Source organism: Lutjanus erythropterus, chromosome 19, assembly GCF_056507025.1.
Source record: "Lutjanus erythropterus isolate fLutEry1 chromosome 19, fLutEry1.hap2, whole genome shotgun sequence".
Taxonomy (NCBI): Eukaryota; Metazoa; Chordata; class Actinopteri; order Lutjaniformes; family Lutjanidae; genus Lutjanus; species Lutjanus erythropterus.
The window spans coordinates 31,899,280-32,043,458 of NC_139335.1; the positions used below are offsets into that span (position 1 = coordinate 31,899,280).

Sequence of the window (144,179 nt, forward strand, 5' to 3'; positions counted from 1 at the left end):
TTTGATATGAGGAGGTAATTGATTTTTTGTTTGTTGTATGTTATTACATCTTCACTTTAAATTGATGCTATCAGAATGATATTAAAGGGGACTATAATCACATTACAATTAAATACTAAAAAAATGAAAGTAATAATTAATAATGAATAAATAAAAAATAATAAATGAATTAATAATTCATCTTTTTTACACTTTGGTGTATTTTTTTTTTTTTTTTTTTTTTTTTTTTTTTTTTTTTTTTTGTTTGTTCAGATCAAAGTCTAGATGAAAGGAAAATGTACTTTTAACCAATTCCTGATCACATTCTGGATACAGCCTAGTATTAAACAATATATGCTTTAAAACAATAAATAGAAAAATAAATCTGTTTCTCTACTCTCTTATTTCAAACTCTAACCACATTTTCTTCCTGTAAAATAAAATATGGCGTGTTGAACCAACCAATATCTTGACATTCACCAATCAATCCGTTTTCAATTTTTAGCAGCACAGAGCTAAAATGCATTACTTAACTAGCAAGCAACAGCATGGTCCTTTCTCCATGTTTCTAATGACAAACATACATTTCAACGTTCAAATGCAGAAAAGACACAACAAAATGGAAAAGACATAAAAGACATAACACAACAAAAACAGCATAAACATAACAAGACGAAAAACAATATAAAAGATGGAAGTAAATGAGAATAATGTCAAATTCATAACAAGACCAAAAAACAACGTAACAAGCAAGATAAAGAATACATAAAATATGTAACGAGAAAATTGCAGTAAAAAGACAACAATGGTGTAAAAGTAACAAGATGAAATCAATATAAAAGATGGAAATAGACAAAAACAACGTAAAAGAAGTAACAAGACAAATCAGACAGAGAGACAGCTTTTCCTGGGTTTCTGGTACGGTCGCCAAAGGCTAACTGGTTTCAGGTGATTGGAAATTCACAGAATTCGCACCATTTCTGTTGCATCCTGAGATCAGTGTTTCTTTAATTGTGACCTCATGCTGCACCAGTGGGTGGATGTAAAATCTCAGACTAATAGAAGCGTCACAGGTTCAAACCCACACAGGTAGAAATGTGTCCAGTCATACTGAAGGAGGGCCAGAGACGTCCTTATTACACTGAAAAGAAGGCGAGAAGAATGGGCTCACTTATGCCATTAAAAGTTATATTACAATAAAAGATGGACAGAGAGAGAGAAGATGAACGACTATCAACGTCAATATATAGCACACACACACACACACACACACACACACACACACACAGAAACTCACACACACTGCAAAAGGAGCAGTGGTGAGTCAGCCTCCTGTGAGTCACAGGAGAAATCAGAAATGTCAGACAGAAAAAGAGCACACACACACACACACACACACACACACACACACACACACACACACACACATATACACACACATGCAGCTGCAGCCACCAGTTTCTGACATTAATGAAGCTACCCTTGACAACTGCTCTCTTTTCACCTACTGAGTTAAAGTAAGACACACGCACACACACACACACACACACACACACACACACACACAGATCACAGTGCAGCAGCACATTTTCAGACATCTAATGAAAACAGCGGTTTGACCTACGGAGACTTTAGACGAACATCTGATGGCGAAAGGAAGCTCCTCCATAATGCTCCATCTTCCCGCGTTGCCCTCTGAGACCCTCAAGTCCCTCACCAGGTCCCCAGACCCCAGGGTGAGCACCACTGATCCCGCTGCTGCAAGAAATGCTGCACTTCAGCCTGATCATGAGCTCACTTATCCAAGACTGCAGCTCCCTCCAGAGGAGAGGAAGGGGGGATACATGGATGTTATCTGACAGTCATGACTGTATGACTCACTTACCTCAACTGCCCTTCCAAAGAAGACTTCACTGGAGGAAATGGACTCACTTATTGCATTCAGGAACAACATTTTTTTCCTTCTTCATATCTACTTCACTACATTTAGATTGAAATATTGCACTATTTACTCCACTGAATTCAAACCTGTAGTGACTGGTTATTGTGAAGATTCAGATTTCACATAAAAATAAATAAATTAGAACAAATTCAAATATGATGATTGGCATGGGCAGAGCTCAGTTTAATGGACAGAAAGGACAGTCCAAATAAGAAAACTGTTCAGACAAAAATACACAATACATACTTAGATATAAAGAAGCCTCATGGTAATGAATGTATACAGTGGATGATTGGCATACAGTCCACACATATTAATATACAAGTTTACCAAATTTATTTTACACAAAGTATAATAAAAACCTAAATGACAAAAATTGTGACGTTATGCAAAATATAAATGCAACCAAAATGCAATGATTTGCAAAATCCTTGTGACATATATTCAACTGAGTACAGCACAAGTCTAGGTGTGCAGTACAAGTCTGCAGTGTTTCTGGATGTTGTTGATATGCATCTTTCTCATTGCATTGTAGAGTCTTAACTTGCATTTGTAGATGCAGAGACAAACTAATGCAAAAGTAGAAATATCACATCTAAAACTACTTCTCTACATGTTAAGTCCTGCATTCAGAAAATCTTACTGAAGTAAAAGTATGTAAATATTATCAGATAAATGTATTTAAAGTAAAAGTATTCATGTTGCAGTAAAATGTTCCCTGTCTGTGTTATTATGTCTGATGTTTATGGATTAATATTGCATAAATGTTACTGCTGTTTACTGCTGTAGATGTTTAAGGTTGAGCTCATTTTGGCTACTTTATATGCCACTTTTGGCTGGTTTAATTTACAGCGATGCATCATGGTCTATAAGAGCATCAAACATCTGTCACTGTCTTGTGAGAACCATGTATCTCTAAAAAGTCAGGAAACAGACTTTGTGGATTAAAAAGTACAGTGTTTGTCTCTGGGATGTAGTGTCGACACATAATGTTGGATAAAATGGAACTCAAGTACAGTACTTGATGTAAATGTGGACTGACTGATAATTTAACATCAATAATAATTTTTAGAATATATAATGTCAATATTCACGAATCTTATGATTATACACACACAATATTCTATTCAGTAAATACTGTCTTTTTGTATTTCATTCTGTTCTGGTCTGGAGGACCACTTTAGTAGAATTCTGCTCAGGGCCCCATGGAGGTCAGGACTGGCTCTGTATGCCAGTCATAAATAATGAAACATATTTCCCAAAGCCCAAGATGACGCCCTCAAATGTCTTGTTTTGTCCACAACCCAAAGTTATTCAGTTTACTGTCCTAGAAGAGAAAAGAAACCAGGAATTATTCACATTTGAGAATCTGAAATCTGAATTTGGACATTGTTTTCCCTAAAAAGAAATACACAAAACAATGAATCAGTTATCAAAATAGTTGTTGATTAAATTAAGGCTGGTGCTCTTTGCACCCAAAATGGAAAAGGTTTGAGGCTACTTACACCTGAGTATACATAGCCTGGCATGGCATGGCAGAGACAAGCATCCAGGTGTACAAAGCCAAGTAATTGTGGTTATTTTCACCTGCAAGGCAAACACAAACCACGGTATTTTCCTAACCCTGCCAGGTAGTTTTGTTGCCTAAACCTAACCAAGTAGTTTTGTTGTTTAAGCCTAACCAAGTAGATTTCTTGCCTAAACCTAAACCAAGTCAACCAAGTCTAAACAGTGACCTCACTAGACTCAGGTTTCCTAGTCTATTCACCACAACTGTGTGCCTGTTCTCACTCAGGTGCAAATAGAAACTCAGTTCATTTATTAGCTGGCGTTCATTGATAAGTCGCTGCAGCTCTAGTATAAAGTCATAGGTATTGTATAAGTGTTAAGCACATTAATCCAGTTGCTGATTTGCCTCGTCTGCCTCTAATGAGCAGCTCTGATTCACTGACTGATACTCCCATCCTCTTCCTTGTCCTCTGCTCCATCCTCCATCACCCCCCCCCCCCACACACACACACACACAAACACACCTCCTCCCAGTGTTGTCAAGGCAACAGACCTTTACACTGGAGTGTGTTAGTCATCAATCCGCTAGTCCACCCTCAACCCCCCTCTCTACTGATGTTCTTGTGACGTTTTTTGACGTTATAGTGACGAGCCAAATTCAGTGTTCATTATTAGATTTATCACTGGTGTTTCAAGTATTTATTTTATCTTATTGTATTTTATTTGATTTATATTTGAGTTTGACTGCAAGAAAGTATTTTTATATAACAAAGTAGGAACATAATAGGAGTCTAATGTAATAATACTGATAATAACAGTGGTGTTGGTGGTAGTATTACAGTGCGTTTTGTTATTTCCTCGCAGTCCTGCTGTCACATGGGTTGGGCTTAGGAGGGTATCCAAAACACACACACACACACACACACACACACACACACACACACACACACACACACACGCCTGTGCAGGGTGAGGGTTAGGCAGGGGGAGGAGGAAGGCGGATCTGTGAGTAGACTCCAGGACTTCCTCAGCAGAGCGGAGCGGAACGGAGCGCAGCCTGCAGCGCAGTGAGTATTCCTCACCATCAGCTCTTTATTATCCCCACTCGTTTTCTCACATGGAAACTGCCGCCTTCCCAGTGTTACCATCACCTTTCAGAGCTCAGGTGGCATCATACCCTCAGAGTTAAATATAGTGGAGAGTCATGCAGCTGGCCAGGTAACAGGTGACAGCTGACAGCCTGTCGTTTCCCTCTTAACTCCCTGTAATGTGCCTGTAGTTGTGTCGGTGTGTCAGTGGTTACAGCGCTGGGATGCGTCTGGATGATAATTGACTGAGGTGAGGTAGGACCAGTAGTAATGACTGTGCGCAGAAGCTGTGATAATGAGACGAGCAGGCAGGAGATCCGTTTGATTTTTGCTCCATTTGCGCTCATGTCCTCGTTTAACTCCGTGCGACGCTTCCTGCGTTCCGCCTCAGCGTCGTGTTTGTTCTGCGTGGCTCTCTGGCTGATGGAAAACACGATAAAAGCAGCACATATGGGTCCCGTACCTTTTTTTTTTTTTTTTTATTAATTCTGAGTGAGCTCTCTGCTGTGTATTTCACGACCATGTACTCTACAGCCAAGCATACAGGAACTTTATTTTGAAATTATTGCTCCAGCCCAGTTTTATCATCGGGAACTTAATTTGAAGTTGGAAGGAAAAGTAGTAGCCGTCTTCTGTTTTTACTTACATAAAGACAGGAATGGAAGGGTTACTTTAAACATGTTTTCTAATACAGTTACTAATTATGTGTTAGTAACGTAATTTAAGCATAATAATATAAAAGTAATGTATCTTGATTACTTTCCCTTAATTCTGGATTACCTCAGTATAAAATGTGGTGGAAATTGTTTGGCCTAATATAGTGTTTATAGGGCTGCAACTAACCGTTATTGTCATCATTGATTATTTTCTCCAAGAATCAAAAAATGCTTCACATATTTTCTGGTTTCTTTACTCCTCTCTGACAGTAAACTGAGTATATTTGAGTTGTGGATAAAACAAGACATTTGAGGACATCGTCTTGGACTTTGATCAACATTTTTCACCATTTTCTGGTGAACAACCAGTCAATTAATTGAGAGAATAATAATAATCTGTGATGAAAATAATTGTTGCAGCCATGCAACAATCATGCTAAACAATGTCACTATATTTTATATTGAGATAATATTTTTTAAAAAGTAATGTAAAGTAATCAAGTTATTTTAATATTGTGATACTTGGATTACATTAGTGACTACTTTTTGAACAGGTAATTAGTAACTGTATCTGATTACATTTTTAAAGTAACCCTCCCAACTCTGCCAGCTGACATTTACTGCACATTCACTAACTATTGAGAAGTATCTCCTACAACCCCTCATTAAATAATCTGAACTATCCCTTTAAAAAAATGATCTGGGATCCTTGCTCAGGTATACCTTCTAAAAGGTTTATTGTAAATTCATAAAACAATTTTGTAATAATTAATTATGAGAGAACATTTCTGTGCAGAACACATCATGAGAATGTGCCATTTATTATTAACCTGTCTATTTCTATCATGGCGGTAGACTAATAAAATCTAGAACCATCTATAACATTAATCTACATTCAACATGATTTTTAATATATGGATCTGAGTGAGGATCTGTTTTTTCTGACTGTGTGGTTAGTCTGTAGCAGCCTGAACCCAGACTGAACCTGAGAGATGAACACTGCCACAGAGGAGCATTAGACCTTTTGTTTGTATGAGAACAAAATCATTCACACATTTAGTTTTATCATTTATCCAACAAGTCTCAGACTGTGTCTTATGTCCTGATTCATACTGTTTTATATTTTTTAGGTTATTGGCTACATATTTATTGGAACTAAAGTCTCATCTGGACCGCTTAAATAGATGAAGCAGATTATGTTTAGTAGTCACAGCTTCCTTTGCTGTAATATTAGATTGAGGTAGAATGATTATGGAAACACATATGTTAAAACATCAATCCATGTGTGCTCAGCTTACAGTTTATGATGTACCTGAGCAGCTCTTATTTACAGGACAGTCTGGGAAACACTCGTAGGAAAAGAAGTTCCTTTGCTGAGGTAAACCTAGAAACCTTCGTAGAACACTAAGGTACATCAGCCATTAGTGAGGAGCTGATACAGTGACATGAAGACAGTGAGCAGACTGGGACAGGTTATAAACTGATTGCAGACAGGTGTGCAGCACAGAAAGTAGACCACACCCACACATACAAACACAGACAGAACAGACAGGGCAGAACAGGGAAGGAGGAACACTGGGGCACGACACCGGCATTAGACATTTACTGCCTTTATGGTGACGTGCTTTTGGTTTCAAGGATTGTGTTGTTTAGATTTTAATGTTTAATGTCTGTGCTTCTTGTCTTCTAATATCTCGGGACCATTTTGGAAATAAGTGCTTTCACTGTAAGAAGTTATTCGTTGGTTTGTTGTGTGTGTGTGTCTGGTAATCCATAGGCTGACCGTTTGATGTAATTCCACTCAAAGGCTGAAATAAGAAACAGACATGGCAATAACAATTCTGAAGGAAGATTGTAAAGAAGCATGTAAAAGAATAAAGGAAGAACTATTCATTTTGCAAGACCAAAAATCACATCAAAATACAGTTAATCAGGTGACTGATATTACAATTGCAATATGATTTGAAATAGATGTAATGATAATTTTTACATCATTATTCTTATTTTGACTGAAAAATATTAAAATTACTATGGTGTAACTACTATAAACTATAGTACTATGGTGTTTGCAAGAATCTGTACCAAATGAAGATGTTTTTCTAAGTCTGTAGAATCTGATATGTGGAACATATTGCAGATTTTGCGATTTGAAAATGCCAGAAACTACACTGTGACATTGTGCAGCCCTACCCAATATTATAGCAGATATCATTCCAGCAGAAATAGGGAGGGGAGGAGATAAATATTTATACACAATAATATACGTAGCTGCATTAAAACAAATTACACAGAACTGGATGAATGTTATATCACCATCTATTAATGCCTGTAAGTTAACAGTTGAAGAGATTAAAGAAATGGAAAGTTTGAAAAAAATGAGGAGGAATTGGTATTCATAAGGAAGTGGAGTAAATGGGTTAAGGAAACAGATAGAATGGAATAGTAACATTTCAATAAATAAATCATAATTCGGGAAATACAGAGGGGACACCCTTGTTTCTCTTTTTTCTTTCGTTCTCTATCTTTATCTTATTTCCCTCATTCTGTCTTTGAAAAGAAAAACTGTATAAATGTGGCAGGATGAATTAAATACATGATAATTTTTTATAACTTGTAATGTGAAAACCTGCAATGAAGTAAAAAAAAAAAAAAAGACTCCATCACAACTACAAAATAAAATAAAAAAAAAAAATCAGTCAGCAGATCTATTCATTTCTGTTACAGAAACCATGTGACGCTCTGTGTTTGTCTTTCTCTACCTCAGCTATCTAACTGAATTCATTTTAATTGTTGAACAAACAGTCCAGCCCAAGGCTTCAGCTGCACTCAGTAATCCTTATGTTCTCAGATCATGGATGATTCTGCTCCACGCCCTGCTCACTCCATGTTTGCGTGGCTGGTGGGAGCGTCACAGGTGCTGGGCCTGGCGTCGGTGGTGCTGACCGGCGTGTGGATGGGACACTACCGCGGGGGCTTCGCCTGGGACGGCTCAGATCGGGAGTTCAACCTGCACCCTCTGTGCATGGTGCTGGGGCTGGTCTTCCTGCACGGTGACGGTGAGTCTACGCTGATCGCTGAGCAGCGGAACACAAAACTGTACTTTCAACATAAGATCATTTTTCTGGACATCTTCTACTTCGGTGGACAAAGCTGAATTTCTAAGTTATTTATTTAGTTATTTATTACCAGTTATCACTGTTATCACCACTTTATATGTATCCACTGCAGTGCTGGGTCTTCCCCTGGTCTTCCACGCCACCCCCTGCAGTGGCTCTGCGCCCCCCCTAGAGGGGTCCGCCCCCAGTTTGGGAACCACTGTTTTAGTGTCAACTGTCAAGTTTTTATTTATCATTGTATCCATTATCACTAATAAATTATGTTGGATTGAGCAAATCCTCTGTAAGATTAAAGCTCATTTATAAGAGCATTTGGACTAAAGTTGTTTTGTGAGTGATAGAGTCGATAATACTCACGGCGCCCAGAGGGCAGCAGTGACTTTTTGGGAGCTCTGATGTTGTCCATTTCTCAATATACAGTTTATGGTGGTGCTACATGAAAAGTTAACATTCATAATCTAGGTGTTATGTCTTTCATGGCATGATATGTCAGTTAAGGGAAACTTAAGTGATAGAAAAACCAAATAACTGACCTAAATTGCCTTCTCTGGAGCAAAAATAAATGTCTGTATATCAGGCTGAACTAGAGCTCTCGGTGCACTTTATGCCACCACATCCACAGCAAAATTCAAACTGCATACAGAACAGAAAGTCAGGCTATTTAGGAGAGACAGAACTAAGAACCTACAGCCATGTGAGCAGCTATAGGAACAGGTGTTGGGCACAGTGGTGCTTTAAGCATTCCTATGTTACTGTAATATACTGACAGTGACAACATGCTGATGAAGTCCTTCCATCATGTCAACTTATGTCAACCTAGGAACTTTCCATGTTCTAAGACAAATCAGCTCCACTACAGAACTTAGAAATCAGATTTTTTGTGATTTAAGTTAAACATTTGCTTCCATGAAAGTGCAGCTTTCTCAGAACCCTTTGTCTATTGACTGATGACAATTTAGTCCTTGAGGCCAGTGGTTACCATTAACAGTCTTATTGGCAACTTGAGATGTGAGAATTGCATTGGAGGCTAGTTTCTGGATATCTGAGTACCAGCACTGAAGAAGTAATGGCTCAGAATTAAAGTTTTTTCATATACAAGCTGCCACTGCTAGTCAAAAAACACTAAAACATCAAATCTAATATAACATCAAAATATACAAAATTAACCTGCAAAATGTCAAGAAGGGAAATATTCCCACTCGTATTTTTATTATTGAACAGAAAGATAAAAACGATCACCTCCTGAATTCAAGTTTCTAACTTTGACTGCCTTGTTAACTGTGTAAACACACTTTTAAACTGAACAGACAGAAGAAAAACTCACCAGAACTGGACTGTCCAGTCTTTCCACTGTTTCCACTGGGTGAGTTAAAATAAATCCTTAATTCACCGTGTTAGATGAAAACAGTCTGGTTCTACAGGCTGTTTTCTCCTGACTCAGCGCATTGTACTCTGGCCAACAGCAGCGTCCTGAGCCGGAGCAGTACCTGTCGCTCTGCACACCATTTAATCAGCAAAATATTACGACAAGAATCTGACCCAAAAATTTGCCAATTGTCTATATACTTGTCCAATCACCCAAACCTATGGCAGTTGTAGAAAGTATGTATATTCAGTCCAGGAGAGTGAGTGATCGTACAAAGAAAGAAAAAATGTCTTCAGCCATTGTTTAAAAAATTAGCCAACAAAACTTGTATTTAGGGAAGTTTCTGGCTCCACCTAAGCTCCGCCCACAATAGAACCTCATGTTTACCAACAGAAAAAAAAGTCTATACTACTCAAACAACAAACCAGAGGGCTGTCCTATGAATGTTGTTTGTGAGGTATGTTCAGTTTGAAGGCAGGGTTAAACTCATAACCTGGTCCCAATCAGCGCTGCTCTTTAGCCGCTTCTTTATGAGCAGAATAGATTATAAACTGAAGGAAGATGTTAAAGATGATGTGTAACAGCAGCACAAACTGTTAGCATCGCGCTGTCATGGGAACCTCTGTTTGGTGATGCAGAGTCATTTTTTTTTTTTTTTTTTATTTGCTTCAGCTCATATTAACATTTTAAATTTACTTTAATGACCACTTTGAATATTATTTACTCTTTAAAGTTCTTTTTTCATTGCTGATATTACAGCTCAGAACACTGATTAGAAAATGAATCGGTCTGTTCCATTTATCACAGAAAATCTTCAGTCACTTACCTTCATTTTACTTTGATTTGGACAAAAACTAAAGTGATCTCTGTCATCATGGGACAGTGTCAGACTGAGAGCATCATGATAAAATCTACTGTATGAAGATAATGATTTGAAATAAACAGCAGCATGAAGATCACATTCTGTCCAGCATTCTTCTTCTCCTGCCTTATTTGCAGGAGCAGTGTTGCTTTTTGTTGTGGTACAGTTTTTATATTTTTCACAGCTCTTCATTATAACGACTTGTTGTAATATAAAGGTAGGCAGCTCGTGATCGCTTCACTTTACGCTGTATTATTTTAGTGCAGTAGTTCCCAAGATTTTTCCGGCATGCCCCCCTTTGCAGGGGCTCTTTGCCTTTCCAGAGGGGTCCGCCCCCCCAATTTGGGAACCACTGTTTTAGTGTCAACTGTCAAATTTTTATCTATCATTGTACCCATTATCACTGATAAATTATGTTGGATTAAGCAAATCCTCTTGAAGATTAAAGTGCATTAAAGAGCATTTGGACTAACTAACTAACTACTGTTTTGTGACTGATGGAGTCGTTAATATTCACGACACTCAGAGGGCAACATTGACTTTTAGGGAGCTCTGATACTGTCCTTTAGTCAATATACAATTTATGGTGGTGCTACTTTGATTTACTTGATTTTTGATTTAAGTTAGTGGCTCATGATCGCTTCACTTTACACCAAAGAAGAATCAAATGACACAACAAACACCTCTTTTTATGTGCACATGCACAGAGTTGACAAGGCAAGTTGATAACCACTGTTGTGATTCCTGGCACAGCCCTCAGAACCACGCATGTTCAGATCTGACTTCATAATGACAACCAAGGCAGTAGCATGTGCGTTTATGTCATTGTAACGTTTTTTGTCTATATCCATAAAATGCATAAAGTCATTCTCCAAACTTTTTAGCTGTAATCTGTACAATGTTCATTCCGCTCTGTCCTGCTGTTATTACAGACATCTGCACTATTCAGCCTCTTAGCTTGACCACAGATTGACCACTTTTGTGATGGTCACCAAAATCATTCACATTTATCGTCTAGTGATCTTGGATATCTGTAGCAAATTTCCTGGCAATAAATCCAATAGATATTTCACTCTGAACCAAACATGTGACCCTCATGGTAGTGTTAGATTTCCCTACCAAAGGACGTGACAATCCATTAAACGCTTGTTGAGATGTCTCAGTCTCAGTGGTGGACCTTTACAGACAGACATTGTGATCCCCAGAGCTACACCACTAGCATGGCAAAAAAACATTCAAATAGACTGAAGTCCTTGGAGGAAGCGAGCCGTCATCACTGCTATCTTCAGATTAACCCTGCTGGTCTTACATCAGTTTGTAGTCATGGTTACGCTAAGTCATTTTCGGATGACGTTCTGTAAATCGAGTGAAACCGGAGGCAGAGATCAGCAGAACGTGGATGCTGTGTTCCAGTCAGTCTGGCAGTGTGTGTGTCTTAGCCTCAAGCACTGTGTTGCTGACCTGTTGCATTAAGCTAACAGGACCCAGATGCCCATCAATCCCACCCCCACCCCCACCCACCCTGATTTACACAGACAGACAGAGAAATGGTTTGAATCAGAGAACTGCCAGTGTGTGTGTGTGTGTGTGTGTGTGTGTGTTTTCGGGACACATCCAGTGAAGCTTTGACAGAGTGACCCAGCGGGGAGTGGAACCAATGGCACAAGAAGAGCCAGTCAGCAAACTGAGCAGCCTCTTTTTCAGATACAAACCAAAAGGTGTCCTCTATATATCTTTGTCCATGTTATACTGCTGCTGTATGAAGCCATTTAAATGCTGGTGGTTGTTGTTAAAGAAAAAAAAAAGATCCAAACAAAAAATGTGATACAAACGAAGTGCCACATGTAATTCATGTATGTGTCACCATCCAAGAAATACAGGTTTGGAGCCAAATGCAGACTTCAGAAGTTTAATATGAAAACCAAACACAAAAATCTTACAGGGATGGCAAAAGGTGAAACAAAGACAATCAAAAAGTCCAAATCCAAAAGAGACCACGCAGAAATAAAAAACAAAAAGCAAAAATCCACAAGAAAACAGTGGGAGTACAGGTAAACGACGAGGATGAACTAGTAACTTAGGAGGTAAAGACACAGGATTAAAGGGATAGTTCACCCAAAAATGAAAATTCAGTCATTATCTACTCACCCTCATGCGGATTGAGGGCTGGGTTTATTTTGTTAGTCCACAAATCACTGCTGGAGGAAAACAGTGTTGCAGAATCTCCCAAACAATGGAAGTGAATGGTGACCAGTTTTCAAATGTAAAAACCCCAGATTTCACAGCAGCAGCAGCAAACAGAGCATGAAACCAAGTTAAATTTCAAAACTGTCACTCATTTTATGTGTCCTGATAAAAACCTCCACAGCTGATCTGTTGCTGATGTTCTTCAAAGAACAACGTGTTTAAAATCGTAAACTGTCACTGTAGTCCTAATTGTTGCTGCGTGATGTATTCCTGCTGTCTGCTCACACTGCAGCCAGTCCCGATGATGTCTGTGGTCCCAGAAATAAAGACAAAGTGAGATGTCGCTGTTTTTCCTCATCTCTGCTTCGCGCCTGCAGACCTGGGTACTTTGGGTAATGACAGTAACCAGATTAGTTCAACTGGTTCACAGCTGTCTGTTACAGAGCTGCATTCAATTAGAGCAATAGAAGCAAAGGTCAGCTGGACATTAGAAGGGGTTGATGGGGGGGGGGGGGGGGCAGTAAAAGATGGAAACACCCAAGGGAGGGTTCAGACAAACACACACAAACACACACAAACACACACACACCCCAGAGCTGATTCACTGTGATTAGGTTTGCTTTTGTTGCTTCAGGCCACGTCCACACTAGTATGGAGTATGATTTTGTAGAGTGGACGAGGAGAACAGAGCCTTTCTAAAAACCTCACACGTTATTGTCATGTGATCACTTTTTTGTAATCAGACACACTGTGGTCTTCATGTTTGCTTTGCAAACAGCATATGGCACTGTGCATTTAACAATCTGTGAAGCTGCTTAGTGCCACTGGTATGAAGCTGCTGGCACAGGAGGCTACAAAGGCTTTAGACTGAACACAATTAGTCAATTGTGTCGACTTCAATCTTTTGCTCCAGTAAAAGAAAGTACAGCTGAAGGCTCAGCTTCTGCATGATCTTCATGTCCTTCTCTGTAGGCCTGGTAGAACATCTCTAAATGAACTGTAATCATCACACAATACCTCTCTTATATGTTCATATACTGTATTTAGACGTGTATATATTTAAATCACACCATTTTGAAATTTGACCTGAATTATTTGTTATTTATTGTACTTATTATACTATGGTGTATTTTTCCTTGTTTGATATGTTTTTTCATTAGGATGAACCCCTTAAGATGCTCCATCTCATCTTTTTAAGGGGGTCCTCAGGCACAGAATATGGGCATCAACAAACGTTTAACAAAAAATAATAAAAAGAATTCATAAGTGATAGAAATGAGTTAAACAAAGTTAAATAATCCAACAGCACAAAACAATCATCATTAAAATCAACAAGCACACACATAAGTGCTCTCCAATACAATGAATAAACAGACCCCATAACATTATGTCAGAATACTGAGTCTACTTATAAGCTAAAAACTAAGATAAATGAAAAACATTTATTATGTCATATATAGATCATTTCTTGGCCTCATATATAGTTTTTATGAGGCTGTTTACTTGATATGTCCTGACACAATTCTTTCCATTGTTTTTACAATTGTTTTCAATATTAGTGTATTAAAGATATTGGCCATATGTTGTGAAATATTACACTATTTACCAGAGGGAGGACCAAGTCACTGTTTTGCAGGTTACAAGCTGTTGTTGTCAGGCAGACAGCTTGTGTGTCAAAAACTGTTCATTTCAAGAAATGGAAAAGTTGTTACTTAACACTTTTCATTGGTTAAATATTTGGAAAAACCCACAAGTCCTGAGTGAGGTCTCAAGTCTGAACAAGTCAGTCTCACTGATTTACAAAGTTACGCTGCTGTTAAGCTAACATTAGCTAAGCATTAGCTTGCTAGTCCCTAATTATGTTATCATATTAGTTTTGACTCGCTGTTCTTTGTGCAACTTCAGATGTTGAGTTGGAGGTTGTTGCGTCTTCATCTGTTATTTTTGACCTGCATGTTTTGCAGACTGCAGTTCATTGTTTGTCGACCAGCTTGTAGTTTTTGTGCAAAATTCTGTTTGGTATCATTTTTTCATCATGTTAGTATTTCATGGTTCCCTTTACTTTTCAGGAAATGAAAGAGGAAACCTGTGTTTTTAAAATAATTAGAGTTGGTAGCTCTCTTTAAAATGCTTTTCATTTAAATATTTGTAAACCAGACTTAAAAGACTCACCAATAGCATTAAAAAAATAAATAAATAAAAATGACAGACTATGGAGATACATGGTCTTCACCTGACAGCGACAAAGTAAGTCAAATCTTTGTACTCAGTCCCAAGTCAGGTCAGGCAAGTCGAGTCTAAAGTCTCAACTCGACTCTGAGCCCGAATTGTTTGTAAGTCATGTGCCTTGAGAGTCTTCTGCTATTTACTTGAAAGTGCTCATTTGAATTATTTTGTGTTAAATTAGCATATACCTAATTTTTCATTAACTGTAATTGATTCTCTTGTCCATGTCTTTTTGAACATTTGTTTTCTTGTTTGTTCTTTATGAAGATATTCCCATTGTGCTTAGAAATACTTGACTGCTTATTGTCTGATCAGACTGTCCTATAGCCCTTATTTTAGGACCATGTTGATGTAACTCAATTTATTTTGCCTAGAAATTCTTTTATGAAACTTTTATTTTTCAGATTTTAATTCATATTCTACAGTCTCTGACATTTATTATTTGTCCAGTTTTCTAATATTAAGGATGTTTTTTATAAATTATTAACATGGTAGTTGTCTTGGGTGTGTTGAGACTTAGTTCCCATTTTTTATTGGTTGTTCCAGTTTGTGACTTTCATATAAAGACGTGTTGCTTATGCCTGATGAAGGACGCTGTGTCTCTGTCCTACTTCTGTCTTTTTCCAGCCATCCTGGTCTACAGAGTATTTCGAAATGAGGCAAAGAGGAACGTAAAGCTGCTTCACGCCATCATTCATATACTCGCCCTCGTCATCAGCATCATAGGTGAGACAGAGAGAGATGTGCATGTGTGAAGAAAATAATACCAGTGTGTGAGAGAGACAAAGATACCTAAATTATGTATTTGTGTGTGTGTGTGTGTGTGTGTGTGTGTGTGTGTGTGTGTGTAGGTTTTGCAGCTGTGTTTGACTTCCACAGAGCAGCAAAGATTCCAGACATGTACTCTCTACACAGCTGGTGCGGCATGGCGACATTAGTCTTATTCTGTATACAGGTACACACACACACACACACACACACACACACACACACACACACACACACACACACACACACACACTCAGGATTAAAACAGCAACACTAACTTTTCATCCCCTCATGTCTACTAGTGGGTGATGGGTTTGCTGTTCTTCCTGTTTCCTGTTGCGTCGGCATGGTTACGAGCCTCGTATCTCCCCATCCATGTGTTCTGCGGCCTGGTTCTCTTGGTCATGGCCATAGGGAGCAGCCTGCTCGGCATAACGGAGAAACTCCTCTTCAGCATCATGTATGTCTGCCTCTGTCCCTCTACTTTCTCATCATTAAAAAACAACAGGCTAGTTCACTACCTTTAGTGGCATCTGTCAGTGTGTGCTCACTGACACCAACAGGTCTGATCAATAAACAGCAGGGCTGATACTGATGAGATAAAATTACAAACAATGAAAAAAAATTGAAGAAAATTGTTGTTCCAATCCATCTACTTAAGTTTTTATTTTGAAAAAAAATTGAAATGTTTGGTTAACACCATCCAGCCACCACAGATCCACGATCAAAGATGTAGAAATACTTCATGTCTACAAATCTATCTGTTCTACATTCAACTCATTTATCTCATTTACGTCTTACACTGTATCTGTGCACATGTATCTTCGTCCTTTTCTATTTCTGTCTGTTTCCATCTATCTTGTATCCATTTGTATCTAATCTGTCTGTCTTTCTGTCTCTCTTTCTGGGCCCAGGCCGACCTACTCTCAGTTCACACCAGAGGGGGTGCTGGCCAACGTCTTGGGGATCCTGCTGATGTGTTTCGGGGTGCTGCTGGGCTACTTGATCACCAGGGAGGAGTACAGACGTCCACCGAACCCAGAGGAAGAGTCTCTGTCTGTCCACTTTAAGACCCTGACTGAGGGAGGGTCACCCACCACGCCCTGACCTGAGACAGACATCTGACGTCTCCCCCTCGTCTGGACACATACACTGTCCTGCCAACTGACTAGCTGTGCTACCAGTCTCTATTAATACCTAGTTACAATGTCAGAAAAGACGGTTTTCAAAAGTTAGGTTTGATAAGTGACGTCCATAAAATGGTGGACAGGAAGGAACTTTAGCCCAAAATAATTTATTCAGACTTCTTTTATTTTGGATGATTAATGGGAGAAACCCAGCAAATGTTCTTTCCAGTAAAAGGAAAATAGTATCGCACATCCTGATTTAATTCGGCCTTAAGCAGGAACACAAGCAGCTCAAGCTGACCAATCACAGTTCTCGATGTGTCTGCATGATATCTCTGTAGCCCTGTACATTTCTGAGGAGACAAATGTCCCCCTAATCGTATCTACAGTGGCAGTGTGCGTACAGTGTAGCCTCTTAACGCAGAAGTAGAAATGCAGCTTCAAGGATCATTTCTGTTTTACTAAAGGAGCCTTCTGTCTGTACTCTGCGTTCATCTCATCCAGATCTGTGCTCCTTTTATGAAAGCTTAGGGATACAGATGAAACAGAGCAGAAATGTATCGTGATGTATTTAACGGTTGCGCAGACCGTCACTGTCTACAACGCTGCCTCCGCTATTGCTCCTTTCTCAAGAGGTTCATTATTGTAACCTCCTCCAGCGTCACCATATTTGATGTTGTCAGAAACTCTTGGCTCTTCCTCTTCTCTCTGGGGGTAACTTTTGACTCTGAGCAGCGCCCTCTTGTGGATGTATTGCTTAACATCCGTGGCAAAAACAAGAGAAAGGCCTGCACACTCATAGCAACATTGACAATGTAAAAATGAAACAGTTAAGAGAACTCAAAATTTCAAAAAACTTTGAAAGAGTTTTACCAACTACTGATCTTTTGTTGAGATAATTTACTTTTCTTCCTTAGATAAATTTAAAGCTTTGAATTCTTTCACTGAATTAAAAATAAATGTTTAAATCTTATTATTTTCTAATAAAACTATTTAATATATCAGGCACTACAAAAAACAAATCAGGTTTGCAGCTTTAGTTTCTAAAAATCAAACATTCAAGTTTATCTAGAGAAGAAAAGTAAATTATCTCAACTAAAAATTACAGGTCAGCAAAACTTTTTTTTTTGTTTATTTCAAAACTTAAGAGGCTCAAAACTCAAAAATCTATTGCAGTGCATTTCCTTGAAATTCTAAGTTGTCTCAACTAATTTTATTTACAGTGCACAAACATTGTGCCAGGTCGTCTTCATCAGGTATCTGCCCAACAGACAATTTGTTGATTAGTTGTTGATCGGATCATAGCCGAGTACACATGAACCGTGATCAAAACCACCTCTTCAGGTGGATCCAGCGGCGGATCAACAAACTGTGCCCGAGTACAGTAGGCAGTGTTCACACTAATGAAACGAAATGGATGTTGGGCTCAAGTGCACTCAGAGCCAGACCTGGTTCACTGATATTAAAGCCCCCCTCAAACCGCCAAGCCTAACCTAAACAGAGACTCAAGCAACAGATTTTACACAAAAGGAAAGGCTCAAACCTTTCAAACCGAGACTTTGTTGTAGCCATGAGGTCAAATAGCAGAATTGACTAAAGCAGTCCTGCACACTGGCCAGATGTTAGCACTAGAAGTTGGTGTCTGGGACGATGCAAACATATTCTAATAGATCGGTATCAAATTCCAGCTTTGTCTTCACTATACTGTGTTCTGTCCACCTCACACTGCTTCCTAACTAGAAGCAATGTGAGCGAACAGTTGATTGCTACGCTTGAAAAATTGCTTGGCGTGGTTCTGTTACAGTGATATATCTCACACCTCCAACAAATTTTACCTGGTTAAACTTGATGTGTCATTCATGACGTTTCTGTTTCTCCTCATCAAAGCAGTCAAAGGGAGGATGAGAGATTAATTAACATGGTTGAGAAGAAACGGCATGTTTTACATGATCCACAGCAGCATTTTTAATAGGAATATCCACACAAAGGATGAGGTTTAGAAGGAAAAAAGGAGTTTCTGGGAGTTACAAGTAAGCAAACAAGGCTGATCTTAGAAAATACCATTACTTACTTTTCTAATCCTGTTTTTGTGCATTTAGAGCGATAAGAGTCACATTCCTTGTACGTGTACACGCTTTGAGAATAAGGCTGATTCTGACAGCTGACATGAGCGAGTGATTCTGACTTCTGAAACCTGGATTGACAAAATACACAGATTCACTAAATTCTGACACCAACAACAGTCCCATCAAAATCGATATACTAGCATCAGTATTTCTCACATCTGGAGTGGCATTCTTCCCGTTAAAGTGTAACTTGCAGGTTAAATGTCCTAATGAGGTTTATATGTAACTTCGGACTTTGGACATAATAACAAAAAAAAATCAGAGGAAGAGGTGGTTTGTTTGAGCAAGGCTCTTAAAAACACTTTCTTTGCAATGTTGTGTCGTATTATGTAAGAAGAGGAAGTGGTTGTGCCTGAATCTGCCTCTGACCTACGTGCAGAAGTAGGTGGTATTGAGTCTGAGCATTGTCTTTCAGTGAGTTGGTATTTTTAGCTGGTTTTACAGTGCATCTCACTTTCAGTGACTAGACAAGCACCTAACACAAAAAAAGTTTATCAGGAAACTATCATTCACCCCCGCCCCCCCCCCCCCCCCCCCCCCCCCTTTCTCTCTTTGCTGCTGTGTGTGGATTTATGGATAAAAGCTGATATTTCAACATGAGCTGTTAGGATTAGCTGTTAGCTAACAGACACCTCCCCAGTTCTCCACTGACTCTCCTCACACCACAACTGGATTTCTCTCCTGTGACGTTATGTCTCCTCACCCTGTTCTGCTCCTGGTCTCTCTGGCTCATAATCATGAGCTTGCGGTCCACCATGTGCATATGTATAATCATTTACAACCTTATCAGTCAAAACCAGCATTGGGATCCATATTTATTCATGTTAATTCTGATCTAATTTGGCCCGTCTGCCTCGATCTACGTCACTTCTGGTTTGTCGTTTTTAGAAGTGGGAGTAAAAACGGCTTCAGAAGTCACTGTAGTGTGTATATATATGTATATATATTTTTTTGAAAATCAAGTTACTATATCATTGATTCACTGGGGCTCCAACCTGCAAGTTACACTTCGTATCACAGTTAATGACTTTAATCGTTTTAATCCAGGACCTTAAGTGTTTGGAAAATAAGGTGTGCCAAGTGTAGTGCAGCTGGAATTTCACTGTGTTTGATACGTATCTAATCAAAACTGCGTGTTTTCTGCTGCTCTCTATATAAGTATTATTATTATTATGTTTTGTGTATGTTGAGCATTTTTGGCACAGTTTTTCTCTCCAGTTTAATTCATTTGTTGTTCATGTGCGCTCTGGGTAGCTGTGTCATTTAAGTAAATCTGATTGGACAGATACTGAATATTAAATGTAAAACAAACAGTTTGGCTTTGATACACGCCAAAGGTCAATCTGATGCCACACACTGTGCTCACATTACATTTGGAAACACCCATATCTGCCATAGAAAATTTCAATGTTATGGATTAATCACTGAACATAATTAGAAATTGATACAATTGATACATGCTTTTGTCAAAGGAATCACATCACACTACATTTGTTGGTCACAATGGTAATAATTAGTTAAGTCTGTCCTTTTATCTGATGTCCCACAGAATCTCTACTTGTCCTGGATCCATATGAGAGGCCCAGTTAGTCCATAAAACATAATGCATAAACAAAATGTATCTCATTTGTCTGTTAGTGAGCTGTATTATTGTATGGACTGTCATGTTCAGTGTGTGTTCAGATGTGTGTTATTTGAGTTTGGTTACTTGATGCATTTTTACCTGCAGCTGTTAAATTCATATCTTTGAATGTGTTTAAGCAAATAAACAACATGTAGCTGTGTTTTGTTTCATTGCAGGACTCAGCACTAGTGCCTAACACAAAGCTTTTACTGATGTTGTTTGTCTTTGACAGTGTCGTCTTTCAGAGGGAAGTCTCCATCTCACTGGGACAACCTGAAATAAACAAATGTGTGAAACAGCAGTTTTTTTTGTTCATGTGATTTAACATTCTGATACAATCCTAGATGCCAAATGTAAATATCTATTTATTCAAAAGTAATTATAACACAACGTTTCTGTTTGAAAGCCCCACTGATGCACTTTCTGAGAACCAGAGCCAATAACATGACACAAGTTCTGTAGTTAACCAGAATTTCCATTTTCTGCTTCTTTCTGCCTCCACTACATTCCATTATATCCTGCTTTTTACTCCACTTGATTTATCTGACAGCTGTAATTACTGGTTGCTTTGCACATTTGCAGGCAAGATTTTACATACATATAACCAGCATTTTTTTTAATATTAGAAACTTCCTGTCAGAGTATATTTAAGTATAGTTAAAATTAGCTGCACCTCAATCAACTGTAACATTAAAGAATGCTTTGACATTTTGAAGCTTTCTTACTGAGAAATATGAGAAAATCAATAACACTCCGTCTGTAGCAGAGGGCATTTTTCAGACTTTTGGGGTTTTGTAATAACAGACCATGGGAACTTTGGGCGGTCACCCTGCATAAGTTTGTTTACCTTGTGAGGCAGCTGGATTCACAACTACTGGCAGGTATTGACGTGGTTTTAAGTGTGACAACAGCAAGAAGGCTAGGCAAAGGTTAGCATCAGTTATATCAGAACTGGAGAGTATTTCTTCACTGAAAGAAGAGCAAAGAACAACACTGAAAGCTTTGTTCTGATTGGTTGAAGTTAGCCCATGTTAGACATGATAGTCAGATGGTTTATCCAATCACCTGCGAAGTGCTTCTTTTAAAGTGCCTGCCCTTTTCAAAACTGTTTCAACTTTGTCTTTACATCAACCATGGATGGAATCAAAACACCTCTTAAGTTTTTCATTTTTCTGAACATGTCATTTAAGAAGTGATTCTGTATAGCTACATTTACTTTCAGTACTATTAGTATATTTTTCAGATAATGCTTAAGAGTTTTATGTACTTTTTTACTTGTGTAAATGATCCAAGTACTTCTTGACCACTGCCAAAAATACTAGAAGGAGAGTGGATACTGGACCTTCCATCTGCCAGAAATGAGACTTAAACTACGTTTGCTCTGTAACACTGGGCCGTGGAACTTTGTGACAAGTTTATGAAGGGATGATATGTTTGTATTTTGCTAACCACTTGTTCCACTGCCCCCAAAATGACAGATAAACATAATGCACCTTTAAGGCTTATTCATGCTCTACATTAGATATGGATACGGAAACAGACTGAGGCTTCTGTCCGTACTACATGTTCATTTTGTCCATACTTTTGCATGTTTTCTGAAAGCTGACGGATAAGGACCAATTGGACCAGTAGTCATGGGGGCAATGCAGTAGTTCAAGCGAGACACAACTACAGGGGTACAGCAAGGTTTTAGTGGATATATTGTTTAACATTAATGCCAAAGTAAAACATACATGTCTATTTTTGTAAGTAAAGGGAGTATAAATGAGCCTTTAAGGTGTTTCTACATTGGTGGCCCCTGTAGGGTCAGTCCCCTAAAACACCCACAGACTTGACACTTACACATTTGTCTTTCATTCAGCTTTATTCCTCTTTGTAATGTTAATTCAGCAGTCAGTAATTTCACACAAGCTGACACATTCATGTTGTTTTAAATGTTTATAATAATGATGTTCTTCTTATTGTTATAACCATCCTGGGTTTTAAATATTAACCTATGTTACACACAGTGAAAAAGCCCACAGTAAACCCACTAACAGGGACACACACTCAATCTGTTCTGACAAGCTGGAACAGGTGAAATAATGCTCGAATGCTCAAGTGTTTGTTTCAACCCTAAGCAGGTTGGGGGTTACATCCTACATGTACAGCACAACACATTGTTTTATTGACAGACAGCACATTCTGTCATCCAGCTCGTGAAGGATTTAAAGCAACACTGATGCACTATGACAAGCTGTGTCCACGCTTTGTAATTTGAAACTACTCTTTAACATCCAATCAAGCTGCTAATAATGTACTTCTTCATCCTAACTGGCCAGAGTTGGGTTCGCCCCGCAGTCTGACCATCAAATCGGCTTGTAAACCAGAGTGGTTAAGTCTTACCACGTCTTCTCACAGCTGGAAAGTCCTGAGCAGTAAGAAATAAGGGCAGTGGTCACAGGGACTGTACCGTGACAGAGAGGTCAGAGGTCATAGGTTCCATCGACATCAGCAACTCTGAAACCAAGCTGCTGATTCTTTAGAAACGTAACAAGAAATGTACAAAAATCAGGCATTCATGTGCATAAAATACATCTAAAAAAAAAGAAAGTTGAGCCCCACTTTCTTGAATACCGTCTGTTAGTCACGCAACCTCTGGAACAGTAGCCCCCTGGAACTGACTGTTAGCTAATCCCCTCCCCTTGTTACTGTTGCTATGCCTGTCAATCTTTGCATTCAGCGATATTCAGTTTATACTGCAAGTTTTTACAAAATATTGAAACTATGGGTTGTTGATTTCAGCGCTAAAGCGAGTTTCTTATTTCTAACTGTCAATTAGACGATTTGTGGCTAGCTAGCTAATCAAAATGATCTGTCTGTCTTTTTAATGCTTCCAGCTGAATTGTTTAATGAGAATCTTGGAAAATGGATCTTGATGGCTACATGCACAATATTGTGCTAAAAGAACATGGCATGGAAACCCTGCTAGTTGATGACATAAAGAAGACATAAAGGGTTTTCATTGGCACTTTTGACTGTCAACCTGTGACGTGTTGATTTGTATTACCATCACTTTGAATGTGCAGAGTCACGTCCTTTCTGCAGTAGGGCCAACATGAGCCCAACCTGGTGACGTCTCCCTGACCGTGGCCAACCCGTGATGACCTCCCCTTCTCCCCCTCAAACAAGCATGTTCTGCAATACTCAACTCATGTCTGTCAGCTTGTGTCTCTCGAGAGCAGAGACAAAGGCGTTTAGCTTCTCTCCTGTGTCGCTGTTTGTACTTTCAGACATCTGCTTTATTTTACTGTTTCATGTGAGTCATGTTGAGTTAACTCTCATGAAAACCCAACATTTCCTGATTCTACTGCTTTAAGAAGCTTCGAAATAAGAAAATCACTCTTTTATAACTGCTCATTTAAGCTAGTCTATTGTTAAAAGACACACCTTCACGCGGGTAGCCAGGTTGTAATGGAGATACAAATCCCTGCGATGTTGAGTTGACATACAGAGTCAAAGCTGGTCTATTCCAGCCAGTACATGTGTATGGAAAAGGGGTAATAAGCTAAGCTCATTAGCCATGCATGCTGATGACTGCAACTCACAATAGACAGCAACACTGTTAAATCCATTTCTTTCCTTTCTCCTTTTTGGTTTTGGAAAAGGCTGGAAAAACTTAACCGAACTCCAACTTCTAGCTACAGTTGCTAAACTATCATTTGACAATTGCTGCTGGGGGGAGGGGTTTCCCAAATGGTTAGCTGGCTCATACTGAGTTGAATAGAAGGAGCCAGTCACCAGCTCAGAGAGCATGTAAGCACTATGTTTCCATGGCAACGTAAAAAGGCCCTGGTATATCAGTTGGGATCCTTGTGGTTTGCATAAATTAGGACCTTTAGGACTACATGATAGAAAAGACCTTCATAGAAAAACAAAAATATCTCTTCCTGAAGCAAAAAGAAAAACTTAAAAGCCATTTTTACAGGATGTTCATTGCAGATCAATGTCACCATACACAAGCAGGAAGAGATGCTAACTCAAAACTCTTCTTTTTTGTTCCCTTTTCTATGTTCTGTGTGGAAAAACCATCAAATAAACATACAAAGGTAAATCAAAAAGGAATATACAGTTTTAAAAGAAACAATATTTATACAGTTTAATACAGATATAACTTAAAAAAAAAGATAAATATCACTTATTTTAGTTTTATATACAGCGAGTCAGTGCTTATTCAATGACAGCATTATCCTAGTTTCTCAAACTATGGCTTGGGACCGGGTCACTGACCAGCATCTGACTGGCACAAGTTTTGGGGCCTGGATCTTGCAGTGACTGTATCCAGGCTTCCAGTCATTGTATCATTTAAGAACTTCAAACTTGAAATGAAAATCTTCATCAAAGGCGTCAGCAGCAAACGAAGGTGATAGTGGTGCTTCTGTGTCTCTCTTGTCTGACTGGATGTCACCGTCTAGAGTCGTGAACTTGGCAGAAAAACTTTAGAGCGGTGCATTATGGTCATTCAGAGAGACTTTAGTTTTTAAATGTACTGTCAGCCAGAAATGAACAGGGAGGGAAGGATGTGTTTTTTAGTGCAACCTGGCGTCTTTTTTTGTTTATATTTCTGATTTCCCTTCTCCTCATTGTGCTTTGTAATGGCAGGAGCTGTCTCATATTTAAGCACTCTGGTCCTCCCCTCTGTCTCTTCATCGTTGGTTCTTTTCTTTGTCTCTGGCTGGTTAATTGACGGACCTGAAGTGTAACAGGCAACGTTTCCCATATCGAACTATCTCTTCTGAACAAATTAGGAGTCAGTATGCTTTCCAAAACTGCCAATCTGGCAAGCACACCTATTTAGCCAGGTTTGTGGAGGTGACAACATAGGCAGGAACTTCTCTCATGTACTCGTGCACAGACTGGAAGTGTGTGCTTTAGTCCCCATTTGAACGATTATTGCGTCTTGCCCCTCTGAATGTGCACGTCTGACGAACTAGACGTTGTACAAACCAGTTCGTTTCAAGCATAGCTAGGCCTTAGTAATTCCACAGCCCCAGTGAATCTTATATATAAGTGCACTAGTTTCTTTTTAGACACTCTTCATAACCCTTCCTCCCTTGTCTATGACTTAACATTTTTCTCTATACATTGGACTCTACAAAGGGTCTTTTTGGTTTGACCGGAGAGGTAGGGCCTGCCTTTCTGTCGTGGATCACCGGCAGTGTTCGAGCCAGCTTCACATCCAGGTAGGAGGGATTCTGACTAGCGACCTGCACCAAGCCTTCGCTCTGATGACCGCTGCCCGGCACCACCTCATAGTAGTCGAGCTGGTTGTCATGGAGGAGGTGGCCATTGTGGGCGTTGTTGTTGCTGCGGTTGTGGTAGGCAATAGAGGACGGCTGGAGTTGACTGAAGCCTCCTTCCTTGGTCGGTGTTTTGTTAGGCGAGGTGACGACTGTGTCCACCGAAGACACGGCCCAGGAGCGAGAGGGGCTGAGGCAGGACGCTGAGCTGGAAGGGGCTTGTTGTTGGTACTGCTGGTGCACCCTCGCTGTCCTGTCGATTATGCCCATGAAAGGAGTGTTCCTAGTTGATCGGCCTGCCTCTCCAGGATAAGTCCCGCCTCCTACCATGCACATCTCTGACTGGGGAGAGGAGATCAGAAAGAGATCGTCGTGGTAACCAGTAACCTCTCCCACAGAGGTCAGATCGGATGGTAGATCCATCTGCTGGACGGAGGCGGACGTCCTGAAGCCTGGACCATGGTTAATGGGCTGCCCACCAGCGAGGCTGCCGCTGCTGGTGGAGAAACGGACGCTGATGCTCTGGGAGTGGACAAGAGGCCTGGGGGGAGGAGCTGAGACGGAGGAAGGGTGTGCACTAAGTGGGCGTCGTAGCCCTCCCTGGTGGTGGTATTGATAATCATGTGATGATGGAAGGCTATCAGGAGGCCCCATCGTTGCCTCAGTAACTTCCATGGGGTAGTAGGCTGCTTTGGATTGGTTGCGGCTCATCTGACGGGCCTGGCCGAACCGATTTAACACCGCCCTGTCCCCTGCTCCTTCTCTCCCATAGGCTGCTGCAGGCCTTGCCTGGCAAACGAAGTCAACATCCATGTCGTCTTGTGGATATGAAGCTCCAGAGCTCAGACCAGCCTGGACCTGCAGGCTAGGCCTCATGTCTAGGCCTTCCCCCAGCTCGGCCAGTTCTTGAGGCAGCTGGCCAAACTGGGAGTAGGCAGAACTTCCCAAAATCATTCCGGAGTGGGCTGCGGAACTGGGCTGACTGGTTCTGACAACCTGGACTTTGGCTCGTTGGTGCCACTGGCCTTGAACTGTGTTCTGCTTCTGGAAGGACCTCTGATTGGACAGGTGGTGGAGCTGCTGTGCTCCCTGGTTCTGATCTGAGAGGTGGAGGACTGACATGGACTGCGGATGGTGCTGCAGAGCTCCGTTTCCTGACAAGGCAGGCATACTTTCTGACATTGGGCTGCCTCGCTGCTGATGCTGCATCGGGGACGGAGGAGGGCTGAAGTGGCGATAGGAGGAGGACAGAGGAGGATGAGACGCAGAGTGACTCGGAGAGGAGGAGGAGGGAGAGTGGGTGGGGCTGGGGAGGTGACGATACAGGTGAGTGGGGGAGACGGAAGAAGGTGATGGCACCCCGGGGCGGCAGTAGGTGTCAACACTTTGAACCACAGGTGGAGGGTGGAAGGAGGAGGAGTGATCTCCTTCCCTGTAACTCTCCTCCTCCTCCTCTTCCTCCTCCTCTTCCTCAGTAAGCCCCTCCCTGTCCTGCACCTGCAGACAGCCTGAATCTCTGCTGCTGGCCTCGTTAGTGGACACGGACACATTGTGTTGATAAAGCTGATGAGATGAAGGAGCGGGAGAGTCTTGTTGTTGTGCAACCTGCCGACACTCCTCCTTGACCCGTGACAAGAGGCGCTGGATCTCCCGGTTGGATGGACACAGGCGGCTGGCCTCAATCAGGTCCTCCAGGGCTGAATGAAACTGTCTGAATGGTGCGAGAGAGCGAAAGCAAGGACAGAAATAAGAGTCCAGAAGATGGCATAAAGACAGAGTGCTGCAATAACTGACGGAGAGAGGACTGAGGGTCCAAACTTGTTTTTGCAGACTGCTACAATGACATAAAGTAACGAAGAAATTTGTCAAGTTTCTGATAGATTCCCTCAGCCTGTTCATGTTCCCACCTCAGTCTGAGACTCTTTCTACCAGCTGCTTTACTGAATCTGTATGTTTTCAAATGTGTTGACTCATAAGATGAACTACACCCAGGCTTACAGACGGTACAGTGTTTCCTACAGAATGGCTGTCTAACTGTGGCGGGACTATTTAAATCTGCTCACCTTGATTTTCTCTTCACTTTCTCTCCAAAAAACACAGAGCTACACCTGCACACAGCACACACACCAGAGCTCGCCATGTGCCACCCCGCCTCTCTCTGATTTTTTGTCTCTCCCTGTCTGTGTCTGATTTGTTGGTAAAGTCACCCAAAAACACATCTTGGGTTTTGAATTTTCTTCACCCATGATTCAGTTTTCACAGCAGCAGCTGAGCTGCAGGCTTGTTAATGATGGAGCCTCGAAACAACTGAAAACAACACAGTACTGAATATCATCGACACAAACCAGCCGCACTTACAAACTTTTACAAAAGTGCATAAATAGACATATACTGTACGTTAAACAGGAGATCCTGTCTGTGTTTTTCTGCAGAGTGAGTGAGATGTAACCCTCTCACACAGCAGAGTGACCAGGTGAGGGAGGGGGTGACTGAGGGGAGATCGGTTGTGGGTGGTGTCAGACGGATAAAAAAAAAAGAAAAACAAGCCACAATGGGTCACATTATATACTATATCTATATGTGAGAAACACTGCATCATGCTGCTGACTGACAGCTCCACAGAGAGACAGAGAGGGTCGTATCTAGAAGGGAACACCAGACCCACAAAAGGTTGCCTGAGAATGACCATTTTAACAGAAATGAGTGCAAATCTCACCAGAGCTGAGGGATATACAGTAGCTATAAAGCTGCTTCATACGTCTGTTTCTACACTTTTGTTAAATAACTACTGTAAGGGACCACAAATGAGTAACTTAGTTCTTGATTTGGTTAAGATTACTTTGTTCCATTCGTCCTTATGTTGTTATTGTTACCTGCGGCTGCGTTTAGCACGGGCTCTGGCATAAAAGGCCTCATAGGATTTAGCTTTCAGCTCCAGCGCCTTGGTAGCAAACTCCTCAGCAAGGCCAAAATCCTGCAAACAAATAAAAAGAATTCACAGTTGTGCATCATGACAGCTGACAGAAGACCATGAGAGATGAGATTCATAACAAAATAAAATTAAAAACATTCTTTCTTGGCGTGAAACTAAAGCACATCATGGGTTACAATTAAATCAGGGTCATTTACTCCCTGTGGACGTGTACCTGTGTGTGTAGGAGTGAAAGAGAAGGAGACTCACATTCATCTTGCGGTGGCAGCGTGACAGGTTGAGCACCACACACACTCTGAGCTGTCTGAACGTCTTCAGCTCATCTCCTGGAAACTTCTGGAGGGCTGACTGATAGGAATGAGCTGCTTCATGCACTTTACCTTGCTACAAACACACACACACACACACACAGAATAGTTACAATACCAAATAAATGTGTGTGTGTCTGGTTAAATGTGTGTGTTTGTGCAATTGAGTTTGTGTGTGCTTGTGATACCTTGTACAGTCTGTCTCCTTCTTGGACCAGTTTACTGAGCAGAACCATCAGGATGTCTGGTTTAGAGGTCGCCATGGCCCAGGTCGCTGGTCCTACACACACACACACACACACACACACACACACACACACACACACACACACACACCACAGTGTGTTACCAGTAAAGCAAGTGACATTTGATGAGAAAGAACTAGATATTAGTTTAGATGTGTGCAGCGCCACCATGTGGCCATTTATGAGACACTTTGTATTTGGCTCATCGCTGCTGAAGCACAAAGCCAGACTTGGATTCTTAGGTTTCACACAAATTAACATGAGCGATGCTCTTTTCTCACACAGTAACACATTTTCCATCATCTTGACCAAATAATGTTTTCGCCCCTCCTCCAATTTCATCTAATATTTAAAGGTTTAACATTTTGAGAAATGCTCTTATTGGCTTTCATAATGGGAGTCAGATTAAATATTATTGCTGAAAACTGAGTAACTCAATTACTAAAAAGCCTCGAGGCAAATTATTTGCCCCTGTACTCAAGTAAGAGTGAAAGCAGCAATGTCCACAGAAAACACAAACAGAAGATGCACCAGCATGCTTTGTTTACATGTCAACAATATTTTTCCTCTGGGAGAGGACGCTCCCGACCTCCTTCAGGGGACTGGTTTATGAACATGTCACCTATTTCACTTCTTATGAGTTTTCAGGTCTGTATTTAGTGATGAGAAAGTATAATAAGGGTACTGATAAGTACAACAAAAGCAATAAAATGTAGATTTTTCAAAAAAGGAAAAACTAGTTAATTTAAGAGATCTGTCTCATTTTCTCTTTAAATGTCACTATTACTCTTAAATAAAGCAAAAGTAATTTAATAGAAAAAACTGCAGAGCGTGCAGTATTTCTTATCTGAATAGTGGATTGATTGCCAGAATAATCAATAACACAGTGTCCTTTAAGTGTGACGCCTGGTCTTTCACTTTTACCATTAACTCTGAGGAAGTGTTTCCTGAAGCCATTGTTTCTGATGAAAAATGAATTAGTCTTCTGAGTTGCAGAAACTGGCGGCACACAGCACAGTACATTACATTAGTGGTTCTCAACTCGGAGGTCTGGACCCCCAGGGGGGTCCCCAGATAATCTCCAGGGGTCGGCAGATATTTGGTAGAAAAAAACAAAATATTGTGCCAACTAAGCGGCATAGAATGAGAGCCAGAAATTTGCTCTTAGTGACATCAGCTCCTTAATGAGGTTCAACATAAGAAAAGTGCTCAAAAATCTGCAAAATACAGCTGGGACCAAGAAATTTAACATCCACCTCACTGATGGTTTAAACTATTAATCAGCACAAAAATGTCAACATAAACCACCATGTTCTGAACAGACACAAACACTAACCAAAAGTAACACAAAATACAAAACTTAAAGTACTCAGTCTAGCGGCGGGCATGATGGGAAAATGAGGCCGTATTTTAAACTGGGGTATGGTTTTTACGTAACATTGCCTGTACCACTGATATAATCTGCCATCATTAGATTTGATTGAGTGTGTTTGTGAAAGTCGAAGTGTTCTACATCTACGGAGCAACGGCTTCAAGCTCAAGACTCTGTTCAACAGGAGGCTGAAGAGGAAATGGAGACTGTGTCTCAAGGTGTGGGTAAGACGTTTCCAACAGAGCTCCTGACAGGCTTCAGAAATATCGCCCCAACTTTCTGCAACATGGATGTTTTGTTGGGGTCACAAACACCAACCTGATTATTCTTGGTGGTCGTGACATGGAAAGGTTGAGAACCTCTGAATTATATCTTACATGTGCCACTTAAACTCCTGCTTCCATTCATTCGTAACTTTTTGTTTGTGTTTTGTTTTTTCATTGCCCACCTTTTGTGTTTGTGGTTGCCCATATTTCAGGAGTCACATCTGCAAAAACTGCTTTCTGTTTTCATATAATGTTAAAATAAAAGGCATGAAAGAACGAGGGAAAATTTGATGGCTACAGGCACCATGTCTTGATTGTAGCTGGTGACCTTTCTTGCATGTCAAACCTCTCATGCTCTCATTTCCTGTCTGTACCTCTAATTTAAACAATATGAATCAGAGGTCTAGCATTACTAAGTTATGTTTCTACCTATTTTGGCTCCCTTCTTGAGCAGAGCGATGACTGCTGAGGTGTTTCTGCAGCCAACCGCTCGGTCCAGAGGACGCATCCCGCTGCAGTCCACATGCTCCACCGACGCACCATGATCCACCAAGTGCTGCACCTGACACCGGCAAAGGACACAAACACAGGAAGCATTTAGTGTGATTTATTGATCATTTGTAAAGCAAAGCGGTCTTTGTCACCAGCTTTCTTCTTGTTTCTGATACACGGCAACAACAACTGTATCTGTTTCACACACCACTTCTGGGTCGCCACAGAAGGCGGCCAGATCCAGAGGTGTCCGTCCACTGCGGTCAGCATGAGTTGTGGCAGCACCTCTGTCCACCAGCTCTCTGACCAGTTGGAGCTTGCCTTTTAGACACGCCCAGCTCAGCGCTGTTAACCCTTCCCTGTCTGTCTGGTCGAGAGACGCTCCTGGAAACACAGAAAGGGAAGCCATGAGATTCATCTTAGTGTACATTAAGGTCAAAGATAACGGTAGGATCAGAGGTTAGCTTTTAGCTTTGGGATTAAATTAAGTGTCTCCCATTGAAAATGTGTGGGGCATTATGAAGCACAAAATATGACAACAGAGACCGCGAACTGTTGAGCACCTGAAGTCGTATATCAAGCAAGAATGAAAAAGAATTTCACTTTCAACAATTCAACAATTAGTGTCCTCAGTTCACAGAATGAATGTATATTTACAGAAAACAATAAAATTTATCAGTCTGAACATTAAATATCTTGTCTTTGTACTGCATTTTACACCACGCCCCCGCTTTTTGGGGAATGGGGTCATGGTTACCATGATCTAGTAGCAGCTGGGCGGTGGCCTTATGTCCCTCTGAGGCTGCCGTCATCAGAGCTGTTCGACCCTGCTGGTCGACCATGTTCACCTCCACCCCGTGATTCAGCAACAACTCCACCACCTGAACGAGAGACACAGACGGACACATTTAACATATCTGGATCAGAAGTCAAAATAAAACGTGTTCACTTTGTGTGTGTGTTCACTGTACCTGCCAGTGGTCACGTCTGACAGCGCTGAAGAGCGGAGCCACGCCCCGCCTGTTGCCTTGCTCAACAGCAGCCCCCTGATCTAACAACAGCCTGCAGACGGCCAGCCGGCCACTGCCTGCCGCTGCTGTCAGAGCTGACACACAGACACAGACAAACAGAGACAAATGTCAAAAAAATTAATAAATTAGAACTTTAAGGTAGACTTATTTTCACCAAATGAGAAGAAGAGTTCCATAAATTATGATTGCTACAGGAATTTTGTTGAAAATCGACCTCTGCTTGTAAAATGTTTGGAGAAATAAGGATTAAATGACTGTCTGGTTAAGACAGAGTGAATCTGTGAATGAGTTTGACAAGGACACATGGAACAAGCTGAAAGATTTCCCTCTTTGAACTGAATCTTGTGTGGATCAGAGCAGCTACACGTCACTTCCCTCGACCACGCTGCATTTCGGGTGAAAACAAGTGCTGTTAAAAGTACCTGTGCTAAAAGAGAAGACTGGTGTCATTCATATACATGTTAATGTTGGTGATATAATTAGTTTACCATAATGCCACAGAGGACAGATGACTGAAACAGCAAAACAGTGTCTTTAAAAGTGACAGATGTCAGAAATACATCACCCGGAGATTCAATGTTATTGTATATGTCAGGATATACCACCTCTGGCCACTAGGTGGAGTTGTTCTTCCACTTAGATGGAGGCAGACACTCATCAACCTCTATTTCTGCCACTTTTTCTATGTAATGATGCCAACTGTTGATCAGCAAAGACACTGCCCAAAGGATTTAGGCTCCTAGTAGCTCAGCAGTGATGCGGTTTTCATTTTATGCACAGACAGACAGACAGAAGAATTTGTATCGACCGCCAATCAAATTAGAGCAGTTGTTTTCACCTAAAAAGGGGCAGAATGATGACGCAGGAGCACAGTAGCCTGAAGGGCTGCTCTGATCTATAGAAACATTTCTATCATATATTGTAAGAAGTTGAGTTTCCAGATATAAAGGAGAAAAAGTAGTTGGAAGTTCTGTAGCACGAATACAGTGACTGATTCATTTGTTTAGAAGCTGGTAAACTGAGGCTGGGCTCTTGGGAGGAGATTTGTACTGTAGTGTACAGTTTCCTCCACTAGAGGTCAGTGACAGTCACTCTTATTTACTGTTTGATTTCCTTATTCCTCCTTATATAATCTTTATATTCATTGCTATTTATTTTCATTGTCAAGCACAAAAAGTGGATACCTCCCATGGGTTTATAAGACACCAAATACAGTTGCCGTGTTCAAACATTACTGTCCATTTTAAAGTTCAAGTTTCTCATACTCATCAGGCCAGAAGAAGTCAGCATAGAGGACATTTTAGTAAAAAATACATCCCTTAAGTCCTCATAGGCAGGACAGCAAGACAAAAAATGAACTTCATTCTCCATTTCATCCAGCTCACACAACAAACAGAGTCTCTCCTTCTCTGGAGTCACATTTTTGTCTAAATATTACAAACTAATCTGTTATGTGACAAATCGTTCAAATTAAATAAGCATTTCATCTCGTTAGCGCAGGATGACCATGTGAAATGTCCCTATTAAATATCTTTAGTTAACTATTTGGATGTGATTAGGTCATTTAGGTGATCATGTCACTGCTTCAGTTGACTTTGAGGAAAGCACTAGTGATTCTGTAGAATGAACAGTATTTTGTGTAGCTGTGGTGTAGTTTTTGTAGTACCTGTCTCCCCCCACAGACTGTCAGGTGTGTTGATCTCAGGTCTCTCCTCATCTTGCTCGTCTTCCTCTGGAAGATCCAGGAGGTATGACAGCATCTACACACACGCACACACAACAAATGTTACAAACATATCATAAATATCATTGTGATTTAGTAACACATGATGTTGTAAAGGTGTGTGTGTGTGTATGTGTGTAGCTGACCTCTGTGTGGCCCATGCTGGCTGCTGCAATCAGAGCCTGCTGCACCGCCTGGCACCGGCTCGCCCCCCTCTGGCCGCAGCAGGAGGTGCAGCTCCAGTCTGCGTGCTTCAGCAGGAAGCGCAGCACCTCGAGGTGGCCGCGCTGAGCCGCGTGCACCAACACACAGCGACCCGAGCTGTCCACATGACCCGCCTGAGTACAGAGACAAGACGCTGAGATGCAGCACGTCTATACAGCACATCCAATGTCATCCATTCTGCTGGCACATGTCAGGGATCTTTTGATTTTCTGCAACCAGCTCAGACACTGTGTCAATTTTATATGTCCTTACAAGAGACGCCAGCACCGGAGGAAAAAAACAGTTGAGACCCAAAATTTCAAGGCAACTTACTGCAATACAGTTTTGAGTTTTGAGCCCAACTCAAGATCTTAAATTTTGAAGTAAAAAAAAAAGTTTTGCCTATCTGTAATCTTTATTTGAGATAATTTACTTTTTTTATTCAGATAAAATTCAAACTCAGCTTTGAAACTCAAAAAAAAAAAGTATTTCAAATATTGGTCAGTGAGCTGTGAACCTTATTTGCCATTATCTGGGTGCCCAAAATTTTTGTTTGAGTTTTTGAAATACAATTTTTGAGGTTTTCCAAATCTCAAAGATTCAAGTTTACGTTACAAAGAAAAGCAAATTATCTCAAAAAAAGATTAGTAGTTGGTAAAACTTATTCAAAACTTAAGACTTTAAGTTGTGCTGGAAACTCAAACATCTATTGAAGTAAACTGCCTTGAATTTTTGAGTTTTCTCAACTTTTTCATTTTACAGTGAACTGGATGGTCTTAAATTGGTGCAGGGGAAAGACATTAGGGAAAATACTGAAGCACAATAATGCAATCTATACCAAAATGAGATTTAATCATTTGTAATGGTGCAGTCATGAGGAGTCTGGAACAATGGTTACACAACTGTGACGAGGTTAAAGATTTATGTGGAAAAACATCTTTTGTAAATGAGCTGGTCAGTGTGTTCCTGTCTAAGAACCCAGCTCTGTGCATGTTGGGTATTATCCCTAAACATCTACAGATGTTTGGATACAATAAAGTGTGGTGCCAGCTGGCCATGCTAACAGGATGCAGAATGATTGAGAGACAATAGAAGTCAGTCCTGCCTTCATCACTCAGATTGAACTCAAGTCCAAACATGGAAAGTTATGAAGCAGTTGTATTTAGACTCTTAGGACGCCAAGAGCTGCTCTTGAAGTCATGGAGCCTATTGATTATAGGTATTGAACTGGATACTTCTTATTTTGATCGATGTTTGCTGGTGAACCTGTTCATCTGTAGTTCAACGCAAAGTATTATTTTGGTCTGTATTAGTATTTATTTATGCAGATATACAGTAGGGGTTGGTGGGGGCAATGGCTGCAAATTTGTTTTAAATGTTCCACTAAATGGTTACATCTCCGTTGCATAAATATATATTTAATAAAAGAAAGAAAAGAAAAGTTGTTGGACACAGACGACCCAAAGTCTGACGTGAGAAAAGCACTGGGGGAGGAGTTTCAGACGTTGTTTGTCGATCCAACAAGACCTTTATTTAAGGCATGCTGGCCCTTTAAGAAGCTCAGATTTGTTGAACTTCTTACATTATTGTAGCATCTTTCAAATTCTTCTTCTTACATACATCTTTGTTTGTAACAATAACAATAGTGATAACTTTATTTATGTAGCACAATTCATGCATAAAATGCAACACAAAGTGCTGAAGGTAAAAGCAGAAAAAATACAGCATTTAAAACAAAATAAATAAAATAAAGTGAAAGTTAATAAAGATTAGTGTAGAAAAATGAGACAAACCTGACTGGAAGACACACAAAATCCTACAAATGATCAGTGGTTATGAGGGGGCAGTGACGTCCCGCTGCTGACTATGGCAACATTATTCTTGATACAACCACAGGATGGCAACAGAGTACACATTTTCTAAATCCTGCACATGATGACTTCAAATCTTGAGAGGCAGAAAATCTACCGACAGACAGGTAAGGCCCTTTCACACACGCACTGCACTTATCTAAAGAAACCTGGGAGCGCTGTCTGCGTGAACACAAATGTCTGCATCAGTTCAGTGTCTGCAGGGTTCACAGTGGGCGTGGGCAATGTTGCACCGAGTGCTGCTGCTTCGTACTCTTGTCTGCTGTCTGTTTGCTTTCCACTCTTTTGTTGACTGTTTCGTTTTCATAAAGCAAAAGTTTTAATGCACCTCTTTGGTATCTATGATGTGAAAACACAGTCAGAGAAAGTAAAAGTGTGCATCCAGTTCTAAATATCCCAGCACACCACACAGAGTCTCTCTGCTGGGCAGGCAAATAGGAGTGGCACCATTTCTATCACCCTTTCTGCTTCCATCACAGTTGTTTTTTTTTGCAGTTTGTGGCCATCTTGAGACTTGGTTTGTACTGTTATATGCACCAATACAGTCATCATTATGGATGAGTGCTCCTCCTCCTGCCCACTCAAAAGGCACCACCCCTCACCTGAACTGTATGGAGCATTTAACATATGAGAATCCATCTCACACAGACAGTCACTGACCAGGTTGCACCAGCTGGTCTTTACTAAGCCTGCTAAGTCACTTGTAGTTAAAACCAGTCTTTGGAATGGACTTTTTACATTGGCTGCAGCAACCAGACTTAAGCCCAGTCTTAACAATATTCTGCTGTATGGCTGATTTGTAGTTAATCATTTCTGATTTGCAGCAACGTTACGGAGGAGCAAAGATAAAGAAAAGGCAATTTCATCTCGCACTGAAGGAAGAAAATTATACAGACAGAGCAAGAAAACATAGAGAGCCACGCAGTCCAACATAAAAACAAATAAGAAGCAGGTGACTTGGAGAGAAATAACAGACATAAGACATAAATAATGATCCAGATAAAACGGATGGATGGATGTTCGTGAGCACATTGTTTGAACTAGTAACCACAACATCCCCAGACTCCCTTAAAAAATGAGCAAATTTGGGAGTGAAGAGAAACATGAACTTTGTGAAACTCTATCTCTGACAAAGTCTTAATTATTTGGGCCTTCTTGCAAATTCTACAAATGCTATTTAATTCTTATGTTAGATGTTGTATCTGACTGAATATGATCAATTTCCCATCTGCGTTGCTTTCCACATAGTTGTGTTGAATAACTCATCTCTTTTGGCTCATTACCACACACACACAGCTGGGCTGGCTCGCCTCGGTTTGACTCGGCCTGTCAGCCCAGTGCGGCAGGGGTTTGCATTTTCATTACAACAGGGCCACCCGCTTGAAAGGTGTGTCTTTAACTGAAGACGAGCTTGAGGAGGCTCAAGTCGAGCGCCTGTAAAGTGGTGGATAAACCATTCATACGTGTCTCTGGGATGAACACACAGTTTCCCTAAACAGTTCACAATGAAAGTCCCTGTTGTTTCGTTATTTAAACACTTTTTGCTTTTGCGTCGTACAGTTTGGCTCAGTGCAGCCAAAAGTGCTGGTGGTAAAGGCCTGTTTGACTGTTCACAGCACCAAATAGAAGGTATCTGTGACTTTGGCTGTATATCTGTAGTCATCAGGTTAGATTCTGACTTTACGTCCACTCCTGACTAGTTGTAAGATTTATACCTGGTCTTAGCAAGAAGAAAGCTTAAGCCTAGATGGTGCAACCAACATTAACTATCAGGTTTAGAATGCTAAGACCAACTTAGCTTAAGACCAGGTGTCCTGTTGGTGCAACCTGAGAATCAGGTTAGGACATTGTCTGAATTTACCCTTTCAGTTTATATAATAGTATATCAGTCATATATGAAATGACTACCTTTGCTTTGTGCTGACTCAGTATGGTGACGATGTCCAGGTGTCCAGCTGCAGCGGCAAATCCCAGTGCAGTCAAACCATCGTTTGACTGAGCATCCACCTAGAAATACAACACAGCAAGCCTCAGGTGTGACTGCAGTAAACTGACACAATCACTGAATTGAAAATTGAAAAGAATAGTTTCTTTTATTACCTGAGCTCCGTGGTCGAGCAGCAGCGCCACTGCATCACTGTGTCCCAGGTGAGCGTGGACGCACAGCAGGGGAGCGTTGCCAAGGACATCACTGCGGTAGTCTACATCAGCCCCGCCCATAATCAGCAACCTGCTCACCTGGACAGGTAAGGAGCAGAGTTACAGTCCATCTGTATTACAGAGTGTGTCTTGATGTGTGTTTGCAGTATGGTTACCTTGATGTTTGGGGTGTAGAGGTTGCGCAGCGACGAGACAGCAGGGCTCAGGCTCTCTGTGCTGTAGGACAGCCACAGCCCCTGTAGAACTGAGGAGGAAACCCCAAGCTTCTTACTCAAACCCTGGAGATGAGAACAGAAGCCACAGAAACAAATAGTTAGACGTGCTGATGATAGATGAGTAGATGAACTGCCATTTTTTGATGAAGGAAAAATATGTGACAAAACAGCATTATAATGAAGTACTGTAGTGCTACAGAGATGTCCTGGCCCACAAATCATCATGTTTGTTTGGTACAGACCCCAACAAATGTCACATCATCATGATTTTTATCTTTGTTTTTTTAAGTGAAAATTAAAATTGTGATGCAAAAATGATTCCCACTGATTATAAAGCATATTGCACACACGATTTCAGTCAAAATAATATGACCTATGACTAATTACTGGCACTGATAAGAAATCTGTGGGCTCTCGCTTGCTAACATGACACATAGAGTTCAACTGAAAAATGGCAGCTAGCAGTGACTAACCTCAACAACATGAAAATTAGAGCTATGTTACTAGGGCTGAACAATTAATTAATTTTTAATAAAAATCACAATATGTTCTACTGCAATTTTCAAATCACAGGAGGTGCAATATTTGATAAACCTCAATTTTTGTTTGTAAAATGATTGTGGTGCTGCAGAGATGTGCTGGTCTACATATCAGATTCTACAGACTTAAGAAAATGTTGTAGGGTTATTTTTATTTTTAAGATGAATTGATTAGTTCTTTCTTGTCACAATCTTGTCAATTGAAAAAGAGGTCCAAACGTGAAAACAGGTGGAGCACACAGACTTATTTTTCAACTAGTGATCAATCTGGCAATAATTTTACCACTAATCAATTAGTTGTTGGGTCCATAAAATGTCAGAAAATATTGATCAGTGTTTCCCAAAGTCCATGATGACGTCCTCAAATGTCTTGTTTTGTCCACAACTCAAAGATATTTAAAAAAAACATCCAAACCAATTAATTGATTATCAAAACAGCTGACAACAAATTTATTAATCAGCAAATCATTGCATATTGCCACAAAAATCTGACATTTAATATGTTTTTCAATGAAAATAAGAATAATGATGTAAAAATGATCAGTCCCTATAAAATTTAAAATTAGATATCTTTCCAAAATCCTTTCGCCCTATATGTTATATTGCTTTATCAATCATACACTGATTGATTATTCACTGGACACAATACAGTACTATTGCCATTATTGATAAATACATTAATAAACACTCAAAATGTCCTTACATCTGCTTACTACCATGTTATAATGTATTATCAAACACTTATTATTACATGATCCTTATAAAAGCTAAATTGGAAGGATAAAATGAAGTGTTAATTACACAGTAATCATGATATATGATCATGAATAGAGACTCTGCACACGTCACTCTTCTCTGAAAAGCTACACGTGTAACAATGTGATGCATTTTCCATCCAAAGCATCAGCCAGCACCTCTGTCAGCTGTCACCAATGGACAGATCACGGCGCCAGACAAACGTTTGCACCACTCATCAGACACTCACAAACATGAAGTAACGGTGTGAGCTGTCTCACCGTAAAACAGCTGTTTGTTCCACATCAATTTGTGTAAAAAAAAAAACATCCACGACGTGTACTAATCCAGGGCTCTGACCAGATGCTTATTCTACACTGTCATCTGAATGAGAGGTTTCACTCCTTCTTGTCCACCTGTGGCACCAAAACAGTTCCTCATGTCGGTCCAATCCATGCTGATCTACTTGCAGACTGTGTGTGTGTGTGTGTGTGAGCTGACCTTGTAGATATGAGCCTTCAGGATGTGATGTCCCAGCTCTAGCGTCTGCTGTCGGTTCAACTTTCCCTCCTGTCTGCAGAGCCAGAAGGCCAGGAGAGTGTGGCCGCTCCTGGAGACAAGCAGAAACATCTCAGTGAAAACCTCCGTCTTTCTTCCAGTCTTTTTCCCCTCTCACTGTCTCACTGCCCGTCAGTGTACCTGGGGTCGCAGAGGAACCTGTCATCCTGACCCTCCTCTCTCCACATCAGCCACTCCCTGAAGGAGGCGTGGTTCAGCATCCTGCTGCCGTCGTTCCTCCGCACCAGGAAAGAGGAGAGCTGCTCCAGACGGTGCACAAACTCCGCCCAGTGGAGCGTCCCTCCAGTCAGAGTGCCCGCATTCACCACCTCAAACAGCTGGACGAGCAGAGAGGAGTCAGTCACTTTAAGTGTATTATTCAATTTCAACATGTCAAAAACATGCCAACAAGACTAAGAGTCTACAGCCAAGCTAGCAGCTCTGTGAGGCTGCACAGCACTGCTTTGAGCTAAATGCTTACATCAGCATGCTAACACACTTACAATAATAATAATAATAATAATAATAATCTTTATTTATATAGCACCTTTCATACAAAGCATGCAGCTCAAAGTGCTTCACATAATAGAGACTATGAAGAATAGGAGTAAAAAGTACAAATAAATGTATACATACAATAAAAATTAAGCAAGAATAGCACAATTTAAAGAAGATTAAAAAGAATATATATGTGCATATATATATACATATATATACATATATACACACACACACACATATGCAATGCATACATACAACATACACATAATGATGATAGTAAAGATAGTATAAAATGACAATTTAGAAAAAGCCATTGGACATGAAAAAAAAAAAAGGAACTAACTAACTTAGCCTTTGTACTACTTTCAAACTACTGTGAAGGCTCGGTTGAAAAGATGTGTCTTTAACTGCCGTTTGAAAGTCTCAACAGAGCCTGCCTCTCTGATGTGTTTGGGTAGGCTGTTCCACAGTTTGGGAGCATAGCTGAAAAAAGCTGCATCTCCAATTTTCTTTTTGTTATAGTTTTGGGCGTCTAAAAACCCAGCAGTGGAGGACCTGAGAGGTCTTGATGGAACATAGAACAGCAGAGAGTCTCTAATGTAGGATGGTCCCCTCTCACTGTCTCACTGCCCGTCAATGCACGCTTATGGTTAGCAGATGTAATGTTTACTATGTTCACCATCTTAGTGGTAGTGTGTTAGCTGATTAGAATGAAACACTGCTGAGGCTGATGGGAATGTCATTCATTTTGCAGGAATTTGAACTGGATTTAAATTTTGACCTAATGATACAGCAGCACTGAATGAAAAGTTAAGGGGTAACTGGTACCTGGACCCTATTTTCCCATGTTTTTAAATGGGGACAGCAGTTTCTGAAATTGAATTTGAAACTGACCCGTCTCCCACCTCCAAACCATGTCCAATCATAGGTTAAGCAACCGTAACTAGAGCTGTCAAACTTTCCATTTCTCTCCATGTTGAAGGTGTGCAGGAGGCTCTAAGAAGAGAGATACTCCGAGAAGAGATACTCAGTGTTTCATGAGTCTGGACGGTAGTGTCTTTTTTGTTGTCGTGAAACCCAAGAGCACACGAGTGCTGAATGGTTTAAACTCTGTCTTCATCTACTCTAACATAAGCTGCAAACGTTAGCATGTCTGGCTAACTAATGCTAACTTACTAGCTGCAGTCATGTTACCTCCAGACAAACTTGTTAGATCCCACTGCATCTGCGTTTGTTCTGTGGGGGTTTGAGGAGGAGGATGTGAGCTGATGCAGAATCAAAGTGGGCTGGTCTGGCTGGGTGACCCGACTCAAGGTCCGCTGCACTAACTGAGTCCCTGTGCTTCCTTTTTCCCACATTAATGAGTGTATTTCTGTCATCTACCATGTAGATATACCTGTTGTATTTCACCATCCGACCAATGTTTGCTGAGATGATAGCTTTAGTCATCTCAGTCTGTTAGCATTAATGTTATATCATGTACGCAGCTGTTAACTTTACATAAACACTTTCACAGGGTGCTTGTTTTAAAATGTGTCAGATGGAAACATTAAAACATCAGCTGGAGACTTTTCAGCCAACTCAAAGCAGTAGCTTACATCAGTCAGCTAAACTTACGAAATCTGCTTGTGAGTCATTATTTTAGCCGACAAAATCCACTGTCATCAGCTTGAAATGAGAAGCTGCTTTTGTTTATGTGTCTAAGGATTCAAAGACCTAATTTCGATGTTAAATCTGCCACCATTATCACCACAAAACTGCATAAATGCAATGCAAGAATGGAAAGTTTGGCAGGCTTAGCAACAGTAACTAAGGAGGGCAGTGCTTAGCAAAGGGTAAACCGGTCCTTTATTGAGACTGAGCACAGCAGCCGTCAGCTGTGAAACAGACTGCAACGTAATCTTTATGAGCAGTTGCAAAGCATCAAAATACATCCACTAAAAGTGTTTGTTTTGCCACTAACAGGCTAGGATTGTTATTCTAACGCCTTGTCTAGACCACAAATGTTACGTAAGCATGGACAGCATGGACACCACACCAAAGTGTCCGTCTTTACAAGCTCCGTATTGTCCACACATTTCAAAGCCTCAGCAGTAAATGAGCAGCCAAACTTTCTGCGCTCTGTGCAGTTTTCCTTAAGTAAGTAATAAGTAAAATAAAATATAATAAATAAATAGTATTAAGTGAATATTCCTCATCTATTTTCCATCAGCATGCTTCATAAGCACTGCAGTGTGTGTGGATGAGAAAAAGAGGTGTTGAACCAGAAACAGTATTTTTGTTGCTCTCACCAAACTATTTTCAACTATTGTCATTTTATCATTGTAAAGCATACTTTATTCAAATTTGTAAGACCGTCTAAGTTCATCTTTCCACTGTTCCAACAATCACAGCCACCAGTGTTTTGGACAAAATAAACCCTTAATTCACAGCAGGTATTTTCACATTTAACGGTGTGAAATAAGGGTTAATTTGGACCAAACCACCAGATTTAGTGATTTTTGGAACAGTCAGAAGCTGAAACAAGACGGTTTTGCTGAGTTTTATTTAGTTTTGAGTTTCAGTGAACAGTGTTTTACAATGATAAAATGACTGTTTCTGTAAATGGAGTCTGGTTAGTTTGGTGAGAGAAATTAAACAGCTGTTTCTGGTTGAACAAACTGAACCTACTCTTTAACAAAGAAGTTGATCTCTGTAAGCACCTTTCCTTATCTTATCAGACACTTCATAAGAACAATCTGAGTCTTCCTGACAACACAAAGACTTTGATGTGCACAAGTGTCTGCAAGGATTACATAGCAACCTGTTTTATGGCTGACGGCTGCAGCAGCATCCCTCAATACTGGACCATTTCTAACAACTGTTGTCCTCATTAGTCACTTAGACACAAAGACATGGGGAAATATGGTCCAGGTTGAACCTGTTACAGTTGTTGGGCTTCATTCTGAGGGTGACATGAATGTTGAGACACAATGATAGTGTCTAACGAACCTGCTGGTCGGTCAGTGGGTGCAATGACGCCACGGTAACGTTGAGCAGTGGCAGAACTCTCTGGAAAGACGACTGCGTGGGAAACCGCATGTTGAGCTGCAGCAGGTAGACCTCTGCCAGACTCACAGGAACCACCTACACACACACACACACACACATACACACACACACACACTAAGTCCTCCCGTCTGCTGTCTATCAAACTGAATATATCTAGCTAAGCAAACAAACATTATTGCATCAGAAATTTATTGAATTGTATTTAACTAATTAAATAACATAACTCAACTGCAAGCTCAATTGCTTTCAGCATTTAATCTTCAAATGATATTTCAATCACTGTCAGCCTCTCTGCTTCCACTTTAACTGACATTTCAAGTGATTTTGTCATCGACAAAAACATACATTTCAACTGTTTTCATGTCCACACTTAATCAGACAAGTTATCTGATTTCATCTCTTACATCTTGATTCCACTGGACACATTGCGTCTGCAATGCAGTTTTGATCTGTCTGAGTGTTTTGTCTACCTGATTATGTTATCTTGCTCAGATTTTGTTGATTTGGACATTTTTCCTTGATTTTTGTACTTCTACCATGGGTAAGGTACACTGCGAGGTAGCTGGATTCGCCAGATCACAAGATCAAGTTATCTGTTTTTGTCCGCACCAAAAGTGGTGTGCAGCCAATCAGTGTCCGAGGAGGACGTGTCCTAGAAGTGACACATCTCGAACAAACAAAGGTGGCTCCTGAAGAGGTTAGCATAGATACTGTGATAGCATCAATTATCTCAGAACTGGAGAGTATTTCTTCATTGAAATAAAAGCAAAGTAAGAAACCAAAACAATTATAAAATAAGTTGTTATGTTACAACTTTTCCTTCAATCGTTCTTTCATTTTGCCTCCACTTCACATCATTCTTTCTTCCCTCCCCTTCCTCACCTTGAAGCTGGAGCTCTTTAGGACCAGGTATCCTCCTTCTATCAGGTCCAGGGTCAGTTTCAGGTAGAGGTACGAGCCCTTACTCAGGCTCTTTAGGTGGCTTATCAGCTTCGCCAGTGCCGTGTTGTCGAGGCGGCCGTTGCTCAGCGACACGTTGCTCTGGATCTCTGCGCTGCTGTGGATACGCTGCATCAGATAACCCTGGGGGAAAAAAAAAACAACAAAAACGTATAGATGTACAAATAGACATAGAGACAGACAGAGAGACAGACAGCGAGGCAGACTGTGCATGTTACCTGCAGGTCCTGGTCTATGGCGTTGTTCTCTTCCATCCTGTCCAGAGAGATGCGGTGAAAAGGTAGAGAACCTGTGATGTCCTAATTGAGAAAAGGACAGAGAAAAAGATTCAGATTAAGATCAGCTTAGTTTAGTCAGTCCCCAATAATGACTTTTGGTAGTCCTCAGGGAAGAATTCTTGGCCCAAATTTGTTGTCACGGTATTGGCCCCCGAGGAGCTGCTGGTGGAATCACAAGCATTGTGTAGAATGGCTGCGATCTGCCCCGGCTGATGTGGCGCAGCCGTAACGTGATGCAGCCGCGCCTGGTGGACTTTTTTCCTCTTTTTGTTGTGTCTTAGTTTTGTAAAGTTTAAAATAGGGACAACACACTCTTAACTCTTGTGATACCAATTATTGCTGTTACTACAGCTCTGTGCTTCAGCATGTGGAGAAGAAACAAGGCTTGACAGCAGTCTTTTTCTAAACAATCTGAGTTGTTTGACTGATTGACATGACTGATGACAATCACAACCACCTGATACCAAAGGCTAAAGTTTGACTGTGTTATGGCAGTAATAAATTGTTTGATCTTTGAAGGGAATTTGGTGATAATGAATATTAGAGTCTTGATTAAAAAAAAACAGAAATTTTATTAAAAATGCCATACTTTGGTAACTTATAACCATAATTTACCACAACATCAAACAGTTGGAAACAAAAAGTTCCCAATTTTTTTGTTTCTGAAGTCTGTTTTTGCTTGTGTGTGTGTGTGTGTGTGTATGTGTGTGTATACATATATATGTATATATGTATATATACCTGCTGACTGGTCCTGACAGTGGTAATGACCTTAAACCAGGAAGGAAATTTCTGGACGTTTTGGGACAGGAAGGAAGTTAGTGTGTCGCCGTAGTCTGGCCGGTGGAACTCTGCCTCGTTCAGCCCATCAATCAGTACAATAAGCCCCGCCCCCTCTACGTGCAACTTCCTCTCTGTAAAATGAACGATACAGAACAGAACAGAGTGAGCACTGACCCTGACTATACCGAACAGGAGCTGGCAGAATCTGTACGCACCTTTGTAGAGAGCATCCAGTGGTTCCAGTATTCCTCTCTGGAGGGCGGAGCTTGGATCCTGGATGCAGGAGCGCAGACTAAGTGTGCTCTGGAGCTGTGGTGACCGGTGCAGCAGCTCCCGATAGGCCAGCAGCTGAGGGGCGTCACTGAGCATCGCCGCCATGTTGTGGACGAACTCCGGAACCAGGCAGGTGTGACAGTTATCAGCTTGACAGAAATGATATGAAACTACCTGCAAAGACAGACAGAAAGAAATATTTGAGTTTGATTGTGGATTTCTTGACCAGCACCTTACAGCTGTGACAGGGTTCAACATTCTTTTTTTTTTATTAATATCAGAAATCTACTTGCCCAGAGTCAAACAAACTGTTTTATAAAATTAGCAGTTATCGGATGACAACAAAGATTTAAGTTTATTGTCATGTTAAATCTATGGCTGCAGTGTCTTTAAAATGTCAGACAACAGTAAAAAATGTTCATCCCACTTCCTCAAAGACCAAGGTGATGTCTTTAAATGTATTTTGTCAGTCTAAAACATACAGATATTCATTTTAATGTGATAATAAATGAAGAATATTGGCAAGTCTTCATATTTGAGAGGCTGTAGTGTAAACAGTATTTCTGCCATTTCTGTATGAAAAATTACTTGAGCAAGTAATCATTTATCAAAATTGTTTAATACTCTAAACTCTTTTTTACCACTTGCCTGGTCGGGCAAGTGAGTTGTCAGATTTACTTGCCTGACATGGAATTGTACTTGCCCCAGGCAAGAAGGCAGGAGGTAAATTAATTATTTATGTACATATATATGGGCAAAATAATTAGGACCTACTTCATTTCTCATCACATTACATAAGCTGTTGTATGTTTTGTGATGGAAAACACAACAAAGTCTGATGTTTCAAAGTGGACTATAACCTGGTTGAGCTGATATAAAACAATCACGCAAACAATAACTAGACACATAACTTCAATCTCAATAAAATCCTTTCCATTTTTTGTACTATTTTTTGTTTTCAGGCCAACGCTCATTGAAACAGCCTCCTCCCAGCATGCTGTCACCTGTTAACTTCCCATTTACTGTTCCAACAGAGGCCATGCATTCACTAAAAGACTGTCAGTTCACACTAAGTGTAGCCACACACGTGGAGTTGCCTTCATTTTGTGCAAAAGGCAAAAGCAATTAATCTCTCTGACTTATTTTATTTCTTCATCTAAAAACTGAACTACTCAGCCAGAGAGCAATTTATCATGAGAGTAATGCAATCACTTTTCAAGCAGTTTCAAGCACTTTATCCAAAATAAAGTACTTGAAACTGCTTAAGCTATAATTTGTTACTGTGCAACAAATGGAGACATTCATGTTTTGAACTGTGAACGGTCCCTAATAAATTAAATAATAATAATAAAAACAAAATTAAGTATTAGTAGCATAAAATGAAAACGCTGAAGTACAAATACTGACAAACTGTACCTAACTAGAAGAGGTCACTCAGTTGAGTGCAGACCCCTGCCAGGCAACAGATGGTGAAGCACCTACTGCAATGCTCCCACTAATGCCAGATGTAACCAGCTGAGGTTTACAAAGTTCCACCAACACTAACACGACCCCAACACATGTTAGCTAAAATGAAATTTCACTTGTGGCCCCAACAGAGGTCCTTCAGCATACTGTCATGACTGTGCACAAAAAAAAAAATTAGGTTGATTGGTCCTTTAGTCTTCGAGATTAGTTCCAGACGAGATGCAGGTCCATTAATGATTCACAGAGGCACGCACTCACACAGAAGATCCTACCTGTCCTGCAAGCCTCCTCAGTGCCTCCTCCTGTCTCCTCCTCATCTCTGGCGTCCCTGGACAGCTTCCTCCTCCTCCTCCTCCTTCATCTCCTCCTCCTCCTCTTCCCAGGGAATCATGGGAGACAGAAACAGCCTCTACATCTGGAGTGAGGAGAGAAGAATATTAGACTTTTTTCTAAATCTCAGTAAAGATGTTAATAGACAAACCATTGCTCTTTTGGTTTTTCCACTGCATGATTTATTGGGTTCTTCTGGTGGCTGTGTGTGACTCGGCTGCAAGTCTGGTTGCTGATTTTATTGGGTTGTGCATGATGACTCAGCCGTCTCTTACAGAATGAATAAGGTTGTCTTCATGGCTGGAATAACTCACTGGGGGTCCTTTGGCAGGCATGTGATATGGGCTCCTGCCAACGATTTACTATGTCCCCTTCAAGCGCCTACCAAGAACAGGACGTATTGCAGAAAATGAAGCCAACAATGAAGCACTTCCAAAATGACATCAGGCCTTTTTTTTCCTGTCTGGAACTGTTTTTTATTTTTGTCCTGGACCTAATTTTACATGCATGAGCACAAATTCTTATAATGAAACCTGATTTGTATTTGATTACCACATTTCTCTGAAGGTTTAGAAAGTAAATCTAAACTGAGAGTAAAGAAAAGCTGTACAACTGAAATGAGTGAGTAATGGAAACAAAACAGGAAAATGCAATCAGAATTTTATTGGGCCATATTGCACGATTTTACTTTAAATAGAATCAGAGGAAGTCCTGACAGAATAGGCCATCCTGTAAACTAGTAAGTAACTGCAGAGAAAATAAGGTTCTTCTGAAGTGTGTATGAAAAGATACCAAGCGTCATAATTGGATCAAGATGTAAAAATAGCACCTGCAGAACATCAACCCAGCTTTATTCTGCACACCAGCAAGTATGATTAAGACTGGAGAAAGGTTCTTCAGGCATGAGACTTGTTAAGTGTCTGAATATTGAACATAGAACTAGAATCTACATCTATATCTCAGTGTATCTACAGAAGGATGTTTTGGTTACTAGCAGGTCCAGTTATCACCATACAGACAAAGACCATCAGGAAAAAAACTCAATCTGATGCTTATTTGACTCATCTGAAGTTAAAAGGAGCACATTTTTTATGATTTATAAACTAATCTGTAAAGAAATAAAGGTGCTAACTAGAACAAACAGGGTTCTTCAGCTTGTCCCCAGAGGATAACCCTTTTTGGTTCCTGGTAGAGCCATTTAAAAAGGGGGTTCCCTCTAGAACCCAACAGAAAGGGTTATATGTAGAACCATCTGTGAAAGGTTTCACTCAGAACCTCCTATGAAAGGTTCTAGAGAGAACCCTTCTAGGGTAAGGGTGCTAACAAGAACCCGCGCAGGGGATTCTAACAAGAATCTTTTTTTTATTATCCAAGGGTTTGATCTAGAACCCACCCAGGGGAGGTTTGGCAAAAATATTTTTTTATCTAAGGGTTTTATCTGGAGCACATTCAAGGGGTTCTACCAAGAATCTTTTTATGTTCCAAGCGTTTTATCTAGAACCCACCCAGGGGTTTCTACTGAGAACCTTTTTTAATATTCCAAGGGTTTTTATCTACAAAAACACGGGGTTCTACATAATACAGAATATTTTTATATCCTGAGGATTTTATCTTGAACACACTCAAGAGTTTCTACTGAGAAGATTTTTATATTCTAAAGGTATTATCAAGAACACACTCAGAGGGTTCTAAAAGGAACATTTTTTATATTCCAAGGGTTTTAACCTAAAACTCACTTAAAGGCTTCTATCAAGAACCTTTTTTTATTATTACTATTACGGTACAAAGAACACTTTATGAACCCTTGACAAAAAGGGTTCAACAATACTTGAAGGATTCTTTCTTCCAAAAAGGACTCTTAATGGAACCTTGCCTGATTGCTAAACAGTGATACGACTGTCTTATGTTATGTGTTTGAGTTTGTGAAGACCTCGGAATTTGAGTGGTTGTTTTAATACAAAAAGGGGAGGGGGAAAAGCACCTGGATGGACTGCTCTCATCCATATCCCATTTCTGCCATGTTCTGCCAATAAATCCTTGTAAATATAACACACTGGACCTCTTAAAAGATGGATGTTGTGTGTTAAGGTTAACCACAGATTGACTATGAAATGATATGAAGAGATGAGAGACATCTGAGTTGATATAAGAAAATAAAATATGGTTGAAAAATACAATTAAAAGCATTCAGGATGTGTTGCTTTGTATTAGAATTTGAGATTAAACCTATTTAACCACTGACTGGTTGAATGAAAGACTGTAATACTGTATATTTTATAATTATGGTCATTTACATGTCTCTTGTAAATTTCTGTATCCACCAGGAATAAATATTGTTAATACTGTATTTTGTCAAAGGTATTTTAAAAAGATGATGGACTGTACATAAGGAAACTGAAAAGAAGAGAGTCATTTGGTGAACAAAGCATGGTGAAGAAAAGACCCTACAATCTCAGCTTACGTTTGGGCATGGTCTGGATGCCGCCAGCGGTCGGCCACATGCGGTTTCCGTGACAACTGAGTGCCACCAGACGAGCTATGATGGCTGTTTTTCCAAAGCCCATGTTGCCGATGATCACCACGCCCCGACTGGTTGATGGGTCACCACTACGAAGACAAGCGTCCACCTCCTGGAAGAGCCACTCCCTGCCGGTGAACAGCCAATCAGACGAGAGGCCGGGAACCTCAAAGTGGAGGGGCTTCAGGTTGAGAGATGGTGTGAATCGAACTGCAGGAGAGGAGTGGAAGAGTGGAGCGTTGTTTTATTAAAATAGTTGTCTGTATGTGTGTTTGAAAGCACATGTAAGTGTTGTGTAGGTTTACCTCTGTGGTCCTGTTGAGTACGACTCCCAGAATTCTGCCTGGGCATTCTGAGGGACGTCCTTGAAGGAATGTGTCTCTGCTGCTCATCCAGATAGGCTAGATCTTCAAGGTGGGCAGAACTAGTGGCTGGAGAGAGACACAGTGATGGAAGAAAGTTCATTTTCTGCATAGACAGTAGTATGTAGTAGCAAGGAACTCTCCTGGTTGAATCATCAGTCTGAAAGATGAAAAACTGAGACAAAATATTAAAATATGTAAAAATGTTCTCTGATAAAAGGTAGACTACTGTGCAGATAAAAGCAATTTGGAGGAATGGTGGTATAAACCAATCACAGAACTTAAAAAAAAATGTTGCTGGTGTTGCTAATGGCAAGTGAAACCTAAAGTTTATGTATTTTAACAGTTTGAATCAGTTAGATTTAAGATTCTCTGTAAAATTCACATGACTTGACCCTTCCTAAGTCCTTTGTGCACTGTGCTTCAATAGCAGTTGAGCAAACTTGTTACCTCAGTCAACTTTCTCCTTTTTCAGTCAGAGCAGCATGCAGGGTCATATCTTAAGTTAGTTAATGCCAGAACACTGCTAGATAATTAGCTAGCTAATGTTAGCATAACTTGAGCTAATTAGCGGGCTAATCACTGTGGTAAATTATCTAGCTAGGTAGCTAGTGTTTAGCTTACATTAACTAATTTAAAGATGGGAATATATTTCACTTTTAAAGGTTCCCTTTGAAAGTGATAGTTTACACAAAAATGAAACTTCATTTATTATAAACTCACCTTCATGATGATTGAAGGTTGGGTTTAGTTTTTTACTCCATAAATCTCTTTGGAGAATCTGTGAACAGTGACCAGTTTTCAAACATTAAAGAAACACCCAAAAAACTAAACAAAACATACAATTTCTCCATACTGCTCATCTGGTGTAATCTGAGTCTCCTAAAGCCCCAACATGCCAAGTTGACTTTAAAGAAGTCATTTACAGCATGATTTTGGTCTGAATCTTCACTGTAGATCCTTAGCTTGGAGACACATTCACATCCACATGCACACCGTCTGAACTGGGTGTGTGTGGTGTGACGGTGTGTGTGCACAAGTGAACAGCATGTCGGGGCTTTGAAAAACCTGGATTACAACAGATGAGGCATTTTCTGTTTTGTTTTTTCAATTGCTTTCTGTTTGAAAACTGGTCACCTTTCACTTCAATTATTTGGGAGATTCTGTGACGCTGTTTTCCTGTGAAACTCCAGCACTGTTTTGTGAACTAAAAAACTCATGAGGGTGAGCAGATAATGACTGAATTCTCATGTTTGAGTGCAATATCCCTTTAACTGTCTTCAAAATTCTGCTTTCATTACAATATAGACGAGCCTAGCACATAATGCTGTACAAAAAAACAGGAGAAGGAGAAAGTTGACTGAAATACCAAGTTTGCTCAACTGTCATTGGAACACAGACAAAAAAGGGGTGGGACTTAGGAAGCGTCAACAACATCAAAGTTTGTGAATTCGCTTCTTCTCCCAAGAAGTCAGTCAGGGGGTAGGAGGCAATATGTAGGGGGATGACAGGTATGCCGTCTCCATTATTAGCAAAATGAGCTAAATGCATCCCAATGCCAACCCTCCTCTCCATCCACTGTGAAGACAGATGACAACACTGCTGTCTAGTGGCCAGGGGTTTAAATACAACACAAAAATCCCAAAACAATCAAATAATTTACCCATGATCTCATGATAATGACAAAATAAATTAATTACAAGCAAATCTTCCTAAATGATGCTCACCTTTGTGTCTGTATGAATTCAGTGTGAATTCAGTGTTGTTTTGCTGCTTGTTGATCCTCTAACGCTAAACTATACAATCACAAACAAAACCCAGGGTTTGAAACACAAAACTGTGTGAAGACCTGCAACTGTCATGTAGATTTGTGGTTAAAAATATTTTCTTTTCTTATTCATCATTAGTGAAGTGAAGAACAGGCAGGATTTTGTAGGATATTGTCCGAGGAGTGAAGTGTCTTGACTTCCCCTGCAGCTGCTGTAAAGCTGATCTGAAAGCTAACAAAGCACTGCTGAATGTTGAAAACTATGAGACGTCTCGACTCACAAAAAAAACGTACTGACACCTACCGAAAGTTTGATCCAATCAATCCAGTTACAATCCTCAAACACCACAGAGAATATCACCGCTGGCCGTTGCTTGTATCCTGTCAGTATGTATATGTGTGTGTGTGTGTGTGTGTTTTGAGAAACGTCACACATGTCCTTCCTTCCTCCTTCCTTCCTTTCCCAAAGAGCTCATGGTTTATAGTTTTTATCAGACACGGAGAGAGGAAAAGAAGGAAGGGAGGATGACATGTGAATATGTTGCCCAGGCGTTGTCTTTTGTTTTGTAAGAAAAATAAAGTTTTGTTTTTATTCTAACTTTCTCCACATAGATCATTCATTCTTGAGACCGGCTGAGAAATAAACATTATAGTGATTTTTATCCAGAAAAAAATGTAGCTCCCCTATTTAAATTTTGGTTTTGGTTTAACCAATCACTTGCCAATGATTTTTTTGAAAGTGTCTGCCCTTTTCCATATGTTTTTAAGGACAAGTTCCCAGATGGTTCTGTGTAACAAACCATCTGGCGTGTCAGGTCAACTAAATCCTACACAAAACACAAAACACTGCTGGAGTTTAACAAGAAAACAGTGTTGCAGAATCTCAAATTGAAGTGAATGGTGACCAGTTTTCAAACAGAAAAAACAACCAAAAACATAAAATGCCTCCATACTGCTTGTCTGCTGTAAGCCAAGTCTCCTTAAGCCCCAACATGCCGTTCAGTTGTACGCGCACTCCATCACACCACACACACACACACAGTTCAGATTGTGTGTGTGCACATGAACGTGGCTCCAGGCTAAGGATCTACAGTAAAGATTCAGGATAAAAACATGGCGGAAATGACGTCTTTCAAGTCAACTTGGCATGCTGGGGCTTTAGGAGACTTGGATTACACCAGACAAGCAGTATGGAGGCATTTTATGTTTTTGGTTGTTGTTTTTTTTTTATTTATTTAACTGGTCACCATTCACTTCCATTGTTTGGGAGATTCTGCAACACTGTTTTCCTGTGAAACTCCAGCAGTGTTTTGAGGACTGAAAAATTAAACCCGACCTTCAATCAGCACGAAGGTGAGTAGATAATGACAGAATTTTCATTTTAGGGTGAACTATCCCTTTACATTGAAGTTGGTATTGGTGGATTACTATTCATATTTTATTATAAAATTCTTTTTATCATTCCTTTTCTTGACCAGTCGATATCAAATAATTAATTACTTTGTAATAAGAGTGTTAATTATAATAATAATTAAAATTATTCATGTCTATTTCTATTGTACAATTAGTTATTTATGGATAAAACAGATCTACAGTGGTACAAAAAGAGTTATTATTGATAATAAGGCTGTCTGTGTGGTAAACTGTTTTAAACCCAGGGTGGACACATCACAATCATGGAAGCAAGCCTTTGTTTGCTCACTATCACTATAGTGAATTCACTATAGCTGAGAACAAATGATGTATTTCCTTCCTAACAGGAAAGAGCGTGTGGGAGAGGAAACCACAGACACACTCACACCCACACACATCATTCACTTGCCATCTTACCAGCGACTGAATTAGGGCGGGGCATGAGGTAGAGAGGGATGGAGTGGGTGGAGCCTGATGAGTGGGCGAAGCCTAGGCCTTGGTCTGGGTGGAGTTTGTTGAGGCTGTAAGTGGAGGCAGCCATGTTGTCCTCCACCCTGTAGCGGAAGCCCTCGTTCACTCTTCCTGCTGTTACCATGCAGGAAGAGGAACTGGAGGCCACCACCGGCCGGCCCGCCTGCTGCCAGAGGTTCGGGCTGCTGCCATGGTAACCATCGCCGGGGTACTTTGTGCCATCGTCCCGCTCCGCTGCCGACTCAGCAGAATAGCTGGTCAACGTGGCTGAGGGAGAGACGACACAGAGAGTGAGTGATTTAGCAGTGGAAGGGTTCCTCTGTGAAGAAGCTGTATCTACAGAACGTCACCTATGATGCCGCTGTCTCTGCTCTCAAGTGTCGAGGTGGGGGAGGCAACTGAGGCGTGGTTGGAGGAGGCGTGCTTGTTGTTGTTGTTGCCCTCGCCTCCAGCAGGGGGCTGCAGTGTGGAGCAGGGGGAGGTGCTGCTGCTGGCCAGACTGGAGGAGGGAGAGATCCTCTGTGGGGAAGACAGCAGACTGTAGCCTCACTTTCATGCTGTATGCATGTTTTTATGTATCCATGGCAAATTTACTTTATTCCTCTTACTAGTTTTATCTGTTACATACTAAAAATTATTTGGCTTATTCATGTGTTCTTGTTTTAACTGGCATTTACGATAGAGAATGCTAACATTTTTTTTTACTGAAAGAGATATTATGTATGGGGAATTCTATAGAAAATGGAGAAAGGAAAAGGATTAAGTGTTTTGTTTTGTCACTACTGAAAGTTCAGTTATTACTGTTTCAGTAAGTGTTATATTTCAACTGGTATTCAAACAACTTTGCATCACAGAATTTTAACTGACATGGAAGACACATTTCCTGAAAATTACAATATGGTTGAATTCGCTTCTGAAATCTGTGTTTTCTACCCTCCACTCAGCTTCTTCTATTAAAATAAAATGTTAAAAAGTTTGGCAGTGCTAAACACAACTGACTGTATATGTGTGTAAGTCGATTACCTGCCCATCATCCTGGCCGTGGTACGGGGACCCCTGCTCTCCACTGATTATCTTTTCCCCCAGCAGGAAGCCCAGCCTGGTCATCAGAGCATCAGCCGCCTCGTCTACTGAGGGAGGGGGTCCTAACTCCTCATCCTCACCTGCAGTGGGAGAGGAAATGCTTTTTATTTGTCTAAATAAATTGAACTGTAAAAAAAAAAAAAAAAAAACCTCCAAATGTCTCAGCTAGCAGAATTTGAGACAGCAGTTTTACAATAGACGTCTTACCAAATCAGATTTTTGTACATTAAACTTGTTTTTTGTAATTGTTGATTTTTTAGACCACTGATAAAGCAGAATTATCATACACTTTGAGTTGTGTTTTTGTCCATTTGACAAATGAAAGTCCAACATTCACGCTCCTTTTACATCTGTTTTAGTCTACAATAACTCCTGAGAAAAATATCTGTCTCTTTAGCAGCTAATCATTCATCTGTCTAGTAAGGCTGGGATGATGACTTATCTCCCGATTCATATTATCACGATACTTGGTTGGTAATTTTTGTTTGCTTTTTAAAACAATTTTGACCCGGTGAGGTTGCTGTAGCTCTTCAGTGTGTTAAAGTCAGAGTAGCATACTGCATTAGCAAAATGAAATCAGCTATTAGTTTGTTTCCACAGAGCACAGAAAATATATGCATGAAAGTGGGAACACATGTTGTTTTGTGTTAAGCATCTTAAGTTAAATGAATCATTTGTCGAGATAATATTACCGTCATTGCTAATTTCCATTAGTGTGCTAACGGTAAGTCGCATTATGTGTTAACATCGAACTAACAGACTAATAATAATGCTAATAATAATAATGCTAATAATAATAATAATAATCTTTATCAATAGAGTTTTTCAAACTTCACATTACAAAATACTTCACAGAGGGCAGCAAACAAAACAGACAGGTTGGAAAGTTGTAAGGTTTTAAAAGAAAACATAAAATAATGGCAAATAAAATGGCATAAGGAGAAAAAAAGTCAGAAATAAAAATCGTTCAATACACTTAAAACTGAGGGAAAATCAAGGAAAAGGTTAGGGTTAGATTAAAAAAAAAGATTAAGGACTCTTGAAAAAATGAATTACCATACTTAAGAAAAAACGTTTTTTTTGCTGCTCCTTTCAGCTACAGGCTAAATTAGCCTGTCTGTTCTGCTATGATGCTGAGCAGTTAGTGTTCGGTGATCTCTTTCAAATGTAGCACCATCACCGTGTGAAATGTTTAGACTGTCAACAACTAGAGAGGCACAATATGGACGCTTTTCAGCCGATACCAATAACTGATAATTACCTGCTTCTCATGGTTGATACAGATAATTGATAATTTCACATTTTTATCTAAAGTCTTGTGAAAAGAAAAGAAAATCCCACACTTTGCTCTTGCTCAGCATCACAGTGTATTTTTCACACTGATACCCTCTGGACCGAAATGTGTGAAAAATAAAACTGAAGTGACATTTTCCTAGGCACCTGCAATTGAAATAGCTGGATATGCCAATATCTCCTTTGAACATTTTTATATTGTATTATTCTAAATATATTATCATACGAGACCATCTAAAATAAACTATTTTATGTTGTGAATTCTTCACGATCAAATGTTTTTGTACAGAGACTTTTATTTTAAAAGTTTACTTTGAAAGTATGCAGTGTTTCCTTCCTTCCTTTCTGATTAAAAGGAAGGAAAAAGCCGAATAGAAGTCACTGATGATGTGCTGTCAGGTTCATTTAGCACAGAACTGAATTCCCTCTCTGTATTTCATTTTGTTGGTCTGTGTAGTCGATGTTAAGCGTGTTTGTTGGACCGCTGTAATGTCTCAAAACGCCACGTCATCAAAACTTTTTTGACTTAATTAAATTTATGAGTTCATTCATCCATCCATCCATCACAAACAAAACAAACGATCCCTTTGATATCAGCTTTAGCATGCTGTCCAGCAAAGCCTTGCTGTCGAGTACACAGCATGGTAAGACACAAATGAAGCCGCATAACTTGAATCCGCAGCTGTTTAAACTCACAGACAGAAACACACTGACCACTGGATCAAACCAGGAAGTAGAGAGTCATCCAACATTTACTGTTCTCATGAAGATGACCACCTCTGTTCTCCCCTCCATCCTCAGTGAGGTACAAGCCCTGCCCATGTCCTCTGTTGCCCCAGAGCCCCGCCTCCCCAAGACTGGGTTTGTCCAATCAGGATAAATAATGGGCATAAAGCCACCCAATCAGAAGAGATTATGAAAATAGAACAAGTCGTAAGAGAACTTAAAACACAAAAGCGTGAACTCCAATGCAAGCCCACTGGGAAGACTGTGTGGAACAGTAATTGATCTCCATATTCATATATTCACTATCATGACCTAAATGTGCCAAGACTAGACACACACACACACACACACACACACACACACACACACACACACACACACACACACACACACAAGACTGTAAGCCACCGCATGAAAGCTCATACTCTGTCTCTTTCTCTCTGACAGTCTATAATTACAGCTATAAATTGCTGACTGTCGGACAAAATACCAGAGAAGCATCGCAGACGCACACACATACACACACATACACACAGTTAAAATAAAACCAACCAAAACACAAAGCACACTGGGAAGACTGTGCGTGTGTATGCACGCACACACATGCATCTGTGTGTGGTCAGTCAATGACAGGGTGTGTGAGTCGTTTTTAGAAGAAGAAAAATAAAATGGAAAGATCAGATACAGAGAGCGCAGACTTTTCCATTTCTGTCTCGTTAACCGCTGGAGCTTCTGATTCCCTCTGTCAATCCCTCCCTTCCTTTCTTCCTTGCTTTCTCATCTCCATCCTCTCAACTTCTTCTTTTCCCTATTTCCTTCCTTCTGTCCCCGAGATAAAACTATGTGGTTTCAAAAAAGCAAACAGATGTGGTTGTGACTGAAAAAGTGTCTAAAATCTGCCAAAAAAAGAAAAGAAAATTAAAAACAAGAGAAAACACAAAGAAAATTCTGTAAAATCGGCAAATGTTTGGGCCAGCTGTTTGCTGACTGTGTCTGGGTTGACTCACCTGCTAAAGGCCAGCAAGCATTTATGCATGGATAGAAAAAGCATAGCTGTGTCTAAATTCAGATACGTCCATTCGTACACTGTCATGTTGTACATCTTACATGCTATGTATCTACTTGTATGGTGCGCAAATTTTAACAGGGCAACTCTGTCTCAAGTCACACTTTCTTCTTCTTTGTGGATGAATTTAAGTTTTACTGCCACCCACATAATATCTACCAGCTTGTTCATTCATGTATGTTTAATTTCACTCCCTTCAACATGAACGTCCTTTTCATTGTATTTGCTGTTGTTTGCTCCCTGTTCAGGAGGTTAGAAATGCGCCATAATCTCCATGGATGACCTGCCGACCCTCCTTCCTCTTCCTTGATTCGCAGTACAAAATCTTTACGAACTTAACCAAATAAACATGTTGATGGCTGCTTCCTTGCTCACCTGGGCTGCATGTTCACAAGTTTTGTGGCTCCACCTCTTCTGCCACGTACACAAGATGACGACCATTGAGGTATCCAGCATTCCATAGTCAGCTTTTTGGCCGTTGTGAGTACAACATCCAGGTATTTGCAGTACACTTTGTTTTGCCACAAATGTCAATGTGAATGCACTTAAAACAGAAAGTGTCTGTACAGAAGTACACAAATTGAGACACAGCATATGATACCACTTAGCTTATTAGCCAGAGGAGTTTCTTAAAGTGAAAATTCTGCACTTATGTGGATGTCTAGTCAGTGACGATGGTAAATGTAGTCAGGTGAAAAAATAAAGAACAGAAGGAAGGTTAATGAAGAACTACAGGCTACTTCCACTTGGATTTCTAGTCTCCACCTCTGGGCGGCCAGGGGAGACAAAAAAAGGCCAAACAAGTGATATCTATAGGCTGCTGAGACACACACAGCATCATGGGTGTGGGCATCAGCGGCTTGCATGCAATGGATCCTAGTATATGTAGGCACTTCTGGCACATAACTAAGTCCCAAAGCTTCTACCACCATAGATTTCAAGGGAATGTGCAACTGCTCTCTGGTAGCTTTGAAGCTACAAGTTGAAACAAATGTTCAGACATGTACAGAGACAAAGATGCTCCGTTTGTTTCTGGCACATTTTCATTCTGCTCATCGTTCAGCTAGTGTCAGAACCCAACAGTAAAGGGTAGAAATGCAATGATTGCAATTTACTTGGCTGACTCTGATTTCCAACTCTTTTTTAAAGGTCTGACCTGCTGAATCTGCTTTCAGCGAATTCAGAGTTTCATTCTTTCTTAGAAGTATAATTGACAGAATACACAAATATATTTGTAACTTTTCATTGATATAAAATTGAATTGCATGTTTATAACATTGACGATTAAATATTTTTTTTACAAATAAGTGCTCGGAGTTACTGCCAGGTCTTATTATACTCTAATATATATACACAGTCTTATTATTAAATTTTTAAGAGTATGTATTATTTAAGTATTTATGGGGAACATGATTTCATGTGATCTTGTGGGAAAGCAGATGTAAACAAAACAATAAGGTTGACTGACTTTATGTAACAGTTGCTGTAGTTAATGTAGAAAATGGGTTTGATTCTTCAACCATTTCTCCCCAGTTTCCTGTCTAACTTCAGCTGTCTCTGTGAAAACAGCCCCCGCAAAAAGATATTCACAAAAAAAAGAAACCAACAGTATGTCACTATCTTGACTGGTCGATGGAAGTGTCAGTCAAACTTGAGTCTTTCTGTGTCTCAGTTTGCACACATCTGTTAGTACACTTCCTGTTTGGAGTGCATAAGTCTGTTCACTTACGAAGTGCACTACAAGTATCCAGATGTTGTCCTCAAAATGGCCAAAAATTTGAGCATGGAACACTGCAGACTTCTCGCCCTCAACAGTCACTATCTTGTCTATGTAGCAGAAGAGGCAGGGCTACCAAACTCGTGATCATGGCAGTCCAGGCTGGCGAGAAAGCAGCCGTGGTGACGCAGTGAATACAGAGTTACTCAGATATAAGTCATGCATGTATTTTTATCAGTAAGTACCACCATACTGCTGTCAGATCGGAGCCACCAATACATTTGTTTGGTTCAGTTTGTAAAGATTTGGTAACACAAATCAAATATTAATCAACATATTGGTGCGTTTTTAGCCAGTAGGAGGAAGTAGGGCCAGCAGATTTTTAACCTCCTGAGAAACAAAGGGTAAACAAAAGCAAATAAAATTAATAATGTTCATGTTGATAAAGTAAAATTGAATACAAATTAATAAACAAGCCAGTACATGCTTTGGTGAGTGACAGTGAAGCTCCACCCAGCTTCAGTTCATCCACGAAGAAGAAGAAGCAGAAGACGAAGCAGCTGGGATAAGCATTTTTGGTAAGAGCACAATGGCTGTCCTCGAGCAATACCCTGTCAAATTTCAGGAAAAAGAACCTCCTCATGGCTTTAGACTTTTTCATGGCAGCCATGGACTTTAATTAGCACCACTGGTGACACCTGTGTTTACCCTAGTATTTCATGTCAAAATGTCTGCTGTGAGACGTCTCTTGGAGATGTATGTGACATTTCAGACAAGGATAATGCCCCCTTTTGCTTCCTGAGCCTACATCTCATGTTCACGTTCACAGGTCTTCAGTCAACCTTTAGTGTGGGTTGACTGTTATCAGTCAGTCAGCTGATGGATCAATACTTATAGACCTAGAAAAGAAATAACAACTGCTGTTGTTGTCAAGGTCACCCACATGAATTAGGGAAGACAGGCCATTCTTTCCATCCATGGATCTGGAAATATTGCTTCTGTTACCCTCAGCCTTCATCAAGCAACCTGACACTCTGAAATTCCTTTGTGGCCATGAGGGACACACAAGTGATTCACTATCTACAAAACAGTCAGATGTCTGACTGGAAGGACACAATATAAGCACAGTTCTGAAAATGTGTATGCCCTGTATACAGCTACCCTTATACTGCAGCTTCATCCATACTTTCCGACCACAAGACCTCACAAACAGGGAGGATTTTGAAACCATAGTGGGGGGTCTGAGGATCCTCCTCCGAAAGACTTGAGCTTCATGGATGGTTTTTCTGCAATTATTAGCCAGGAAACACAGCAGAACTACAGCATTTAGTCTTATCTAGTAGGCTCATTTCAAATTTATTTAAAATGAACATTTAACATATGATTATAATAGGGGTAATATTAATCAGGCTGTTCTTAAAAAAATGTTCACCTTTCCTTGAAAACTATACATAAAAAACGTGTAAAAAAGTGTGAAAATTTGTCATTAATTGGGAGAAATGCAGGAGAATTGTGATTCCAAGAAGAAACTCGGAGAGGTCAATGAAAAACAGGAGAATCAGGAGGGTTAATGGCTTAAATCTGATTATCAGTCCTCATGGCTTTAATAAATCCTGTTTAGTGTGCATATTCTGGTAATAAACAAAGAGTAAGGGCCTGTAACACCAACATTTCAAACTGCATAATTTGAAATGAGTGGATTCGCTAGCAGGGGCAAAGTAAATTTGTGAAAATTTTTCACATTTAACTTTGTTGAACTTTGACATGTTAATTCACACCACATGCGCTTTTTCACGGAGACGTTTCTACAGTAGGCCGGAGTGGACAAACCAAACACTGGCTCAAGACAACTCTTTTTTACACTGGGGTCAATGGTACAAATAGGTCTACTGAATAAAGTGTACAAACTTATTTTCCCATTTGTGACTCAGCTAACTAGCCGTCAGAAAGTTCATTCGCTCATAGAGCTTTTCCCCCTTCAGTAACTCTTTGCCAGAACCAGGGAAAGTTAACAGCCTAGTAAAGAGAACACATAAAAAAGAGAATTTGTGAGTGACTTGTGCTACCAATCTGACTAGCGTTTTAGCTGTTAGCTCACCACCTACAGTGTTTTACTTACTAGCCCTGAAAGTAGCCCCTGCCTCATCAAGCATGGACAAATCAGGAACCCAAATCAATTCTAGTGTTCCTGTAGTGTGGTATAACAGAGGCGGGCTGCCTCACCTGAACCAGAGGCCACCTCTGCTGAACAGAGGGACAAACAACACTGTTTAATTGATGCCAGTGGCTTCTTGTTTCGTAACCAGAGATGATACCTCTCGAACAGACTATAAAACAGAGAACAAGAGGTCAGTCTGCAGTCTTTTTCCAGTCGATTTCTCTAACAGATGTGACCAGATTCAACGCCAGTGAATGCGCATACAGATACTCACATCGCAGTTTAGGTGACAAGTGTCAAGATAATTCTTATCATGTAACACTTTTTTCTTTGCTTAACATTAGAAAAGCTATGAAACAGCCTGACTTTTCCTGAAAGTGTCTGTATTTTCATTTAAAATGTTTTTTATATAAATTACACAACAGTAGGGGTGCAACGTATCACAGTTGTCCTGTGTTCTGTACAGATCGCCGGTGGACTATATGTAACCATCATAGTTTTACTGTCGCCGTTACTTTAACATAAGTAATAATACCCGAAATCTCAGTGCAGAGTTGCAGTGAAATGCAGGACAGATGCCGCCTTGACTGAAATCCCAACCATGACTTCGGGCGTTTTCACTGGTGTAACTATGCTGCCATCACAGAAACAGATCATAAGATGGTGATATTTATTGAAACTATGGCCATATCTGCTGTCGTAACTTCTACACATCTCCTCTCTGCAGCTCTGCATATGTCCTTCTGTGTTGACTGTCTAATACATGTGACTTCTGACCAATCAAATAGTGCTGTGGGTGGGACACTGAGCCAGACTACAGAGTGTAGTAGCGTATTATTAAAGCTCTCAAACGCTGAAACAAAGTACCCTTACTTATTACAAATAGCAATGTTTACAACTTTCTCTGGTTTTATTTTTGTACTCCACTAAATAAATTTACCTGGGAAGACCCTAGAATTTGGGATATTGGATATTGGATCAATTTTTCCAATGACAATTCAATTCAGTTTTCTTTTCACAAAGAGTACTGCTCAGTCTGTAAAAACAGTGTTAGAATGTCTTCTGTGGGCCTGGAGGGACCAAAAAGCCAAACCAAACCAAACCAAACCAAAGTTTGAAAAATGACCCTGATGATGTCATCAGGGTCATTTTGACCAAAGTCCATCCATTCTCAATGATAAATTACATGAAGCAATGACGGCTGTGAAAGAAAGCCCCAAACACTGATACACAGAATTTTTGACCCAGATAAAACTCTGTCTGCCTGGTGAAACAAGAACATCGGGACAGAGAGAGAGTCCTTTACTCTCACCTTCATCCTCACTTCTTCTTCCTCCCATGGGATGATCCACCCAATCCCGACACAGCTCAGAGCTCTCTTCATGGGACAGACAGCAGCAGATGTAAAACAATAAGCGCCGCAGGAGCGAGGAGGCGTGGCTGACGACCTCCACCGCCATGACATCTCCACCGCAAACGCAGCCATCTGTAGGTCTCCACGTGCGACGGACGGACGACCGCTCGTGACGACACCACTTGGATCTGGAGCGGGCACACGCTTTCAAAATAGCCGCCGTGCAGTCCATAGCTAGCCGGAAGTGGGGCTCTGATTGGTTCAGAGTGGTTCCATGTAGAGGGTGGAGTCAACAAATCAAAGGGCTGCTACTGCCCCAGAAAACAAGAGTTACTGCGATGAATGAGAGCGAGGCTCTTCAACTCAGCAGTCAGCCTGGTTTGTTGAATTTCTGTTGTGCTGTTTCTCGTCTCCATTAAGTTTTGTTGCTGAAAATTTTAATGCCCATCATGACATCACTATCCTGTCCTCTTCTTTTTGGTCCTGAGCTCCTCCTTCTCCAAAGTACACAAAGGAGAGAGGGAGAAAAAGATGAAGGAATGAAGAGATAAGAGGAGGGGGAGACGCTCCAGGAAAAGAAAAAACACTAGAGGTACTGTAGCCTCTGAAACAGAATGACTGCAGTCAGTAAGTAGGACAGTCAAACATGCAAATACTGTTGTAATACCCAAACTCTTCATATGTTCAATAAAGGTATGAATCCACAGAATCTATGCGGACAGCAACTCACAGCAGATCTGGACGGTTTATTCCACTAGTTATTGTCCTTTTTAGCCAAAAAATGCAGTCCTTTTCATTCACAGGTAGAGCCTCCGCACAACCAAACAAAGAGAGAAAAAAACAACCAAAGTACAAAAGGAAAGAGTAAAGTTCCTCCAAGCTGATTGCCTCTTCTGGTCAGAAACACAACAAGTAAAGTTTCCAAGTGTTAGAAGAGTTTTTCTTTCAACAGCGGAGCCTCCATATCTGGTCTGAAAGACGACCTCCCTCGTCTGACTGCACCGCAAATCAAAAGCTCCCCTCCTCCAACCCAAAAACACACACACACACATACAGGAGAGAGAGGGAAGGACTGCAGGAGGAGCTGAGCGGAGAGAGTAATCTGTTACATGTCGAGAAGCTCAAGCAAAGTTTAGAAAGACGGTTTCTTTCTTCTCGCAGCAGAAAAATACAGCCAGGGAGAGAAAGACTGAGGGAAGGCTTGGATGATGGTCGGCGGAGCGGAGAAATGCTGCAATTAAAGTGAAACTCCTGGTCCAAGAACAGAAGAGCGTCTGACCACAAATCACAGTGAAGATGGAAGACTGTAATCCACTTTAGTCCAGAAAATGTGAAAAATGTCGAAAGAGGAGTACTAAATAAAGAGTTACATTGAATTAAACATCAGTTAAATACTGTTTAGATGTTGCTGATGCTTGCTGCTATTTTCGATCAACATAAAAACCTTTTAAATGACCAGAGAAAAGGGAGTAACTGTAACTGCTACATGTGTAAATGAGCAAACGTTTGCTAACAAATGCTCAGAGAAAAGATAGAAATGTATCGTTTAGTCAATAAAAAAGATAATATGTGAGAAAAGTACCAGACATTTAGCCATGAGCTGGTAAACATAGTGGATCATTTAGCAGCTTAAGAGTCAAAATTTCTTTCAAGAGTTGGTGGAGACCAAAAACAAAGCTAAAAGAGAATGAATCAGTGAGGTCAGTGAATCAATGGATTACATTCACCAGTTGGCCAAAAACACGACTCCAAACGAATGTTAATATTGCTCTGTAACTGTTGGATGTGTTAATAGGCAACAGTTTGCTAACAAATTTGCCAGTACTCAGAGAAAATGGAGAAATATATCCAAAAACCAGACAGACAATGTTTTAACGGTGATTATTTTACCCCCAAAAATGTCTGCCATGGAATCTTCTTAATAAAATGTGATATCAAAATGTGTTCACGTGTTTTGATTATTTAAAGTGCATCACTTACAGGAATTTTGGTAGGTGTCTGTCCACCCTATTGATATTAATATTGATTATTTTCATTTACCTTTGCATACATTTAAAGTGGCTATGGTAATGTGAAATGGGTTGCTATTGGTGACCAACAAATAGGAAAGTATCACTTGACTCCCCTTGGCCTTACAGAGCTTTATATCGGGTTTTAGTTCACTGTTTAGCTGTCAAGCCTACAACTTTCCTGTTTTGGTTCTTTCTCACTGCTCTCATAGCATCATATTGAGACGCAAAATTTTAATAACCCATTGGACACTATTCTCTACTAACCCTAACCCTAACCAAGTAGTCTTGCTGCCTAAACCTGACCAAATAGTTAGCTTTAGGCAACCTAAACCTAACTAAGTAATTCTGTAACCAAAACCTTAACCTCAAATGCTGAAACAAAACCTTGACTTAAAACAATTTTGTTGCCTAAACATAACTATCTAGTTTTTGTACCTTTACTTTAAGTCTACCCAGACATTACATATTTATTATTGCTAACTTGACTGCAGAGCCCTGCAGGTGCAAAACTGATGCTAGAGGGGTACCTACAGCGTCAGAGGGGTATTTGACAAGCTCAGAGGGAGAACGTGTTAGCACAGCGCCAAACACACAGGCACATTTAGTGGCGAGCTGGCAGTCATAGTGGATCATTTAGAAGCTTCTGAGCTGCTGTTTCTCTCATGAGTTGGTGGAGACCAAAAACAGAGCTAAAAGAGAATAAATCAATGAGGTCATGGTGTCAGTGGAATTACAGTCACCAGGTGGCCAAAAACATGAATGCTAATGTTGCTCTGTGAGTGCTACCTGTGTACATGTGTTTTGCCATATCAGCTTAATAGGTGATCATATGTCAAAGTTCATAACTTCTTTCTGCTACTGAAAAAATCAGTTATGGCTGGATTAAGTATGTGATTTAAAAAAGCATAAATTCAACAAAGCTAGTGTTTTTCTTCATCATGACTGGATTTAGCCACTGCTTCATTTAGTTTGGTGGAATAAAAAGCAAGTTAGGGTTAGATCGACCGGCTACAGCAGTATAAGCGTATATGTTTTCCAATCTGCGCTGATATGAAAACTTTTTTAACTGCTCTGCATGCATCGCTTCACTTTTTGAGAGACACATAACCATGGTGACCCATACCAACAATGAAATAATTTAGAAAAAAAGTATTACACCTGCACAACTAGTTTCATGTTAAGGTTTTGGATGTCCTAGAAAGTCTAGCATGTTAGTATGGAATTTCAGATGCAGAGTTGCTTCATCTGTTAGCTGCCCCTCTATGAGAAAATGCAGTAAGTTTAAAAGCTGCTTTTACAATCCGTCAAAACAGTGCAGTTACTGAATAATACTGCGAAACACAGCAAGAATGCATTCACTACCAGTAAATCCAGCTTGATTTTTAGCTGTTTTGTAGCTACTTCAATTAAAAGAGCAGTTTTCATGGACTGATTACACATTTCTATGACAATGATTTGTCATACAGAGAAGTCAGATTCAATTCTTCAACTAGAAGTATTATTGCTACTCGCTTTGCCTTGCAAGAGCTGGAATGACAGTCAGGAGGAGGATGGCAAGGAAGAAGAAAAAGGAGAAGAACATAAAGAGGCAAAGGAGTGAAAATAAATAAAAAGAAATTGTTTGTGTATGTGGGCATGGTGTTCTGACTTTAAGAAGTTGCCTGGGTTCATTATTTTTCTGTTTTGACAGGGAGAAAGCAGCAGAGAGACTCCACATGGTAATGTTTAGGAGAAGTGTGTCAAATCAGCCCTGAGGAGGAGGAAGAGGAGGAGGAGGAGGAGAGGAGAGGAGAGGAGAGGAGAGGAGAGGAGAGGAGAGGAGAGGAGAGGAGAGGAGAGGAGACGAAGGTTGGGTTACATTTCTGTGTTTTCTCTCTCTCACTAAGGCACAGAGGGACGATCAAATGTAGGGTCAAAGGTCGCCCCCCCACTTCTGCTGCCAGACGCAGTTTAACAGGTCACAGCTGTGTGTGTCTGCGTGTGTGTGTGTGTTTGTATGACAGAATGGGAGACAGAGAGAGAGGAAGAGAAGAAGAAAAAGAAACTATTCCAGCACCAGTTGTGGTTTCTCCTTTATTCTCTCTGTTCTTTCAACTAGTGGCTACACTCCATGGAGGAGGAGGGGGAGGGATCCCTGGATGGCTTATGGTTTGACTAGCCCCTAACACGATGACATCACAATGGTGATTATAATAGTGAAAAAATGCGTCACTGGGTGGAAATTTCACTTTTTTTGTCTTGAAATCAATCAATCAAACTAACAACAGCTGGACAAACTAATAAACCTAACAACTAACATAAGACGTCCGATTTAATTGCATGTGCATTCTAACATGCTGACAAGAGGGATCGAAGACGGGGGTACAGGCAGTGGTGAGGTCTCTCAGTCCAAGCCGTCCCAAAGCGGAGCAGCCGGGGACCAGTGGGAGAGGACAGGAGCACACTGGAGGAGAGACGGGTGCTCTGGGGAGAGACGAGCGCGCTGGGGGCAGAGACGTGCAACCTGCCAAAAAACCCGGTTTAAAAATAATGTTGGAATAAAGGAAACAGGGAGACATAATAAATTATTTTTTAGGCTACAGTGGTTGTGGACGTTCAGTTTCATTTGGCTGCAAATTGGATGCAATAAATTTATGTTTAATCACAGTTCTTTTCTGCATTAAGGACTACTGAATAAAAATAAAAATAAATGCATCCCCGAAACAGCTCATGAGGAATGAATTTAAATCAGTGTCTCCTCCTCGCCACAATATCAGCAGCAATCTGTGTGCACCGCTGGGCCCATCAGCACCTTCCTTTCAAACATATTAAATACAGACGCAGTCACAGTCACAGCAAATTATATTCAGGCCTGGTAAATTGCAGTGCGTGTGCTAAATGAACCTGGTCTCCTCTCAGTATTTTGCACACTAGGGTAGAAACGCCCCACATTGTATATTCATTGAGGGAAAGGTACTAAATGGACAGTGTGTGCTGTCTTGCACATTTGAAAGACACAATCCTCAGTGTGCACCATTAGTAGCTCAGTTTGCACATTTGTTTGTAGACAGTTTGCACACGTTTTTACATACACAAGATCAGGCCCTTAGAGCTGCAATGATTAATCAACTATTGGATTGATCTGTATATATTTTAATAATCAATTAATCATTTTTTGTCATTTTTAATACTTAAAAGTCAAAATCTCTTCTTAAATGTGAATATTTTCTGGTTTCTTTACTTCTGTTTTGTCTTGTTTGTCTTACACAGCTGTTTTTAATGCTATGAATCAGCATTTTAAAACTCTTACACGTTAGCACTAGTCTTTGTACCGCTGAGCTAATCTTACTCTGAACATATCCTGTGGTCGTCCAAATGTGCGACAGCACACACGCCGGCTGACAGAGCAACCAATGATCCAATCAGGTTCCGTCGGGGGTCAGGCTTTTGTGCAGTCACAGAATATGGTGTGACGCAGCCATGTTTGTTTTGCTAATGTTAGCCTCATAGCTGCTGGCAGTTCAGCTGGAGATTGCCATCTGTTTCTCCCTCTGTGTGATTAGAATGTGTTGTGTTGTTTGTGTTGTGTGAACGTGTGTGTTTGACTTATGACAGACTGCATGTGTGTGTGCACCACCATAGATAGATAGATAGATAGATAGATAGATAGATAGATAGATAGATAGATAGATAGACAGGATACAAATTTTTGAACCATAATTCTTGTTAAGCTTTCACATCACATCTGATAGCAATATTATGTCACAAATTTGTCTAAAAATAGAAAGTTTATCAGTGCTTTAGCAGCATTCCCACCTTTTTTAAACCAGGAAGTGACATGGGGCAGCTTTGGGTAAAGGTAACCCTTTTTATGCCTGATTAAATTAAATTAAGTTTTTGTAAAACTCTTATCTAGGACACAACTTTAAGGGGACAACATTTTAATAAAAAAAAAACAAAATTTAAAACAAAGATGATCATAATAGCACATTTTCATACCTATGTTATCAGTAGGTATTGTTAGTTTTAGACTTTGAATGTTTTGCTGTTTTCTGGCACAGAGCTAGTATAGAAATTTAATAACATTTCATAAATTCCATATACTTTAATATATATAAAGTATTCAAGTATTCAAGTATTCAAGAATACATTTTCACCCCAAAATTGGAATTATAGTGTTGGTATTAATTAATCCCAATGAATCCCAACAATTCACCCAAATTCAACCAATCCCTGTGAATTCTGCACGACCTTGCAATTTTTTTTAATCGGCACAACTTTTCTGCATATTTTTACCAATCATAGCTTCCCACAAATTCCAACTCTGAAAACAACACAATTTTTGTCATTGTTTATTAATTTATCAATGCTCTGTGCACTTTTTTATTTTTGTAATTCTGTGCTTGCTGTTTGGACTGAGCTTTACATCCAGACAGATTTTGCCTCTTTGTGGAATACCCTGCAGATTTTGTTAGAATTTTTGTAATCCTGAGCCTATTTGGTGAGGATTGGAGCAGAGTGCAATTTTTATTCTCCCTGGAACAAATTACCTTTGATTTTGCAATTGTCATTTTCATTGCAAAAATACCCAAAGACATCACAACAAGCATTGCAATTTTGGAGAAAAGTTTCCAAGAAATTAGACATTTTAGGCTGCAACAATCTCCAAAACAGCCTGCAAAATCCTGAGGGGACTGATTAATAATTCAAGTAGTACATGAAAGACAGACAGAGAGACAGACAGACAGACAGAGACCTACCAGATCTTTTTGCCAGACGAAGGTTGAGGAGGGGAGAAGAGGGAAGTGAACGAGTGAATCCATCCATCATCCTGATCTCTGATCCGTCTGACTCTATGCTGCTGCCACCTGTTGGCAGAGAGAGGTAGAATCAGAGACAGTCTGAAGGTTGGAAACCAGCAGAGGAACAACTCTGCAACATGTCACCAACACATCAGAACAGAGACACACTTTGTCCTCATCAACATATCACAAGATAATAACAGGCCTATTCAATTAGCAGCTTAATCCCACCCTTACATCATTTATATGTATGAAAAAAGTATATCATTGTGATTTTAGTTCAATAATCTGCTAACAACAGTCTAATTTTATGGTTTTTCATGTTGTTTATTAGAAGTAGAATCATTTTATTAGTGCATTTTATTTATTACAAATGATTGCAACTGCTGCAATGATTAAATGATTAAGAACTGATTATTTAATTAATCAACAACTATTCTGGTAATCAGTTAATTGGTTTGAGTAATTTTTGAAGGAAAAAATAAAGTCAAAGTTCTGATTTTAGCTTCTTATATGTGAATATATTCTGGTTTCTTTACTTCTCTCTGACAATAAACTGGATATTTTTCAGTTGTGAGCAAACAAGACAACTGAAGATGTCATCTTGAGCTTTGGGAAACACTGATAGACATATCACCAGTTTTTGACATTTTATAGACCAAAAACCAATTGTTTAATTGAGAAAATAATTGACAGATTAATCAACAATGAAAATAATTGCTAGTTGCAACACTACAGGGATTACATTACATTGTTCTTTCCTTCTGTACATAATGTTTCTCTTCCAAATTTGATAACTAATTCAGTTGAGAAAAAATAAAAAGGTGCATTATTTTACACACATAAATTCTGTGGGTTTTTTTTTGTTTTTTTTGATTGAACAGGACACAGGAAATGTTAATGTCCTAAAAGAGTATTTGACTAGGCCTGATATATAATGATATGTGTACAGTAATAACACACAGAGGTACTGACCACTGTTGTTCTTGCGGCTTTTGCCTCCCAGCAACATCTTCAGGCTGTTTCGAAACATGATTGCTCACGTGACAGGTCACACACACACACACACACACTCACTCACACACACACTCACACACGCCCACAATTCCTTCCAATGCCCCCTGTCAAGGAAGTGAGAGAGAGAGAGAGAGAGAGAGAGAGAGAGAGAGAGAGAGAGAGAGAGAGAGAGAGAGTCAGTTTTAGAATTTGTGTACATATTTTTATTCATCTGATTGGTAATATCCAATCATATTCATACAGGTGTGCAGTGCTCCCATTATAACCACACACTTTTGTTCATACCAGGAATTAACATGCATCTTGGGTGATCCAATCACAAGCGGACAGCTTTAAGTACAGGTGCAAACGCACCCAAGATCCCATCACATACATTCAGAGGCGGTCTGTGTGACCATGTCATTGTAACAGTTCGTACTTGAGTTGGGCCGACAGACAAAACCATCAACGTTGGAAAGCTACCAAAAATTGATTGATGATCGGCCAAATTTGTGAAAAAGTTTAAGAGTTTTGACAAAATTGCAAGGCTGCACAGAATTCATGGAGAGTGACTGAATTTGCATGCATTTTTCAATCACAACATCGCAACTTCCTGTAGGGACTGAAACATGTTGAAATTTCCACCCAGTGAATCATTTTTTCATCAGAGGTCATGATAATGAATCTGCAGCTGTGTGTGAACTGTGCATGGTAATTTAAAACTGTAATCCTACTAATAATCCACATTTTTACTCAATTTATCTGTAAGCTGATTGCTTCTTTTTTATCTGCAACTGTAATGGAATATAGTTACCTTTTCCTGTATGCAGATTACATAATCTGTTACATGTAATCTGCCTCTACAACCTTTTGCAAACACACAGAACAATTCTACTGCGACTGGGCCTTCAGTAATTATTATAATTTAGAATTCAACCCACTTTCTAAAGAAAATAAATAAAGAATCACGCTGCACAGAATTTATAGTGGTTCTTACAGACACACAGTGTGTTTGTGTGTGTATGACCATGCTTGTTTTAAATACATACTTTATGAGTGTTCTGCATAAGAAGCTGACTCTGCAGAATACCTCATTTGTCCAACTGGCAGTAGAACTATTACTGTCTCTCTCACACACACACACACACACACACACGCACACACACACACACACACACACGCACACACACTACACTCCCCCTCTCATCTTGTACTACAGTGTGACTTTTGAACACACCCAACTTGCCGGCTGGTAATGTTGTTGCCAGGCAACCGTCTGCTGTTGCTAAGAGATCCATTAATGAGAATGTGTATTAGAATATAACCCCGCTCAGCTGCTGGTGTATGCATCTGTGTGTGAGTGCTTTTTAAAGACTACAGGACTTCATATGTTGGTCACTTTAACAACAACTGACCAAAGAGGGATTTAAATAGAGAGACAAAGTTTAAGTATTTATTCTGTTAGTTTATCTTTTTAAACATGAAGTAACACCAAAATGTAAATTTTGTTAATTCATTATTTATATATTCATCAATATGCAGCCATCACATGTAGTAAACTGTAATGATATTCACAGCAGTATTTTTCTGTAAGATAATAACCATCAGTGATCTGATTCAAATTTTGGATTCATCTAGAATTACTCAGAGTGAGAAACAGTTAAATGTATTTTATAAGATTATAAACAGATTTCCACCTAGAACATCACAAAAATTAATCACAGCCCATGGGGAAAGACTGCAAACAAAAAAAACCCAAAAAGACTTGGAAACATTGCTGTTTGTAATAAGTAAGGGAACTTTGTTTCAACATTTGAGAGCTTTAACACAAAAATTTTGTGGGTTATAGGTGCTGAGACAAAAAGTGTTACAGCCGTCCCTGGTCTCCCCTACTTTATTTTTTATTTAATTAATTAATAATTTGTATTTTAATGTCAGGAAATTGGAAATTGAGACCAATTTTTAAGTTATATCGACGGGGACAATGACAGATGTGGTCAGTATGACTGAAATATGTAAAAACGATCACGTCTTCTTTGCCTTTTTTAATAAAGAATACAGACACTTTTAGGAAATGTCAGATACTAGCAGCATCATATTGCGTAATTCAACAAAGTTATTGCACATATAAGCTTGAACAGTCAAAACAACCACCTTCTGTTCTACTGTTAATATTCATCACCTCTGATTTTACCAAACCTAACTGACATCCCACTCACAACAAAAACAAAGAACAGCTCCGACTCCTCAAATGTAATAATTTTTCCACACAAAGTAAATCCCCACTTTACCACATACACATGCACATACATCTTTTCACTATCCATCCAGTGTAACTGCCCTTTTTGAATGCTTTTGCACAGATATGGTAACAGATTCTCTCTCCACCTCCCTGCACTTGTATTTACTTGTAGTGAAATTCATATATCAGAAAGCTACTACAAGGAAATTTTTTAAAATATATTTCATTGATTTTGGAGTCCCCTGTGGACAAAAGCAATGGTGTTTCCACCATAATAAACACAAATCCAAAATAAAATAATCTCCTGCATATCTTTAATGTTCTTCTGACTGTAACTCTGTTGGAGAAAATGTAAACACAGACTTGTTCTTCTTGCAGACAGTCTTGTAGCAACAACATGTAGCAACTGCATGTGCAAAAATGAACACAGCAGTCCAAAAAGCAAGTTGTAGCCACAGACTGTACATTAAATAGGTTGAAATACTACTTAATATATGATCTATTACTGAAGCAAGTTGTTTCTGCTGGTCCCTCTTCCCCAGACTTGCTGAAGCTCTGCAGGCTGCAGGAGCTCTGCAGGAGCGCAGGACACACTCAACATTATAATCTGCCAATAACAAGCGACGATGCATCCCACACTGTAAGATGATGAGCCGTTTATAACTGTCAGTTGTCTGTCAATGTAAAGCTCAGTCTGTTATCTGAAAACAGACACTCTGGACGATGAGTTTAGCAGCTGCCTGTCTCACCGCCTGCCAAACTCCATAAACATTCTGCTCAATTTAACAGTTTTAAACATCTACACCTTCTGCAAGATTATTATTTATTTTGTGCGACTCATAAACAAACACTTATTAATTTGGCGAACATCCGGCATTGATTTGATACAATATGAGCCCTGACATTTATCACGCACCCTGAGTAAAAAATTACAGATATTGCTTTGACTGATCAAATCCGTGATAAGGAAAGAATCTGCAAAGACCAAATACAAACAAACACAAAATAAGAAAAGAGATGAGCGGAAAAACAAATCCTGAACTTCACCTCTTTGTCAGTTTCTCTCTCGCTCTGTGATCAAGTCAATTACTCACTGGAAAAGTCAGCCATCAGAGCAGAAAATTACTATTCTACATCAAACACACACACACACAACTGAGAGAAATGTTTGTCTGTGTGACTGTGAGAACGAGAGGTCTAAGCGTGTGTGTGTTGCACACATGTCAGGGTTATCACGTTGAAGCGCTGACCTCTGGCCCCCTCTGTCGACCGCCGGTCATCACAGCAGCACGCTTACAAACTCTTTTCCTGTCTCAGTCTCTCCTGCTGTTGCTGCCGGGCTGGACGTCCCTCAGGCTCTGCTGAGGGGACTGATCTTTTCATTATCGAATCACGTCATGATATTTTAATTCAATTTTAATCAACTCCTGGTCTGTGTCACGTTATTAACAGCACATACAGGATTTCTGAGGAGGTGTCTTTTGACTCCAGACATCCTGGTCTCTGTTATATCTGTGCTGAAGTGAAGGAATTATCATCGTCTCACTTTCATTTATAAATAGCTGACCCCCTTTTATGATCCGTAATGTATTTATTTCCTTATAATATGTATTTAAAGGTCCAATGTGAAAGATTTATGGGGATTTATTAGCAGAATATGGCAGAAATTGAACAGAAGAGAACACATGATTCTTCAAATCCACAATTTAATTAGACTTTTGACTTTAAGGTGACAACTCAATTCAATTAAAACATGTTTTGTGATAATCTTGATTTGTTATGATCAGCAGAAAAACTTTATTCTCTCACAGCTGTTGGGTACTAAACCCAGATCCACTACAGTCTTCTAACCATGTAATTTAGGGTCTTATGTACATAACAGTAAGCATATAAAAAGTATTAGAAATCAGAATATTCAAATTCAAAATATTTGTACACTTTCCTGTATTGGGTTTGAACTGGTTGTGTTTATGCTCTGAGATTTATTACAAAAATTACACAATTAATTCCACAAAACAATCATAAAAAACACACGTCAGTTGCTGTGTGGATCCAACAAAATGTCTCTGGATGCTGCAAATTGCTTTAAAGTGATGTCCTGTAAATTTTCTATTTTTTTTATGCATACATGTCTTTCCTGTATTTTTCCTGGCTGAAAATAAACATGAACGTGTGCCTTTCCTGTTTTTTTGTGTGTGGAAGTACTTGTTGAAAAAAAGACATATATAAAACTGTTTAAAAATATATAACTGTTGTACACTCTGTCGAAACAGGTGTGTGACATCATTCAGCTTTTTTTGGACCAAGACTTTGGGATTCCCTCTTTGCACTGCTTAGCAACCACCCACAAACGCCCCAGCAACCAGGCTGTTGTCATCCCATAGTTGAGTTAATTCGGTTGACAAATGGACGAGGACAGACTGACTGTCAGCACACATATGGAGTCGGTGTAAAATTACATGCAGCTTGACATGATTTGAGTCTTAGAAAAGAGACAGAGCATTTTTTCATTGGTCATTTCTATGTCTACAGCAACCTTCCAAGTTTTTGCCCTGTTAAGTGCATATTGGCAGTCTGTGTTCATTTTTCTGCTTTATGGACACACACACACACGCAGTAAAGTAAACATACAGTAGATGATAGACTAAGTATCCCATTTGCAGATAGTCAGAACAATGAGTCGTGTGCCAGAGAGGTGTGTGTTGTCCTGCTCTCTTCCTCTTTTCTCTCCCTCTTTCCATTGGTGACATTTCCTCTTGGAGGAAATAGAGTGTGTGTGCCTGTGTGTATCTGTGTGTATCTGTGTGTATCTGTGTGTATCCACAAGAGAGCAGATCAGGTGCTTTGAAACCTCTACTGCCAGGTGCAGAGCGCGAGAGAGAGAGGTGACTCCACAAGGACAAACCTCACCGTGTGTGTGTGTGTGTGTGTGTGTGTGTGTGGACACTGCGGTCAATAAAGAACACTTCTTGAAGACATTCTGTCAGAACTCATTTAACAGAACAAACATTCATTCCTGGCCAGGATTGGGGAGTAACAGATTACATGTAATGGGATTACATTATCTGGATATAAAAAAAAAGGTAACTGTATTCCTTTGCAATTACAAATGAAAGAAAGATGTAATCAGATTACATATATATTTTGTAAAAATGGGGATTATTAGTAGAATTACAATGTTAAAATAAAGAATGATATCCTAAAATGCACAGTTCACACACAGCTCACAATTTTATTACCATGGCCTCTGGTGAAAAAATACTTCACTGGGTTGAAATTCCAACAATTTTTGCCTTTAAATCAATTAATCAATAAATTGCACACTATAAAGGAAGGAACAGCTGAACAAACTGATAAAAAAGATATAACAGAGAGTAATCTATTGTTAATCAACTATTAAATTAATCTCTATCTATAACTCCTTTTACCTATTTTTCAATTGACAAAATTATGACAGAATTAATTAGGTGATTAATTGTTCTGAGTCGTTATTGTAATTTTTTTTTTTAAAGTAAATTCTCTGATTTCAGCTCTTTAAATGTGAATGTTTTCTGGTTTCTTTACTCCTCTTTGACAGTAAACTGAATATCTTTGAGCTGTGGACAAAACAAGACATTTGAGGACATCATCTTGAGCTCTGATAAACATTTTTTCTCTATTTTCATGAACCAAACAACTAATCGATTAATATAGAAAATAAATAACAGATTAATAGATGCTCAAAATATTTGTCTGCTGCAGACCTAAAAACAATTTTGCCATATTTCATACTGAGGTAATACAAAACTAACAGAAAGTAATTAAGTGACATTACTTCAATAGTGTGATACTTGTTACTGACCACATTTTCATACAGGTAATTAGTAACTATATCAGAATACATTTTTAAGGTAACCCTCCCAACCTTGTTCCTGGAACAACCTGTCTCAGCAGCAGGTATTTACAAAGCCTAGTCAAATAAAACCACAGCTACCTGCACTGATAGTCAGGGAATAAACTTCATAAGCCTCCCAAAAGAAGCTTCGAGCTGCAGCAGTTAGATGTCATCTTCTTCTTTAGTGACGTACACAAAGCAGTGTGTGTGTAATGTGTGTCAGTGTGCTAATCCTTGATGACAGGCTAGCTGGAATGATGGGATTGAGTCTAAAAACCAAGGCTGCATCCAGACACACACACATACACACACATACACACACACACTCACACGCATGACTGAACAGCAGCACATACATTAATATGACAGTACGTGTGTCCGGAAAAGGAAAGTGTTGGCTTTTTATGCAAATGCACTGAAGACAAATGAGACAGTGGCTAGAAAAGTAGAGCAAGACTCCTTTGTGTCTGACTGAGAAAGAAAAGGGGGATAACAATGAGATAAAGACTAAATATATACCACTACATGACTATACTCACACAGAGGAAAGCAAAAGTTTAAAATAAGATCTCGTCTTTGTCTAGCCTGCGACATGAATGAGCTCAAATTAAATGAGACTTCCCTGTCTTCTGCTGTTTGGTGTTGGACAGGTAGCATAGAGTGAGTTTATCAGGGATTTTTCAGTGAAAGCAGCTGTCTGCTGCATTTGGAAAAAGTGGCGAGAGGGAGCAAAACAGAAAAGTTGAAGGTCAAACCACCAAACTAAAAAGAAGCTGAAAGATGCTTAAGTGTTTCTTTGAGCCAAGGGGAAACTGGGTGATAATTCTGTTTGGGTTCAGCACTACAAGTGGCTCATTTCCACTGTTAGAATATATAGAATATATCAAAAACATTGCAATATTATGTTTTGTGATACTGCGTCGCTTCTCACAAGCACTGTATCGGGATATTTTGATGTGTTAAACCCACATCAGCTCCTCATCAACTTTTATAGATATACCACAGGGAACATCCTGACAAACTGTACACCAGCCTGGTACAGCAGCTGCATCAAAGCAGTGTGTTGAGAAAACAGCACAGGACATTGTTGGCACTGAGCTTCCTTTACTGGAATATCTTTACAGCGCACAATCTTTCAAGAGGGCTAAGAGCATCTTAAAAGACGCTACACACCCTGGACGTCACCTGTTTAAGCTCCTCCCATCGGGGAGGCGCCTCAGATCCATCCGCACACGTACAAACAGACTGAAAAACAGCTTCTTCCCAAAAGCTGTGGAACTGTTAAACACAAACTCCCATCAGTCAGACAACTGATACATTGTGCGATATGAGTCACACATCACTTAAAGCATTACACGCAATATACAAGCCCCTCCCCCATCCCCAATGGACTTATTATTTGCTGAATGCTTTGCACTTCTATTTGATCCCTGCACTACAGGTAGTACTGTTTATATTGTATTTTGCTATTTATTCTAGTTAATGGTGGAGATTTTAATTGCAATATGTGCAACTATAGTACCATTATGAAGTTTATCATAATGCAACTACAATTTCGTTATCTCTTCAAAATGACAAAGTTCTTGAATTTTGAATGGCTAAATAGCTGTGTTCTTACCTAGCTTTCCTGTCCTGACTGCATAAGAAAGTTATGCATATGGTGGTGTGTTCTTCATACTATGAGTTTTCCTAAAATTAGATAAATAGATTAAATAGCAATATATCACCTCGCTCACTGTATCACAATACATGTATATTAAATATTAACCTCTGTATCAGATCTCCAGATTATTACCCATACACAGCCCTAACTGTAACTATTAAATATTCATTTCTGTAGCTTTAAAAATAAAAAGAGTAGTCTAAAAGGGGCAAATGGGTTATATAAACACTGGAGAAAAACACAGGAAACAAAACTGAAAAACATGCAAAATGTTACTCCCATGGAAATGTGGGAAATGAAGAAACTGATCTGAGTCAGTGGAGGCAGTCTGCAGCCAGTAAATGTGACTCAGCACTGACGTGGTGAGAAGCTCATTCATGTGTCCATGTGTGTGAAGGAGAGAGAGATTAGTGCGGCGTTTGCATCTCTCTCCCTCTCTCACACTCAGACACACACACACACACACACACACCATCTGTCGTCAGTTACCGCTCCATCTGACCTCCTCCAACTTTTTTTTTTGTCTTAAACAAACACAGAAAGGTTTTGTCCAAATTTATGAGCAACACAAAAGACTGAGAACAGAACAGTTTGATAGCGTGATGTTACTGTTTGGCACAGCGACCTGTTGATGCTAAAAACTAAACCTTTGCATCTTCAAATTACACAACATCCCTTTTACATCTCCATAAGGCTTTGCTAAAACAAAGTATTACCATATTCACAAATGAACACAAATTACAGTAATGTTGCAAACTTCAGAAAGACAAATCTGTCTTTGTCTGTCTCTATTTATATGTATATACACTGTGTAGTAAAGTCTCAAGCCAAATGTAAGACAACATCTTACTAGCAGATTTAGGGACAAAAATGATCCCATTTTATTTCTGCAACAGCACACACAAAGAGCACAGATGGACGACCCACTTACTGCCCAAAACTGCTTTTAACATTACGTAAGTGGGACATACTATATAATTATGCTATGACCTGTTACTATATACAAAATTATCTATAAACATGTTTATTTTTTATTTTTGCCATCTAAAACACAGGAATACTGTTACTTAGATAAATGAATCATACGCAAAATGTGTTTTGACCAGAAACTTAAATTAAAACTAAAATAGTGTCAGGCCTAAAGGTTATTCAGAAGAACACTTTACATTAATAAACTGTGAAACAAACAAACAATCCCCCATTAGTTGACTAAATTACTTACTATACACATTCACAATATTAATAATACTGATTCTTTTCTCTTTTTTTTGATGATTTTCACAACGAAACACCCAGATTTTAAAAAGAGGAGCAGACACAAGCTTTTGAAAATGTTTCATGTTTAAATCATTTTAATTTCAAAAGCTGTTGGAGGCTTATGCAGCTTTCCCCAATGATCTTTGCTTTGCACGAGTCTTCTTTTCCTTGAATCTGTTAACCAGAGGTGATGTGGATAAAGTTACTACAACACTTACAGTTGCAATGGCCACATTTATGGGCAATACAAGTTGAAATAAACTGGAATTATATTGTTTGAAAGGGCATATACCAACGTTTTCTTAGAAAGCATCCTGAAATTTGACAGCATCCTGAAATTTGACTTATTTTAGCTTGTGAGCTTATCAGATTCTAGGTAATATATCTGTCCAAATTCTACTTTGTTTGGGAGGAATGCCAGTTTTCAGACGTGTGCTGTGTGTGATATAAATAATGATGATGATGATGATGTGCACTCGTGCTAATAGCTTTTAGTGGTCAGGATTTCATGTAGCATATTGTAATGCTTCCCTCCCAAGCTGAATCACACAGTGTGTGGTATTAGTCATGTTTACTGCCAGTGTCTTGCGTTCTTGCTCAGTCACACAACCTTCTCCTGTGTGTTTCTCCCTGCTACTGATCCTAACTGAAAACTACTTCTTCCACTTTTTGACTGACTCACCTATTTGCTGGTGTACACTTTGGCAGTGTTTAACAAACTTTTAAAAATGACAAATCAATCACCACCCAATTCACAATAAAACTTATCAATAAATTCCGGAAAGAGATCATTTGTGCAGAAATGAAAATTCCTGACCATTTTCACTGTCATTCCTGCATCACCCGATTTTATCTTGAATGTTACTGAAAACATGTACACATTCAAACTTTAGAAATGAGAAATAAATTAATTTAGCCTGGGTTAACAGGCCATCTCATTACTTTAATTTCCTCTTATCAGGAAAACAAGAGAAGACATTCTAACCTACTTCATAAATCATTGTATTTATCAGTAAAACAATATACACATTTTAAATACTTTATAAAAGGTGCGCTGAAGAATTTCTTCCATAGTCTTTTTATATTTGGGGATCCAAATAAAATCTCTGGTGACCTTCCTGTGGGTCCCAAATGGGAATGACTGCACTAAAGTATTTCTGTATTAATGAATCCTACTATAAATCAAGATAATTATAAATAAATAAACACCACATTATAATGGCTCTATGAACTGAAGCACTGGCACATTAAGAAAGCCATTAGTTACAAATTAACCTGTGAGGCTTATTAGACAGCAGTCACTGAAAGTTATTCTAAATTATTATAGATGGACACCTAGTAATGTTTAAAACTGTGTGTGTGTGTGTGTGTGTGTGTGTGTGTATGTGTGTGTGTGTGTGTGTGTGTGTGTGTGTGTGTGTATGGGGGGTGTAAGACTAGTGCTCGGCTAGGGGGTGATTTCCTTTTTCTGCAGCGTGACAAAAAGTAAAAACAAACAAACAAACAAAAAAAAATACATATTAGCAGTTTGACTAAAGGTCTAGACCTGCAACAATTAATCGAGTAATCAATTACTAATTGATTCTTAGATAAATCTCCAACTATTTTGATAATTGATTAATCAGTTTGACAAATTTTTCAAGAAAAAAGGTCAAACTTCCCTTTAAGAAATATGACATATTAAAAACTACATATCTGGGAAAACACAAAACTCTAGAAACACAAGATAAAAGGAGCCACATGTTTACAGGCTTCTTGTCACTTTGGCACCAGTATAATCCATAAACATAAACTGTATTTTGGTACATTTTAGACTTTGTCATTACCAGCCTCTGTTGGTCAGCTGCTGTTTGAGTGGGAGAACACAGTGAGAATGAGAGGCAAAGTGTTTCAAAGATTTCTCACTAAAATAAGTGCTGGTTGGTGGATCAGATACATGCCGAATTACACATCAGCTCATAACATATTATAATACTACACAACAAGATCAACTTCACAGTGACAACAGGATACTGATGTTTGCATTTGGCTCAGAGCTCTACTGTGCCAAAGTGCAGCCTCACAGAGCTGCGAGCATGACTGAAGACTCTTGTTGAATGTTGACCAACATGCAAATTCAAGGTAAACTCTGCTACCTGCTCTGCCTGTTCCCAGATACAATCAATCATTTGTGCGTGTCTGCGATCCAGATCCAGATGATCCAAGGCATGCTGGGAAATGCTTTCCACCCTGCTTCTCCTGTGGGTCAAAGGGATCTGCACTGACTGATTGCCCCCTCTTCCCCAACACCTCAGAGGGATTTCCCCTTTTACCAAACCACACAAAGAGCTGCTGCATGCTGTGAGCGGAGGAAACGGCCAGTATCACTCACACAACTTACTCAGACACACACCTACTCACACACACTAACCCAAAGCACACATACAGTACAGGACTGGTTTGTTTGATGAGGCTTGGTTGTGTGTCTGCATGTGTGTTTGTTATTAGCAATAGCTGAGTGCAGATGGCCTTGCCTTCAGCTGAACCCACACAGACTCACACATACACTCACTCTCTCTACCAGACTCTTATCTCGCTTCCCCAGAGAAGCCAATCCTGACTTCCTGTAATCGCTCAGGTCTCCCCTCAGCTTGCCCACATTCAGGAAGGGAGTGTGTGTCAAAAAAAGTTCCTGTAGATAAACAAACAAATAGCCAGCTGATACGCTCACCTTCCACCCTTTCTTCATGCTGTTAACGTTTTTCACTTTTATACTCTTTGAAGCCATTTTAAGCCTCAAGAAGCAACTTCACACCGACGCCCCCCAGTGGAAGCTGTTTATAAAAGTACTGCGAACTCGTAAGAGGTGAAAGAAGTGACATCTTTGAAAACCAGTCCCCCACAGGGAGGTCTGGGGGGAAACCCTCCCCAAGAAGAAACATTTTGTGATTTTAACATAAAAAAATCATTCTGATGACTGTGTTTCAGTTTAAAAGGATAGTCCAACCAAAAAAGAAAATTCAGTCATTATCGACTCACCCTCATGCTGATGGAGGGTCAGGTTTATTTTGTTAGTCCACAAATCACTGCTGAAATTTTACAGGAAAAGATCGATGCAGAATCCCAAACAATAGAAGTGAATGGTGACCGGTTTTCAAACGTAAGAAACAACTGTAAAAAGAAAACATAAAATGCCCCCACACTGCTCATCTGGTGTAATCCAAGTCTCCTAAAGTCCAGACATGCCGTTTGCACACCATCACACCACACACACACAGTTCAGACAGTGTTCCTGTGAATGCGAACGTGGCTCCAAGCTACTGATCTACAGCGAAGATTCAGACAAAAAACATGGTTTAAAGAACTTTTTTTAAGTCAACTTGGCATGTTGGGGCTTTAGGAGACTTGGATTACAGCAGAGGAGCAGCATGGAGGCATTTTATGTTTTAAATCTGTTGTGTTTTTTTAATGTTTCAAAAATTATCACCATTCACTTCCATTGTTTAGGAGATTCTGCAACACTGTTTTCCTGTGAAACTCCAGCAGTGTTTTGTGGACTACAAAACTAAACCTGACCTTCAATCAGTATGAGGGTGAGTAGATGATGACTGAATTTAAATTTTTGGGTGAACTATCCCTTTAAGTAAAAGCATTAAAGAGAATTAGCATTAAAAACGTTAGAAATTGGTGTAAATGAATTACTGACACTTCAAATGAGAGATTAGACTTTCACTCTAAAATATTCTCACTATAATTGGGGCGGTATATATTAAAAACGTCTGGAAAGCAGATTTGGTGGGCTTAATAGGATATTTACCTAATGCTTTCCTACATTTTCCAGAATAAACTTCAAAAGCACAAACAGAGGAGGCATCAGTGTGCTTTGACTTGCTAATTTTATACCAGAACAAAAAAAAAACTATCAAAAACTCACTCATCTCTTTGCATTATCATAACAGAAGCAGCCTAACAGAGAAGTTGGACGTGCTTAAATTTCACATCTTGCGCGGCACTGTAATTTTTATTCTACTGTTTGATTTGTCTTATTCAGTTTTACTCCTTTACAATCCTATCTGCGTCTTTTTATATTGTCTCTTTACATTGCCTCGTGGTTCTCACCTCGCCTCACGCTGCCTCAGAATGTGTATACCTTCATGTCTGAGCTGAGGTTGTCTAGGAGGGGGGTGACATGGGCTCAGTGATAAATTCACTGTCACTGCTCCAACCAAGAGGCACAATAAACCATACTGTGAAAACTGCACACTCAGTGACTGACACAAAATATTCAAACTAGCAGGGACAGACGGGTGGACATTTTTAACTATTTTATGATATTTTATAGAAGATGCAGCCCTACACTAACCATGACAAGTTATTTTATAACTGCTAATAAATAAAACAATTTGTACATGGGTGTGCAGACGTCCTACCTAAAACATTAACAGTGAGCCATGATATATGTCTGGATATACTTCAAAAACTATTAGAATTATGTGGAAATGTGACACAACATTCACTTTGATAATGACAGGTCCGGGTAACATATCAAAATTATATTAAATCATGATATAAGACTAGACATCATCTTAGAATTCTGGTTATCATTATATCATGACTTGGCATAATTGTTGTCTTTTCCTGGTTTTTAAGTTTGCATTACAAAAAAGTGTTGTAATTTTCTGAACATACCAGACATTTCAAGCTGTACTATTATTTACCTTTACACATTTAGTCATTATATATCCAAAGTACAGATGATTACCGATCAAAATATTATTGGGTTAATATTTTCTGAGAGCACCAATACCCAATATCCCTACAGTTTGTTACAATATCAATAAATACTGATACCAAAGGTATTTGGTAAAAAATAATGTAATATTGATTTTGTCCATGTCACCCAGCCTGAGGAGTCGCACACATGCAACGAACTCATTTTGCCATAGAAACTGGTGTTACAATTAGCCTATACCTATTGTAATAAAGGTGAAATATATTTTGTCTATCCACCACATGACTTGGATCCATTTAATGGGTTCTCCCTTGGCCCATGCTACACTCTTTTTCTCCAAAATCAGGCCAGTAGTTTATCCCCTATTTCTGCTGACAGAAAAACAAACCAACAAACAACTTGAACTGAAAACAGAGTGAAATTTAGTAAATTATAAAATCATTTGGGCAAAAATAGGCTGATCAAGTATACCGCTTGTTCCACTACAAAGTCTAAAATTACAAAAAACATATTTTAATCAGTATTTGCTTCAAGTCAGCTACAAACAACTTGATAATTCATCTGTGTGTAGAAAACCAGTCAGGTGGTCACAAATAAACAAATGCATGGGAAACAGTTAAATTCAAGCCATATTTTTGGAGACAGAGTTGCCCTGGTTTTTAACTGCAAGCTAGCTAACAAGCTATCTTACTGAGGCAAGTCCGAGTTTGAATCGTCCACATGTCCAATGTGCCTCCTCGTCAAATGTTCACACATCACCTATTTTCCCTCATGATAAGCAAGGTCCACCTTACAAATCTTGCAGGTAATCCTTTCCCTGAATTTAACCATTTTGCTATGTTTGTTCACTTGTCGCTTCCCTGTATCTATTGCACGTGTGCACCTGAGATGGGAACGAACGGGAAGATGGCTCACTCGCTACTTCCATCAGCTCCAGAAAAATGATGTTTAGTTAATCTCCACAGCGTTAAAAATACATACAATGGTGTAACCAACAAATTCTCAACAATTAAATTCATTTTTGTCATCTACATTTACTAATCATTGCATCTAAGTCATATTTAGTGATACTAGCTACATTACTGGGATACTGTAAACAAAAAATTTTTTTCATTATATTTAAGAGCAATTACATTTAGTAAAACCTCAGGGAAGAGAAGTTAAGAGTAAAATCCCCTGAAAAGGGAGCATTCAAATGTTTAAAATAACTTGTTTGATATGCATGTAGCACGCTGCACACAAGAGCCACGGAGGAGGAGCAGAGCAGCAGAGGAGATTAAGGACCACAGCTCCCAGTGAGTCCAGTGAGAACACCAGTCATGGTCCTGCATTCTAAGAGGCTGGCAGACAGCAGCGATAAAATAATCTGGATTAGATTAACAGGATAACATCTCAGTTTACTGATATGTTTTTATCAGAAAATCTAATACGCTGTGAGCAATGTGTGTTACAATGGACTGTATTCTGAGAAAAAGTGTTTGATATTTTGTCCACCTCACAGCTTCACACACTACAACACATCACACAATTTGATCCCACTTGGCATAAATAACAAATATAACATTGTACAGTCATATAATTATAATTATTATACATCATTATAAAACTACTTACATTGTTCTACATAATTTGTGTAATCAAATCCCTTTTTATCACTTTGTCCATCTGAAGCGTGGACTGGGCTGTGTGGGAGGTGTTTTTTCTCTGGGTGGATTTTGGTGGGTTGGTCTCACTCAAGAAGACCAAGGCCAGTTTTTTATTAGGGTCGTTCTGATCCCGATACCAGTATCAGAGATGCTTCTGATACAGCCGGAAACTGATTTTCTCTTTTTTTTCCTCAGCCAAGGTCCACTTAAAAGATAGAAAATACACAGAGGATCAGAACCCCTTTTGTATGCAGGTGGAGGCTTCAAGTCCTTGGTGTTCTGTCTCTTACTTCACTGTTAAGCATTTGTCATCTTTGCCATTTTGTGTATTTGTTTAAATGTGCAAATAAAACTAAACTTAACTAAACTATGTCCCTTGGAATAATTTTACGTGGTGTATCTTTGCACCATGTCAATACAGAATACCCATGTAGAGAGATGGATTCCAACATTAAGGGGTGACTGCCACAAGGAAGATTTATATGTAAGATTTATATGTGATTCATGGATTTTTACATTCAAATGTAATCTATGAACTATTTTAGATTTAAAAATCGAAATATTTGTTGAACTAGGAAGCCTGTTGTAAAATAAATAAATAAATACATTTTTATATTATGATAATTCAAATGAATGGATCTGAAAACTTTTCAGGGACCTGCTGGCAGAGTAACTTTGCAAGACAGCTACATGTGTGAGATCATGTCAAAATCCATCTCGCCAAGCCTCAAGTTATCCTTTTGTGTCCACACCGGAAGTGATCAGCCAATCAGTGTCCTAGAAGGGACTACCTGCAGCTACGGGCGTGGCTTTAGGTGTGACAGCGGCGAGAAGCGTCCATGGAAGCAACTTGTCTCAAACAAACAATGGCAGCTCCTGAGGAGCCTAAGGAGGTTAGATGCTGTGATAGCATCACTTATATCAGAACTGGAGGGTATTTCTTCTTTGAAAGAAGAACAAAGAACAACACTGAAAGTTTTTCTTGATGGAAAGGATGTTTTTGCTTTGATCTGATTGGTTGAAGTTAGACTGTGTGGGACGTGCTAGACAGATGGTTTATCCAATCACCTGCCAAGTGTTTTTTTTTTTAAGTGCCTGCCCCTTTCCAAACTGTTTTTGTGTAGAAAACCATCTGGGTTACTGAGATGAAGGCCATGTAAAAATAATTCAGGTAGTATAATGTATATTTTCAAGTTTTGCCTGTAAGTTTTACTACTGCCACACTGGAAGCATTCTCATAAGATGTGTTACACTACTGCACGGTTACTAGACTGCTTAGGACTACAAACTGCTGACAGCTAGCTTCAAAAATTATTGGCACATGTAACTCCATGATAGGTACATTACCCTGGGCAATATGAAAAGCTCTAAAGAGGACAGCAGTCAGGCAGCCCACACTCTATTCTCACTCTCACCATATGGAAAATGATACCAGGGCATTAAATCACTCACTGCCCAATGCCCAGACAGGAAGTCGGAACTGTGCTAACACCAGCACTGTACATCAACACAAGGGATTATTTTCTCTTGGTTATTGCAGTATTTTGTGATATCATTTATTTTTAGCACACTAGGCTCAAGATGGAAGTGAATCAGTCAGATAGGTTTGAAAAAAAATGTATTTAAGAACATAGCAGATTTGTTTTGGCAGGTGATACAAAGTGTTAGAATTGATGCTAAATTTGTGGAGTGTTAAAAAAACAGCAAAAAACAAAAATCCTCATCACATTGTGTTGCCATGCCACTTACCCAAGTCCCTTATGTTTTGTATTCCTTTAATTAGCACTAGAAATGCTGCGTGAGTGATCTAATTAGACTAATGACTGACGTGGTGGGGGGTTTTTAATCAGAGCAGTGTTAAACCCAGACTACGAACTACAGGGTTAGGCAGATTAACGTGGGATTACACCCATCTGCACTGCCACTGTCTAGGAAAAGAAGTCAGAGGGAGGCTGGGAGGAGACGAAATATGACAAAGCAACAGCTCGGTCAATCAGAGTGATCGACCTCCGCACAAATGTCTAAAGTTTACGTCTTAAGTTGTCAAAAAAAAAAGAAAAAAAGAAAAAACATGACTATGACTGTAGTTTTATATTTCAGGCCTTTGGAAGCCTGAATGAAAGCAGATTAGATGAATGGATGGACAGATGGACAGATGGACGGATGGACTGACAGACATGCTGCCCGGACTTGTTTTGCCCCGAGTTTTTGGTAAAGGTTGTGCAGCCTAAAAGCAATACCTCCAGACACCACTCAACGGTTAAAAGCATGGGACCACTTTTCAGTTAACATTTTTATTCACGGTTAATATTTTCCTAAAAGATGCTAGAACTGAACATCATTCAAACCCAAGACAGTTAAGCCCAGATACACACAATATTAACATCATAAGTATCTATGAAGGTAATCACTATGATTTCAGATTAGTGTATTAACAATAAAGTACAATATCTAATTTTAATTTGTCAATTTGTCTAATAACCAAGATCAATACTGATGTGTTTTTTTTTTTTTTTTTTTTGCTTTTGCTGTTTCTTCTTTTGTGTATGTACAATGTGCTGATCTGACACTCACTATCAGTCTGATACTGACCAGTATCACTGGATTGGATGATGAGAAAGAAAAGATATAATGTGATACAGTCCATTAGCTTAAACTATCGCTTGGGCCTAACTAAACACTGAACTTGCTGCAGAGAAGAAAGTGTCACAAGCAACACATATGAAATTTACTTTCATTTGGGATGTTTGAATGGTGCAGAAATGATCAAAAATACTGACAAGTGTTCTGTATGTGAAAAAGTTTAAATAAAAAAGCAGCAATATTGTATAACTGAGTGGTATTTGTTAATTTGTTGACAGAATATTTGTTTCACAGTTTGAGTGTGATCATTTTTAGATGGTGAGGTTATGCAACGTGCATCCATACAAAAGCACTAAGAGCTTAGTTTTTTAAGAGAGGGGAAAAGACGACATCGGATTGATATTACCACATGCTGAGGGTTGCAGTATCTGTATCGGACATGAAAAAATGGTATTGAGTCATCCATACTTTTGTGCAACGGAAACAAAGAAATCTTCATTATAAAAAACACACCACCTGTTGTTATGGATATGCACATTAGTTGATTATACAATTAAATGTCTTCACTATCTCTAGTCAGCACCGGAAAAACTAGTTAACCATTTTGCGATATTTTATTTTTTTCATAATGCACGATGCAAAAAGGCACACATTTCCTTTGTGCTCAATTTGACCTGTTTTTTGAGCGTTTTCTTATGTTAGACGAGTCAATTAGTCTAAATTAAAAGTAGTGTTTGATCGACAGGGGAATCAGTTGCCAGGAATGTCCCCATACTTGAGTTGTGTCCAGCCAGAGGCTACTTCTCTAAAACTGCAGGTGGGTATGCTAGCTGTCCAAATCCAACCACAAAAACCCAAGAGGACACTTACTGAGTCAAATGCCATTGGTGACTGTCACCAACAAGGCGAATATTGGCCGATACTGATGGTCAGCAAATAAATCAGTGTATCCCTAATATGTTTTTTATTGTTTCCCCATCACCCCACTTTTGAAACCAATACATCCTCGGATGGATGGATGGATGGATGGATGGATGGATGGATGGATGGAAGGACAGTCAGAGCCAGCAGAATGATATAGATTAATACTGGACATAGCATTGTGAGAGATAATCCCGTCATTTCCACACAAAGGATTTTGGTCTGCTGCCAAAACAACTGTTAACCACCAGCTGGCTGTGACACACGTCCAGCTCAGTACAAGCAACAGAAATATGAAATGTGACCAAACTGTGGGAGAAAACGGGGCAGAAAGGAAAGCAGCAGCTCGAGAAGGGCGGGAAAAGCAAAATCCTTTTCACACTCATACATACGCACAGATCCTCGTGAGGGTTATCTGTTCCAGCCTACCACGCTCCATTTCCTTTAGTCTGAATTGTTGTTTTCGACTTTTTTCACTCTTCCCATTACAACCACAGTGTTGTGCTGGTGTCTGACTCACAATCACAAGTATAAAGGTTTAAAACTCTGCCAGCTGCAGATTATACTACACAGCTATCACCAAGGCAAGTTGGAAATATGTTTGTGTTGTATTGAAGAATCATTTTAAAGTGATGGTTTATTCTGACGCCACAATACTTCAATGTAAATGATCAAAATCCAACACCAGAGGCACATATGGATTATAAAACTGGAAATAAAATTAATAGCCTATTATTAATAAGACCGAGAGCTGCAACAATTAATCGAGTAACAATTATTAAATTAATCCCAAACTATTTTGATGATCAATTAATAGGTTTGAGTCATTTTTAAGGAAATAAGTCAAACTTCTCAGATTTCTGCTCCTTAAATGTGTATCTTTGAGTGAAGGACAAAAGAGTTTGAGGACATCATCTTGGGCTTTGGGAAACACTGGTTGACATTTTATAGGCCAAACAATCAACTGGTTAATTGAGAAAATAATCAACTGATTAATCAATGATGAAAATAATCTTTAGGTGCAGTCCTTGACTGAGACATTACTATCATTATTGTTAAGGATGCATGGATACCACCAACTCAGAGTACGATGTTACCATAATATAAAGTCCAGGATACAAGATTTATCACAGTATAAAAAAAACAAAGAAAAACCACAACTTGAAAAACAGCCTTTTATAAAATAATAAAGCTGGTGTGTATGGCATTTCTTGTTTACATAAACTTATAAACATATAACAATTGTTCTTCCTTTTAACTTAAAGTGCTGCTTTCCTTGTTTAATGAAATAAAATAAAGGTAAGCAGCCAAGATGTAAGCATGTGCAAAAAATTGTCTAATTGTCTTTGACAATGATTGTTTTTATTGTGAACGCATCACAAAACAAAAACAATGCAGCAGTCAGCAGCGGTCCCTAAAAAAAAAATCCAAAATAACATCAACAACAACAACAAAAACAGAATAAAATAATTAAACATAATACAATAGTAGATATTTTCATATCTTGGTCCAATATTGAGACATTTTGGTGTTGTGATATCATGATATTTGATATATTGTTATATCCCTAGTTATTGTTGATATCATGAATGAATGAATGAATGAATGAATTACTAAAAATTCTCTTTTACACATGTAATAAAAGAAAAATAAACAATAGAAATAAATGAAAAAAGAAAAATAAACAAGAATATCAATAAAGTTCAATAAGCCTATACATTTCTAGGTTTGAAAAGGAGCAGGAAGAAGTAAACACTTGTTTATTCCTACCCCCATTCATCTATTCAGCTTTTCTAATTTTATATACAACCCAATATACTATAAACAAAATATATTACTCATTATTATTATTATTATCATAGATATTGTTCAATATTATTATTATATGTTATTGATTTCTTTGGTATCATGGCTGTGCAGGTTGGAGATGTGAGCCTCCACACAAACAACACACACACACACACACACACACACACATCATCTTACTACAATATCTCTCTCCTTCCTTCGCGCTCACACACACACATACACACACAAACATACACTCACACACCCACACACAGACGGTGTACACTTACCTTTAGCTTTTGTTTTCCCTCAAATGAGCGGTGATAAGAATAACGTCAGACCGGCAGATAATAGGTCGGTCACGGTCGGGTTAATATCAAGCCCTCGGTGTGTACTCCTCCGTAAATCTCTGGTAGAAACCAACGGAGTCGTGCGTGAGGCGGATACCCACTCTTCTTCCCAATTCCCCATTCAGTACCGGGCATTAGTGTCTCCTTATCAACGGACGGACGGTGACATTATGACCATTATTCTGCTTCCTCCGGTGAGCACGAGCTGACGTCTGGAGAGCTCCGATGGCACGAGTCTCCTCCGGTCGACGGGAGGTGATGAATTATTCACGAAGGGGCGTGGCCATAAAAGCTCAGCGTGTGTGCGTGCGCGCGCGCGTGTGCGTGCTACAGACAACAACAGACCAGCAGCTGTCATGATGAAGCGGTCATTACATGTAGGAGGACATCTAGTGGTCAAAAGACAATTTACACCTACAAAAAAAGTGTCCATCAGTCAACGCATCCGTAGATTTCCAGTTTGTATTTTGCACTGAAATCAGCAGGGGTGGAAGTAACTAAATACAAATACTAAAATTACTGTAATTAAGTAGTTTTTGGGGCTACTTGTAGATTTTCAAGTCTGTACTTTTACTTGTACTCTAAGTGCAATTTGAATTAATATCAAGATCTTTCATCTGCATTTCTGTAGCCAATCAAGTGATCTGATCACAAACAAGCCAATAAAAACAAAAACATACAACTGAAGAACCAAACAAAACGGTGCACCAGCAAACATTTGAAGTAAGGTTAATGATTAATGATTAATCAATTAATTGCTATTAAGAATTCACCTAATTATAAATGTATTCACTGATGTTTAATCAATAGTCATGAAAGTAACTGCACCTCATTTGATATTGTTTTGTCTAGTGGAGCCATTTGTTGAATAAGGAAATTTACACTTTGACTTAAAAAAAGAAAATTGGTAAAATAAAGTGTGTATCCTACAAATTATTAATGATTAATCAGTTGTTAGCATTTTCAACTATCAGTTCAGGAAAATGCACAAAATGTACAACCCCAGTTTGGAGAGGTGACTGTGACATCAACGGTTAAAAGTAACTAATACTCTGAGTAGATATCACATATCACAATATTTCATACTAAATAATAGGAAATGGTTCACAACTCAAGAGACCAAGCGCTGCCATGCAGAAGCCTTCAGCATCTCTTTACTTCAGCTAAGACTTCTATTTGTGTTGAAAAATCCCCAATTCAAAAAGCTATTTTGCCATCAAACCAATCAGTTTTGTCAACAACAACGCACCTGAATGATCAACGTTAACTTTACCAGTTTCACTTGTTCAAATTTGATTTGTCATATAGCAGGGCTACTGTCAACATGCAGTTACATGGCTAACAAGTGAACACAGTGCATGAAGTGTGTGTGTGTGTGTGTGTGTGTGTGTGTGTGTGTGTGTGTGTGTGTGTGTGTGTGTGTGTGTGTGTACTGTCATGTTAGTATATTATAACAAAATAACACCTCCTGCGGTGGGTTCTGCCATGAATGAGTTTGGGAACCACAGTCTAGAGTTATTAGCTATTAGTTATGTACAGCTGATCAAGTGTTTACCTCTGTTAAATCACCTGAAAATGGCACAATTCTGCTACAGTATAACCTATAGACCCCTGAAGACATCAGACTGGTCAGTTATAACTCCTTATTGTGCTTTTTGATGAAGGAAACATCTGTTTACCAGGGCTCATTATTTAATCTTTACAAAATAGCTCATGTTTTATGCTCAAAACAGTACAAATGCAGTTGTGTAACATCATTGCCATTGTAATCATCAGCAGATGTAAGCACTGGCAAGTCCTGCTTCCTGTCTGACACACCTGTGACTGTGCCATCTTGCCACTAGTCACTTTAATATCTACTGTTATTATGGATACACGACCCACCCCTTAGCACGTGGCATTTGTTTTTCAAATTTCAACTGAGGGTGCAAAATATTAAACTGAAGGTACAGTGCATGCTGTTGCACCCCCATTGAACCAGGCCTGAGTAGAGATGGCTGTCATGACTCTGCTCTAACTGTACTTTTGTTCTTGTCTGTTTTACTGTCTTACAGATAACCAGTTTCCCTCAACCTTCAGTCTTCTCAACCATCTTGTTGCACTTTTAACAGCCAACTTGTCTTTGTCGGTCTCTGTCTACACAGCATCTCTCTGTTTCTCATTGTCTTGTCTGTCAATCAGTCTGCATTGTGTCTCTCTCTGTCTTGTTTGTGTATTCTGTATCTTGCCAGCTAACCAGCTGCAAGATTATTTTCATGTTCTGTCTCCTGTATGACTCCACTATGGATGTCCCTGCACAGGAACTGTCCAGTAATTACTAGTGTGCCCTATTCATAGCATGCGTATGTTCAAAAGTCATGTGATTGTCCAAGTACAGATGGAATATAATTCAATATTTCTCAAATTGTGGTATGCACACCACCAGTGGAATGTGAGCTCCCTCTAGTGGTACATAGAGGAAAGTCATTTTAAATTAAATTAATGGGAAAACATATAATATTATCAAAATACTACAAAATTTAGAATGAAATATATGGAATATATGACAAATATTTTAAATAAGTTCATATTCATGCATGCACACTTGAGACACGATTAGTTGAGCTGTATGTGGAAAGATTGTGGCTCCCAACTCCAACTATTACGAAGAGGACTGCAGTACAGGAGGAGAACATTTCAAGCAGGCATGTTGAAAATGAAGATGGTGACAAGCGGCTAGCGGCTACTCAAGAGGCACCAGTGAAGTGTCCACAGCACCCACTAGCACCAAGCAGCATAAAGCAATAAGGAAAATGACTCGAGTTTAACTTGAATTTGGATTTAGTTGGTGCAGGACTGATGATGAGCCGAGGCCGCAGTGTGTGGTATGTGGTGAAGTCACTGCGCTGAAAGATAAACCACTGGATTTTTTTCTATGGAAGCAGGACAAACTGAAGCAGTCCAAGTCCACAATGCCACCCTGTGTTACGCCCACAGCCAAAGGACAGGAGGCTTCCTACTGTGCCAACCACTGCAAAGCGAAAGCTGGTAAACTACACACAACTGGCAAGCAACCATGTCTGCCATTAGCCAAAGAAATGACACACATCATGCGCTGGGAGAAAGCTAAACTTGAGGCCACTTTCAAACAACACAGTGTCACAGAGAATACAGCCCACAGCAGATAATGTTAAAAAGACACTGACTGAGCACTTTAAAAGAAGTTGGTATTATCCCCTCTAGCTAGATATGAGTGTGATGGTGCAGCTCCAGCCAACCACTGGAGACCAGAACTACAGCCGAGCACATATTCCAGCTACTGAACACCTTTATCCAAGAGAACGGGCTTGATTGGAGTCTGAGCCAACAGCGCCAGGGTGATGACAGACCGCCACAGCGAAATGGCAGCTTAGATTCAGAAGGTGGCACATGATATGCAATGGACGCACTGTAGCGCCCATCAGGAGGCAGTGGTGGTGAAGAGGATGCCCAGTGAGCTGAAGTCAGCGCTTGACTCAGCTGTAAAAACAGTTGTCCAACCTATTCATTCTCCGCTTTGAGATGAGATGGGCAGTGAGCATGCCCGGCTTTTGCTTCATACAGAAGTCAGGTGGTTATCAAGAAGGAAAGTGTTTTCAAGGCTTTTTGAGATGCACTGAGATGTTCAGGTGTTCTCACAGGACAAAAACTTCCCCATATCAGATGTTTTTGAAGATACTGTATGGCTCAGTCAACTGGCATACTTGTTAGCCGTTTGAACGAACTGATTTTGGGACTACAGGGACTCTCTGTAAACGTTTTGACGTGCAGGAGAAAATCAGCACAATGCTGAAAAAGATGGAGCTGTTCGAAGTCAAAGTCAAGGCAGGTGATGCTTCAGCTTTCCCCACCTTGGAGAGTTTTCTGTCTGACAACGACCTGCAGCTTGATGACGTGGCTGCGCAGGTTCAGTTCAGGGAATATTTCCCAATGACGCCCAAAGAGAACAACTGGATGAGAAACCCATTCATCGAAACTTCTAAAATGAAGGATTTTACTGTTTGCGAGCAGGAGAGTTTAACAGAACTGTCTTGTGACGAAACATTGAAATCTGGCTTCAAAAAACAGTCGCTGTTGGACTTTTGAAGAGTTTGTGCTTTCGGATAAGGCCGTGCACTTTCTCCTTCTCTTTGCAACAACGTACTTATGCAAGGAAGGCTTCTCTTCATTTTCCATCATTAAGACAAAATACAGAAGCAGGATGGATGCTGAGACTTAAGCTGACCACGATCAGTACTCACCTGTCTGTCTGTGTTTTTGGTCCCACATGTAGTATTGACTTCTCAAGACGGTGACGATGATGGCCAAAAAAAAGGTATTCACACCGACATTATGCACTGACTTTTCGATTTCTGATGCTTCACATCTTTGTTGCTAAAAAAAAAAAAAATCACTTTAGAATTTGGATTCCCTATGACCTGGATTAGAAGGATATTTTTTGAAGAAACAGAGCACATATGGCTCTGTCAGCCTACTGTGTGTGTGTGTGTGTGTGTGTGTGTGTGTGTGTGTGTGTGTGTGTGTGTGTGTGTGAATGAATGAAATGCAGCTGTTCTTCATGTTCTCACTTGCTGTGTGTATCAGAGATAAAGAGGTGCTGCACCCTGCAGTGTATGAGAATTGTTAGAATGAGTTCAAGTGCCTGTTCTAATGCTACTGCTTTGTACAGTGTCTCCTGTGTGAACTGTCCATTGCTAATGTAGACCTCCGTTACTGTAAGTTCATGTTGGTCATAATGGCGGCACTTGGAGAGCTTGATATTTTCTCAGGTGGTACACGGTGTAAAAAGACTGAGAACCACTGCATTACAGTAAATATATTACAGATTTCTCCTTTAAACTGCACATTTTCTGCTGCTGTGTAATCAATTAAAATTCACATGTACATATAATTTGTTTCACATTATTAATTTATGTACACACGTTATTAATATAAGGGCACAAATTGCTGACATGAGCACACAAATTACCAGAACCAGCTCTCTAGAAATATGGTTCAATATATGAAACCTGATGACAAATATACATTTATTCTGGGGTGACTATTGATGTATCTACTTTATGATACAGATTACCAAAACTTTATCCCTGAAACCAGCTCTGTAGAAATGTGGCTAATTTAAGAGTAGTAGTGAAATACAGGTCAGTGTTCATCATTTCTGGTTGCAGATGATCTCATTGACCTCCTTCAACATTTTGTCCAAGTTGAAGATCTTGTCATCAGGCTGCTTCCTCCTTGTCAGATTTATGTGTTCACCCAGGCCGTGGTCCTTCAGCCTCTGACTGATCTGAGAAACACAAACATGCTTTATTACAAAAAATACAAGAAGGGCAAAGGATGACACAGAAAGTACAGTACACCGGATCCTTAAAATGGCTGTTTGATCTTGATAACTTTCTAGGACAATGATAAATAGCACCAAGCTCATCCCATGTTCTATAGCAGTGAATACATAAGAACTACAGCATGCTCTTGTGTTCTCCAACTAATTCACCTGCTTGTGCATCAATGTTACCTGCTGCAAGATGGTTTCTGCTGCATCCTCCAGGTTCACAGAGGAATCCTTTTTGCTCATTTTCACCCTCACCACCTGCTGCCTCACTGACACTGCCAGTGTGTACAGAAAATATATGCATCATAATTTACAGTACAGTTCTATTGTAATGTGTCCTTAATTACCCTCTAATGAAGTCTAATAAAGAACAGATTATTTCTAGATTTCTAGTCTAATGTGATACAAAATACATCTTATTAATGTACTGTTAAATAAAGTGTGACCTTTTTTCACAGGATGCACGTTGAAGTGTACTATTCAGTGAAGTACTGAATTGAAATATTAAAGTTGCTTAAAACTCACCAATTTGACAGACAAAGTATAATCTTCTATCACATGTGTCATCTTCCCATTTGCCTTGATATAACAGTGCACAGGGAGTGTTGATGTCGCCATTTGGTTCATTAGGATGCCAGTTTCTGAATGAATTGGAGCTCCCACCTGACCACTTCCAACCGTCTCTGTAGAGGCCGATCCAGGTGTTATGTGCGGGATGATGTTTCTGATCTGCTCATTCTCAGCTTGGTTCCTCATGCTGGCCAGGTAGCTCTGAGCCTCCTGCCAGGTCTTCAACTCATTCACAAAGATGAAGCTGGAAGAGGCCGCCGTTTGTTCTTTTCCTTAGAATATGTTATAGAAATATTGAAAAATGTTAGACATGACCATGACGAAATATGTAAACAATATAACTGTACTTCTGGGAACATTAGCCAATGATGACATCTACTGTGTACTGTATTATATTTTATTATTATATCAGGTTCATGAGCATTTTACCAAAGGCTGCACTAATTAATATTTACATATTATGAATGGATGTGATAAATATATATAATGTGAAACAGGTCTGTCATGAAACTCAGCTAGGGAATCTGGAGGCCAAGTCAACACCTCAAACTCGTTGTCGTGCTCCTCAAACCATTCCTGAACCATTTTTGCTTTGTGGCACGGTGCATTATCCTGCTGAAAGAGGCCACAGCCATCAGGGAATACTGTTTCCATGGGTGCACATGGTCTGCAACAATGCTTAGGTAGGTGGAACATGTCAAAGTAACATCCACATGGATGGCAGGACCCAAGGTTTCCCAGCAGAACATTGCCCAAAGCATCACACTGCCTCTGCTGGCTTGCCTTCTTCCCATAGTGCATCCTGGTGCCATGTGTTCCCCAGGTAAGTGACACACACGCAGCCATCCACGTGATGTAAAAGAAAACATGATTCATCAGACCAGGCCACCTTCTTCCATTGCTCCGTGGTCCAGTTCTGATGCTCACATGCTCATTGTTGGTGCTTTCAGTGGTGCACAGGGGTCAACATGGACACCCTGACTGGTCTGCAGCTATGCAGCCCCATACACAACAAACTGTGATGGACTGTGTATTCTGACACCTTTCTATCAGAACCAGCATTAACTTCTTCAGTAATTTGAACAACAGTAGCTCGTCTGTTGGATTGGACCACACAGGCCAGCCTTCACTCCCCACATGCATCAATGATCCTTGGCTGTCCATGACCCTGTCACTGGTTCACCACTGTTCCTTTCTTGGACCACTTTTGATAGATACTGACCACTGCAGACTAGGAACACCCAACAAGAGCTGCAGTTTTGGAGATGCTCTGATCCAGTCGTCTAGACATCACAATTTGGCCCTTGTCAAACTCCCTCAAAACTTGCCCAATTTTCCTGCTTCTAACACATCAACTTAGAGGACAAAATGTTCACTTGCTGCCTGATATATCCCACCCACTAACAGGCGCCATGATGAAGAGATAATCAGTGTTATTCACTTCACTTGTCAGTGATCATAATGTTATACCTGATCAGTCTGACATGTGTCACTTTTTAAAGCACTCTTTTACTGATTTTGTCATCAGTCCACTGTGGCCTTATGGTAAACTAATTACACCATCAACATTAACTTTTATATGAATGACACTAGTCTTCATTGCGGGGGTGACAGTGCTTGTTTTCACCCAAAATGCACTGGGGTCAAGGGAAGTGATGTGTGGCTGCTCTGATCCAAAGCCGACCTCAGTAAATCATTACTTGAAATAGTAACTGAAATATAATTTTGGAAATTGTAATCCCTTACACTACTTGTTATTTAATAATATTAATAATATGTCAATGTCGTATCCATTAATGTGGGTTTAAAGGGAAAGTTCACCCAAAATGAAAATTCAGTAATCACCTACTCACCCTCATGCTGATTGAAAGTCGAGTCAAGTTGACTTGAAAGCAGGGCTAAACTATTTTGAAAAAATATCTAATTGTGATTATTTTGACTAATGTTGCAATCACAGAGAGCCATACTGTGATCTCAATAAAATTTAGTTTAATTGTGTAGCCCTACTTGAACAGTATCATTTACACCAAGTTTTTAGCCTGAATCTTCACTGTAGATCCTTGGAGCCATGTTTGTGTGTGTGTGCACGCCATCTGAACTGTGTGTGTGGTGTGACGGTGTGGGGCTTTAAGACACATGGATTGTACCAGACAAGCAGTATGGAGTTCTTTTCATTTGTTTTTTCTGTTTGAAAACTGGTCACCATTCACTTCCATGGTTTTGGAGATTCTGCAACACTATTTTGCTGTGAAACTTAATTATTTAAATGTTAAGTGTTATTTGAATTTTCGTTCCTATTTATTGCCCTCATAATTTTTGCACAATGAGGGAAATAAAGTCACTAAAATACAAATATTTTAAGATTTTTTTATATTTAAAAAAGAAAAAATAAGTTTATAACTACATTGAGTGTGCTGAACATGAAATAATCTGTCAGATCTGTCAAGTGAATAAAAATTGTGAGCTAAAATTACTAAAAATATGACTTGGGTTAATCAGTAATTGTAATTTAACTAGTCAATGTACACATGTAAATTCAAATCCAAATATTTAAGCTCTGATAACTTCCAGCTTTTGAGTTTATGAACTAAAGATAATTCTGACAACTGTCTTGATTTTGTGAGTACTGCTGACTTATTTGGGTTCACAGTGATGAGGGTGAGTAGATAATGACTGAGTTTTCATTTTTTGGGTGAACTGTACCTTTAAAGAATTGGTTAGCTCTTTAAATGTTACTGTGGAAACAAAACACTGAAGAGCCAAAAAATTCCCAAGTCCCTGCTGATTTTTATTGATCACGAGACTGCTGTTGGAAATGTAAGACTATGTGGCGTCTAAAGTGTTTTTGTGTGGAGGGAAACATCTCATGCAGCTCAGGGCAGCATGCCACTGATATTATAGTGTATTATTATTATTATAATGTGTTTTTCATACCATTGTAGCAGGCAAACGATCTTTTAGAACAAATCATTCCATAAGTCTTCAGCATCTCTACACAGTTCTCGTTTCCATTAATATTATTGGGTCTTCCAGCCGGCCACATCCTGAACTCTTCCTCCCCATCACCATAGTAACCCTCCTTTTCCAGTGACCACCTCCAGCTGTTAATGTCACTGTACAGTCCTATCCAGACATGGTGAGTGTTTACCACGGACACCACTTCATTCAACTCTTTGATGCTGTGAACTGAGGGCAGGTCTGAGTACTTCTCCCTGCAGTGGCTTCGAGCTTCAGCCCAGGTGAGGTCCTTTTTAATAAGGACGTAGCTGTGGGGAAAACAGGCAGGTAGGACACACAGTCCTGTGATAATGAAAAAAAATCAGTTATTCAGTAAACAAACCTGAGCCACGCATTCAAGCAGTGTAACAACAGAACGGACCCAAATGTGGACATGCAACAATCTGAGGAAACATCCAAAGTTTAATAGGACAAACGCAGAAAAAAATAAAGTCCAAAAATCCACACGGAGACACAGAGGAAACACTGTGAGTCTTAAACACAAAATGAAGACACAGGATTAAATGCACAGGTGAGGGCGATCGAGAACGGGTTAAAATAATCAGTGATCAAAAAGAGCGGGAAACCAGAGACAGACAGGAAGTAAAAAAAAACAACACACACAAGGGAAGACATACCAAAATAAAACAGGAAACCTCAAACATGACAAACTGTAAGCCTGATTTATTTCACACCCATGTATGTCAGCCACAGCCAAGTCATTATCAAGTTGTTAGTCTGATAATATATTTTGTTTCATTGACTTTTTAATGCATTTAATTTTAGGGTAAGTTTTGATTAAGCTGCTCAGTAATTTAATGCACTAATTTTTAAAGCGGACCCATTATGATTGTCAGATTCACTTCAAGAGCTGCAACAATTAATTGAACCAATTAATTGATTACCAAAATAGTTAGCAAATTATTTAATAATCGATTCATCAAGGTCCAAGTTCTCTGATTTCAGCTTCTTAAATGTGAATATTTTCTGGTTTCTTTACTCCTCTCTGACAGTAAACTGAATGTCTTTGAGTTGTGGACAAAACAAGACATTTGAGGACGTCATCTTGGGCTTTTGGAAAAAGTGATAGAGTATTTTATTTTATTTTATTATTATTATTATTATTTTTTTTTACCATTTTCTAAGATTTTATGAACTGAACAACTAATCAATTAATTGAGATAAATAATAATAAGAAGAATAAGAATAAACTAATAGTAATAATAATAATCAACAGATTAATTGATGATGAAAATCGTTAGTCTTCATGGTGATTATTGTGCAGCTTCCTTCTATTGTACTGTTACCCTGTGAGAGAAACAGCCTGCAGAAGAATAATGGATCGCAAACAATAATCAAAATATCGGAGGAACAGTAATAATAATATGAACAGTAATAGTGATACAGTTGGTTAAGAAATTAGAATTTGAAATTGGAAAGAAAATAATAAATCATTATATAAGTATAGGTAAAAGAAAAAGAGAATAAAATAAAATGAAATTCAAGATAGTATTTTCTAACAGAGGTGGCAATCAACTAAGATCATTTTACCTGTTGAACAACCAAAACCAGGGACAATAAATATAAACACCACAAGAGGGCAACAGAATGTAAAAAACTTCAAGTTCACAATCAAAAATATGTATATATTTTACTGTTTAGCAAAATATTAAAAACCTTAACCTGGCAGAGGAGTATTTAGGGACATATCTAATAATAATCTCAGATACAGTTATCAGGGACTTTAGTCCAAGTGTAGGCAAGAAAAAAAAACTACACTCATAAAAACAGTCATGACACTCAAAATATGTCCAGTCAGATCTCTACACACACAGCAATGATCTGTGTGAGAGAAAGAGACAACATCAACAACAATAAGACTATGCCATCAAAACATTCGCATCCATATTATACTGCATTAAAATAGAATCTAACAAGATACACGACGTGTTGGTGTTGAAGTCTGCACCCAGAGGACAGGGTGACATCAGTAGCATTCCTCTGACACTTGTGGTCACATGCATTTTGATCTAGAACCTTGTCTGTGATTGGTTTGTGTCTGTTTATCATGTTGTGTATTAACTGTACAAGTTGAGTTAGTAATGAGCTATTAACAATAGGCATGTATTTTTGCCATGAGTGTTTGTGTGTGTGTGAAAAAATTATATTAATAATAATAAATTATATTTATTATTAATTAATTATATTCTTCTGATAACTTTTTTTTATTTTTGTGCATATTGTTTTTACAGTACCACAATCCTAAATTTTTCCGAAACATTTTCTATAATTTTCAGTTTTTTCTAAATATTTCTGTTTTTTCTAGATTAGAAAATTATTAGATTGTTTTGACTCCTTCACTTAATGACAGTTTCATTGTTGGCATGTTGTCTTTTTTTAGAGAGCTATTTTTCATGGGTGTAGAATTTTTTCTTGTCTACATTTGAATTAAAGTCCCTGATGGATTAATTATTAGATACTTCCTCATATATATTTCTGCCAGGTCATATAGACACATAAAATATCTCCAGGTGATGTATTTGTAGGTTTGTATATTGGATGGATTCTGTGAAATTAATTTGATGTCTTCTTTTTTTTATACATCAGCTGTCAAATACACCTCTCTGACTCAGGACATTTATGATGTTATACACAACATGCAGCATTTAACAGTAACCTCTGCTGAAACATGATTAACATGTCATTTTATCATTTATCATTTTATATTCAAAACTTCATTTTGTCAGCATTGAACATTTTCATTATTGATATCATCAGTAGCTGAGTCAAATAAAATCCAGGTTTGTAATATCTTCTCAAAGAAGTGATGTCTTACCTGTGATGTGAGCGAACACAAACAGCAGACAAAACTGTTTGCTGACATGGTTTTTTAATCCCTTATTTGCACTCTAGGCAAAGACATGGCTGAACGTATTTGAATTGTGCCACAAACAGTCTGTCTGTCAGGGGAGAATTCAAATAATGAGCCCAAATATTTTGTATATTGCATTGAGGAGGACAGTATGCATTCAGTAATTTAAAATAAGTCACTCAGTAGTGCGTAAATCTCCACCAAGCACCTACTGCAGGGGTCTGCAACCTGCAGCTGGATGCGGCTCTTTTTGCTCCTCTCCAGTGGCTCCCTGTGACTCTGACAAAAAGTTAAATGGAAATGAATAATGGCTCTTATTTTGAAATTGTAATTTTCACTTACTGTTGTAGCTTAAAGTGAGTTTGATGTTTGAGACCATGTGCATACATTTTAGATTTTTATTTAAAAAATTAATAAAACAGTGGCCTGATAGCTCAGTTGGTGCTGAGGCTGAGTCCTCTGCAGTGGACGTGGGTTTCATTCCTGCCCACAGCTCTTTGCTGCATGTCATTCTCTGACTTGCTCTCCACCTCTCCTGTCATATCCTCAGCTATCTTATTGATTAAAGGCATAAAAGACTATAAAATTCAAATATCACTTTGATATTTATTGATATATCGATATTATGGACCACACTAATGTGTAATCAATACACCAAATGGAATTAAAAATGTGGATGAAAGCTTGCATCTGTGACTCAGCACTTTCAGTGGCTAGTCTTGAGTCTCTGTAGGCTAGAGAATAGAAATAGAGAATTTAGTAGCTGTGACTCCAGACAGGTCCCACCCTGCCTTTTTTGGCCAAATACAACTCTTTCAATAGTAAAATTTACTGACTTCTGATCTACTGCTATGCCACCACAACTGGTGGTCATGTTAAATGTATCTCATCACATCACAGAATGTGTCAGCTTCATGGAAACTGTGGTCAAAGAAAATCCAGATTTTTAGTAAGAGCAGCCTGTCTTCAGTCTGTGTTCCAGTCATGGAAATTGTGTTAGTTTGCAAATTTAGATTTTGCAAATCATCCAAATTAGCAGAGCTCTTTGCATACACAAATTTTTGGAACAAACCTAAACCAAGGGAAGCAAAGGAAGCAAATCTGCTCTGACATCTCTGTGTGTCCACTTAACCTTGTGTGAGTGTAGCAGGGAAGAATATGAATCCGCACTCTGCACATCATCAAGGTGCACCTTGCATTTTGAGGAGCATTTGATGAAAGAGTACAAAATGAAAATCACCTGCAAGAGGTCACTCAGTAGAGTGCAGATCCCTGCTAGGGAACACATGGTGAAGCACCTACTGCAATGCCACCACAACTGCCAGATGCAACCAGCTGAGATTTGCAAAGTTCCTCCCGAGGTTGAAACAAGATTCCAAACTGAAGCAGTAGTTGATCACTTGCGGCCCCTAGTGGCCGGTTCAGAAGAGCGAGAAGTCAGCTGTCAATGGTTGTATAAAACAGAGCAGTCAAAAAATATAATTTCTGAGTTGTTTGTCTCCACCAACCAGTCAAGTTACAGCTTACATCCATGTCTGTCCACACTCATATAATGTCTGTAGTGAAGACTTTGAAAGAATTTGATGAAAGATACTAAGTGTATTTTTTTTGGCAAAATAGACATTTTCACCATACATGTGTGAGTCTGGTGAATAATTTCCACAGATAAACATGCTTCACTTTTTTAGATGATTTTTACAGAGGAGGACAGAGGACTGATAGAGAGCTGAACATTATGATGTCACAATGAAGTTGATCTTTGACCTTTTGGATATATAATGTCACCACCTCATCATTTTATGCTATTAGATATTTGTGTATAATTTTGTCAGAATTAGCATATGAAATCTTGAGTTATGGTCAAAAGGAACCACTCTTAGTCTGGACCCTCACCTGAGACCAGTTTGCCATGGGAGTCCCTATCAGAAGCACTAGGTTCCAGACAACACAGTTTCCAGGTTCATAGGGACACAAAAACCTTTTCACCATGATAAGGTGATGGTTCCCCCAGAGAGGCTTTGTAAAATGTATGTATATATTTATCAATATGCATGCAATTGTGTGCCTATATTTACAGCAGTATTTTTCTGTAGGATGATAACAATCAGTGATCTGCTTCAAATTTTAGATTGATCTAGAATTATTCAGAGTGAGAAACAGTTAAATTAATTTTATAAGGTTATAAACATGTTATTTTAACGTTAAAAATAACAAATTTCCACTTTGAACCATCATAAAAAAATATCCATATCCTACGGCTGAAAACAAGAAGGGAACTTCCCTTCCTCCATTCTGCAAGACCGTTTCCTGTGAAACTCCAACAGTGTTTTGTGGACTAAAAATTATGCAAGACCTGAGGGTGAGGAGATAATGACTGAATTTTCATTTTTTGATGAACTATCCCTTTAAGTATCACATATGGTAAGGTAGTAACATCTCTTTGGAACAGAGCTCTTATCGATCTGTTTTTATCACCAGAAAAGCTGAAAAAAACTGAAAAAACAAAAAAACAAAAACTAGTGTGTGCTGGAGATAACAAAGGAAATTGAACATACGGAAAGCATCTGTGTAAAGTGAGTGGGCTTTTATTTTTTATTTTGAAGAACACCATTTCCGCCAACCAGAAAAACAACACTTCCGGTCTGGATGTGAAAGGCGGAACAAGCGGCCCAATAGAGGGAACAAAGGACGATTGATTGAGTATGTTTAGTTTATTTCCAACACAATTACTTGAAAATGTTCGGGGTTTTACTATTTTGAAACTCTGATATAAAACGACTTGAAATGTATTTGTCTTATCTTTAGCTAACTTAGCTAGTCACAGTAGCTAGTTACCATGTGCTATAACGTTAGTCGGCAGCGGGAGCTTGTATTGTCCGTTAGCCTCGCTGCTACAGCTAGCTTTATTCAAACAGTAGCCGCTGCACATTTCGCAAGGCTCAACCGGTCTGTTTAAACGCGCAATTTGAGTAGTTGCTGCTTTTTAGAAATAGTTTGCATCTATGATGATTGAATTGGATATAGCCTTTAACATTGTTATTGGACAAATGGTTTCTTAGCAGGTTTGGCTGGAAGGCCAGGCCGGGTAAGCTAGCTTAGCCAACTTTAGCCCCGTCAGCCATTGTTGTCATTCATCGTTGTCGCCGTTGGTTACTTTCATTCATTTACCGGCATTTTTTTGATATTTGTCCATCTATCGCCTAATAGAAATAATAGAGTGGTTGTATCTGAACTAATGTCAGTGTTTCTGTTATTCTTACTTTCTTATCCAGGTTTATAAATATGGAAATAGCCTGCTGTCCCTAACCCAGTCTCAGCTACGATGTCAAGTAAGTAAACATACACGGTAGTAATAGTGCTAACTTATGTTCACTGATGCTGTTCTTATTATTAGAGCAGAGAGCATATCGGATATATTTATTAACAAGCAACAGGGAATAGTAAACACCCCTATTTACTTTCTTTAAACTAGTCCTTAGCAGTACACTAGATATAAAACAAACGCATTGCTGTGGAAATACATAATCACAATTCAAGAGGAAAGATGGCATTAGCGGTATCTTCAAAACGGTATTAACCCCTGAGTTCCTGGTTCTCATGACAGGTGCAGATGAAAATGTAATGTGTACAGGGTTACACCTCCCTCTTACAGGATCCGATCTACCAAACCTGAGTTTTTTCCTGCAGCTTGTGACTGTTTTCATTTGACTAATTTATCGATTAATTGATTTGTTGTTTAGTCCATAAAATCTAAGACAGTGGTGAAAAATGTCAGTCACTTATTCCTAAACCCCAAAATGATGTCCTCAAATGTCTTGCTTTGTCCACAACTTAAATATATTCAGGTTACTGTAAGAGAGAAGTAAAGAAACCAGAAAATATTGATATTTAAGAAGATGAATTCCGAAAATTTTATTTATTAAGAAATGACTCCAGATTAATGATCGAACAATTAATAACATGGCCTATGTGTACTCCACTTTTTGGACCTGTTTTTGAAATCTGGCTTGTACACTTTATTTTCAGCATTAATTAATATGTCTGTCATTTTCTCCATTAATTGATTAGTTGTTTCATCCGTAATATGTGAGAAAATTATGAAAAATATCGACCAAAGTCCAGGATGACCTTCTCAAATGATTGTTTTGTCTGTAACCCAACTATATTCAGTTTACTGTCATAAAGAAATAAATAAACCAGAAGATATTCACACTCTCAAAGCTTGAATCAGAGAATTTTGATTTTTTTTGTTAAATAAAGACACAAACTGATAAATCAATTATCATCATAGTTGGTGATTCATTTAATAAATGATTACTCTTTGCAGCTCTAGTATGAATCAGGGATTCTCTGCATTTAGAGTTCACTGTATAATGGTATTATAATTGAAAAATTAAACCTATCATAGAAACAGATGTATATAAACTATAGTCTTAAATTATATAAACCACACAGATTAACATTTCTCTTTTTCTTGCACAGAACGACCATCCTACGCCCCTCCCCCTCCCCCCGCCCCAACAACAGTAAGTGTCCAACTCTCAGCTCTACTCTGTGTTTACCGTTAAGTGACTGCAGAGTCATGTTAGCTCCACACACTCCTTTTGGTTTTCTTCTCTGTCTCTCTCTCTCTCTCTATCTCTCCCTCTCTCTCACTTTCTTGCTGTCTCAATCCTTCTTTCTTCACATTTTATATAGCTTTCATTTAATTTCTCTCTCTGTCTCAACACACTGAGGGTCTCACAGATATGTTCAGGTCTCCATCATCGCTCTCACTCCTGCTTTTCCTGTCATACCACCACTTATTGAAGGGGCCAGTGTGCCTCATGTTTTGATGAAGCCTTATTGCTACTTGGGAGCACATTTCTTTGAAATCTGATATAAGATCTTTTCAACACCAAATGATCATGCACAGTATTTGTACAGTTAAAGAATCAACCTGCTTGTTTTGATGCTTTTCATTTCCTTACATTCAGTAGCAGGGCACAACATTATGTAAAGTTGAGTTGTGGTCACATGGCCAATCAAATGCAGCTTGTGCTTAATAGTGGATGATCCGAGCTTGTTGTGAGGTCCGGATGCACATGCAACATTTACATGTTGTGCGCTCACTCTGAATGCCAGCCCACCGGCCAGTTGCCTTTTTTGCCTTGCATGATGACGTCATGGAAAACAAACAAGCAAAACAATATACATATATTTTCACGTTTTCCCCCCTTTTTCACTTATTTATGTTTATCCCTCTTCCTCCTCTTGTTTGTGAGCCATTTCTCATTCGTGTTTTGTCTCATTTGTCTTCCATCAGCAAATGCCTTCCACCCCAGGGTTTGTGGGCTACAACCCTTACAGCCATCTGGCCTACAACAACCTCCGGCTGGGAGGGAGCTCCGGAGGCTCCAGCAGGGTAATGAATTGATGGAGGGATTTGGAAAGAAAAACAAACAAAAAATGGGACAGGTGCAGATTAAGAGGGAGGGTAGTAAGAAACAGTCTTGAGCTACATGTAAGTGCACAGATATGGGGAAATGTGGGGGGGAAGGAGGCACAAAAGACTCAGAAGGTGGGGCTAATGCACATAGGTTGATGAAAGTAAGAATTAGTGAAACATTTTAACAGAAGAAATAGAGAGAAGATGGATTAGTAGTATTACATGTTGGTAGTGGTGGCAGTAACTGATCAAGGACAGAAATCGGGGGTGGGGACTTCTAGATACTAATACTTGATATTATTATAATAATATGGGTTTTAGTTTAGAGCAGAGAGTCATTCTGTTTAGTTTTACACAAGTGGCTCATTTGCAGCTCCCACAGTTTCTTTTGAAATGCTGGCTGTCATTTCCCCAGTCCTATAGTGAAATATGCCACAGTTGGGCTCAATACTCAATATAGTTGTATGTAGTCACCAAATCATAAAATATTGAGCATGGATGCCCAGATTGATCTGCTGCCGATCGTTACTGGACAATATTCAGTAAAAAATATAAGGGCTGTAGAGTCCTGCATAGCCGGTTAAGCAGCCGATTATTTTCTCGATAAATTGATTAATAGTTGTTTGTTTTTAAAATGTCAGAAAATGGTTACAAAGTGACAATCACTGTTTCCCAAACTAAGGTGATGTCCTCAGATTTCTTTTTTTCACTCACAACCCCAAATTTTTCAGTTAACTTTCATTGTGTGGTTAAAAAAATAATTTAAGATTCATTTAATAATTGATTAATCTTTGCAGCTCTAAAAAATACACAGTCGGATAAATGCTTTCTCATTGCCAATAGTGATAAAGGAAGGAAAATACTTGAGCCAGTTCTCAGCTGAGTTGGTGTCATTGTTGCGCACTAATTAAACAAAAGGAGCATGACATGATGGGCATATCAGTGCCTCCACATCAGGGTGAATCCAAAACTCACTATCCACACATGGATGATGACGCTCCCATCAAACTCACACAACTCATGCAGTATAATCTAATGCTAATTAAACCATCCATGTCAGAAAGCCCTAAAAGGAAACTATTGCTACACACCCTTTTCACAGTAAGTCGCCAACTAGTTTGTAAAATACATTGCTGGAAAGTTAAAAAAAAATTTCACCCCGCCATTTTCCCTTTTCAGTGTAACTCAGATGTAACCCTCTCCCTGATAACCATCATGTCACTCATGCTAATCACGTGTGTTTGCTCTTTTAGCAAAGTATGTGCTTGGTTATCATTTCTCAGTAGAGTGACGTCGCAAAAGCACCAAGCCTCGCTAAGATCTGATTTTTGCTTTCGTAACGTTTTATGTTGTTAGTGCAAACTCTGTACTTGTATCTGTTTTAAATTAAAAGTCTAGAGCTTCAGTGGACAAAACCCCATCATTTCTTCACAAGGCTTTTATTGTGAAATATTTGGAGAAACGTGTTGTGGAAAACTAACTGAGTTGAGACTCCTCTCTCCTTCATGGGCTCTTAGTGTGTTCTGATGGTGAGCGGCTGTGTCACCTGCGATACTTGGTGGTAAACTTCCATATCACCGGTCTGGTTTGGCTTAATGTCAAACTGACGTAAAATACTGCTGTAACAAAAAAAAAATGTCAGTGTCGATTACAAAAAATGTGATTGTGGCATTCATAGTATTGAGCTATAGTTATTAGTTTAAATTTAGTTTCCTAACAAATTAATGGTGCTTAAAAGTGATGTTTTGTAATTATAGCAAACAAGTGTAGGTGTACATGCGAGTGTAAAGGTATATATTTAGTTTTACAATAATAGTGGCTCATTGAGGCTTTTCAATGCAGGCATGACAGTATTATTTAGTCAGTTATACCAAACCTTTTCACTTCTATTTAACAAATAAACAACTCTGGAAACTTCTAAATGACTGGGGAAAACATAATCAATCATTGTGATTGAAGAGTTACCCATTTCTCCCTTGAAAAGCTTTGAAAACATGTGGCAGTAACATCAAGCTATACATTTTCTATTTATTTTCTATTTTTCAGTTTATGAATGCATGAATTCTGCGTCTCTGTGTGGTTTCTGCTCGTAAGGTACAAGAGGCCACTTGTTACTCTTGTGTTCATATGTTTAAGCATTTTATTTTGAAAAATGAATCTGTCATATAATAACTAATGCTCTCGACAAATTTAAACCAAAACTCTCACCAGCCTTCATGTTGAAACAGCATTTGAAAAAATTGTCCATGCTTTTTACTATATTTTCTTTTTAACACTATTAGTGGTAGAATTTCAGAACTGCCAGAACAGCCATAAGCATCATTTTGACCTTTGACTTCCAACCTCTATTATCTCTCAGGATAAATACTAGACTAAGAGATTAATGCATTTATTCTGTTAGTTTATCTTTTTAAAAATGAATTGGCACCACAATGAATTTCTTTGAAAAATATATTTATATATTTGTATTTTTTCGCAGTATTTTATAAGATTCAGAACATGTTATTTGAACATGAATAATAACAAATGTCCACCTAGAACCATCACAAAAATAATCATAGCCTGTTTTCCCATAGGTTAGAAACAAAGTTATTACAAATTTGAAAATGGTCAAAATGACCACCTTGGCTGACTGACCAAACAAAGCTGTCTTAGCACTGTGCACAATCTTTTAAAGCCTAAACACTGTAAACCTGTAAGACAGAAGTGATGTCAGTCTTCCATTTTCCTTCTGAAGTGCATATTTTTCACACAGACTATATCAGGGTATGGCAGTATTTTTCACATTTTTATAAATGGTGTCGCAAGAACATATTTGGATGTAACCGTTCCATGTCTGTAGATTTATGTCCCATCTTTAAAATGTTAATGGAGTTTGATATAGGGGTAGTGATATACCCAAAAGCTTCGGTATAAATCATGATTCAGTAATTGATCTGTAAATTAAATTAAGAAAATGTTGAATTACCATACTGAACGTCATCACATTTGATTAATTTGTTCTTTTATTTGGAACTTTCATACATACGTACATAAAAACAGACTCAAAACAATAAAGCTAATATTCTTAGTCCCCTGTCTTTCAAAACACAACAAAACACACATGGCTGTTGTCTTCCTGCCTAGTGTAACAGTTTGATTCCTTATTAATAGTTTCTAAAAAAAATACTTGAAGCCATCGGCTGCTGAAAATTCATTTACATCTATGTAAATGAATTGACATGCATCATAAATGCCTTTATCCAGCTGTAACAAAGCATTCAGGACCAGTTCTGTATTGCCATGTTTACATGTACACCTCTTATTTTACCTTTACATAAGCCTCACCATGTTCAGACCATAACCAGCTGATGTTTTATGATCTTTTTTTTTCTCTCTCTAAACCTCTGTCCCTTTTTATTTGTTAACCTTTCATCTACATCCCTTCCATCTCCTCATTCACACTTTTCTCCCCTTCTTTGTTCCCCTCCCCGCTCTCTCTCTTTGTCTTTTCTCCACAGAACTCCTCAGGCATCACCGTCCCAAAGCCTCCCAAACCTCCAGACAAGCCACTGATGCCTTACATGCGGTACAGCCGGAAGGTAAGCAGGAAGGTAAGACACCCATCCACGGTGTCTGCTTTTACTGCTTGTCCTCCCATCCCCTGAAGAGTTGCAGGGGGTTTAGGGTGGGAAACAGCCAAGCCATGACGCCTTCACCACCACCTCAACCACCTCAGTGGAGACCTCTCCACTCTGTTGTCTCGTCGGCTTACAGTTGCCTCCTATGTTTGTCTCTGATAAAGAGAAATCACAACATCTCTTTGTTTCCCTCTGCAAGCATGATCTGCTCCGGCCTTCATTTCCCCCCTTTGTGCTTGTCGCTTCGCTGCTGCTGTAGTTTCAGAGCTGAAACTTTAACATTGAATGCTGCATAAAGACAAAAAACACTCTAAAAATTGACTTTGATGTAACAGTGGTGATTCTTTCATTAGAATTATTTCATTCCATTCCATCCAGTCTTGTTCCAACACTTGGTCTGGGTTGCACCAACAAGGATTCATTTTAAACCTAATCGAATTATAAATCACCAAACTTCTAAACTATTTTAAAATTAAGAAAGATTGAATTTAAACATCATTTTAGTTTTTACTCTAAATCTGTATTAAATTTAATTCTAAAATGTGATCCAGTGTTATGTTAAACATGAGTATGTTTAACTTAACATGGCTGCCTTTTTGAGATGGATTGACCAAAATAATCTCTTTCCTTGGAGAACATTAAGGGACAGACTCAACCCAACTGAGTTTTATGCCTCACTTCTTTCTGTCACCTCAGTTGATCAGTTCAGACAGACAGGATTTGTCAAAAGCCAGCATGAATAGTCTACCTTTTCAGCTAGCTAGCTGGCAAACAATGTAATCTTTTGTCGACTTTTTATTCAGTTAGCAAGTACGGTAAAGCTTTAACAATATGTTTAAGGTTACTTTTATAATCCTGACAGCACTGAAATTAATTAATTTATTTTTATTTGGGCAAGAAAACATTTCCATATTAAACTTTGATTTCTTTTCAGATCAGCACGCTAATTTAAATCTCAGTTTAATTATTTTGAATCCAGTTTTGCTTAACTCTGATTAGAACTAATCTTAGATGAAATTAAATCTTTTTTGGTGCAACCAAGTCTTTATGTGTCTCTGAGAGCTCAATGTAATGCAGCTTAAAAAATACATGGAAACAGTCAGAACACCAGCAAATTAAGAAGTGCTGCTAGTAGCAAAGACTACAACAGAACCTGTTTCCAGGGAACACATAAAAAGGACTGAACCTGGCCGAGACAGGCTTGTTGTTGCCATGGATTGCAATTCATTATTATTATTAGCGTTATTGAAGTCACCTACCCATAATTCTTGTTGGAAAATTAGCTACATGTGAGGGGTTTGTGTGTTCCAGCCATGTACTGGTGTGGTCATCACATTTTAGTGTCCCCTGAAAACAGTTCTGTATTTGGTTGCGATTTCTTATGTGTTATCAAACCGATGAACACATTTCCTTAATTTGCTTGGGTTTTGTTTATTTACAAGTGTTTTCTTAAGTTGCAGTGTTGTGAGCTCTTGGGGTCACTGTTATTGTGCTTAACATTATGCCAGTTACTAACTCTGTCCAATAGATGGGGCATTTGGAACTATTTTCTTCTTCCTTTGCACTTTTCCTCCTATATTTCCTACACTACCTTGTATTAACATAACTTGCCATTAATTGCAGTTTCCCTGTAGTGACCATATGCTGTTTTCGTGTGTGTGTCTGTGTGTGTCTGTGTGTGGCGGTGTTCCTGTTTGTGCATGTGCGTTTGTGTGCACACGCAAGGTATGGGACCAAGTGAAGGCGTCCAACCCGGACCTGAAGCTGTGGGAGATCGGAAAGATTATTGGAGGGATGTGGAGGGACCTGACTGATGAAGAGAAACAGGACTACCTGAACGAGTATGAGGCTGAGAAGGTGAGCTGACCCATGTGTCCTCATTACTGCTAATGTTCACGTCTGAACACTGCTGTCTGTACCACTACAGAATATTTATCTGTGCACATGTAACACATTTCTGTCATCCATCCAGTCTTTGAAAACAAACTGCGTTGGTGGAAAAAAAAATAAAATGTGTAGATATTGTTGATTATTCAATACTATTAGTATCGTTTGACAAAAATCTTAGTCAACTGAAAGTCTACCTGCACTTCATCCAGTTGATTGGTCGATGGGGCGAAACAAATCTGTAATATATTGCTCAAGTGCACTTTACCTGGCAGCCTGAATGTGTGCTGATTAGAGTTAGAGAGGGTTCCCAAGAAAATGAATTCCTGTACTATAAGATAAAAAACTTTGTTGATCCCACACTGGGGAACTTCACGTTACACCAGCTCCAAAAAGTACAGGTAGAAAAAGGGGTGAGTGATAAATTGAATACCGATAACATGAAGATGAAATTATAATAAATGTATTAAAAATTATAAAATGCAAATTATTACATTTAACTGTACACTAAAGACTATATACATCTTTCACATATACAGATATATGGAGCTGTTTGGATATGTTGAGATATGGATAACTATAATTATAATTGCTCACATGATGTAATACACACATGGTGTGTAGCATTATATTAAGAGAAGAAAATGTAGATAGGGTTGCTTTGTAAAGGCTGATTGCACAGAAACAGACTGAATTGCACAGAATACAAGCGGCAAAAATTTTGCAGTGATGATTTACAGTTTGAAAAATACAGTCAATACATGACAGTTTTGCACAGAAGATGATTTAACAGTAAAAAATGTAAATGCACAATATATTGCATGGGGTAATTGCACATTAGAAGTGAAGGATTGACAGTATGTACATTTACATACAGCAGTATTGTACAATGGCAAAGATCAGGGAGAGCGGGCTTCCATTTGACGACAAAGCTAACGCTAGCTGGGATAGTACTAAGTAGTACTAAGTACTAAGTAAGTTAAAATTGGTGGGACTTTTTCTTGACAATCATCAAAATGACAAAAATATACAAGATTGTCATTTAATAATTTTATCTGTTAGCATTAGCATCTAGAGGTGAACAGAAATCTCTTCTTCAAACGTGTCAGAATTAATCCAGACTTAAATGATCCTGATCTTGAATAACAGTGTGCCCCTTTTTTTGAAAAAAAACAACAACCAAAAAACCAAAAGGCAATAAGAGTAGAGTTAAGTCACTCAAAATAAAACCAAACAGAAAATCCCCAAAGTTGATAACAAACGATCCTTAGACTGAAGGACCAAACAGGTAGTCGTGTTATCTTGCTCAGCTTGTTATTCACTTTTTCTTCCCTCTTTCAGATCGAGTACAACGACTCTTTGAAGGCATACCACAACTCCCCAGCCTACCTGGCCTACGTAAATGCCAAGAACCGGGCTGAGGCAGCGATGGAGGAGGAGAGCAGACAGAGGCAGAGTCGTATGGACAAAGGAGAGCCGTACATGAGCATTCAGCCTGCTGAAGATCCTGATGGTAAGAAATGAAATAAATATCAAGCATGTTCAATAATGCAATGAAATACATGACAAGGAAGTGAAAGCCAGTGCATTATGAGAACAAAGGTCATTTTAGTATGGACGTCTTCAAAGCATGTTTAAAAGAAAGCAATTGACCTGCTAATTGTCTTCCCTGTATTTCCTCCATCCAGACTACGACGATGGTTTCTCAGTGAAGCACACTGCAGCCGCACGCTTTCAGAGGAACCACCGGCTCATCAGTGACATCCTCAGTGAGATTGTGGTGCCTGATGTCCGCTCGGTGGTCACCACAGCCCGCATGCAGGTCCTCAAGAGGCAGGTCCAGTCTCTCATGGTACACCAGGTAGGTTGAACAGATAAAAGTGAGCTGAGAAAAGCCCAGTGGCTGGTTTTTTTTCTGTCTAAAAAACGCTTTATGTATTGGAGAAAGTTGCCCTGTGTGCATGGTGAACAAATGTCAGTTAATAGGTTTGTGTGTCCAGACATCACCAACCTATCTGCACAGGTTGCATAGGCATCAGTAACTTCGTATGCTGGGAGGCATGAGAAATCCATCATCTCGCCCTCCAAACAGTCGTACAGTACTGAACTCTTTGCTAGTTGCAGCTAGGGCTGGGCGATATATCGATATAAAAATTATATCGATATATTTTTAAATGTGATATGGAATTAGACTAAATCGTATATATCGATATAGTTCAAATTTGCGCTGTGATCCTTGCTCTGCTGCGCTGATAACCCGGAGCTCTCTGCACTGCTCCGCGCGCCCCTCCTCTTTCGTGCACAGAGGGGAGAGGGGCAGGGAGAGACACTCCGGCACTCTTCAACAAGCATGGAGGAAGCAACAACGGCTGCAGAGCGCGCGAAGGAGGAATTGGTTAGTAAACGAATAAGCAGTGGCTCAGTAATTTGGAGATGGTTTGGTTTAAAGTATCAGATGAGCAACAAAATCACGTTATATGTAGGGAATGCGCTAAACAAGTTACAGCCAGGGGTGGAAGCACTACAAATCTTTTTCACCACCTAAAACAGTGGCAAAACTGCAGTACGAAGAGTGTGTGAAGCTGCGCGCTGCAGAAGCCCCAGCTGCAAGCCATCCACAACCCGAAAAAGCTCCAGCCCCGAAACAAAGCCCACTGCGAGCCTCATTTCCCGCAGTGTGCCTTATGAAAAGAAAAGTGACAAGTGGTGTACTATAACGAAAGCGGTGTCCTATCACATTGCAAAAGATATGGTCCCTGTTGCAACTGTGGAACAAGTCGGATTCAATTTCAATAAGCCATTTATTGTTGTCAAACTAAAAAAAATGTTTATTGTACTTTTCTCATGAATAGATTTATTTCAGAAAAAGATTGGCCTATTTTATTTTATAGGCTATTTTTATTTAAGATATATTTTTATTTAAATGTGCACGGAGCTTTAATTTCAAAAAAGGTACAGTATTTATGTTTAAATTTTATTATTTGAACAACTGAGCATTTTTTTTCATGAACCAGGTGAAGAAACCTGTTTATTATTTATTCATTTGATTTTGCCACTGTTCACTGAAATAGCCAGTTTCAATAAAACTACTTGTGACATGTCATATTTAGCTTTGACCTTGACTGAACATTTGCTCTCACTTTGCGGAAAAAATATCGGGATATATATCGTATATCGATATTCAGCCTAAATATATCGGGATATGACTTTTGGTCCATATCGCCCAGCCCTAGTTGCAGCACAGATTCTGTTCAGCTCCTCTGATACACTTGCATTACATTGAATTTGAAGTTGTTATTCACGTGTTTCAAGTGACAGAAGATACACTTTTACCCCCATTCCATACACATATGCTGGCTTGGCCTGACTCTGTTTGACTTGGCACATCAGTCCAGCACAGGAGGGATTTACATTTCCATCACAACAGAGCTACTCGCTTGAAGGTGTGTCTTTAAAGACGAACAGCTTAGCTGGAGTCGAGCAGCTGTAAAACAGCAAATAAACACTGAACTTCCTATGAATTCATAACAATAAAACTCCTGTGCTATTGTGTTAAGTAAAAGCTTTTATTATGAGGAAACAAATTTTCAGTTTTCATTGTAACTGACACGACTCCGATACAGCTCACATTGAACATGACATTAAAATACAGCAGATGCTGGAACGTAAAAACAGCGACACAGGAGAGGAAAGTTCAAACCAGAGATTATCTTCTTAAGAATTGAGAGCTGAACACAAATTCACAGACACTTTTAGAAACTTTTTTTTCTCTGCTCTCCTGCAATATGAGCGGAGTATCACAGCAATGTTTGAGGGGGAGAAAAGGGTGTTGGCCGCAGTCGGCGAGATGTCACCGCAGCCTGTTTGGAGGCGGGTCAGACTTGCTTTAGTCCCACTCCAGAGTAGGTCCCTCACCAATAAATGTGGTAATGGATATATAAATCAGCGCAGAACCGTTTGTTAGTCTCAGTGGAAAAGTGTCCTTTGAAATCCAGTTTGAGGAGCGTGTGTTTCACCTGCTTCTCTTTTGCGTGTTTCAGAGGAAGCTGGAGGCAGAACTTCTGCAGATTGAGGATCGCCACCAAGACAAGAAGAGACGCTTCCTGGAGACCACTGACTCATTCAACACTGAACTCAAGCGGGTACAGCAGTACTTTATTTTTCTCAAGACAGCTGAGTGAGGAGTAATGATGAGGTGTCATTCCACATTGCTAAATATCCATTTGGATTATAGCTGCATGATGTGGTAAAAAAAAAGGATAGATAGATATTACAGTTGTGATATGATTCACCGTTAGTGATAGTGATAATTTTGCATCGCAATTTTCATTTTTGCTAGAAAAAAACTATTAAAGTCATGATTTTGTGATGTGTCAAATGTCATTTTGTTACATTTTTCCTTGTCAAAAAATCTTAGTTTCTGTGATTTTGATGTTGTTCCTGGCCGTATTATGATTTATGCACCCACAATTTGGATTAATGTTTTCCATACGGATTGTTTCCCCCTCATTTTATTTCCAGTCCTCTGCAGCTTGTTCTTGCTGCTCCTGCTTTGCATTCAGCCTGAAGTCAACTTGAGGTTAATTAGTAATAAAGAACTGAGTTTGTTTTGAATGTAAGTGTGTCCTGCGTCTCCAGCTGTGCAGTCAGAAGGTCGAGGTGGACATGGAGAAGCTAGCAGCAGAGATGGCTGCTGCAGAAGAGGCGGCCCGGCGCCGGGCAGAGGAGAGGGAGCGTGAGGCAGCCGAACAGGCGGAGAAGGCTGCTCAGCAGGCTCAGCAACAGCAGCAGCAACAGGAGACTGCTGGAAACAAAGCTGCAGACCAGGGCACTGCTAATGCTAGCAGCACAGCTAACCCCAACTCAGGGACCAAGGAGGAGGACAAGGCCACACCAATGGAGACAGGTACCTACAGCATTTAAAGATGCTTTTGTTTCATAAACTAATTTTGTTAAAGGGGATAGTTTATCCAAATAAGAAAATTCAGTCCGTATCTTCTCACCCTCATGCCGATTGAAGATCAGGTTTAGTTTTTTAATCCACAAAACACTGCTGGAGTTTCACAGGAAAACAGTGTTGCAGAATCTCCAAAACAATGGAAGTGAATGGTGAATGATTTTCAAACATAAAAAACAACCAAAAAACATAAAATGCCTCCATACTGCTCGTCAAATCGACTTCTGCAGACTTAAAAAAAAAAACATCTTCATTTGGTACAGATCGTGGGAAAAAAAATCACACCATGGTCATTTTAAAATGTTTTTCAATCAAAATTTTAATAATAATCACAATAAGATATTTTTTCAAAAATGCACACATGAATGTAGATCCAAGCTCAGGATCTACAGTGAAGATTCAGGCTAAATACATGGTGTAAATGATGTCATTAAATCAACTTGCCATGTTGGGTTTAGTTCAGGTGGTGCTTGTCTCCACCTTCCTATTTCCACCTGTAGTCTGTGAGAAGACAACCAGAACCATGTAAACATTATCCTCAAATGTATCCTTCAGTGTACATTGTATTGCTGGTATAAAGTAGAGGAACAGTTATATCTGAGATGATTGCTTGGTAAGTCTTATATCTTATTCCCGATTTAGATCGTAATTTCTCAGTCTTGTCCCTGCAGTCTCTCTCAATATGGTCTACACTGTCCTGCTGCCAGATAAACTCAGCAGCCCATATTAGTCTGTTGTTGAAAATAGTCCCTAACCAATGCATAAAGTCCTCCTTTTGACTAAAACTGTCTGAAACCTACTGTGAGCCACTGTTTGAAGAAATTACTGAGGACTTTATTGAAAAAATTAGAGTATTGTGATCCATTTTTAAAGTCTTGCATCTTCAACAAGATCAAGTGTGTTTGGAGCTGAGAGCCAAAGACACAGCAGAGAAGTGTGAAACTATTTAAAGAGCCACTAACACTTTTTTTTTTATAGGAATAGTTTTCAATAAAAAGATGCCAGGTTATTGTTGCACTGATTTTCAAATATGCTCTGTCCTTCTTTCCCTCCAAAGATGAGGCGGCGCCTGCAGAGCCTTCCTCAGACCCTCAGCCTGCCCCGCCTCCTCCATCTGACCCCCCCTCCTCTGCCTCCGACAAAGCGACCCCTCCCCCCGAGCCCCCCAGAGAGAGCAGCACCCCCAGCAGCAGCGCCCCTAGCGATGACAGCAGCAACAGCATGGCCCCTCCTTCCTCGGATGGCGGTCCCGGAGCGGCGGGTCCCGACACCACCGCGACCCAGGATGCCAACTCCAGCACGGGTAACACCAACACGGGCACGGCACCTCCCCCTCCCCCTCCCCCTGCCTCAGAAGAAGCGGCCCCTCCACCGCCGCCGCTACTGCCCCCCAGCCAGAGCAGCCAGCAGTATGACATGTAACAGTCAGTTAGTTAGATCCACACTGGTAGCTGTAGCTCTCCTCTGTTCCTCTCCTGCCTGCAGCAGCAGGCGTGGAAAATGTGGAACTCATACGGTGGCTCTGTCATAACAGATCTTGTGAATGAGTAGTGCTGAATGGTTGAGGGTCTGGTCAATAAATAGTTAACATGTCTTTCATACAAGAGTGATGTAGGCTTTTCATCAGCCAGTCTCATGTAGCTGGACCAAACAAAGATTAGGACTTCACTCAAATCTACGCATGTTTCCTTTAAATGTCTTCACCAGGCCCTGTCCAGTGATGCAAACTGAAATGTCACCAAAGAGCGCAACATTTTACCCGACCCAGTTTGTGCTCCTGGCCTTTCACAAGTCTCTCCTCATGTCCCACCATGGATTTTTTTAGTATAAGATAAAAAAACAATACACACTTCAAACAGGAGGGGGCTGTAAAATGGAGAATTATCAGCAGCGACTCCTGCTGGCTGCTTGGATGTCACACACAGATGTCTAATTCAACATGTCACATCACTGTTTCTGCTGTCTGCTACAGTCTCTTGTCCAAAATTCACCTGTTCTCCTCAGATACATTTCCAGATACATTAGCCTTAAAGCTGACCTTTGACCCAGGTCGTGTCTGCTTAAGCCAAAACTAATTCTAATCTACGCAACTCTGCAACTAACAATTATTTTCATTATCAATTAATCATTAGTCTATCAAATATGATATGGTGAAAATTTCTGAATGGCAACTTAAAATGTCCAAAACATATTCAGTTGACACCTGAATAAAGCTGTATTTCCACCCAAATTTCCTGGAACCTTTAGTCACAGGAGCTGCTGCTTTAGGGAACGCAAAGGTTCCTGCAGCCCGTTGCTGGCTGTTTCCACCGCGGTCAAGGGACTCTCAAAGATTTGGCCAAGTAATCCACTCATTCGTGAAAGCGACAGCTCTTTTTTACATTTTTACATGCAGCTATATAACAATTCTGCCATATTAAGTGATGGTTCTTTTTGTCTGGATTTTGTTCTCAGCACAGATGCTCAATAAGACCCAGACTGTGTCGTCAGTCGATCTGTCTCTTTTCTGTAACTCTGCCTTCACATTTCGAAGCACAGCAAACAGAAAACAAACTGGTTTGCAGCTGCAAATTTTTAAATCTGTACTTTGCTTGACCAGAAATATTTGGCAATGCAAGCCCCACCCCAAAATTGCTATACATGTCAAAAGTGCTACCTCCTGACCAGACTTTTTTTGTGTGAGGTGAGATAATGCCCAGTCCCCAGAACTTAATTTAGATCTTGGTCCCTGCTATGGAAAAGTTCCTCCAAAGGTTCCTAGTTCTCCCAGGGGAGCCTTCCTGTGGTGGAAATGCAGCTTATGGAGAAGAGCAGCACAGTGTCACATGGAGGGGCTTAGGGGTTTAGCTTTTTTTGGGGGTGGGGTGGGGGGGCAGGGGTGTCCCAATGCTACTTTTTCCTTTTCCTTCCTGTATCAGCCAACAGCAAGTACCAGTATGATACCGCTGTAGTTAAGAGATCTAATTTATTTTTGAACGCTGTATGGATGTGATTGGTTGCTATGGCGTGGTTCAGGTCAAAATATTTGGTGTACGGGACGCTGCAGGGCAATAGCTTAAATAAATGATGTGCTCTCTGATCAGTGCAGACTCATGTACTCACTGAGAGGCATTTAACATACTGGTATTGGAACAACCCTACTTTTTTCACTATTTTGGCTTGAAAAGAAACTGTTTCATCAGTTTTAAAATAGTTGCAGATTATTTTTTCTGTTTATCAACTGCTGATTAAAGTGACTAATAGTTTAAGCTATAATTGGACATCACCGTCCGTCACCAGCTGCCACACTGCTACTCTTTGACAGGAATGTATGCAGTGTTCCATAATACTCAGTTGTCTGTTGTAGACAGCAGGAGGAGGTGCTGGTAGAGAGAACATACACTGACAGCTGTTTTTAATCTCCTTACATCAAACCTCAAATAACTCCCACTGTGTAGACTTTGTACTGTTGGATGTGGCTGAAACATTTTGAGTTCCACATTAATGTACAAACCTTTAAATCAGCCCTTCTATTTTTCTTAAAGCACGCAGCTGCAAACTGGAGAGGGTTTTGGTACAGACTCGCCTGAAAGCGCAACGTATGGTGTGGTGATAAAGAGCAAACCTCGCGTGAAAGGACCTCAGCCTTTTCCTCCCCTCACCTTCCTCCATTTAAAACCTCAGAATTTTGTAGTTTATCCGTTTGTGTGAGTTGCAAAAACTACTACTGTTACTTTGTGTTTTTAGAGATCTAGTGGAACCTTTTTAGATTAATATAATCAGATACAGCCTTCGTATTAATCCTGTTCTCTGGAGTCAGATGCCATTTCTAACAGGTCTGAAGTTATGGATGAAGGCACATTTTAATTATTTGTGCACCCACATTCTGCATGCTATACTAAATACTAAATACTAACCATAATCCTGCAAGCATTTAAACACTTTCTGAAGTCAAAGAATTGAGCCTGACTAAAGGTGACTTTTGAAATGGAAAAAAGTTTAGGAGAAAACACCCGATGTGTGCAAGTAACAAAAAAAAAAAAAAAAAAGGGCATGTCTCCAAGGTGCTTTTTAAAATCTGTGGATGATGAAATGAATTACACTGAGTATAAAGAGTTGATATGGATGTTTGTCCCCCTGTACTCATCACATTTATATAGAAAGAGACGACACCTACTCAGTTAGCGTTTAATCTGTAGGAGCTTCTCTACAAGTCGAGGCTGATTTTATTTTTTTTAAAGACCACCTTCCTCCTTTAGACTGCATATTCCTGTTGACACCACAAGCATTTAACTCCAGCAGAGAAATGCACACGCTACCCTCATCCAAATGTAACCTCAGTCACTTGTGCATTTAAAGGACTGTTTTCTTACTTGAATTGGACTGTTTTTAGTAATATGCCTCTGTTTTTTGCATCTTTCTTTTGTACTGTCTGAACTTATCTATCCAAATAAAGATGATTTCTCAGTCTTCTGACCTCTTTTTAAAACTTATTTCTTTTTATTTGGCTGTTACTTTATAACCTAGATTCTCAAACTGGTACAAGTACCACTGATGGTTGTGAAATACTACAACATAGTACAAAATTTAGAATGAAAACACAAAATGAGACCATTGAAATGCAATTTAAAATAAGTTTTGTCTTGGATTTTGGATTGGATTTTTGTTTCAGTATCAAACTTGGTTGTTATGAGCTGAACTGCATGGCAAGATAGTAATTGAAGGTAAAATGAAGAGACTAGCAATGAACTGCAGTTGTGACAAACGAACGATTACAAAGAGAAGTGTTGATGAGATGGAGAGAATTTTGAGAAGCTGTGTTGGAAATCAACTATGTCAGTGAACGTAAGTGATATTCCATCATTGTGGGTAAAGCCTGGTTTATTTAGATGAGTCTGGCTAATTTAAGTAAGAGATCCATTCCATGACTGTGGCTTAAAGGAATCCCTGCTCATCACCTAATAAATCCTAATTTGATTAAAAAAAAAAAAAAAATCCATAATAGAGAATTAAAGTTAGAGTCAGTTTAAATGACATTATATTATCTATAATTTCCTCACATTTAAATTCATATATTTTCTTTTTGACGTTTGCTGAAATTTTCAATGGAGTCCTGTTCATGATGGCTCAAACTTATTTAACTGTTCAGTTTTATAGAAAATTATGAATGGTATAATATAATTTGAGCTGACCTTCCCTTGAATTTCCTGAAAAGTTTAAGAATAAAATAATTTCTCAGATTATGAAAGAATAGTAGAGCTGCAGTGATTAATCAATTATTAACTAAATCACCAACAATCAATTGTCATTTTGTAAGAAAAAAAAAGTCAAAATTCTCTAATTTCAGTTTCTTAAATCTGGATGTTTTCTGACTTATTTCCTCTTCTATGAAGAAAACAGTATCTTCACGTTGTGGATGTCATCTTGGATTTTGGGAAACACCAATCAACATTTTTCACCGGACTTTCTGACATTTTATAAGCAAACAACTATTAATACATTAATGGAGAAAATAATCATCATATTAATGGACCATGACAATAATAAGAAAATAATTGCCATTAAAAAACAAACCTTTTTACATCTGTTTTAAAGTGATTTTTTTTTTTTTTTGTCATACCAAATAGAAAAGTGAAAATCAAACCATTCTTAAAGTCCCTTTAAAAAGAAAAATGCAGTGTTTCAATTGTAATTTTTGTATTTTATAAACAAAATCAGCCACTAGTTTTTTGCTCTTTAATATTGGTTTCTGAAAGAAAAATCAAGTGACCAAACGATACACTGGCTTGTCTCAATATGGATAGAGGTATTTCTTCAGAAATATTGTGATTTTTGATTTCATATTTCGTGACATGACAAAACAAAGTGAAACTTTCTAACAAGAAAAACTTCTTGTAAAAACAAAAAAGATTGTTAAGACAAATGATTTAAGAGCAGACAGTATGTTAAGAAGCACTAGATTATTTACACAGTATTATCATATGTGTATTATTAATACGGTATCAGTATTTCATTTTTAAATATGACCTTTACAGCGTCCAGCGATACCAATAGATCCCACCACCATTAGCAGCAGTAATACACTGCTGGAGTATAATTCTGTCAGGACCACTTCAGTCAAAGAACACTTTTATTTCCAATTGCAGAAAGCTATATTTGGTGGTATGGCTCTACTTTGGCAAATATATTTGATATAAATATAATATACATACAGTAGATGTAGTATATAATGATGATATGATATAATAAATGTAAAATAGATGTATTAAAAAACCAAAGTAAAATAAAACTTAAGCTAAAATGATACAGAATTACAAGACCACAGTGAAATGCTTCTTCATACTCTCATTTGAAAAAGTGGAATTGTGTCATTAAAGGACAAATCTGTAATATATTTACTGTAATAAATCATAAGAGATTAAGGAAACGCTGCCGAGTTGAAATACTCACTTCCCTAGAATCAACACTATGGCTGTGATGTTCCTGAGTTTCCTCAAGTCTGGGGCGAAGGGGCAGGGGAGAAAAAAGTCACTTCAACCATAGACTGTATACTACATAGGATTTCAACTGATTTAATATACAGTCTGTGGCTCCAGCTCACTGTTTGAACTAGATTACTCATTTTCAGGTGTGCAACTGCTGCATATTGCTCTTTTAATTTCTCTCATGTGCTTCCAACTATCAGGAGGTCAGGATTCAGTCAGTGCTCTGAAGCCTTTGCTTAGAGCCCTCTGGCCACCAGGGGGCCCCCAAACATGAAGCACATGTTAAGCATCCCCCTTCAGTCCTAATGTCACTTCTCTTCACACCAGTCACTTGTGCCTGTAAGAGAGAAAAAGTCAATAAAATTCAGTTGTGTCGCTGCAGATTTTGTCTGGTTGCTGAGATAAATGCTATAAACACTGTGCACTGTTTTTAAAGATGCCTCAGCAGCTGTTTGGTAATAATAATATGATAAAATGTACAGTGAGCAGGTCATTGTGAAATAAATCCCAACAGGATGATGCTTCAATCACCCTGAAGGGGTTTATATCACAATAATGACCTGCTCACTGTACATTATCCTGCTTATTACATGGTTATGCATCAAAACATAAATAATTTCACTAAAATCTATATCATTTACATATGTGATATTTTGTTTGCATCATATTTGATATGTCAGGCATGTAGGAAAATTCACTGATTACAATAACTTTGATATTAGAAACAATAGTAAACATTGTTAATTGATTTAGGAAAATGTGGCACATTTCAGTTTGTTTTGGTTCTTCTTTTTCCAGACATAGACCTTTTGATTTTGCATTTTGGTCGACAAAAACACCTTGGTCAGTGTAAACCGAACTGGTCAATACAGTATTAAATTATGACAGCCCAAGAAATGTTTTAGTGAAAATCAATTAAAAAAGAAAATTATAAACAAGTGCTCACTTGATCATAACTGTTTGCAACACAAGCAATTACAATGACAACAGGCTGCATTGGTAAAAAACGTTTATGAAAATGTAAATTTCCACTCTAAATTTATCTTAAGATGGTATTTCAGTCTTAAATTTGTTTGTTTTACAGTGCTTTTCTGATCGTGGTGGAATATTACAATAATATAAATTTACTTTTAGTTTATTTCATGTACTGTATTTTCCAACACCAATTTTACAAAATAGAACATCTGCACATTTTCAGGCAATCTATTTCTAGTGTCATACATTTCTAATACCGTTTTAAAACAATTAAATATTTTATTAATAACACAGTAAACAGTCTGCTGATATGTTTTCTTGTATTTTACTGCTCTTTTCTATAAAATTTCCAACAGTTTAGTATTCCAAACCTCTGTACAGTATCCAGCATCCATTCTCTTTATATGTTCTACGAGAAATTTCTAGTTTGTGGTAGTTTTTTGTTTCTGTAGTCATTTTATGCATCTTTGTGGCAGTTCTGTGTTTCTTTGTTTTTATGCTACTCACAAAAACAAAAAACAGACACAAAAAACAATACAGCCAACAGGTATATAATAAATAACATAATTTAAATCATAAAAATAAAGCATTTGTTTTAAAGGGTCTCAGCCTGAGGACAGATGTAGAATGGAAGTACAATTTCTGCTTGACTTAAAGAATTAAGTATAGAGGTTTTATATTATATTGCATAGCAAGGAATAATGATCTCACATTAATGCAATAGTTCCCAACTTTTTCTGGCAGGCACCACTTCAGAAGCTGAAAGATCTTTACATGTTTTTTATCAGTCATTAACAGTAACAGAGGAAACCAGTTTCATTGTAGTTAAATGAAGGTTAACATGATGAAGAGCAAACTTCTGTTTGTGTATTTTCCTTACAGAAAACATATTCATTTAATGCTGTTATTAAACTTCATTCCACCCCTGTAGGAGTTAGTGCCCCACTTGGGCCGCCCCGGTCTAAAACGTGTGGACACGCCCCCGTTGAGGAGGCGGTGGATGACACCTGGCTGTCACTGGCACGCGGGACTGACGCGCGTGTATCGTCGTCACCGGCTGCTGCGCTTGTAGCGGTGGAGCGCAGCAGACACACCCACCCACTCACACACACACACACACACACAAACACACAGATGGTCAGTGTCGGTCACCATGAGCCACCGGCACCGCGCGCTCACCTGCCTGTCCCTCGCGCTCTACCTGCTGCTGCTGCCTCGCGCCCCTGGGCGCAGCGCGGAGCTCGCGGTGGCGGCGGAGTACTCGTCCAAAACCGACCTGGACTACGAGTTCGGGGACTACCGGGGGAAGTGGTGCATCGACGACCACGGGTTCGTGTACGGCATCGGAGAGGTGTACTACCCGAGCCCCACGGCGTGTCCGTGCACGTGCACCGTGGACGGCCCCGTGTGCGTCCGACCCAAGTGTCCCCGCATCCACCCGCGGTGCACGCGGATCAGGTATAAGGCGTGCTGTCCGGTGTGCGAGGCCGTGGCCCGGGTCTGTGTCTACGGGGGCAAGACGTACCGGCTCCTAGAAGAGTTCAGGGTGAGAAAGATCCAAACTTCTACACCTCCCTCCATCCGTCCTCCCCCGTCCTTCCCTGTCCTCCTCCGTCCTCCCCCGTCCTTCCATGTCCTCCCCTGTCCTCCCCCGTCCTTCCCTGTCCTCCTCCGTCCTCCCCTGTCCTCCCCTGTCCTTCCATGTCCTCCCCCGTCCTCCCCTGTCCTCCCCCGTCCTCCCCTGTCCTGTCCACAAGTTCACAGTTCCATCTGGATTTAATGAGGCTTATTTGTCTTTGGAGCACATCACATGACTACAGTAAACAGTGTCAGTCTTTGTGGTTTGAACTGTACAGGTAGGATACAAACTTCTTTACCTTCATGATGTTATTAACGTGTAAACTTATGTGTGGTGCCAAAGAGTCATCTGGTGGAAGTAACTAATTACAAATGCTCAAATCACTGCTAATTAAGTAGTTTTGTCGGGGTACTTGTACTTTTATGAGTAAATTTCCAAGTCTGTCTTTTACTCATACTTAAGTATTCATTACAAGGTAAAATCTACTTAGTTACTTTGAAAATCGTAGTTTGAGTACTGAGCACAATATCCAAAATTTTCTTCTACATTTTAGTAGCCAATCAGATTATCTGATCAAAGATCGACCAATGAAAAACACGTTATACAAACGAAAAACAAAACAAAACCCTGCTGCAGCCCAGGTAAGAATGTTAATGATTAATCGATTAATTGCTATTGAGAATTTAACCAATTAAAAAAAGTATTTGTGGTTAATTAATCAATAGTTTTGTCAGTAAGTTGCACTTCATCTGACATTGTTTTGTCTAGCAGAGACATTTGTTGAATAAGGAAAATTAAACTTTGACTTTTGACTTTTCGACTGTTGGTTTAGGAAAACACAAAATTTGCAAAGCTAGTTTGAATAGTCAGCGGTTAAAAGTAACTAATACTCTGAGTAGTTTTTGCAATGAATACTTTTTTTTTAACCCTTTTTTTGTACTTTTACTAAAGTATTTAAAATTTCTAACTCCAGTACTTTGACTTCTGATAGATTTTCAGTACTCTTTCTACCACTCATCATTTTTTATTCTGTTATATTAACAGGCTAAAATGTTCAAATGGGATTGAAAATACTTGAATATTTACATAACTGATATTCAGGGTTACATTAAAAATGTATTGTAATACAGTAACTAATTACCTGTTAAAAATGTAGTCAGTGACCTAATCCAAGTTTCAGAATATGAAAATACTGTAACTTGAATACTTTCTGTTGCTTTTGGATAACCTTGATATAAAATATGGTGAAATTGTTTAACCTATAATTGTTTAAAAGCTGCAACTAACGATAATTGTCAGCATCAATTAATCTGTTAATTTTTTTATATCGATCAGTTAGTTGTTTGATTCATGAAATGTCAAAAAATGTTGATCAAAGCTCAAGATGACGTCCTCAAATGTCTTGTTTTGTCCACAACTCAAAGATATTCAGTTTACTGTCAGAGAGGAGTGAAGAAACCAGAAAATATTCACATTTAAGAAGATGAAATCAGAATTTTGACTTTTTTTTAAATTAAAAATTTATTCAAAATGAGTCAATTATCAAAAAACATGCAGATTAATTCAGTAGTCGATTATTAATAGATTAATTGTTGCAGCTCTAAGTGTTTTATGTTGGTTGTTAGGTTTATTAGTTTGTCCACTGTTGTGCAAAATGTATTGATTGATTGATTGATTTAAAGACAAAAATGAAGCATTTTCTCACTAGAGGTCATAATAATAAATTGACAGCTGTGTGTGCACTGTGGACGGCATAATCCTGTTACATGTAATCCATTCCTCCTCAAACATGCTTTTATTGTCATTGCTGGATTAGGTCAAGGGTTTTTCCTGTTCCCACTGTACTCAGCCATGGCCATTTCTAGCTTTTTTTTTTTTTTTTTTTTTTCAACTGGAAAGGAGGCTGGATCTGTGAAAAACATTGATTTTCTCTCAAATTCAAATGACAGTTCTCAAGTTGACTCCAGCAATTAAACCTATAGAAAATGCTAATAAATGGGAATCACTGGGGCTCCCCTACTTAAAGAAAATTGTGAAAACTTGCTGCAGTTTTACAGAATCTGCATATACAGCTCTGGCAAAAATTAAGAGACCACTGCAAAATGATCAGTTTCTCTGGTTTTAGTATGAGTAAAATGAATTTTAATTTTATTCTGTAAACTGCTGACAACCTTTCTCTCAAATTTGAAATTAAAATATTGCCATTTAGTGCATTTATTGGCAGAAAATAACACCTGGTCAAAATAACAAAAAAGATACAGGCTTTTCAGACCTTGAATAATGCAAAGAAAACACATTCATATTCATTTTTAAACAACACAACACTAATATTTTAACTAAGAAAGTTTAGAAATCAATATTGGTGGGATAATCTTTATCTTTAATCACAGCAGTGGTTTTTATAATCTTCCTCATAAAATAAGATTTGGTTCAGGTGGTCACCTGATCAGTGTCTCATTAAGCAGAATGAGGAGTCTTGTGTTGGAATCCAACAAACACTGGAATGGACTGACTGTCATACATGGCCATCATTTGTGAGAGTGGTCTCTTAATTTTTTCCAGAGCTGTATACATCATGCATCTCATGTAGGTTCATGTACATAATGTGACTTATGTCGGTTTTAACTTCTGTAATGGTGTTGTGGGTGAAAATCCAGTGTTCATCCATGCACCCATCCATCCACTCCACTTCCTCTATTCGCACGTTTCTTGATACATCAACTGACTTGACAGCACATCAAAACATTTACTAGCAGGGTGCATCCAGAAACCCACTGTCTCATGGTTTGAAACATAGGGACAGTGAGCAAGCTGCGGTATTGGACAGGTTGGGAGTGAGAACAAACACGTTTCAAGTATTACGTTTCAGAAGCTGTTACCTGTTTCGCTGGAATGAGCCACTAATCAAGTGTACATATAATAGTAATAATAAAAAGAGTGGTGGTCTTGTTTGTGTTGTTGCATCATCATGTCAACAAACAGCCTCCACACTGACTTGCAGCCATGTGCTCAGTGGGGACTGAGCAGTGGGAGGGCACGCATCGACTGTGGTTTATTTAACTGATAGTTAATTAGACAAAGTGCATCCAGCCTTTCCAATAACACCAGAAACAGGTCAGCTTGTGTGTTGTTTGTCACAATTAACACGACTGTTAAAAGCTTAGAGTCAATCACATTCAAATTGTGTGTGTGTGTGTGTGTGTGTGTGTGTGTTCCAGCTGTCGAGGTGTGAGCGATGTCGCTGCGAGGCCAACAGGGAGGTATACTGCAGCATTTCGGACTGCCCCGCCCCTCACTGCGTCAACCCCATCTACGAACCCAACCACTGCTGCCCCATCTGTAGGACTGGTAAGACTTTAGTGTCTAATGTGGAAACTGATGCTAACAAGGAGATAAACCACTTTGATTTCCTGAAAGTATTAAAAACACATCAGTTAGCTTCACTGCTGCACTGTTTTCACACACTGTTTTCTTTTCTATACCATGGAAACAAACATTAGTTTATTTTGACTCAGTCCCACAGACACTGCCCTGCTGGCCCAAATAATCAAATGCGGATTAATCCGCTGCTTAAAATAGTCCCCAACAAATGCACGCTTTTCCTCCCGTTGAGTAAGAGGCCAGTTGTTTTAGGAAATTACTGAGCTTTTTCTGGGTTGAGGTGATGGTTAAAGGGATAGTTCACCCAAGAATGAAAATTCAGTCATTATCTACTCACCTTCATGTTGACTGAGGGTCAGATATATTTTGTTAGTCACCAAAACACTGCTGGAGTTTCACAGGAAAACAGTGTTGCAGAATCTCCCAAAAAATAAAAGTGAATGGTGACCAGTTTTCAAATTAAACATATGGGAAAAATAAAAAAATATTAAACATAAAATTCCTCCATTCTGCTCGTCTGGTGTAATCCATGTCTCCTAAAGCCCCGATATGCCGTTTGCCCACCATCACAGCACACACACCCAGTTCAGACAGTGTGCATGTGCACGAGAAAGTGGCTCCCAGCTAAAGATCTACAGTGAACAATCAGACAAAAACATGGTCTGAATAACATTTTTGTAGTCAACTTGGCATGTTGGGGATCTAGGAGACTTGGATTACACCATTATGTTTTTATTCTGTTGTTTTTTTTTCCATTCACATTTGGGTGTTTTATGGACTAAAAAACTAAACCTGACCTTCTATTAGCAATAAGGTGTGTAGATAATGACTGCATTTTCATTTTTGAGTGAACTATCCCTTTAAAGTGAAAGCTAGCCGGTGAGGTACTTCCTGTTAGCCTTAGCTAAATCTAAACCAGAGGTGTCAGTCAGTCCGAGGCCAGAATGGTCTCACCAAAGGGTCACATCCATCCTACTGGAAGACTCTGCAAAGTATAAAAATAATTGCATTTTATATCTGTATTGTGATATGAGACAAGATATAGTCTTAGATTTTGGATTTCAAAATATTGTTACATGGCATAAGTTTTGTTTCCTGGTCCTTGTGGTTTTTTCCTGGTTTTAAAGGCTCAACATATCCACATATATCTCAACAAGTTGTTCAAATAAAGAGGTAAAAGACAATATTGTTGTTCAGTTCAAAAATGCTTGTGCATTTGCAAATCCACTGTGAACCGTATAATGTAATGCACATGTAATAACAGTGGATCAATGTGGAAAAACTAAGACGTTGAAATTGCACTTATGATGATAAGTCTGAGACTGCTCAGGAAAATGTTTTCATTACGTACTTGTTCTTCTTTGCAAAAAAAAGGAAAACATTCTGAGGTTATAATAGTTTTACTGTACAGGTTCACTTGAGATCAGAAGTTGGAAGCATGAACTAAAGAGTCTGATACCCCTGATCTAAACCAAAATTCATCAGTTTAATAAAGTGACTTCTTAGTGATTTAGTTTGTTGTGGGATGTAATGAAATAAGCCACTAAATTTAATCATGATGAAGACAAATCTACTGTTAAAGACAAATCTCAGCAGCTGCCGTCTCAGCTTTTGACTCTTGTGGAATTCATGTGATTTGATGAAGGTGAGCTTCTTTAAATCACATGTTAAATGTATTAAATGTACAGTAAGTGCATTGATTGTAATATAAATAGCAACTAGACACAGTAAAATGGAGATACATGAGTAAACTTTGAATAATCAGAATAAAGTTTCTTTTCTTAAACAAACTGGTTATAATGGACAAAACCAATCCAAAAACAAAAGAGAATACACACAAACACGTCCATGGTAGATACTACATTTTCATCTGCATTCTGTGAAGAATATCAAACAACACACTGCAGATCTGTGTTCTTTAAATATTATGTAGAGGTCAGTGGTTTTTGGGGAGACAAATAATTGAGCTCTGATGACAATGGATTTAAATAATGTAAAAATTTCACCTGATATATTAGCTGATATTTTTTATACAGACTATAATATACAGAATCTACAACATACACATAAAGATACATTTTTTCCTCAAAAGTGTTTAAGAGCTGCAATGGAGGCAGGATATTTTATTGTTTATAAATTTTGTTGTCCAAAATGATACCAGGGCTCTGAAGCAGTAAACTTTCGCCAGTATTTGTCATCATGATAAGTAGCTATAAATAAAAAACACAAATACACCAAAATATATGTATATATTAAAGGTCCCTTCCAGTGAAAATTGCTGAAGTTTTTAACCTTGTTAACACATCCACGTGGTTTGAAACTGCTATGAAAAAAGCAGACTCATATTTACATAATCATGAATCCTTGAATACTAAATGAGGGCAACATGTTGACTCTACATATAAGACATTTGAACAAGATAATTATTGACTTTTGCAAAAAACACCCAACATATCAGACACAATTCATTACTTATTGCAAAGCATTTTATATTGTTCAAACACGCATTTTATATTGTTCAAGCGCACATTTTATATTGTTCAAGCACACACTTCAGCTGCCCCCCTCTTGCCCCCTGCGTGTGTTCGACATCATTATAAGAGTGTCATTATAACAGCATGTGTTCATCCTGCAGCTCTCAGAAGCAGCAGTGGTTACGTCACCTGCAGCTTACAGATCCATCCCTGTTATGTCATATATGCTGTCACTGCCACCGGCATTTAAGTCCCTTTCTAACATCGAGGGATTTGTGTGTGTGTGTGTGTGTGTGTGTGTGTGTGTGTGTGTGTGTGTGTGTTTGACAGGAATAGCAGCAGGGATAATAGTAACATGTATTATTTGTAGCTTTTTATACAATAAAATGGAAAGCCAAAGCCACTAAACAATCATATTTAACAACATCAATAAAAACCTATATGCTTCCAAGTTACCTTGCTGCTTTGTGGCAGTTGTAGTTAATTTGTAGTTTCTATTTTTACAGCTCCTCTGCTGGACTGACAGTGGGACAGATGGTTTGATTTGTTGCATCACTGTGTTATGTTTTTTTTTTTCCTTATCTTCCCGCTGCTGCCAAATTCCCTCACGTCAGCTGTGTTTTAGCGAACGTGGTCGGATCTGGCATCAGATTAACGGTTCTTCCTGTCCTCCTGCCGACTGGCGTTGGTAATTGTTTCACAGGTATCTGCCAAATAAAGGAACCCCCATCTGTGAACGAGGGATGCAAATGATATCAGAGGCAGGCTGTTTACATTTTTTTTTCTCACATGGTATTCAGTCTGTCCAGCCCAAACAACATGAAGCTGCTTCACTAAAAATATCATGTTATGTACCACGAGCACATGTTGAAGGGAAAATGAAACAGCTTTCGTGAGGATTTTTTTTTTTTTTTTATGCGAGGAGATGGCTTAATTTGACCTAACAGAAAAGTCACTGTAACTTGAAGACGATGTTGTTATCTTGGTTGTGATTGGCCAAAAGTGACATCTCACCAAAGATGTTTTATTGCAAAGAAGAAGGCGACATGACAACAATGACCCGACCCTGTACTGTCTTTGCTGTCGCTCTAGGTCCCAACTGCTTTGCTGGGAACAGGGTGATCCCAGCGGGAGAGCGCGTGAACATCGACGAGCGGACAGTATGCTACTGCACCTACCGGGACGGGACGTGGCACACCCACCCCCAGGCCACCTGCGAGCAGCGCCCCCAGCCCAGCCTGACACCCACTGAGCCCCCCGCGGACGAAGACAGCAGGAGGAGAGGGGGGAATCCGTATATTCCTCGACTGGATGTGATTCCGTGAAGTTGTTATAAATATGTCGCATAGATGCAGAGAGCATAGAATTACTTAACCTGGACATTTCTGTTTAACGCAACCAGTGAGATCATTTCAGAACAGTTTTGCCTCAAAGAGTGTAGAATAATCTGCAGGGTGGTCAGTGTTGAGTGTAAAGGGGGAACTGCTGGGTGAAACCTGTTGAAATAAGTATTCAATCACCCCACCTCCAGTAGTTACTGTTGCTGCACCTGTCAGACTTTTCAGTGTGTCCGCTGGTTTACCACTGATATTCATAGTGATTTATCAAACTATGGGCCTTTGATTTCAGAACACTTTTTTTTGCCACCTTTAAATGAAACTCTACTAGCAGATTTTATCATCTGCAGCTTGCTATCTAACCAGATTAGCATAAACATTAGCTCCATTGCTGTGTCTCAATTTGGTCACTTCTGTCAGTACGCTGAAGTACACTTTGCACACTATGTACTCACTTGCATAGTGTGCAAATTTGGACAGGGTGGTGTGTCTCAAATCGAGGACGGCCGTTGTGCCCTTGCAGGAAATGCCAATCGCAGCTTCCTCTTCTTCGCATGGGCGAAGTGAAGCGTGGTGAAGCTTTACTGCCACCCACCAAAACATCTGCTTGTTTATTCATTTGTGTTCAGTTTCACTTCATTCAATATGAATGTTCTTTTAATTTTATTTGCTTTTGTTTGGAGGTTGAAAATAATAATCTGCCATAAACTGTTGACAACAGGTCGGCCCTCCGTCCTCCTACCAGCTGAAAACACACCAATATGTTGATTCATATTTGATTTGCGGTACCAAATCTTTACAAACTGGACCAAATAAACATACTGGAGGCTTCAATCTTGCAACAGTATAATGGCACTTATTGATAAAGACACACGCATGACCTATATCAGCACGTCTGCTTCCTGGGCTGCCTGGGTGGCCATGCATAGACAAGATTAGGACCACTGAGGGCGAGAAGTGTCATGTTTTCCACACTCAACTTTTTGCCATTTTGTGTGAAACGTCCAGGCACCCACAGTGCACTTTGTTTTGCCATAAATGTCCATGTGGACACGGTTATGCACTCCAAACAGGAAGTGCAAGAACAGAAGTAAGCAAATTGAGACACAGCACAGGAGTTGGTAACAACGGTCTCAAAATGATTTCTAATATGTCTGCTGTGGTCCAGTGTAAGACTTACAAGGATTTATTGGCTGAAATGGAATATAACATTCAAAAGAATGTTTTCAGAACACACAAACCAAACACTTGCTCCAGACAAAGCCTTTTGTATTTTCCGTGGCTACACACTAGGAAGGGGAGGGAGAGACAAGGTGTTTGCAATCTGCGAGCTCATGCTAGATGCCACTAAATCCTACACACTTTAACAAGAAACAAAAGCAAAAAGTTAGCATCTTGTTCATCAGCTAATGATCCATACAGAAGACATAAATAAACATCATCAGCCTGTTGTTATTACCAGTGTGTTGAGCTGTAGTTCTAGTACGATCTGTATGAAAAGGTCAAACTGTTCCATTCTAATTCACTGTAACTCTGGTTCTAACAATACAAGAGAAAAAGCCTTTGGGAGGAGGACTAACAAAAGTGTTTCATAAATGCAAAGGCTATCTGTGGGAAGATTGGCTTCCCATCCAGTCAAGATCAGGACAGAGCTGCTAATGTTGACTTAAAGGGATAGTTCATTTAAAAAATGAAAATTCAGTAATTATCTCCTCACCCTCATGCTGATTGAAGGTCGGGTTTAGGTTTTTAGTCCACAAGACACTGGTAGTGAAAACAGAGTTCCAGAATCTCCCAGACATAATTTAAGCGAATGAACTTAAACTTCAACCATACTGCTCGTCTGGTGTAATCCAAGTCACCAACATGCCAAGCTGACTTGAAAGATGTCATTTGTTTTTAGCCTCAGTCTTCACTGATGATCCTTAGCTTTCACAAGCTTCAAAATGTCTCTCTCGAAGCTACACATTGCTACACAGAGACATAAAGTTGATTGCAAAAATTGCCAGTTCCAAAGTAAATGGACTGACAACTGTTTATTTACTTTGCCAAACGCAACAAGTAATAAACTGTTGTGTTTGTTGTGCAACAAATGCATTGTTGTGATTAAAGAATACAACATGAAGAGGCACAAATTTTGATCTATTAGTTTAATGCTATTCTGTGTATTCTGTGACACAACGCCCCTGTGGTTTTAGTTTAGGTAACTAACCTGACACATCAGATTGAAGTCGTCCTTAGAAACTGTTTGGAAAAGGGCAGGCACTTTCAAAAATTCCTTGGCAGGTGACTGGATGAACCATCTGTCTATCACGTCTAACATGGGCTAAACTTCAACCAATCAGATCAACACTTCTCGCTGTTGTCGTTTGAGTCCACTTTTAGTGTGGACACAAACTGATCACTCTACCTGCAAGATGGATTCTCTCGCGAATCCAGCTGCCTTGCAAGGTAATTAGGTAACTGCCAGTTAATCAGTTTAATTGGCAATCAGTCAACATCAATTTTAATCAAACAGTTGTTGGCAAAAATGTCAAACATGCACTCATTCCAACTGGTTAAATATGAGGATTAGCTGCTTTTAAATTTTGAATCTCTTTAAAGTTTTGGGCTGTTGAAGATGTCACCTCAGCCTCTGAGAATTTCAGATGCCAATTTTTATTATTACCAGACATTTTTATTGACTTCAGATTAATCGATTCATCCAAAAAATGATGAAGAGGAGCCACACACTGCCAGGGAGATATACTTTATGTATGCATACTGAAAAAGCAATAAGGCTTCCATTGTATGGACAAATTTCCACTCACTGCAAATCTACAATCTACCTACCTACATACTTGACACTCCTTTACATTATTAAACCTCCCATCATTCCACTGGGGAATATGGATGGAGTCAAGGCGAGCCAGGGTGTGTGGAAGGAGTGTGTGGGTTTGGTCAGATACAGTAAGCGACAGAGGGGTAACAAGTGTTGGGCGCAGGTGGCAGCCTGGTTTCTCTCCACAGACCTGCTGGCTTCCGTCTGTAAAGCAGAGCGAGGCCGGACATGTCCAAGTAGACCAGACACACACACACACACAGTGCTCAGAATATCTGTGTAAGCAGAAAAACGGATGATTCACACACTACCTGGACTTACAGATGGTACTGGTTTAATATTAAGAGTTCATGCCAGTAAGCATTTATCACCCCTTTGTTTACTGTACATGTCATATTCCTGTTAGTCTGTTTTTGTGTGTTTATAGATAATTACACTGTCCTGTGAATTCTTGATGAGGGAAGAGCGTGAGTCACTTTAAAACCATGTTCACAACCTCTACAGCAGCCTCTGTAAACCCAAATCCACTATAGTCTTCTAACCATGTAATTTATGGTCTTATGTACATAATTGTAAGCATATGAAAAGTATTAGAAATCAGATTTAATCCAAGTTCGTAATGTTGTATCTAAGTTTTTGTGCATTTTCGTGTATTGGGTTTGAATTGGGTGTGTTTGTGCTCACAGATTTATTGAGAAAATTGTGCAATTATTTCCACAAACCAGTCATAAAAAAATCCATGACAGTTGCTATGTGGGTGCAACAAAACTTCAGTCTTTAACCAACGGGGAGCTGAAGCTGCCGTCTGTGCTCCCTTCACTGCCTCTAAACTACATTGAAAAAAACAGTTATTTTCCCTTGTAGGACACAGGAGCTGCTGGTCTACGGCTGCCTCGATCCGCAGCAAGTAGCTTTGGTTACGACCCAAACAAACACAAACTCCTACAACTCCTGTGTCCTACGAGGTAAAAAGAAAGTAAAGCAGTGAACATGTTCTAAATATAGCATACACTTAAGCTCATATTGTTTTTTTTGGTTTTTTTTTAGATGGTCTTTTGTTTAGGTGCTAAAATACACAATGCTGCTGCCCACATTTTCAGTGGTCCAAAGCAGGATATTCTGTTTTGGGATTCCTGAGGCAGCTGTCAATCAGACGTGAGCTGGTCGTCTAAATGAGCTGTGTTTGAACCCATAGTTATGAAGGTTTATTGTCAATCAGATTTTTGGTGATTAATGAGAAATTAAACTATGGTGTCATACATGCATTTTCATTATTTCAATCTTAGTCTTCAGAGGCTTTAACAATACCAGGGCACAATTTGAAATCTGAAAATCTTCCTCAAACTTTAATCACAACTCTCATTAAGATTAATCGTACCAATGAATTTGACAGCTCACCTGTTAAACTAGGTCACATAAATGAAGAAAACAAACTGAAATCCAGTGGCTTTGTTTTATTGTTCCATTTACCTTTTAAAAAGTAATTGTTTTATAGTAATATCAAACTAATGTACTTTTCATGACCTCTCAAGTCCCACACTTTGGGGATCACTGCTCCACAGAAAAGTATTTAATGGTTCTCAGGTTTATAATCCTTTCCACAGTAGTTTGTCTTTCTGTCTGTTCCCACTTCAGTGTGTTGTTGGTGTCTCATCTGTAAGAAGCTCCCTGTTAATGTAACAACTGTTTCTGTAAGCTAAAGCTTGTGAAATAAAGCTTTTACAAGTTCTACCATCCCCTAACTCGTTAGGTTTGAGTGCACCCTCTAATGGTAGGTCTAAGGAAGTGCATCAACAGGATGCAATAAAGCCCTGTCAAAATAAAGCACTTAGGGTTTGGTGTATTCATGTGCCAAACAAGAAAACTTGATCAGCTACAGACACTGATTTTATGGCTCACTGGAAGTAGATTACATATCTGAAAATTAGTTACAGTATAACATGTGAACTGTAAGTCATGGATATGTAATACACAGTTCTCACAGTAAATATTAGCAATGAATACCAATATTACTAGATATGACCATGCTTAATTTACATACTGTCCATACCTGAAGAATTAAGTTGTGTGCAGATCATCCATTATAGTCTCATACTTCAAAAATCCCTGATTTAATAGAATTAAAGCATCATAAATACTTACTTCTATTAGATCCATGCAGAACATAAACAGTAGCTCACATTTAAACATTTTAACTAAATTCCCTTCAAAGTATTGGTTCCTTTACATAAAGTGGAAATGAAAACACCAAGACATAAAACTTGATTACCAACAGTTTTATTGAAAACAAACAGAGGTGCAGGGTCCAGCTCAAGCTATGCTGCCAGCATTGGAGGCAATCCTGGGCCAGAGGTCAGCGCACTCTTTGGCCACTGGGCCTGTGATGGCTGATCCTGTAGTTAAGAAAAGCATAATTATTAGGTCAAACAGCACACAATTTACATTTATGCAGGCTTTGTACTGAGCTGGTTAAAGTTGTCTCATCACTGATTGAGATCAGTCAGCCACAGTGTGTCGCTGCCATCTCACCCACAGTGATGAGCTCAATATTCCCTTCTACGACAACTCACCCAGCCACTGAGCAGACAAAGCAAGTGCTTTTGGAAGGGGAAATACTTCTATTAACTACCATTTGTATCAGCACAATGACAAAACACTGAGGTTTGTTACTACAGTGATGCAAACATCCTGAAAGTTAAAACCCTAATGCCACTTTGTCAAAGATGACAGAGAGGCTTGAGCCGAGGTCTGCACAGCATCACTGTTGTGCTAATAATGCCGTTCAAGTACACCCTCTCATGTAATGTTGTGACTATATAACAGATTACAGACAAACTAAAAGATTTAGATTTATCTATACTGTGCAGCAATTGGCTCTCAAAATATACTTTGTGTTAATGTTGTCTTTGTTTCCCTGGAGACAAATTGGTCTGACTAATAAATGGAAAACAATCAGCTATGGCAGTAGATATCCATATTTGTTGACATTTATACTCTCAAAAAGTTTCACTGCAGTCACAAAATTGTTTGCTCTCCAGCTTGTCAAACAAAAGAGGCAGCATTTGTATTAGAAAGGCAGTCTGAAGCAATCTAACAGCACCATAATTTAAATTCATCAAAGTTTATTGAACTAATCTTATAAATGTTACAGCTACAAAACTAGTCTATTAGACACTGGGGTTTGAGATTTATTTTAATGAATAAAAACAATTCAAAAACATCCTAGGCCAAGTCATCTTTTTAAATGAAGAGCACAGTGTGTTGTCATGCTGATCTGAGCACTTTCTAAATGCCTACTTTACAATCTGAGTGCTTGGTCAGAATTTCCTGTTGTACAGTCATGAAACTGATGAGCCCCAAAATGACTACAATAGAGGACACAACATCTAATGGCTCAAGACAAACATCTACCAAGCTGCTCTCAATTCGAAGCCAGGAGGTCATTACATAAAATCTATCCTTTCCTGTGCAAATGACTTCTGTAAAGACAACTGTACAGTGAGCATGACAATGAGTTGCATCCAGACAAACCCACCTTTCATTTCTCCTTTGTTGTTTACTATGACACCTGCGTTGTCTTCAAAGTAGAGAAACACACCGTCTTTTCGCCGATACGACTTCCGCTGCCGTATCACCACCGCAGGATGCACTGTGGACACATGGAATGTGGTTAACTCAAGCTGAAGCACAGCCACAACACACATACTTGTATTAAACACTTTGATTCACATGGAAAACAGACATGGCCACTGCCACAGAGACAATGATCGAAAAATTACTTTCACTTAGCTGTAAATGAGACATAATGTGATTCCAGTCTTTGTACATTCAATTCAAAGTTTAAAACCAACACAGACACCCACTAAAGGTCACATATTTGTGGTAACTCCATTCTGCCATTTCAGCTGATATTTTCTCTTCACTGTCACAACATGCAGGTTTTCAACAGTCAGTTTGTGCAGCTTTTCAGAGTAGAATTCAGGGCACCTTCACCAAAAACAAAAATTCTTTAACAAAATAAAACACTATAAATGTATTTGTGAAAAATAGTTTACAGATTTTGACTGACTTTGTACCCAGAGCATGTAATAAAGAAATTAAGATTTGATTTTAATGACAGATAAAAACAGATTATGCTGAAAATTGAGCATTTTTGTGTTCTAACAGATTTCTAGCAATGAAAACTTTTAACCTTTCAAGACTGTCTGAATCTTGAGCTGTGGAGCTCAGAATCTAAATGATTCTTGTTGGAAATTAAGTTATCTGAAAAATACTACTGTACTTCATTATAACGGGTATCAACTCATTACTCACTCGACCCTGTCCATGTCTCTGCAGTCACTCAAGTGAAATTACCTCAACTTGAATGCAGGGAGACAAGTGGTCTTCAATGCAAGTGCATCCAATACAATAAGCACAAACCAACACCTCAGTAGTTTATATGAGAGTTAATTAACAGCCTCAACCACTTCATCCAGACACTACAGTTACTTGTGCACGCACTAGTTGTTTTCACTCACAAAAAGAGTTGCTGCCATCTCACTCTGCCACTGAGCAGACAGATC

At 39.2% G+C, this 144,179-nt stretch overlaps 5 protein-coding genes across 6 annotated transcripts in view; 3 read left to right on the forward strand and 2 right to left on the reverse strand.

Annotated features, from left to right (window-relative positions):
* Positions 1-4,397: 4,397 nt before the first annotated feature.
* On the forward strand, positions 4,398-17,634 carry cyb561 (cytochrome b561). The gene is made up of 6 exons (XM_084744179.1): positions 4,398-4,497; positions 8,023-8,230; positions 15,559-15,657; positions 15,783-15,886; positions 16,002-16,159; positions 16,614-17,634. The coding sequence occupies exons 2-6, from the start codon at positions 8,026-8,028 to the stop codon at positions 16,804-16,806; spliced, it is 759 nt and encodes a 252-aa protein (XP_084600305.1). The 5' UTR covers positions 4,398-4,497; positions 8,023-8,025; the 3' UTR covers positions 16,807-17,634.
* Positions 17,635-24,293: 6,659 nt separating this feature from the next.
* Positions 24,294-65,053, reverse strand: tanc2a (tetratricopeptide repeat, ankyrin repeat and coiled-coil containing 2a). The gene is made up of 27 exons (XM_084743749.1): positions 64,037-65,053; positions 55,705-55,844; positions 55,032-55,200; positions 54,628-54,948; positions 50,973-51,098; positions 50,611-50,877; positions 48,092-48,234; positions 46,295-46,526; positions 46,038-46,210; positions 45,237-45,317; positions 44,941-45,141; positions 43,999-44,133; positions 40,648-40,844; positions 40,450-40,558; positions 38,615-38,737; positions 38,400-38,537; positions 38,208-38,306; positions 34,371-34,562; positions 34,168-34,261; positions 32,442-32,575; positions 32,228-32,351; positions 31,679-31,854; positions 31,408-31,540; positions 29,284-29,375; positions 29,037-29,171; positions 28,729-28,829; positions 24,294-27,566 (listed from the first exon to the last, which is right to left on the reverse strand). Exons 1-27 carry the CDS (start codon positions 64,308-64,310, stop codon positions 25,694-25,696), a joined length of 5,982 nt encoding a protein of 1,993 aa, XP_084599875.1. The 5' UTR covers positions 64,311-65,053; the 3' UTR covers positions 24,294-25,693.
* Positions 65,054-107,317: 42,264 nt separating this feature from the next.
* On the forward strand, positions 107,318-122,176 carry LOC146310148 (SWI/SNF-related matrix-associated actin-dependent regulator of chromatin subfamily E member 1-like). Of its 2 annotated transcripts, none has more exons than XM_084743873.1 (11): positions 107,318-107,391; positions 107,964-108,020; positions 109,174-109,217; positions 109,997-110,095; positions 113,620-113,712; positions 115,465-115,596; positions 116,968-117,139; positions 117,315-117,487; positions 119,667-119,768; positions 120,265-120,532; positions 121,641-122,176. In XM_084743873.1, exons 2-11 carry the CDS (start codon positions 108,014-108,016, stop codon positions 122,003-122,005), a joined length of 1,455 nt encoding a protein of 484 aa, XP_084599999.1. In that variant the 5' UTR covers positions 107,318-107,391; positions 107,964-108,013; the 3' UTR covers positions 122,006-122,176. The 2 variants fall into 2 exon arrangements, with proteins under 2 accessions (XP_084599999.1, XP_084600000.1); XM_084743874.1 differs by having other exon boundaries at positions 113,620-113,700.
* Positions 122,177-129,164: 6,988 nt separating this feature from the next.
* Positions 129,165-136,949, forward strand: LOC146310149 (von Willebrand factor C domain-containing protein 2-like). Its single transcript, XM_084744261.1, has 3 exons — positions 129,165-129,568; positions 132,820-132,949; positions 136,549-136,949. The coding sequence occupies exons 1-3, from the start codon at positions 129,176-129,178 to the stop codon at positions 136,779-136,781; spliced, it is 756 nt and encodes a 251-aa protein (XP_084600387.1). The 5' UTR covers positions 129,165-129,175; the 3' UTR covers positions 136,782-136,949.
* A 4,925-nt stretch (positions 136,950-141,874) lies between these two features.
* Positions 141,875-144,179, reverse strand: part of rpl23 (ribosomal protein L23) — a 5,420-nt gene continuing 3,115 nt past the window's right edge. Inside the window, exons 4-5 of the mRNA XM_084744410.1 lie at positions 143,150-143,263; positions 141,875-142,007 (exon numbers count right to left, since the gene is read on the reverse strand). Of these exons, the coding sequence (XP_084600536.1) occupies positions 141,925-142,007; positions 143,150-143,263 (197 nt within the window). The 3' untranslated portion in view covers positions 141,875-141,924. The remainder of the gene's footprint in view (positions 142,008-143,149; positions 143,264-144,179) is intronic.

Excerpts from the sequence above, each read along its gene's own strand:
- cyb561 (XM_084744179.1), top strand. The coding sequence starts at position 8,026 with ATGGATGATTCTGCTCCACGCCCTGCTCACTCCATGTTTGCGTGGCTG. Across the intron at positions 15,658-15,782 it reads CCTCGTCATCAGCATCATAG|GTTTTGCAGCTGTGTTTGAC; the intron begins GTGAGACAGAGA and ends GTGTGTGTGTAG. Across the intron at positions 16,160-16,613 it reads AAACTCCTCTTCAGCATCAT|GCCGACCTACTCTCAGTTCA; the intron begins GTATGTCTGCCT and ends TTCTGGGCCCAG.
- tanc2a (XM_084743749.1), bottom strand. The coding sequence starts at position 64,310 with ATGGACTGCACGGCGGCTATTTTGAAAGCGTGTGCCCGCTCCAGATCC. Across the intron at positions 40,559-40,647 it reads AGGTTCCTCTGCGACCCCAG|GAGCGGCCACACTCTCCTGG; the intron begins GTACACTGACGG and ends GCTTGTCTCCAG. Across the intron at positions 29,376-31,407 it reads CAAGAAGGGAGCCAAAATAG|GACCAGCGACCTGGGCCATG; the intron begins GTAGAAACATAA and ends GTGTGTGTGTAG.
- LOC146310148 (XM_084743873.1), top strand. Across the intron at positions 117,140-117,314 it reads GCCTGCTGAAGATCCTGATG|ACTACGACGATGGTTTCTCA; the intron begins GTAAGAAATGAA and ends TCCTCCATCCAG. Across the intron at positions 119,769-120,264 it reads TCAACACTGAACTCAAGCGG|CTGTGCAGTCAGAAGGTCGA; the intron begins GTACAGCAGTAC and ends CTGCGTCTCCAG.
- LOC146310149 (XM_084744261.1), top strand. The coding sequence starts at position 129,176 with ATGAGCCACCGGCACCGCGCGCTCACCTGCCTGTCCCTCGCGCTCTAC. Across the intron at positions 129,569-132,819 it reads GGCTCCTAGAAGAGTTCAGG|CTGTCGAGGTGTGAGCGATG; the intron begins GTGAGAAAGATC and ends TGTGTGTTCCAG. Across the intron at positions 132,950-136,548 it reads CTGCCCCATCTGTAGGACTG|GTCCCAACTGCTTTGCTGGG; the intron begins GTAAGACTTTAG and ends CTGTCGCTCTAG.